Genomic DNA, 137,473 nt, shown 5'->3' with positions numbered 1-137,473 from the left:
CAACAGCGAGTTGCAGTAATCCAGACGGGAGATGACAAGTGCCTGGATTAGGACCTGCGCCGCTTCCTGTGTGAGGCAGGGTCGTACTCTGCGGATGTTGTAGAGCATGAACCTACAGGAACGGGCCACCGCCATGATGTTGGTTGAGAACGACAGGGTGTTGTCCAGGATCACGCCAAGGTTCTTAGCGCTCTGGGAGGAGGACACAATGGAGTTGTCAACCGTGATGGCGAGATCATGGAACGGGCAGTCCTTCCCCGGGAGGAAGAGCAGCTCCGTCTTGCCGAGGTTCAGCTTGAGGTGGTGATCCGTCATCCACACTGATATGTCTGCCAGACATGCAGAGATGCGATTCGCCACCTGGTCATCAGAAGGGGGAAAGGAGAAGATTAATTGTGTGTCGTCTGCATAGCAATGATTGGAGAGACCATGTGAGGTTATGACAGAGCCAAGTGATTTGCTGTATAGCGAGAATAGGAGAGGGCCTAGAACAGAGCCCTGGGGGACACCAGTGGTGAGAGCGCGTGGCGAGGAGACAGATTCTCGCCACGCCACCTGGTAGGAGCGACCTGTCAGGTAGGACGCAATCCAAGCGTGGGCCGCGCCGGAGATGCCCAACTCGGAGAGGGTGGAGAGGAGGATCTGATGGTTCACAGTATCGAAGGCAGCCGATAGGTCTAGAAGGATGAGAGCAGAGGAGAGAGAGTTAGCTTTAGCAGTGCGGAGCGCCTCCGTGATACAGAGAAGAGCAGTCTCAGTTGAATGACTAGTCTTGAAACCTGACTGATTTGGATCAAGAAGGTCATTCTGAGAGAGATAGCGGGAGAGCTGGCCAAGGACGGCACGTTCAAGAGTTTTGGAGAGAAAAGAAAGAAGGGATACTGGTCTGTAGTTGTTGACATCGGAGGGATCGAGTGTAGGTTTTTTCAGAAGGGGTGCAACTCTCGCTCTCTTGAAGACGGAAGGGACGTAGCCAGCGGTCAGGGATGAGTTGATGAGCGAGGTGAGGTAAGGGAGAAGGTCTCCGGAAATGGTCTGGAGAAGAGAGGAGGGGATAGGGTCAAGCGGGCAGGTTGTTGGGCGGCCGGCCGTCACAAGAAGCGAGATTTCATCTGGAGAGAGAGGGGAGAAAGAGGTCAGAGCACAGGGTAGGGCAGTGTGAGCAGAACCAGCGGTGTCGTTTGACTTAGCAAACGAGGATCGGATGTCGTCGACCTTCTTTTCAAAATGGTTGACGAAGTCATCTGCAGAGAGGGAGGAGGGGGGAGGGGGAGGAGGATTCAGGAGGGAGGAGAAGGTGGCAAAGAGCTTCCTAGGGTTAGAGGCAGATGCTTGGAATTTAGAGTGGTAGAAAGTGGCTTTAGCAGCAGAGACAGAGGAGGAAAATGTAGAGAGGAGGGAGTGAAAGGATGCCAGGTCCGCAGGGAGGCGAGTTCTCCTCCATTTCCGCTCGGCTGCCCGGAGCTCTGTTCTGTGAGCTCGCAATGAGTCGTCGAGCCACGGAGCGGGAGGGGAGGACCGAGCCGGCCTGGAGGATAGGGGACATAGAGAGTCAAAGGATGCAGAAAGGGAAGAGAGGAGGGTTGAGGAGGCAGAATCAGGAGATAGGTTGGAGAAGGTATGAGCAGAGGGAAGAGATGATAGGATGGAAGAGGAGAGAGTAGCGGGGGAGAGAGAGCGAAGGTTGGGACGGCGCGATACCATCCGAGTAGGGGCAGTGTGGGAAGTGTTGGATGAGAGCGAGAGGGAAAGGATACAAGGTAGTGGTCGGAGACTTGGAGGGGAGTTGCAATGAGGTTAGTGGAAGAACAGCATCTAGTAAAGATGAGGTCGAGCGTATTGCCTGCCTTGTGAGTAGGGGGAAGGTGAGAGGGTGAGGTCAAAGAGGAGAGGAGTGGAAAGAAGGAGGCAGAGAGGAATGAGTCAAAGGTAGACGTGGGGAGGTTAAAGTCGCCCAGGACTGTGAGAGGTGAGCCGTCCTCAGGAAAGGAGCTTATCAAGGCATCAAGCTCATTGATGAACTCTCCGAGGGAACCTGGAGTGCGATAAATGATAAGGATGTTAAGCTTGAAAGGGCTGGTAACTGTGACAGCATGGAATTCAAAGGAGGCGATAGACAGATGGGTAAGGGGAGAGAGAGAGAATGACCACTTGGGAGAGATGAGGATCCTGGTGCCACCACCCCGCTGACCAGAAGCTCTCGGGGTGTGCGAGAACACGTGGGCGGACGAAGAGAGCAGTAGGAGTAGCAGTGTTATCTGTGGTGATCCATGTTTCCGTCAGTGCCAAGAAGTCGAGGGACTGGAGGGATGCATAGGCTGGGATGAACTCTGCCTTGTTGGCCGCAGATCGGCAGTTCCAGAGGCTACCGGAGACCTGGAACTCCACGTGGGTCGTGCGCGCTGGGACCACCAGATTAGGGTGGCCGCGGCCACGCGGTGTGGAGCGTTTGTATGGTCTGTGCAGAGAGGAGAGAACAGGGATAGATAGACACATAGTTGACAGGCTACAGAAGAGGCTACGCTAATGCAAAGGAGATTGGAATGACAAGTGGACTACACGTCTCGAATGTTCAGAAAGTTAGGCTTACGTAGCAAGAATCTTATTGACTAAAATGATTGAAATGATACAGTACTGCTGGAGTAGGCTAGCTGGTAGTGGCTGCGATGTTGACACTACACTAATCAAGTCGTTCCGTCGAGTGTAATAGTTTCTACAGTGCTGCTATTCGGGGGCTAGCTGGCTAGCTAGCAGGTTGATTGCGTTACGTTACCTTAAAAGAACGACAATAGCTGGCTAGCTAACCTAGAAAATCGCTCTAGGCTACACAATTGTCTTAGATACAAAGACGGCTATGTAGCTAGCTAGCTACGATCAAACAAATCAAACCGTTGTACTGTAATAGTTTCTACAGTGCTGCTATTCGGGGGCTAGCTGGCTAGCTACGTTAAAAGAACGACAATAGCTGGCCAGCTAACCTAGAAAATCGCTCTAGACTACACAATTGTCTTAGATACAAAGACGGCTATGTAGCTGGCTAGCTACGATCAAACAAATCAAACCGTTGTACCGTAATGAAGTGAAATGAAAATGTGATACTACCTGTGGAGCGACGCGGTATGTTGACCGGGTAGTTGAAGTTCAATTCGGTAGAGGTTGGCTAGCTGTTGGCTAGCTAGCTAGCAGCATCTCCTACGTTAAGGACGACAAATAGCTGGCTAGCTAACCTCGGTAAATTAAGATAATCACTCTAAGTCTACACACTCTAAACTACACAATTATCTTGGATACGAAGACAGCGAAGACAACTATGTAGCTAGCTGACACTACGCTAATCGAGTCGTTCAGTTGAGTGTAATAGTTTCTACAGTGCTGGTGGACAGTGGATGTTAGCTAGCTGCTTAGCTAGCTGCTGGGCAGATACGTTAGGACGACGAAATACGATAATTAAGCAATTATCTTTGATACAAATGTAGCTAGCTAAGAAGAAATTGCTAAGATTAGACAAATCAAACCGTTGTACTATAATGAAATGTAATGAAAAGTTATACTACCTGCGGACCGAAGTGTAGATGCGACCGCTCGCTTCAACCCGGAACCGGATAGTACTCTCTTGTAATAAACGCTGTTACCTTTGGCTTTTAAGACTGGTCTCGATCTACTTCATGCATAATTCATGCATAATTAATGAACTTACAACTCATTAATGAATTAGAAATGAGTGCGAATTGGTTTAGGCAATAAAACATACAGGAATTTAGAATTCCTCTATCAGTGGCGCAGTCTGAGGTCCTGAGCTCTCTGGAGCAGGTTTTCATCAAGGATCCATCTGTACTTTTCTCCGTTCATCTTTGCCTCGATCCTGACTAGTCTCCCAGTACCTGCTGCTGATTAACACCCCACAGCATGATGATGCCACCACCATGCTTCCCCATAGGGATGGTTTCAGGGCTTCCTCCCAATGTGTCCTTTGACCTAGGTAATATTATACGACATGTTACAGGTACACTGGACTTAACGTTTATAAAGGTAGGTAAAATGATATGACATAATTAACACCCCCACAGCATGATGCTGCCACCACCATGCTTCATTCATAAATGTCCACTGGACCAAACGTTTATAAAGGTAGACCTAGGTAATAAGATATGACATAATTAACACCCCCAGAGCATGATGCTGCCACTACCATGCTTCATTCATAAATGTACACTGGACCAAACATTTATAAAGGTAGACCAAGGTAATATGATATGACATAATTAACACCCCCACAGCATGATGCTGCCACCACCATACTAGGTAATATGGTATGACATACTGTATGTTGCAAATACATTCATAAATGTACACTGGACTTAACATTTATGCCTCGGCGTCACTCAGCTTTGAATTGAATTGAATTTATTTGGGTGAAAACCTAATACAACAATATGTAATATATTCCCAGTGGATGGCAAAGTGTGTAAATGAAACTGCTTGTGATTTGAAGAAACTACCAGTTCATCACAGACACTAGTTGATAGCGTCGAACCAGAGCTTCTAACTACATTGTTTTAGATTGCCTTCTGGCATGTTTGGAAAGCATATTTGCTTATTTGAAATGGGTCGAATCTACAGCTGAAGTCGGAAGTTTACATACACTTAGGTTGGAGTCATTGAAACTCGTTTTTCAACCACTCCACAAATTTATTGTTTTAGGTACCAGTCCAGAGTCAATGTGGAGGCTATATACAAGAGGTACCAGTACAGAGTCAATGTGGAGGCCATATACAGGAGGTACCAGTACAGAGTCAATGTGGAGGCTTTATACAGGAGGTAAGAGTACAGAGTCAATGTGGAGGCTATATACAGGGGGTACCAGTACAGAGTCAATGTGGAGGCTATATACAGGGGGTAAGAGTAGAGTCAATGTGGAGGCTATTCCATACACTTAGGTTGGAGTCATTAAAACTCGGTTTTCAACCACTCCACAAATGTCAAGTTAACAATCTATAGTTTTGGGAGGTCGGTGAGGACATCTACTTTGTGACACAAGTAGTTTTTACAACAATTGTTTCCCGACAGATTATTTCACTTATAATTCACAGATAACCATCAGATAACATTATATTATGACAGATTATTTCACTTTATCACAATTCCAATGGATCAGAAATTTACATACACAAAGTTGACTGTGCATTTAAACAGCTTGGAAAATTCCAGAAAATGTCATAGCTTCTGATAGGCTAACTGACATAATTTGTGTCAATTGGAGGTGTACCTGTGGATGTATTTCAAGGCCTACCTTCGAACTCAGTGACTCTCAAAAGAAATCAGCCAAGACCTCAGAAAAAAATTGTAGATGTCCACAAGTCTGGTTCATCCTTGGGAGCAATTTCCAAACGCCTGAAGGTACCACGTTCATCTGTACAAACAATAGTACGCAAGTATAAACACCATGGGACCACGCAGCCGTTATACCGCTCAGGAAAGAGATGTGTTCTGTCTCCTCGAGATGAATGTACTTTGGTGCGAAAAGTGGAAATCAATCCCAGAACAACAGCAAAGGACCTTGTGAAGATGCTGGAGGAAACCGGTACAAAAGTATCTATTTCCACAGTAAAACGAGTCCTATATCGAGTCCCAAATTGACATTTTACTCTGTTCTTCGGCTTGCAAGCCGAAGAACACTATCCCAACCATGAAGCACGGGGTTGGCAGTATCACGTTGTGGGGGTGCTTTGCTGCAGGAGGGACTGGTGCACTTCACAAAATAGATGGCTTCATGAGGGAGGAACATTTTGTGGATATATTAAAGGAACACCTCAAGACATCAGTCAGGAAGTTAAAGCTTGATTGCAAATGGGTCTTCCAAATGGACAATGACCCCAAGCATACTTCCAAAGTTGTGGCAAAATGGCTTAAGGACAACAAAGTCAAGGTACTGGAGAGGCCATCACAAAGCCTCGACCTCAATCCCATAGAAAATTTGTTGGCAGAACTGAAAAAGCGTGTGCGAGCAAAGAGGCCTTACAAACCTGACTTACTTACACCAGCTCTGTCAGGAGGAATGGGTCAAAATTCACCCAACTTATTGTGGGAAGCTTGTGAAAAGGCTACCCAAAATGTTTGACCCAAGTTAAACAATTTAAAGGCTATGCAACCGAATTCTAATTAAGTGTCATGTAAACTTCTGACCCACTGGGAATGTGATTAAAGAAATAAAAGCTGAAATAAATAATTTTCTCTACTATTATTCTGACATTTCACATTCTTAAAATAAAGTGGTGATCCTAACTGACCCAAGACAGGGGATTTTTACTAGGATTAAATGTCAGGAATTTTGAAAAACTGAGTATAAATGTAATTGGCTAAGGTGTATGTAAATTTCCGACTTCAACTCTACATCTACATGATGTATTGTTACACCATGTAGGAGCAGTATAGACCTAGTCTGTTCATTATATACGTCTACATGATGTATTGTTACACCATGTAGGAGCAGTATAGACCTAGTCTGTTCATTATATACATCTACATGATGTATTGTTACACCATGTAGGAGCAGTATAGACCTAGTCTGTTCATTATATACATGATGTATTGTTACACCATGTAGGAGCAGTATAGACCTAGTCTGTTCATTATATAGATCTACATGATGTATTGTTACACCATGTAGGAGCAGTATAGACCTAGTCTGTTCATTATATACATCTACATGATGTATTGTTACACCATGTAGGAGCAGTATAGACCTAGTCTGTTCATTATACACACCTACGTGATGTATTGTTAGACCATGATTGAGCAGTTTGGACCTACTCAGTACTGTTACACCGTGTAGGAGCAGTTTGGACTGCTTATATATATATATATAATGAAATAATAATAATAATATAATGAAATAAATGAAAACCTACTTTTTGGCTTAAAATAAAATAAACATTTCCCTTGACTGTTACCCTCCCACCCAGCAGATGGCGATGTGCCTTTTTTCAGGCAATGCTGCCAGTGTGACGTATAATCTAATGGACGGGACTCTTCTTCAAGAACGGCGAGTTATCCACCTCCGTAGCTTTAGCCATCATAAGCGAAAACATTCAAGCTCTATAAACGCTTTCGGTGAATATTAGGCACGGTGTTTTAAACACACTTGTCGTATCTACTGGTTATTTACCCAATTTAATATAATATTTACGTTGTTGTTAGCTAGCTGGCTGAGTAAATTAGTAGTAGTGCTTGTCTAGTCACTAATGCTATCTAGCTAACATCCCAACCATGAGCTCACGAAACGACTCCCCCACTTCTGAAGAGGGGGTCTGCTGGACGGAGAAAGAAACTCTGGGGCTGAACATTGTCGTGAAAGAGGAGAAGGGAGAAGAGGATGTCACAGTAAAACAAGAAACAGAGGGTGAGGCTGTTACAGTGAAAGAAGAAGAGAATGAGGTTAAATTGACAGAAGAGGAAGACTCGTTCAGAGTGAAAGAGGAGGAGGATGTTACAGTAAAAGAAGAGGAGGATGCAGGGGAGGAAGAGGAGATGACTGTCACAGTGAAAGAAGAAGAGGAAGACATTTTTGGAATGAAGGAAGTGGGGGAGATTACTGTCACATTGGAGGAGGAAGAGGAGACAGGAGATCTGATTAACAACAGTGAGTAATATCTTAAAAACGGGGGTACAAACTCTGCAGTTATTGAACTGATGTGTGGTTTTAAAGGGGCATTTACTGAAGTTCTACACTCTAATAGTTCTGTACTGTAGGAATCGTTAAAGCTACAAGGAGACGGGGGCGGCCAACAGAACGTTAATGGATCAAATGCTTCCTGTTAGATTTTTCACAACATTCTTAAACATGTGAATATCTCTTTCTGTAGTGCTTTGCTCAGAAAGAGATGAGCGAAAATCATCTCATGTCTTACTTCAAATGATGAAGAGGACAGAATCAAGACAATGAAGGATAATTTTGATCTGGATGAAATGTATAAAAAAAAATATTACCCGAGAGGTTATTTAAATTCCTTAATAGTACTTTGACGTGCATCAATCTAAGTAACATAATAAAAAAGAATCCCCATCAGAATCTGTCAGTTTAATCTGGAGACACAACATGGGCTGAGTCTCAATCAACCTCATCTAATCCACCTCATCTAATCCACCTCATCTGCCGATGTTGGGCTGAGGTGTCGTAGACCTCACAGTGAAATGCTGAATACAACAGGTGTAGTAGACCTCACAGTGAAATGCTGAATATAACAGGTGTAGTAGATCTCACAGAGAAATGCTGAATACAACAGGTGTAGTAGACCTCACAGTGAAATGCTGAATACAACAGGTGTCGTAGACCTCACAGTGAAATGCTGAATACAACAGGTGTAGTAGACCTGACAGTGAAATGCTGAATACAACAGGTGTAGTAGACCTGGCAGTGAAATGCTGAATACAACAGGTGTAGGTAGACCTTACAGTGAAATGCTGAATACAGCAGGTGTAGTAGACCTTACAGTGAAATGATGAATACAACAGGTGTAGTAGACCTTACAGTGAAATGATGAATACAACAGGTGTAGTAGACCTTACAGTGAAATGCTGAATACAGCAGGTGTAGTAGACCTTACAGTGAAATGCTGAATACAACAGGTGTAGTAGACCTTACAGTGAAATGCTGAATACAACAGGTGTAGTAGACCTCACAGTGAAATGATGAATACAACAGGTGTAGTAGACCTCACAGTGAAATGCTGAATACAACAGGTGTAGTAGACCTTACAGTGAAATGATTACAAGCACTTATAAACCAATATGATGAATACAGCAGGTGTAGTAGACCTTACAGTGAAATGATTACAAGCCCTTATTAACCAACATGATGAATACAGCAGGTGTAGTAGACCTTACAGTGAAATTCTGAATACAACAGGTGTAGTTGACCTTACAGTGAAATGCTGAATACAACAGGTGTAGTAGACCTTACAGTGAAATGATTACAAGCCCTTATTAACAAACATGATGAATACAACAGGTGTAGTAGACCTTACAGTGAAATGTTGAATACAACAGGTGTAGTAGACCTGACAGTGAAATGCTGAATACAACAGGTGTAGTAGACCTTACAGTGAAATGCTGAATACAACAGGTGTAGTAGACCTGACAGTGAAATGCTGAATACAACAGGTGTAGTAGACCTCACAGTGAAATGCTGAATACAACAGGTGTAGTAGACCTTACAGTGAAATGCTGAATACAACAGGTGTAGTAGACCTTACAGTGAAATGCTGAATACAACAGGTGTAGTAGACCTTACAGTGAAATGATTACAAGCCCTTATTAACAAACATGATGAATACAACAGGTGTAGTTGACCTTACAGTGAAATTATTACTTTACAAGCCCTTATTAACCAACATGATGAATACAGCAGGTGTAGTAGACCTTACAGTGAAATGCTGAATACAACAGGTGTAGTAGACCTCACAGTGAAATGCTGAATACAACAGGTGTCGTAGACCTCACAGTGAAATGCTGAATACAACAGGTGTAGTAGATCTTACAGTGAAATGCTGAATACAACAGGTGTAGTAGACATCACAGTGAAATGCTGACTACAACAGGTGTAGTAGATCTTACAGTGAAATGCTGAATACAACAGGTGTAGTAGACCTGGCAGTGAAATGCTGAATACAACAGGTGTAGTAGACCTTACAGTGAAATGGTTACTTTACAAGCCCTTATTAACCTTCAATTCAGTTTGAAGAAAAATATTGACAAAATAAACTAAAGTAAAAAAATAAATAAAAGATCAACAATAAAATAACAATAAGGAGACTATATACAATGAGTACCGGTACCGAGTCAATGTGCTGGGGTACAGGTTAGTAATGAGACTATATACAATGAGTACCGGTACTGAGTCAATGTGCTGGGGTACAGGTTAGTAATGAGACTATATACAATGAGTACCGGTACTGAGTCAATGTGCTGGGGTACAGGTTAGTAATGAGACTATATACAATGAGTACCGGTACCGAGTCAATGTGCTGGGGTACAGGTTAGTAATGAGACTATATACAATGAGTACCGGTACTGAGTCAATGTGCTGGGGTACAGGTTAGTAATGAGACTATATACAATGAGTACCGGTACCGAGTCAATGTGCTGGGGTACAGGTTAGTAATGAGACTATATACAATGAGTACCGGTACCGAGTCAATGTGCTGGGGTACAGGTTAGTAATGAGACTATATACAATGAGTACCGGTACCGAGTCAATGTGCTGGGGTACAGGTTAGTAATGAGGCTATATACAATGAGTACCGGTACCGAGTCAATGTGCTGGGGTACTGGTTAGTAATGAGACGATATACAATGAGTACCGGTACCGAGTCAATGTGCTGGGGTACAGGTTAGTAATGAGACTATATACAATGAGTGCCGGTACCGAGTCAATGTGCTGGGGTACAGGTTAGTAATGAGACTATATACAATGAGTACCGGTACCGAGTCAATGTGCTGGGGTACAGGTTAGTAATGAGACTATATACAATGAGTACCAGTACCGAGTCAATGTGCTGGGGTACAGGTTAGTAATGAGACGATATACAATGAGTGCCGGTACCGAGTCAATGTGCGGGGGTACAGGTTAGTAATGAGACGATATACAATGAGTGCCGGTACCGAGTCAATGTGCTGGGGTACAGGTTAGTAATGAGACTATATACAATGAGTACCAGTACCGAGTCAATGTGCTGGGGTACAGGTTAGTAATGAGACTATATACAATGAGTGCCGGTACCGAGTCAATGTGCTGGGGTACAGGTTAGTAATGAGACGATATACAATGAGTACCGGTACCGAGTCAATGTGCTGGGGTACAGGTTAGTAATGAGACTATATACAATGAGTACCAGTACCGAGTCAATGTGCTGGGGTACAGGTTAGTAATGAGACTATATACAATGAGTACCGGTACCAAGTCAATGTGCTGGGGTACAGGTTAGTAATGAGACGATATACAATGAGTGCCGGTACCGAGTCAATGTGCTGGGGTACAGGTTAGTAATGAGACTATATACAATGAGTACCAGTACCGAGTCAATGTGCTGGGGTACAGGTTAGTAATGAGACGATATACAATGAGTACCGGTACCGAGTCAATGTGCTGGGGTACAGGTTAGTAATGAGACTATATACAATGAGTGCCGGTACCAAGTCAATGTGCTGGGGTACAGGTTAGTAATGAGACTATATACAATGAGTACCAGTACCGAGTCAATGTGCTGGGGTACAGGTTAGTAATGAGACTATATACAATGAGTACCGGTACCGAGTCAATGTGCTGGGGTACAGGTTAGTAATGAGACTATATACAATGAGTGCTGGTACCGAGTCAATGTGCTGGGGTACAGGTTAGTAATGAGACTATATACAATGTACAGGTTAGTAATGAGACTATATACAATGAGTGCCGGTACCGAGTCAATGTGCTGGGGTACAGGTTAGTAATGAGACTATATACAATGAGTGCCGGTACCGAGTCAATGTGCTGGGGTACAGGTTAGTAATGAGACTATATACAATGAGTGCTGGTACCGAGTCAATGTGCTGGGGTACAGGTTAGTAATGAGACTATATACAATGTACAGGTTAGTAATGAGACTATATACAATGAGTACCGGTACCGAGTCAATGTGCTGGGGTACAGGTTAGTAATGAGACTATATACAATGAGTACCGGTACCGAGTCAATGTGCTGGGGTACAGGTTAGTAATGAGACTATATACAATGAGTGCCGGTACCGAGTCAATGTGCTGGGGTACAGGTTAGTAATGAGACTATATACAATGAGTACCGGTACCGAGTCAATGTGCTGGGGTACAGGTTAGTAATGAGACTATATACAATGAGTGCCGGTACCGAGTCAAGTTTTAAGTTCCTCGGCGTACACATCACAGACAAACTGAATTGGTCCACTCACACAGACAGCATCGTGAAGAAGGCGCAGCGGCGCCTCTTCAACCTCAGGAGGCTGAAGAAATCCGGCTTGTCACCAAAAGCACTCACAAACTTCTACAGATGCACAATCGAGAGCATCCTGGCGGGCTGTATCACCGCCTGGTAAGGCCCACAACCGTAAGGCTCTCCAGAGGGTAGTGAGGTCTGCACAACGCATCACCGGGGGCAAACTACCTGCCCTCCAGGACACCTACACCACCCAATGTCACAGGAATTCAGCATTTCACTGTAAAGTATGCTCCTGTTGTAGTCAGCATTTCACTGTAAAGTATGCTCCTGTTGTATGCTCCTGTTGTATTCAGCATTTCACTGTAAAGTATGCTCCTGTTGTATGCTCCTGTTGTATTCAGCATTTCACTGTAAAGTATGCTCCTGTTGTATGCTCCTGTTGTATTCAGCATTTCACTGTAAAGTATGCTCCTGTTGTATGCTCCTGTTGTATTCATCATTTCACTGTAAAGTATGCTCCTGTTGTATTCATCATTTCACTGTAAAGTATGCTCCTGTTGTATTCAGCATTTCACTGTAAAGTATGCTCCTGTTGTATTCAGCATTTCACTGTAAAGTATGCTCCTGTTGTATTCAGCATTTCACTGTAAAGTATGCTCCTGTTGTAGTCATCATTTCACTGTGAGGTCTACTACACCTGTTGTATTCAGCATTTCACTGTGAGGTCTACTACACCTGTTGTATTCAGCATTTCACTGTGAGGTCTACTACACCTGTTGTATTCAGCATTTCACTGTGAGGTCTACTAACACCTGTTGTATTCAGCATTTCACTGTGAGGTCTACTACACCTGTTGTATTCAGCATTTCACTGTGAGGTCTACTACACCTGTTGTATTCAGCATTTCACTGTGAGGTCTACTACACCTGTTGTATTCAGCATTTCACTGAGAGGTCTACTACACCTGTTGTATTCAGCATTTCACTGTCAGGTCCACTACACCTGTTGTATTCATCATTTCACTGTCAGGTCTACTCCACCTGTTGTATTCAGCATTTCACTGTGAGGTCTACTACACCTGTTGTATTCAGCATTTCACTGTGAGGTCTACTACACCTGTTGTATTCAGCATTTCACTGAGAGGTCTACTACACCTGTTGTATTCAGCATTTCACTGTCAGGTCCACTACACCTGTTGTATTCATCATTTCACTGTCAGGTCCACTACACCTGTTGTGTTCATCATTTCACTGTCAGGTTCACTACACCTGTTGTATTCGGCGCGTGTGACAAATAACATTTGATTTGATGTTCATATAATAGGGAAGATATAAAAAAAACCTTGTAGAGAGCATAACCAACTGACAATGTCTTCGAGAAAAAACATGAACTTTTGGAACCAAGACTTACAAATAGCTGATGTTGGCACAAGATGGAGGGAGTGTAACATAACTAACAACACTACAATGTACAGAATGTTTTTATTCAAGAAACAAAACGTACAAATTCTACAGCAGAGTCATAAGTGTAAAACGAACAGTGACTCCATGATTCAGGCCTTCTGGGAGTGCTATAAAGTTAAAAAAATTATGGGCGGAGTGAGAAAGTTGTCTGTCAGAGGTTTTACAATATGTACAACTTTTAATCCGTCTATCTTCGTATTTCAAGACATGGCATATGGGGGTGCGGTGAGATTACCCTGGAGCTGAACCGTACTTTTCTCCTCAATCATTTAAAAAAATGTTTGTTTAAAAACTGGAAGTCAAGTGGCCTTCCATCATTAAGACAGTGGATGAATCAAATGACCCTCAATCGTTAAGACAGTGGATGAATCAAATGACCCTCAATCGTTAAGACAGTGGATGAATCAAATGACTCTCCATTGTTAAGACAGTGGATGAATCAAATGACCCTCAATCGTTAAGACAGTGGATGAATCAAATGACCCTCAATCGTTAAGACATCTTCATATGTACACTACCTGTCAAAGTTTTAGAACACCTACTCATTCAAGGGTTTTTCTTTATTTTGACTATTTTCTACATTGTAGAATAATAATGAAAACATCAAAACTATGAAATAACATATATATGGAATAATGTAGTAACCATGCATTCCAGGTGACCACCTCATGAAGCTGGTTGAGAGAATGCCAAGAGTGTGCAACGCTGTCAAGGCAAAGGGTGGCTATTTTAAAGAATCTCAAATATAAAATATATTTTGATTTGTTTAACATTTGCTTTAGTTATTAACACCAAGCTGGAGAGATCAAAGTCTAACTGAAATGAATAATTGTTTATTAACACCGAGCTGGAGAGATCAAAGTCTAACTGAAATGAATAATTGTTTATTAACACCGAGCTGGAGAGATCAAAGTCTAACTGAAATGAATAATTGTTTGTTAACACCGAGCTGGAGAGATCAAAGTCAAACTGAAATGAATAATTGTTTATTAACACCAAGCTGGAGAGATCAAAGTCAAACTGAAATGAATAATTGTTTATTAACACCGAGCTGGAGAGATCAAAGTCAAACTGAAATGAATAATTGTTTATTAACACCGAGCTGGAGAGATCAAAGTCTAACTGAAATGAATAATTGTTTATTAACACCGAGCTGGAGAGATCAAAGTCTAACTGAAATGAATAATTGTTTATTAACACCGAGCTGGAGAGATCAAAGTCTAACTGAAATGAATAAAGTGCTGGGTCTGCAGGGAGCTCCTCCGGGGCAGTCCTGTTAGATCTCTGCAGGGAGCTCCTCTGGGGCAGTCCTGTTAGATCTCTGCAGGGAGCTCCTCCGGGGCAGTCCTGTTAGATCTCTGCAGGGAGCTCCTCCGGGGCAGTCCTGTTAGATCTCTGCAGGGAGCTCCTCCGGGGCAGTCCTGTTAGATCTCTGCAGGGAGCTCCTCTGGGGCAGTCCTGTTAGATCTCTGCAGGGAGCTCCTCTGGGGCAGTCCTGTTAGATCTCTGCAGGGAGCTCCTCTGGGGCAGTCCTGTTAGATCTCTGCAGGGAGCTCCTCTGGGGCAGTCCTGTTAGATCTCTGCAGGGAGCTCCTCTGGGGCAGTCCTGTTAGATCTCTGCAGGGAGCTCCTCTGGGGCAGTCCTGTTAGATCTCTGCAGGGAGCTCCTCCGGGGCAGTCCTGTTAGATCTCTGCAGGGAGCTCCTCCTGTTAGATCTCTGCAGGGAGCTCCTCCGGGGCAGTCCTGTTAGATCTCTGCAGGGAGCTCCTCTGGGGCAGTCCTGTTAGATCTCTGCAGGGAGCTCCTCTGGGGCAGTCCTGTTAGATCTCTGCAGGGAGCTCCTCTGGGGCAGTCCTGTTAGATCTCTGCAGGGAGCTCCTCCGGGGCAGTCCTGTTAGATCTCTGCAGGGAGCTCCTCTGGGGCAGTCCTGTTAGATCTCTGCAGGGAGCTCCTCTGGGGCAGTCCTGTTAGATCTCTGCAGGGAGCTCCTCTGGGGCAGTCCTGTTAGATCTCTGCAGGGAGCTCCTCTGGGGCAGTCCTGTTAGATCTCTGCAGGGAGCTCCTCTGGGGCAGTCCTGTTAGATCTCTGCAGGGAGCTCCTCTGGGGCAGTCCTGTTAGATCTCTTATATACTGCTAACAAGTTATATTTGCATGATTTATGCTTATTCATCATTCACCGTTTATTCATTATTAACGTTTGGTTCATGCATGTGACAGACCAATACCCCACGAGACTTCTTCTCTCCAAGCTGAGACCTTGAAACTGAGATATCCCTTTCGTTCTCAAAACAAGGGTCTGAGCGTATTGCCAAATTGCAGACGCTGATAGTGAGGATTCGTTCAATCAGTCACTTACATGAACACATTCATTGGTTATTAGAAAAGCACAAATAACATTTTCCGTCACAATAGCATCAGAGAGGAAGAAGTGAAGCGAGAGGTTTCACTCTCGTAAAAATATGCCCAATGCGTTTCTATCGGCTTATTTTTGACCTGAACGTGTCGGCTGCCCTCACGCCATTGGGACAACTCCCATTGTTAGGGCAAAGACTTGAGAATCTTGTCATAATATACAGATCTCTGATAGTATTTTCTGTTGCTCACATCATTTTACAGTTTGAATTTTTTTTAAACCGTTTGTTAACCGCTTAATGAGGGTTGGTTAGTCGGCATCAAAGCTTATCTAAATTTGTATCCCTAGACAAAATATCTTTCTGATACAACAATGGCTCTAACAATCATGTTTACATGAACACATCTGAAGTCAGTTTTACCCGATGGCACTGATAAATGCAGAAATATTCGCCTTTTCAAAATATTTCTTCTGCCACAGCTACTATGTTATTTTTTTGTGAAGCATATTTGATTCTGAGTTCAGACAATATATATTTTTTATTTGACCTTTATTTAACCAGGCAAGTCAGTTAAGAACACATTCTTATTTTCAATGACGGCCTGGGAACAGTGGGTTAACTGTTCAGGGGCAGAACGACAGATTTGTACTTTGTCAGCTCAGGGGTTTGAACTCACAACCTTCCGGTTGCTAGTCCAACGCTCTAACCACTAGGCTACGCTGCCGCCCCGTTATAGTATAACGACTTCTGAGATGCAAACATTTAGTTGTTTCCCCGGGGCTTTCAACGCTTGCTTGGCTGGTGCACAGCCGGGACACAGAATAAGGCTTTTACATGTTCTGATAATTAACTTAACCCCTTATGTACCGTTCTAGCCCCATTTAAACCCCTTATGTACCGTTCTAGCCCCATTTAAACCCCTTATGTACCATTCTAGCCCCATTTAAACCCCTTTATGTACCATTCTAGCCCCATTTAAACCCCTTATGTACCGTTCTAGCCCCATTTTAACCCCTTATGTACCGTTCTAGCCCCATTTAAACCCCTTATGTACCATTCTAGCCCCATTTTAACCCCTTATGTACCATTCTAGCCCCATTTTAACCCCTTATGTACCGTTCTAGCCCCATTTTAACCCCTTATGTTCCCTTCTAGTAACAACCCAACAATTGGTCACTAGCTGTCATTATAGCAGGTAAAGGGAGATTACATTTGAATAAATACATTATTTTCCATACATTTCTATTGAATAATAAATCACCAGAATACGTTCTATACATCTTTTTCCATACATTTCTATTGAATAATAAATCACCAGAATAAGTTCTATACATATTTTCTTTTACATAGGAAATGCAGAGGGCAGAGAGGCGGATAGCAAAGGGTTTGAACAAGTCCCTTCTGTTGCAAACCACATATTTGACTAGAAGCAAATGGGGTAATAATGTCTAGATGCTTTTTTTCCCCAGTGGAGAGAATTTCCTGGCTGGGCGGTGGGACAGTGGAGATTAGTTTATGAATTGCCTGGTTGGGCGGTGGGACAGTGGAGATTAGTTTATGAATTGCCTGATTGGGCGGTGGGACAGTGGAGATTAGTTTATGAATTGCCTGGCTGGGCTGTGGGACAGTGGAGATTAGTTTATGAATTGCCTGGCTGGGCTGTGGGACAGTGGAGATTAGTTTATGAATTGCCTGGCTGGGCTGTGGGACAGTGGAGATTAGTTTATGAATTGCCTGGCTGGGCTGTGGGACAGTGGAGATTAGTTTATGAATTGCCTGGCTGGGCTGTGGGACAGTGGAGATTAGTTTATGAATTGCCTGGCTGGGCTGTGGGACAGTGGAGATTAGTTTATGAATTGCCTGGCTGGGCTGTGGGACAGTGGAGATTAGTTTATGAATTGCCTGGCTGGGCTGTGGGACAGTGGAGATTAGTTTATGAATTGCCTGGCTGGGCTGTGGGACAGTGGAGATTAGTTTATGAATTTCCTGGCTGGGCGGTGGGACAGTGGAGATTAGTTTATGAATTTCCTGGCTGGGCGGTGGGACAGTGGAGATTAGTTTATGAATTTCCTGGCTGGGTTGTGGGACAGTGGAGATTAGTTTATGAATTTCCTGGCTGGGCGGTGGGACAGTGGAGATTAGTTTATGAATTGCCTGGCTGGACAGTGGAGATTAGTTTATGAATTTCCTGGCTGGGCGGTGGGACAGTGGAGATTAGTTTATGAATTTCCTGGCTGGGCTGTGGGACAGTGGAGATTAGTTTATGAATTGCCTAGCTGGGCTGTGGGACAGTGGATGTGTAGGAATGATTCAAATGGAACTGTTAACAGCCATTACCCGGGTAGTATTGGGACTAACGGCTATTAACCAATCGGCATCAAAGATCCAAATGTACGGTTTATAATGAATCTAGATTAAAACCACATAGGAAGACAGTTTTATCATGTGGAGGTCTTATTCAGGTCTCTCTGTTTAACCAAATATACTCTGTCTTTGGCAGGAGAGAGACCAGACTCTCACTCTGACAGCAGTAAGAGTGCTTCAGGGGAACCAGACCCAGAGACTCCCAAACCAGTGAGACGACTCGACTGCTCCCAGTGTAATAAGAGTTTTAAGTTGTCACGGTACCTAAAAATACATCAGAGGACACACACAAGGGAGAGACCTTTTCTCTGCTCCCAGTGTGGAAAGAGTTTTACCCAGTTATGGAGCCTGAACAAACATAATAGAATACACACAGGAGAAAAGCCTTACCGCTGTTCCCATTGTGGAAATAATTTTAGGTCGTCAGATAAGCTGAAGGAGCACGAGAGGACACACACAGGGGAGAGACCATACCACTGCTCCTTGTGTGGAAAGAGTTTTACCCAGTTAGGAAGCCTGAAAGAGCATGAAAGGAAACACTCAGGAGAAAAGTCTTTCCAATGTTCCCAGTGTGGAAAGAGATTTTTACGATCACAGCAACTAAAATCACACGAGAGGATACACACTGGAGAGAAACCATACCACTGCTCCCAGTGTGAAAAGAGTTTTACCCAGTTAGGGAGCCTGAACAAACATAATAGAATACACACAGGAGAAAAGCCTTATCCCTGTGCCTATTGTCCAAAGAGATTTGCAGGATCACAGGATCTAAAATCACACGAGAGGACACACACGGGGGAGAAACCATACCACTGCTCCCAGTGTGAAAAGAGTTTTACGCAGTCAGGGAGCCTGAACAAACATAATAGAATACACACAGGAGAAAAGCCTTACCCCTGTGCCCATTGTGGAAAGAGATTTTCACGATCACAGGACCTAAAATCACATGAGAGGACACACACAGGAGAAAAGCCTTACCCCTGTGCCCATTGTAGAAAGAGATTTTCACAATCACATGACCTAAAATCACATGAGCGAACACACACAGGAGAGATACCTTACCATTGCTCCCTGTGTGGAAATGACTTTTTCCATTTAGGTAGTCTGCGCAAACATAAGAAGAGAAAACACTCTGGCGATGTGTGTACCTATGTTCCCATTGCATAATGAATATCATAATAAATACATTTTCCCAGACAGAAGACCTGAAATCACATCATAGAATAGACAGGCAGTGTTCTGATGAGTCACTGTGTTCTGATGAGTCACAGTATTCTGATGAGTCACTGTGTTCTGACTGATGTTTGACTGTTGTTTTATGCCACATTAAATCATATTGTTTATATTAAATCGTTCTCTAGAATAGAGGCCTGTTTTAGTGTCTGAGACAGGATTATGTCTAAAATCAGATTACAATTTTAAAATGTATTTTATTTTGATTCTACACTTTGATATGTTGGATACATACATGTAAGAAACCTTACATGTTCATGATATGATTTGGATATTATAAAATGTAAATTATAAAATGGATGAACATTGTGTGTATTTCTTGATTCTGACCTTAAAACCTCAGGAGGTTTAGTTGTTTGGTTTACAGCGTGTCAGTCAGAACATCACTAGAGGTCTTCTGAGTGGGTGAATGGATGGAAGGTAGATGTCAGTCAGAACATCACTAGAGGTCTGAGTGGGTGAATGGATGGCTGGAAGGTAGACAACATGTCAGTCAGAACATCACTAGAGGTCTGAGTGGGTGAATGGATGGCTGGAAGTAAGGTAGACAACATGTCAGTCAGAACATCACTAGAGGTCTGAGTGGGTGAATGGATGGCTGGATGGAAGGTAGACAACATGTCAGTCAGAACATCACTAGAGGTCTGAGTGGGTGAATGGATGGCTGGATGGAAGGTAGACAACATGTCAGTCAGAACATCACTAGAGGTCTGAGTGGGTGAATGGATGGCTGGAAGTAAGGTAGACAACATGTCAGTCAGAACATCACTAGAGGTCTGAGTGGGTGAATGGATGGCTGGATGGAAGGTAGACAACATGTCAGTCAGAACATCACTAGAGGTCTGAGTGGGTGAATGGATGGCTGGATGGAAGGTAGACAACATGTCAGTCAGAACATCACTAGAGGTCTGAGTGGGTGAATGGATGGCTGGATGGAAGGTAGACAACATGTCAGTCAGAACATCACTAGAGGTCTGAGTGAGTGAATGGATGGCTGGATGGAAGGTAGACAACATGTCAGTCAGAACATCACTAGAGGTCTGAGTGGGTGAATGGATGGCTGGATGGAAGGTAGACAACATGTCAGTCAGAACATCACTAGAGGTCTGAGTGGGTGAATGGATGGCTGGATGGAAGGTAGACAACATGTCAGTCAGAACATCACTAGAGGTCTGAGTGGGTGAATGGATGGCTGGATGGAAGGTAGACAACATGTCAGTCAGAACATCACTAGAGGTCTGAGTGGGTGAATGGATGGCTGGAAGTAAGGTAGACAACATGTCAGTCAGAACATCACTAGAGGTCTGAGTGGGTGAATGGATGGCTGGATGGAAGGTAGACAACATGTCAGTCAGAACATCACTAGAGGTCTGAGTGGGTGAATGGATGGCTGGATGGAAGGTAGACAACATGTCAGTCAGAACATCACTAGAGGTCTGAGTGGGTGAATGGATGGCTGGAAGTAAGGTAGACAACATGTCAGTCAGAACATCACTAGAGGTCTGAGTGGGTGAATGGATGGCTGGATGGAAGGTAGACAACATGTCAGTCAGAACATCACTAGAGGTCTGAGTGGGTGAATGGATGGCTGGATGGAAGGTAGACAACATGTCAGTCAGAACATCACTAGAGGTCTGAGTGGGTGAATGGATGGCTGGAAGTAAGGTAGACAACATGTCAGTCAGAACATCACTAGAGGTCTGAGTGGGTGAATGGATGGCTGGAAGTAAGGTAGACAACATGTCAGTCAGAACATCACTAGAGGTCTGAGTGGGTGAATGGATGGCTGGAAGTAAGGTAGACAACATGTCAGTCAGAACATCACTAGAGGTCTGAGTGGGTGAATGGATGGCTGGAAGTAAGGTAGACAACATGTCAGTCAGAACATCACTAGAGGTCTGAGTGGGTGAATGGATGGCTGGATGGAAGGTAGACAACATGTCAGTCAGAACATCACTAGAGGTCTTCTGAGTGGTCTCTACTTGAAAATATTTTTACTTAATTTGTTTTATTGGCTGTACCATACTTCACCATTGATTTTTTTTTGACAACTTTTACTCCACTACATTCCTTTAAGAAAAATGTCATTTTTACCACATACATTTTCCCCGAAAGTACTTGTTACCATGACGAATGCTTAGCAGCAGGAACATTTTCCAATTCAAGCACATCAAGAGAACATCCCTGGTCATCTCTACTGCCTCTTATCTGGCAGACTCACAAAACACAAATGCTTCATTTGTAAATGATGTCAGAGTGTTGAATTTAGCCCCTGGCAAGCACATCAAGAGAACATCCCTGGTTATCCCTACTGCCTCTTATCTTAAATGCTTCATTTGTAAATGATGTCAGAGTGTTGAATTTAGCCCCTGGCAAGCACATCAAGAGAACATCCCTGGTTATCCCTACTGCCTCTTATCTTAAATGCTTCATTTGTAAATGATGTCAGAGTGTTGAATTTAGCCCCTGGCAAGCACATCAAGAGAACATCCCTGGTTATCCCTACTGCCTCTTATCTTAAATGCTTCATTTGTAAATTATGTCAGAGTGTTGAATTTAGCCCCTGGCAAGCACATCAAGAGAACATCCCTGGTTATCCCTACTGCCTCTTATCTTAAATGCTTCATTTGTAAATTATGTCAGAGTGTTGAATTTAGCCCCTGGCAAGCACATCAAGAGAACATCCCTGGTTATCCCTACTGCCTCTTATCTTAAATGCTTCATTTGTAAATGATGTCAGTGTTGAATTTAGCCCCTGGCAAGCACATAAAGAGAACATCCCTGGTTATCCCTACTGCCTCTTATCTTAAATGCTTCATTTGTAAATGATGTCAGTGTTGAATTTAGCCCCTGGCAAGCACATCAAGAGAACATCCCTGGTTATCCCTACTGCCTCTTATCTTAAATGCTTCATTTGTAAATGATGTCAGTGTTGAATTTAGCCCTGGCAAGCACATCAAGAGAACATCCCTGGTTATCCCTACTGCCTCTTATCTTAAATGCTTCATTTTGTAAATGATGTCAGTGTTGAATTTAGCCCCTGGCAAGCACATCAAGAGAACATCCCTGGTTATCCCTACTGCCTCTTATCTTAAATGCTTCATTTTGTAAATGATGTCAGTGTTGAATTTAGCCCCTGGCAAGCACATCAAGAGAACATCCCTGGTTATCCCTACTGCCTCTTATCTTAAATGCTTCATTTGTAAATGATGTCAGTGTTGAATTTAGCCCCTGGCAAGCACATCAAGAGAACATCCCTGGTTATCCCTACTGCCTCTTATCTTAAATGCTTCATTTGTAAATGATGTCAGTGTTGAATTTAGCCCCTGGCAAGCACATCAAGAGAACATCCCTGGTTATCCCTACTGCCTCTTATCTTAAATGCTTCATTTTGTAAATGATGTCAGTGTTGAATTTAGCCCCTAGAGAACATCCCTGGTTATCCCTACTGCCTCTTATCCTTCATGGCAAGCACATCAAGAGAACATCCCTGGTTATCCCTACTGCCTCTTATCTTAAATGCTTCATTTGTAAATGATGTCAGTGTTGAATTTAGCCCCTGGCAAGCACATCAAGAGAACATCCCTGGTTATCCCTACTGCCTCTTATCTTAAATGCTTCATTTTGTAAATGATGTCAGTGTTGAATTTAGCCCCTGGCAAGCACATCAAGAGAACATCCCTGGTTATCCCTACTGCCTCTTATCTTAAATGCTTCATTTGTAAATGATGTCAGTGTTGAATTTAGCCCCTGGCAAGCACATCAAGAGAACATCCCTGGTTATCCCTACTGCCTCTTATCTTAAATGCTTCATTTGTAAATGATGTCAGTGTTGAATTTAGCCCCTGGCAAGCACATCAAGAGAACATCCCTGGTTATCCCTACTGCCTCTTATCTTAAATGCTTCATTTGTAAATGATGTCAGTGTTGAATTTAGCCCCTGGCAAGCACATCAAGAGAACATCCCTGGTTATCCCTACTGCCTCTTATCTTAAATGCTTCATTTGTAAATGATGTCAGTGTTGAATTTAGCCCCTGGCAAGCACATCAAGAGAACATCCCTGGTTATCCCTACTGCCTCTTATCTTAAATGCTTCATTTGTAAATGATGTCAGTGTTGAATTTAGCCCCTGGCAAGCACATCAAGAGAACATCCCTGGTTATCCCTACTGCCTCTTATCTTAAATGCTTCATTTGTAAATGATGTCAGTGTTGAATTTAGCCCCTGGCAAGCACATCAAGAGAACATCCCTGGTTATCCCTACTGCCTCTTATCTTAAATGCTTCATTTGTAAATGATGTCAGTGTTGAATTTAGCCCCTGGCAAGCACATCAAGAGAACATCCCTGGTTATCCCTACTGCCTCTTATCTTAAATGCTTCATTTGTAAATGATGTCAGTGTTGAATTTAGCCCCTGGCAAGCACATCAAGAGAACATCCCTGGTTATCCCTACTGCCTCTTATCTTAAATGCTTCATTTGTAAATGATGTCAGTGTTGAATTTAGCCCCTGGCAAGCACATCAAGAGAACATCCCTGGTTATCCCTACTGCCTCTTATCTTAAATGCTTCATTTGTAAATGATGTCAGTGTTGAATTTAGCCCCTGGCAAGCACATCAAGAGAACATCCCTGGTTATCCCTACTGCCTCTTATCTTAAATGCTTCATTTGTAAATGATGTCAGTGTTGAATTTAGCCCCTGGCAAGCACATCAAGAGAACATCCCTGGTTATCCCTACTGCCTCTTATCTTAAATGCTTCATTTGTAAATGATGTCAGTGTTGAATTTAGCCCCTGGCAAGCACATCAAGAGAACATCCCTGGTTATCCCTACTGCCTCTTATCTTAAATGCTTCATTTTGTAAATGATGTCAGTGTTGAATTTAGCCCCTGGCAAGCACATCAAGAGAACATCCCTGGTTATCCCTACTGCCTCTTATCTTAAATGCTTCATTTGTAAATGATGTCAGTGTTGAATTTAGCCCCTGGCAAGCACATCAAGAGAACATCCCTGGTTATCCCTACTGCCTCTTATCTTAAATGCTTCATTTGTAAATGATGTCAGTGTTGAATTTAGCCCCTGGCAAGCACATCAAGAGAACATCCCTGGTTATCCCTACTGCCTCTTATCTTAAATGCTTCATTTGTAAATGATGTCAGTGTTGAATTTAGCCCCTGGCAAGCACATCAAGAGAACATCCCTGGTTATCCCTACTGCCTCTTATCTTAAATGCTTCATTTTGTAAATGATGTCAGTGTTGAATTTAGCCCCTGGCAAGCACATCAAGAGAACATCCCTGGTTATCCCTACTGCCTCTTATCTTAAATGCTTCATTTTGTAAATGATGTCAGTGTTGAATTTAGCCCCTGGCAAGCACATCAAGAGAACATCCCTGGTTATCCCTACTGCCTCTTATCTTAAATGCTTCATTTGTAAATGATGTCAGTGTTGAATTTAGCCCCTGGCAAGCACATCAAGAGAACATCCCTGGTTATCCCTACTGCCTCTTATCTTAAATGCTTCATTTGTAAATGATGTCAGTGTTGAATTTAGCCCCTGGCAAGCACATCAAGAGAACATCCCTGGTTATCCCTACTGCCTCTTATCTTAAATGCTTCATTTGTAAATGATGTCAGTGTTGAATTTAGCCCCTGGCAAGCACATCAAGAGAACATCCCTGGTTATCCCTACTGCCTCTTATCTTAAATGCTTCATTTGTAAATGATGTCAGTGTTGAATTTAGCCCCTGGCAAGCACATCAAGAGAACATCCCTGGTTATCCCTACTGCCTCTTATCTTAAATGCTTCATTTGTAAATGATGTCAGTGTTGAATTTAGCCCCTGGCAAGCACATCAAGAGAACATCCCTGGTTATCCCTACTGCCTCTTATCTTAAATGCTTCATTTGTAAATGATGTCAGTGTTGAATTTAGCCCCTGGCAAGCACATCAAGAGAACATCCCTGGTTATCCCTACTGCCTCTTATCTTAAATGCTTCATTTGTAAATGATGTCAGTGTTGAATTTAGCCCCTGGCAAGCACATCAAGAGAACATCCCTGGTTATCCCTACTGCCTCTTATCTTAAATGCTTCATTTGTAAATGATGTCAGTGTTGAATTTAGCCCCTGGCAAGCACATCAAGAGAACATCCCTGGTTATCCCTACTGCCTCTTATCTTAAATGCTTCATTTGTAAATGATGTCAGTGTTGAATTTAGCCCCTGGCAAGCACATCAAGAGAACATCCCTGGTTATCCCTACTGCCTCTTATCTTAAATGCTTCATTTGTAAATGATGTCAGTGTTGAATTTAGCCCCTGGCAAGCACATCAAGAGAACATCCCTGGTTATCCCTACTGCCTCTTATCTTAAATGCTTCATTTTGTAAATGATGTCAGTGTTGAATTTAGCCCCTGGCAATCTTAAATGCTTCATTTGTAAATGATGTCATCAAGAGAACATCCCTGGTTATCCCTACTGCCTCTTATCTTAAATGCTTCATTTGTAAATGATGTCAGTGTTGAATTTAGCCCCTGGCAAGCACATCAAGAGAACATCCCTGGTTATCCCTACTGCCTCTTATCTTAAATGCTTCATTTGTAAATGATGTCAGTGTTGAATTTAGCCCCTGGCAAGCACATCAAGAGAACATCCCTGGTTATCCCTACTGCCTCTTATCTTAAATGCTTCATTTGTAAATGATGTCAGTGTTGAATTTAGCCCCTGGCAAGCACATCAAGAGAACATCCCTGGTTATCCCTACTGCCTCTTATCTTAAATGCTTCATTTGTAAATGATGTCAGTGTTGAATTTAGCCCCTGGCAAGCACATCAAGAGAACATCCCTGGTTATCCCTACTGCCTCTTATCTTAAATGCTTCATTTGTAAATGATGTCAGTGTTGAATTTAGCCCCTGGCAAGCACATCAAGAGAACATCCCTGGTTATCCCTACTGCCTCTTATCTTAAATGCTTCATTTGTAAATGATGTCAGTGTTGAATTTAGCCCTGGCAAGCACATCAAGAGAACATCCCTGGTTATCCCTACTGCCTCTTATCTTAAATGCTTCATTTGTAAATGATGTCAGTGTTGAATTTAGCCCCTGGCAAGCACATCAAGAGAACATCCCTGGTTATCCCTACTGCCTCTTATCTTAAATGCTTCATTTGTAAATGATGTCAGTGTTGAATTTAGCCCCTGGCAAGCACATCAAGAGAACATCCCTGGTTATCCCTACTGCCTCTTATCTTAAATGCTTCATTTGTAAATGATGTCAGTGTTGAATTTAGCCCCTGGCAAGCACATCAAGAGAACATCCCTGGTTATCCCTACTGCCTCTTATCTTAAATGCTTCATTTGTAAATGATGTCAGTGTTGAATTTAGCCCTGGCAAGCACATCAAGAGAACATCCCTGGTTATCCCTACTGCCTCTTATCTTAAATGCTTCATTTGTAAATGATGTCAGTGTTGAATTTAGCCCCTGGCAAGCACATCAAGAGAACATCCCTGGTTATCCCTACTGCCTCTTATCTTAAATGCTTCATTTGTAAATGATGTCAGTGTTGAATTTAGCCCCTGGCAAGCACATCAAGAGAACATCCCTGGTTATCCCTACTGCCTCTTATCTTAAATGCTTCATTTGTAAATGATGTCAGTGTTGAATTTAGCCCCTGGCAAGCACATCAAGAGAACATCCCTGGTTATCCCTACTGCCTCTTATCTTAAATGCTTCATTTGTAAATGATGTCAGTGTTGAATTTAGCCCCTGGCAAGCACATCAAGAGAACATCCCTGGTTATCCCTACTGCCTCTTATCTTAAATGCTTCATTTGTAAATGATGTCAGTGTTGAATTTAGCCCTGGCAAGCACATCAAGAGAACATCCCTGGTTATCCCTACTGCCTCTTATCTTAAATGCTTCATTTGTAAATGATGTCAGTGTTGAATTTAGCCCCTGGCAAGCACATCAAGAGTGTTGAATTTAGCATCATCCCTGGTTATCCCTACTGCCTCTTATCTTAAATGCTTCATTTGTAAATGATGTCAGTGTTGAATTTAGCCCCTGGCAAGCACATCAAGAGAACATCCCTGGTTATCCCTACTGCCTCTTATCTTAAATGCTTCATTTGTAAATGATGTCAGTGTTGAATTTAGCCCCTGGCAAGCACATCAAGAGAACATCCCTGGTTATCCCTACTGCCTCTTATCTTAAATGCTTCATTTGTAAATGATGTCAGTGTTGAATTTAGCCCCTGGCAAGCACATCAAGAGAACATCCCTGGTTATCCCTACTGCCTCTTATCTTAAATGCTTCATTTGTAAATGATGTCAGTGTTGAATTTATCCCCTGGCAAGCACATCAAGAGAACATCCCTGGTTATCCCTACTGCCTCTTATCTTAAATGCTTCATTTGTAAATGATGTCAGTGTTGAATTTATCCCCTGGCAAGCACATCAAGAGAACATCCCTGGTTATCCCTACTGCCTCTTATCTTAAATGCTTCATTTGTAAATGATGTCAGTGTTGAATTTAGCCCCTGGCAAGCACATCAAGAGAACATCCCTGGTTATCCCTACTGCCTCTTATCTTAAATGCTTCATTTGTAAATGATGTCAGTGTTGAATTTATCCCCTGGCAAGCACATCAAGAGAACATCCCTGGTTATCCCTACTGCCTCTTATCTTAAATGCTTCATTTGTAAATGATGTCAGAGTGTTGAATTTATCCCCTGGCAAGCACATCAAGAGAACATCCCTGGTTATCCCTACTGCCTCTTATCTTAAATGCTTCATTTGTAAATGATGTCAGTGTTGAATTTAGCCCCTGGCAAGCACATCAAGAGAACATCCCTGGTTATCCCTACTGCCTCTTATCTTAAATGCTTCATTTGTAAATGATGTCAGTGTTGAATTTAGCCCCTGGCTATCCGTAAATAAAAACAAATGAACATCCTGTTGTCTGGTTTGCTAAATATTAGTAATGTGAAATTATTTATACTTTTACTTTTGAGAAACAAGTATATTTTTGAAATTACATTTACTTTTGATACGTGAGTATATTTTAAACGATTATTTTACTCAAGTAGTATTTTATTGGGCGACTTATTAATAAGTTATCTTTACTTTTACTTAAGTTTGACAATTGGGTACTTTTCCCACCACTGGCACGTAGTAGAAGCAAAGTAGCAGAACGTCCATCTGTGTTTACACCAGAAGGGATACAGGAAAAAACGTGATGTAGACAGAGGGGCGGGACTTCCGTTGCAAAACGCTCTCAATGCCGTCTCTCAATCTTCACAAGGAACGGTACGATGGGTGTCAATTTCCAGGTAGAAAAAAAACTGCTTTGAATGACGAAGCGTATTACAAGAAGCCGCCCCTTTTGTAAGGAAACACGACATTGCAACACTGCGCGAAGCTCCTTCGGCCCTGTTTGCGTATTGTCTGTAGACCCCTTTAGTTTACGAACGAGGTCCGTCGGTCGCGGCGCGCAAGACCAGAATGATACAACGCTGAACCACCAAAGGCACATCCCATTTCTGTTAGAAAATTCAGAGGTGGAGTTGGACTGTTTTTTTGTGCCCAAAGCCAACCTTTAAAGCTACATGAGTGTGTGTGTGTGGGGGGGGGGGGGGCATTTTTTTTAAAAGTCCTTAGGTTTTTAGCTATAAGGAAAAACAGACTGATCTGGTTGAAATCTCTATGATACCACGTCATATAACCTATTATTACCACCAGCTCATGTCTGATTTCAGGACATTTGGGTGAAATCTATGGACACCAGCCCACAGGTTATCACAGGTTATATAGACACTGGCCCCACAGGTTATTACAGGTTATATAGACACTGGTCCCACAGGTTATCACAGGTTATATAGACACTGGTCCCACAGGTTATTACAGGTTATTACAGGTTATATAGACACTGGCCCCACAGGTTATTACAGGTTATATAGACACTGGCCCCACAGGTTATTACAGGTTATATAGACACTGGCCCCACGGGTTATTACAGGTTATTACAGGTTATATAGACACTGGTCCCACAGGTTATTACAGGTTATATAGACACTGGCCCCACAGGTTATTACAGGTTATATAGACACTGGCCCCACAGGTTATTACAGGTTATATAGACACTGGCCCCACGGGTTATTACAGGTTATATAGACACTGGTCCCACAGGTTATTACAGGTTATATAGACCCCGGCCCCACGGGTTATTACAGGTTATATAGACACTGGTCCCACAGGTTATTACAGGTTTTTACAGGTTATATAGACACTGGTCCCACAGGTTATCACAGGTTATATAGACACTGGCCCCACAGGTTATTACAGGTTATATAGACACTGGCCCCACAGGTTATTACAGGTTATCACAGGTTATATAGACACCGGCCCCACAGGTTATCACAGGTTATATAGACACTGGCCCCACAGGTTATTACAGGTTATATAGACACTGGCCCCACAGGTTATTACAGGTTATATAGACCCCGGCCCCACAGGTTATTACAGGTTATATAGACACTGGCCCCACGGGTTATTCCAGGTTATATAGACCCCGGCCCCATGGGTTATTACAGGTTATATTCTTAACCAAATGTTAAGCTAGTAGCCATGGGTTAATGATGTCCATATGCTGCTATGATTTTCTTCTAGTGGAGATTAGTTTATAAATGGCCTTGCTGGGCTGTGGGACAGTGGAGATTAGTTTATAAATGGCCTGGCTCGGCTGTGGGACAGTGGAGATTAGTTTATAAATGGCCTGGCTCGGCTGTGGGACAGTGGAGATTAGTTTATAAATGGCCTGGCTCGGCTGTGGGACAGTGGAGATTAGTTTATAAATGGCCTGGCTCGGCTGTGGGACAGCGGATGTTTAGGGATAATTAAAATGGAACTGTTAACAGGTATTACCAGTGGATTATCGTGAATAACTAACAGCGACCAATCAATCAGCATCCACGATCCAAACTACCCATTTTATAATGAGGGATCTAGACTGGATTAAAGCTCATAGGGACACAGTTTAAAAATGTGGAGGTTTTATTCAGGTCTCTCTATTTAACAAAATACTCTCGTCTTTGACAGGAGAGAGACCAGACTCTCACTTTGACAGCGAAAAGAGTCCTTCATTGGAACCAGACCCAGAGACGCCCAAACCAGCAAAACAACATCACTGCTCTCAGTGTGGAAAGAGATTTATGCAGTCATCACATCTGAAAGATCATAAGAAAATACACACAGGAGATAAGCCTTTCCAATGCTCTCAGTGTGGAAAGAGTTTTACCCATTTAGGGTATCTGAAATCACATGAGAGGAGGCATCCAGGAGAAAAGCCTTTCCACTGCTCCCAGTGTGGAAAGAGATTCTCCATGTCAAGTAACCTGAAAAAACACGAGAGAACACACACAGTAGAAAATCCTTTCCACTGTTCCCAGTGTGAAAAGAGCTTTACACAGTTAGGGCAACTGGAAAAACATAAAAGAATACACACTGGAGAGAAGCCCTACCTCTGCTCTCACTGTGGTAAGAGTTTTACCCAATCAGGTACCTTGAAATCACATGAGAGAACACACTCTGTAGAGAAGCCTTTCCAATGCTCTCAGTGTGGAAAGGCATTTACCCAATCAGGTACCTTGAAATCACATGAGAGAACACACACGGTAGAAAAGCCTTTCCAATGCGTTCAGTGTGGAAAGGGTTTTACCCAGATGGGGAGCCTGAAAAAGCATGATAGAACACACACAGGGGAGAAGCCTTTCCAATGCTCTCAGTGTGGAAAAGGTTTTACCCAGATAGGGAGCCTGAAAGGTCATGAAAGAACACAACACATACAGGGAAGAAGCCTTATCACTTCCCCCAGTGTGAAAGTTATTGTAATTTATCCGGCTAGGGCACCTGAAAGAACATAATATAACACACACACGGGAGAAGCCTTTCCAATGCTCCCAGTGTGGGAAGGGTTTTACACAGAGAAGCTAGCTGAAAAGCCACGAAAGAACACAAACAGGGGAGTAGTGACGGGGAATCCAAGCCTTTAGATTTTCCAGACAATTGTGTCAAAAATAGGTACAATACTCAATGCTTTGATCAACACAGTGTACACTATTGCCTCCTGCTGGTCTAAATAATTTAGAGCATGCATATTATTGTAGAGGATGTCCCACGCCCCATAGCGTGCCCAGCATTTTTGTCTTCTACCAAACCAATCAGGTGGAAACTATAAGCTTGCTATGTGTTTTTGTTTGTCACATGAAATCAAATGAGTACAAAGCAGGACTCAAATATAAATGTTTTATTTAAAAAAACATGAGCTGAATATGGAGTCCGTTTCCATGTATACACACGGTTATTAAATGGTAATTTTCTACCTCTGTGTTTCCTGTCTGCGTGTGTCATTCCTCAAAGACTACAGAATATTGAGTGCCGTTTCCACGTGATGCATTTGCTCCATTGTTTCCATCACTGGTCCTCTGATGATATGTATCTAACAGAGTGGCTTTACTAGTCTGGTCACATCGAACAGAGTGGCTTTAATAGTCTGGTCACATCTAACAGAGTGGCTTTAATAGTCTGGCCACATCTAACAGAGTGACCTTAAGGGAATAGTCTGGTCACATCTAACAGAGTGGCTTTAATAGTCTGGTCACATCTAACAGAGTGACTTTAATAGTCTGGTCACATCTAACAGAGTGGCTTTAATAGTCTGGTCACATCTAACATAGTGACTTTAATAGTCTGGTCACATCTAACAGAGTGACTTTAATAGTCTGGTCACATCTAACAGAGTGGCTTTAATAGTCTGGTCACATCTAACAGAGTGACTTTAATAGTCTGGTCACATCTAACAGAGTGACTTTAATAGTCTGGTCACATCTAACAGAGTGACTTTAAGGGAATAGTCTGGTCACATCTAACAGAGTGACTTTAATAGTCTGGTCACATCTAACAGAGTGACTTTAATAGTCTGGTCACATCTAACAGAGTGGCTTTAAGGGAATAGTCTGGTCACATCTAACAGAGTGGCTTTAAGGGAATAGTCTGGTCACATCTAACAGGGTGACTTTAATAGTCTGGTCACATCTAACAGAGTGACTTTAATAGTCTGGTCACATCTAACAGAGTGGCTTTAAGGGAATAGTCTGGTCACATCTAACAGAGTGGCTTTAAGGGAATAGTCTGGTCACATCTAACAGAGTGGCTTTAATAGTCTGGTCACATCTAACAGAGTGACTTTAATAGTCTGGTCACATCTAACAGAGTGACTTTAAGGGAATAGTCTGGTCACATCTAACAGAGTGACTTTAATAGTCTAGTCACATCTAACAGAGTGACTTTAAGGGAATAGTCTGGTCACATCTAACAGAGTGACTTTAATAGTCTGGTCACATCTAACAGAGTGGCTTTAAGGGAATAGTCTGGTCACATCTAACAGAGTGACTTTAATAGTCTGGTCACATCTAACAGAGTGGCTTTAAGGGAATAGTCTGGTCACATCTAACAGAGTGACTTTAATAGTCTGGTCACATCTAACAGAGTGACTTTAATAGTCTGGTCACATCTAACAGAGTGGCTTTAAGGGAATAGTCTGGTCACATCTAACAGAGTGACTTTAATAGTCTGGTCACATCTAACATAGTGGTTTTAATAGTCTGGTCACATCTAACAGAGTGACTTTAATAGTCTGGTCACATCTAACAGAGTGGCTTTAATAGTCTGGTCACATCTAACAGAGTGACTTTAATAGTCTGGCCACATCTAACAGAGTGACTTTAATAGTCTGGTCACATCTAACATAGTGGTTTTAATAGTCTGGTCACATCTAACAGAGTGACTTTAAGGGAATAGTCTGGTCACATCTAACAGAGTGACTTTAATAGTCTGGTCACATCTAACAGAGTGGCTTTAAGGGAATAGTCTGGTCACATCTAACAGAGTGACTTTAATAGTCTGGTCACATCTAACAGAGTGGCTTTAAGAGAATAGTCTGGTCACATCTAACAGAGTGACTTTAATAGTCTGGTCACATCTAACAGAGTGGCTTTAAGGGAATAGTTTCGTCACATCTAACAGAGTGACTTTAATAGTCTGGTCACATCTAACAGAGTGACTTTAATAGTCTGGTCACATCTAACAGAGTGGCTTTAAGGGAATAGTCTGGTCACATCTAACAGAGTGGCTTTAATAGTCTGGTCACATCTAACAGAGTGACTTTAATAGTCTGGTCACATCTAACAGAGTGGCTTTAATAGTCTGGTCACATCTAACAGAGTGGCTTTAAGGGAATAGTCTGGTCACATCTAACAGAGTGACTTTAATAGTCTGGTCACATCTAACAGAGTGGCTTTAATAGTCTGGTCATATCTAACAGAGTGACTTTAAGGGAATAGTCTGGTCACATCTAACAGAGTGGCTTTAATAGTCTGGTCACATCTGACAGAGTGGCTTTAATAGTCTGGTCACATCTAACAGAGTGGCTTTAAGGGAATAGTCTGGTCACATCTAACAGAGTGGCTTTAATAGTCTGGTCACATCTAACAGAGTGACTTTAATAGTCTGGTCACATCTAACAAAGTGGCTTTACTAGTCTGGTCACATCTAACAGAGTGACTTTAAGGGAATAGTCTGGTCACATCTAACATAGTGGTTTTAATAGTCTGGTCACATCTAACAGAGTGACTTTAAGGGAATAGTCTGGTCACATCTAACATAGTGGTTTTAATAGTCTGGTCACATCTAACATAGTGGTTTTAATAGTCTGGTCACATCTAACAGAGTGGCTTTAATAGTCTGGTCACATCTAACAGAGTGGCTTTAAGGGAATAGTCTGGTCACATCTAACAGAGTGACTTTAAGGGAATAGTCTGGTCACATCTAACAGAGTGACTTTAAGGGAATAGTCTGGTCACATCTAACAGAGTGACTTTAATAGTCTGGTCACATCTAACAGAGTGGCTTTAATAGTCTGGTCACATCTAACAGAGTGACTTTTCACATGAATTAAGCCACACAAAAAAAGTGCAGAGAACTCAGAATTCTCTGCAATTTCGGTAAACTAATGACAACACCACATATATATATTGCTCCATTACATTGACACTAACATCTCCCAAAGCCTCAAACAGAGAGAGAAAATAAAAGTTGATCAACTCAACAAACTGTCAATAATGTCAACCTGTGCATGAGAGGAAGCCACGGCTGCCAAGTGGCATAACGCCAACGTTTCTGCATAACGAAGGCTCTTTCTCATAGTAAAGTGCAACTGGATGGGCCTCCTGAGTGGCACAGCGGTCTAAGGCGCTGATTAGGGCTAGAGGCATTAGTACAGATCCGGGTTCAATCCCGGGGCTGTGTCGCAGCCGGCCCGAGACCGGGAGACCCATGAGGTGGTGCACAATTTGCCCAGTATCGTCCGGGTTAGGGGAAGATTTGGCTGGCTGGGATGTCCTTGTCCCATTACGCTCTATTGACTCCTTGTGGCCGCCGGGCATATGCATGCTGGCTTCGGTTGCCAGCTGTACTGCCTTTCCTCCGACACAGTGGTGCGGTTGGCTTCTAGGTTAGATGAGCAGTGTGTCAAGAAGGAGTGCGGCTTGGCGGGTCGTGTTTGGGAGGACGCATGGCTTTCGACCTTCGCCTCTCTCTTTACACAGGAGTTGCAGTGATGGGACAAGTCTGTAACTACCAATTCGAAATAAAAGAGGAAAAGGGATCATTTAAAAAAACTGGAACTGAATTATTTCGTAATAACGAATTTGTCACACCTTAGTTATCTGACCTTTATTATTTTGGTTAGGTCAGGGTGTGACTAGGGTGGGTATGTTTGTTTTGTCTTGCCTTGTCTAGGGTTTTGTATTTCTAGAGATTTTGAATGTCTCGGTGGATTGTATGTCTATGGTGGCCTGAATTGGTTCCCAATCAGAGGCAGCTGTTTATCTTTGTCTCTGATTGGTGACCATATTTAGGTAGCCATTTTGCCTAGGGTTTTTGTGTGTTCTTGTTCTATGTTTAGTTACCTGTCTGCACTACGCATATTAGCTTCACGGTTCGTTTTGTTGTTTTTAATATAAGAAGAATGTATGCTTACCACGCTGCGCCTTGGTCTCCTCCTTACGACGGCCGTTACAGAAGAACCCACCATAAAAGGACCAAGCAGCGTGTTCAGGAGGAGCAGTCAGAATGGTCATGGGAGGAAATACTGGATGGAGCAGGACCCTGGACGCAGCCGGGGGAGTATCGCCTTTCCAAGGAGGAGATAGAGGCAGCGAAAGCGGAACGGCGATACTACGAGGAGAAATACCGGAGAATGGAGGCATGGCGACGATATGAGGGTACACGGCTGGCACAGTGTATCCTGTGCCTGCTCCCCGCACTCGCCCTGAGGTGCGTGTCTCCAGCCCGGTACCACCAGTGCCGGCACCACGCACCAGGCCTCCAGTGCGCCTCAACAGTCCAGTAAGTCCTGTGTCTCCTTCCCACACTCGCCCTGAGGTGCATGTCTCCAGCCCGGTACCACCAGCCCGGTACCACGCACCAGGCCTACAGTGCGCCTCAGCAGTCCAGAGTGTCCAGCGACAGTACCCAGTCCAGAGCGTCAGGCGACAGTACCCAGTCCAGAGCGTCAGGCGACAGTACCCAGTCCAGAGCGTCCGGCTACAGTACCCAGTCCAGAGCGTCCGGCGACAGTACCCAGTCCAGAGCGTCCGGCGACAGTACCCAGTCCAGAGCGTCCGGCGACAGTACCCAGTCCAGAGCGTCTGGTGACTGTACCCAGTCCAGAGCGTCTGGTGACTGTACCCAGTCCAGAGCGTCAGTATATTTTCAGCCCCTCGGCCTTTAGCTGATGTGGAAAACAGTAAGCCGGTTTTAAATTCTCAAAAAGTCACAGAAGGTGAGGTCTTATCTGCACTATCTGCTAAAGATTCTATGAAATCATTAGGCGCTGACAATCTGGATCCATATTTACTCAAGTGTGCGGCACCAATTATTTCTGGTGTAGTGACGCATATTTTTAATCAAACATTAGTCGTAGAAAAGATTCCTGAATCTTGGAAAACAGCTTTTGTTTCACCACTCCCAAAGGGGGAGGTGATGGTCGTGAGTTGGATAATTATTGGCCCATCTCTAAGCTCTCCTGTTTGGCTAAAATTCTATAGTCACTGGTGAATAGGCAACTACAATCATTTTTAACTGTTAACAATACTCTTTCTAGTAATCTATCTGGCTTTAGACCTAAACACAGTACTCTTACGGCCACTGTACGTGTTGTAAATGATATTGCTAATGCCCTAGATAATAGAAAGTGCTGTGCCGCCTTGTTCATAGATTTAGCTAAAGCTTTTGACACTGTGGACCATGCGATACTTTTGGGTAAGCTGTCGTCAATAGGACTGGGACTGGATGCCTGTCGTTGGTTTCATGACTATCTAAAGGATAGAAGTCATGCTGTTAGAGTCGACGGCATCCAGTCAGAGCCATTGGAGTTGGTTAAAGGGGGTTCCACAAGGTTCTATTCTTGGTCCATTACTGTTCACTCTCTACATAAACAATATCAGTGATGAGATAAGAAAGTGTCAAATTCATTTATATGCTGATGACACTGTCATGTAGTCTTTCGCTTCAACGGCTGACCTAGCATTATCACTATTGGAGACAGATTTTAAGATATTACAAGGGACTTTTATACAGCTAAAACTTGTTTTAAATGCAAAGAAAACATATTTTATGATTTTTAATAGGTTTAAAAAGTTTGTTGAAAATACACTTGCACTTACGAGCATAGGTGGTTCTCGAATTAATCAAGTCTCTACATATAAATACTTAGTGATATGGTTGGATGATAAACTATCTATTAAAATGCATATTGACCAACTTTGTAAACGGCTAAAAATCAAGCTCGTCTTCCTCTATAGAAACAGGACATGTTTGTCCTCTACAAATAGAAGACTTTTATGCTACTTTTATGTCTGTTATAGATTATGGGGCTATTATTTACATGCATGCTGCGGCATCAACACTTGAAAATCGCTGGATGCTACTTATCATTGCGCACTTAGGTTTATAACGGGTGCTAGCTACAGAACTCACCACTGTGATTTATATCATAATGTGGGTTGGACTTCGCTGTCCGTGAGACGAGAACAACATGCTCTCGTGTTTGTCTATAAAGCACTTCTGAATAAACTACCTCCTTATTTATTATCAGTCATCAATATTAGAATTATAAATCCTAAAACTAGGTCTCAAACATGGATTACACTCGAGGCCCATGCTATTTCCACAGAGTTGGGTATGGCTGCCTTTTCCTGTTACGCTCCTTGCCTGTGGAATAGTCTGCAGACTAAAACTTCAACTTGAGACTCTTGTCCCCCTGTCGCTCATTTTAAATATTTATTGGAGCATTTTTATTGTTGTTTTGCTTGTAACTGTTTTGGGTAATGCTCTTGTGCTGCTAGGGGAATAACCTGTCAGTAGAATAACCTGTTAGGGGAATAACCTGTTAGTAGAATAACCTGTTAGGGGAATAACCTGTTAGTAGAATAACCTGTTAGGGGAATAACCTGTTAGTAGAATAACCTGTTAGGGGAATAACCTGTTAGTAGAATAACCTGTTAGGGGAATAACCTGTTAGTAGAATAACCTGTTAGGGGAATAACCTGTTAGTAGAATAACCTGTTAGGGGAATAACCTGTTAGGGGAATAACCTGTTAGGGGAATAACCTGTTAGTAGAATAACCTGTTAGGGGAATAACCTGTTAGTAGAATAACCTGTTAGGGGACTAACCTGTTAGTAGAATAACCTGTTAGGGGAATAACCTGTTAGTAGAATAACCTGTTAGGGGACTAACCTGTTAGTAGAATAACCTGTTAGGGGAATAACCTGTTAGTGGAATAACCTGTTAGGGGAATAACCTGTTAGGGGACTAACCTGTTAGTAGAATAACCTGTTAGGGGAATAACCTGTTAGTAGAATAACCTGTTAGGGGAATAACCTGTTAGTAGAATAACCTGTTAGGGGAATAACCTGTTAGTAGAATAACCTGTTAGTAGAATAACCTGTTAGGGGAATAACCTGTTAGTAGAATAACCTGTTAGGGGAATAACCTGTTAGTAGAATAACCTGTTAGGGGAATAACCTGTTAGTAGAATAACCTGTTAGGGGAATAACCTGTTAGGGGAATAACCTGTTAGGGGAATAACCTGTTAGTAGAATAACCTGTTAGGGGAATAACCTGTTAGTAGAATAACCTGTTAGGGGACTAACCTGTTAGTAGAATAACCTGTTAGGGGACTAACCTGTTAGTAGAATAACCTGTTAGGGGAATAACCTGTTAGTAGAATAACCTGTTAGGGGACTAACCTGTTAGTAGAATAACCTGTTAGGGGAATAACCTGTTAGTAGAATAACCTGTTAGGGGAATAACCTGTTAGTAGAATAACCTGTTAGGGGAATAACCTGTTAGTAGAATAACCTGTTAGGGGAATAACCTGTTAGGGGAATAACCTGTTAGTAGAATAACCTGTTAGGGGAATAACCTGTTAGTAGAATAACCTGTTAGGGGACTAACCTGTTAGTAGAATAACCTGTTAGGGGAATAACCTGTTAGTAGAATAACCTGTTAGGGGAATAACCTGTTAGTAGAATAACCTGTTAGGGGAATAACCTGTTAGTAGAATAACCTGTTAGGGGACTAACCTGTTAGTAGAATAACCTGTTAGGGGACTAACCTGTTAGTAGAATAACCTGTTAGGGGAATAACCTGTTAGTAGAATAACCTGTTAGGGGACTAACCTGTTAGTAGAATAACCTGTTAGGGGACTAACCTGTTAGTAGAATAACCTGTTAGGGGAATAACCTGTTAGTAGAATAACCTGTTAGGGGACTAACCTGTTAGTAGAATAACCTGTTAGGGGAATAACCTGTTAGTGGAATAACCTGTTAGGGGAATAACCTGTTAGGGGACTAACCTGTTAGTAGAATAACCTGTTAGGGGAATAACCTGTTAGTAGAATAACCTGTTAGGGGAATAACCTGTTAGTAGAATAACCTGTTAGGGGAATAACCTGTTAGTAGAATAACCTGTTAGGGGAATAACCTGTTAGTAGAATAACCTGTTAGGGGAATAACCTGTTAGTAGAATAACCTGTTAGGGGAATAACCTGTTAGTAGAATAACCTGTTAGGGGAATAACCTGTTAGGGGAATAACCTGTTAGGGGAATAACCTGTTAGTAGAATAACCTGTTAGGGGAATAACCTGTTAGTAGAATAACCTGTTAGGGGACTAACCTGTTAGTAGAATAACCTGTTAGGGGAATAACCTGTTAGTAGAATAACCTGTTAGGGGAATAACCTGTTAGTAGAATAACCTGTTAGGGGAATAACCTGTTAGGGGACTAACCTGTTAGTAGAATAACCTGTTAGGGGAATAACCTGTTAGTAGAATAACCTGTTAGGGGACTAACCTGTTAGTAGAATAACCTGTTAGGGGAATAACCTGTTAGTGGAATAACCTGTTAGGGGAATAACCTGTTAGGGGACTAACCTGTTAGTAGAATAACCTGTTAGGGGAATAACCTGTTAGTGGAATAACCTGTTAGGGGAATAACCTGTTAGTGGAATAACCTGTTAGTGGACTAACCTGTTAGTAGAATAACCTGTTAGGGGAATAACCTGTTAGTAGAATAACCTGTTAGTGGAATAACCTGTTAGTAGAATAACCTGTTAGTGGAATAACCTGTTAGGGGAATAACCTGTTAGGGGAATAACCTGTTAGGGGACTAACCTGTTAGTAGAATAACCTGTTAGGGGAATAACCTGTTAGGGGACTAACCTGTTAGGGGAATAACCTGTGAGGGGAATAACCTGTGAGGGGAATAACCTGTGTGTAAATTAAATCTGTTGCTGTATTTTTTGTGTGTTGTCTGTGATCGTTTTGTTTGTCTTGTGTAGTTTCTTAATCGTTGTACCTAAACTGTATGTTTAAACATGTATAAGCAGGGCCCAGCTGTAAAAGAGACCTTGGTCTCAGGCTGTGTTCCTTGTTGAAATAAAGGTATAAAAATACAATTAATTGTTTTTAATATATATTTTTTTATTGGAGTGACGGCATACGCCACCATACTTCTCTTTGTATGTCGCAATATAATATTACTATTTAATAAAAATAAACAAAAAAATAAACACATTTTTTTATTCTCTCAACTGCCTTATCCACTCCAGTCAGCAGATGGCGATGTGTGTATTTCAGGTGAAGCTACCATCGTGACGTATAATCTAGTGGACAGGACGCGTCTTCAACAACAACAGCTAGTCATCCACCTCGGTAGCTTGCTAGCTAACAGCTGAAACACAACATTTCTTGAGCCACTGTGTTTGAAACACAAGTCTGTCGTATAGCTGGTTGCCGCATTTAATTTCATTTTACGCTGCTAGTAGTCAGCTAGCTGACTGGTTAAATCAGAAGTAGCACTTGGCTAATCATTAATGCTAACCAGCTAACATCCTTGACCATGAGTTCACTAAGCTACTCTCCTGCTGAGGAAGAGGCGGTCTGCTGGACGGAGAAAGAAGCTCTCGTGAAAGAGGAAGAGGGAGAGGAGGATGAGACTGTTACAGTTAAACAAGAAGAGAAAGACGTTACAGTGAAAGAAGAGGAAGAAGCTTTCAGAGTGAAGGAGGAGCAGCAGGCTGCAGTGTTTGGAGTGAAAGAGGAGGAGGGGGAGTTGACGGTCACAGTGGAAGAAGTGTTTAGAGTTAAGAAAGAAGGGGAGATTACTGTCACATTGGATGAGGAAGTGGGAGAATTAGAGAAGAATGGAAATCCGATTAACATCAGTAAGTACCATCTTACCAATAGGGCCACAAATTCTGTAGTTGTTGAACTAATCTCTGATTTCATGTGATTCTACACTTGACTATGTTGTTTTGTATTGTAGGAATTGTTAAAGGTACAAAGAGTGGGGTCAACCAACCAAACGTTAATGAATTAAAAGTCTTCCCATTATATTACCTACACATACACAATTCATAGAATCAATATCAACAATCCGTCCCCCATTCCTGTAAAAAAAAGCGTCTAGAGAGGACAACCCCATAGTTCTAGTCAACTATATGGTTTCCAACAGAGGGCATTTGTATAAATATTTCTACAGTGACTAATGAAAGTCTGCAATTTGCTGCCCTATATTGACTAAATGTAACGAATGGGAAATGGCAAGCTCGTTTGCGGTGGTGCGCGCTAATAGCGTTTCAATCGGTGACGTCACTTGCTCTGAGACCTTGAAGGAGTGGTTCCCCTTGTGGTGGGTAACGATGCTTCGTGGGTAACTGTTGTTGCTGTGTGCAGAGGGTCCCTGGTGGGGAGGACCAAAGTTATTCTGTTACATAAACATGATTGACATGTTCCACTATTGTTGTGTCCTGCTAGGCACAAGAGGTGTTGTCATGACAGCCGTGATGGTTACGACGTTGCCCCCAACGCAGTGGTAACATTGCCCTAAGTCAAGCAGCCAAATTATGAAAACAACTAGTGATTTTAACTTTAGAATAGTATAAATTATACACGAATGATCATATACTAACTTTAACTAGCCTTGGGGTCGTGTAGAATCGTAACAATTAAACGATCATATAATAACGTTAACCAGCCTTGGGGTCCTGTAGCAGCCAAACAAGTTGATCGATCATATACTCACTCTAACCAGCCTGGGGGTCATGTAGAAGCCAAACAAGTTGAATGATCATATAATAAGGCTAACCAGCCTTGGGGTCATGTTGAAGCTTAACAAGATAAACGAACATATACTCACTTTAACCAGCCTTGGGGTCCTGTAGAAGCCAGACAAGTTAAACGATCATATACTCACTTTAACCAGCCTTGGGGTCCTGTAGCAGCCAAACAAGTTGAACGATCATATACTCACTTTAACCAGCCTTGGGGTCCTGTAGAAGCCAAACAAGTTGAACGATCATATACTCACTTTAACCAGCCTTGGGGTCCTGTAGAAGCCAGACAAGTTAAACGATCATATACTCACTTTAACCAGCCTTGGGGTCCTGTAGCAGCCAAACAAGTTGAACGATCATATACTCACTTTAACCAGCCTTGGGGTCCTGTAGAAGCCAAACAAGTTGAACGATCATATACTCACTTTAACCAGCCTTGGGGTCCTGTAGAAGCCAGACAAGTTAAATGATCATATACTCACTTTAACCAGCCTTGGGGTCCTGTAGAAGCCAGACGAGTTAAATGATCATATACTCACTTTAACCAGCCTTGGGGTCCTGTAGAAGCCAAACAAGTTGAACGATCATATACTCACTTTAACCAGCCTTGGGGTCCTGTAGAAGCCAGACAAGTTAAATGATCATATACTCACTTTAACCAGCCTTGGGGTCCTGTAGAAGCCAGACGAGTTAAATGATCATATAATAACTTTAACCAGCCTTGGGGTCATGTAGAAGCCAGACAAGTTGAATGATCATATAATAACTTTAACCAGCCTCGGGGTTGTGTAGAATCCAAACAAGTTCTAAACAGATATGGGCACCGTGATGGCCGTCAGACAGATGTTTGTGAGAGGATCTGAATGGCAATGCAAAAACAGGGCTGTTACTGTAAATATTGGCTACGTACATTTCTAGCAAAATCATTACATATGTCTATGATAATTCATAAACATGAATGGTTTTGACGTAAATGTATTTAGTTAAACATGTTTGGTGTTACATTTCACCCCCACAGCGACTGTTACAATTGGCCCTGGCACAGGGGTGTGGGGGCAAATGAAAAGTCCAGACTTCTCGGACTGATATCAATATTGTGATCTGACTGTTTTATGCACAAACCTATAAATGGTAGGAATGTTTATGAGACAGATGTACGTTTGTTATATAAAACAATGACTTTCCCTCGTTCAAGTGTTTCTGAGAAATTGAGTAAAAGACACCAAAAAAAAGTACAATTGCCTGTTATCTCTCCTACTCATTAAAATCGTGTTTTTAATGAAAACATGTAGGTAAACTTTTAAAAATGTTTTATAAATGCAGTAAGGCACTCAAACCTGTGGATTATGGTGAATAACACACTAACAACAGCCCTTGTGTTATTCATGATAATTCACAAATTCACCTGCATTATTGTGTAAATTAAATAACCTGAGGCAAGCTTTATATTATATATCTATATATATTATTATTATTATTATTTATTTTTTTATCCAGATCAAAATGATCCTTCCTCATCTTGATTCTGTCCTCTTCATCATTTGAAAAGAAACTGAAAGGCAACATTCCAACCACATGTCCTGAATCAGACAGTTGGTGGTAATAATAAAGGCTGTTATTTATTTATTTAAAATATATATATATATATTTCACCTTTATTTAACCAGGTATATATAACACACAGAACACATAGAACACACAGAACACATAGAACACACACAACACATAGAACACACACAACACATAGAACACACACAACACATAGAACACACACAACACATAGAACACACACAACACATAGAACACACACAACACACAGAACACACACAACACATAGAACACACATAGAACACACAGAACACACAGAACACATAGAACACATAGAACACATAGAACACACAGAACACATAGAACACACAGAACACACAGAACACATAGAACACACAGAACACACAGAACACATAGAACACACAGAACACATAGAACACACACAACACACACAACACACACAACACACAGAACACACACAACACACAGAACACACACAACACACACAACACACAGAACACACACAACACATAGAACACACACAACACATAGAGCACACACAACACATAGAACACACACAACACATAGAACACACACAACACATAGAACACATTTTTTCCCCCATCTTTTATTTAACCAGGGAGGCCAGTTGAGAACAAATTCTCATTTACAACTGCGACCTCGCCAAGATAAAGCAAAGCAGTGCGACACAAACAACAACACAGAGTTACACATGGAATAAACAAACATACAGTCAATAATACAGTAGAAAAAGTCTATATACAGTGTGTGCAAATGAGTTAGGATAAGAGAGGTAAGGCAATAAATAGGTCATAGTGGCGAAGTAATTACAATATAGCAATTAAACACTGGAATGGTAGATGTGCAGAAGATGAGTGTGCAAGTAGAGATACTGGGGTGCAAAGGAGCAAAATAAATCAAATAAATAACAGTATGGGGATGAGGTAGTTGGATGGGCTATTTACAGATGGGCTACGTACAGGTGCAGTGATCTGTGAGCTTCTCTGACAGCTGGTGCTTAAAGCTAGTGAGGGAGATATGAGTCTCCAGCTTCAGTGATTTTTGCAGTTCGTTCCAGTCATTGGCAGCAGAGAACTGGAAGGAAAGGCGGCAAAAAGAGGAACTGGCTTTGGGGATGACCAGTGAAATCTACCTGCTGGAACGCATGCTATGGATAGGTGTTGCTATGTTGACCAGTGAAATCTACCTGCTGGAGCGCATGCTATGGGTAGGTGTTGCTATGGTGACCAGTGAAATCTACCTGCTGGAACGCATGCTATGGATAGGTGTTGCTATGGTGACCAGTGAAATCTACCTGCTGGAGCGCATGCTATGGGTAGGTGTTGCTATGGTGACCAGTGAAATCTACCTGCTGGAGCGCATGCTATGGGTAGGTGTTGCTATGGTGACCAGTGAAATCTACCTGCTGGAGCGCATGCTATGGGTAGGTGTTGCTATGGTGACCAGTGAAATCTACCTGCTGGAGCGCATGCTATGGGTAGGTGTTGCTATGGTGACCAGTGAAATCTACCTGCTGGAGCGCATGCTATGGGTAGGTGTTGCTATGGTGACCAGTGAAATCTACCTGCTGGAGCGCATGCTATGGGTAGGTGTTGCTATGGTGACCAGTGAAATCTACCTGCAGGAGCGCGTGCTATGGGTAGGTGTTGCTATGGTGACCAGTGAAATCTACCTGCTGGAGCGCACAGGTACAGCCACACATACAATTATCAGTAAAGTCCCTCAGTCGAACACTGAATTTCAAACATAGATTCATCCACAAAGATCCGGGAGGTTTTCCAATTTCATCACAAAGAAGGTAGATGGGTAAAAAAATAATAAAAGCAGACATTGAATATCCCTTTGAGCCTGGTGACGTTATTAATTACACTTTGGATGGTGTATCAATACACCCAGTCACTACAAAAGTACAGGGGTCCTTCCTAACTTGGTTTCCGGAGAGGAAGGAAACCGCTCAGGGATTTCACCACAAGGCCAATTTTATTTTATGTATTTTATTTCACCTTTATTTAACCAGGTAGGCCAGTTGAGAACAAGTTCTCATTTACATGAGGGGTTGCCGCCCCACACATTGTTTTGCATATTATTTTGGCATTAATATGTGTCCCATATCAGTTTGCAAACAATGTAAAAAAATAAATATATATACAGTGCCTTGCGAAAGTATTCGGCCCCCTTGAACTTTGCGACCTTTTTCCACATTTCAGGCTTCAAACATAAAGTTATAAAACTGTATTTTTTTGTGAAGAATCAACAAGTGGGACACAATCATGAAGTGGAACGACATTTATTGGATATTTCAAACTTTTTTAACAAATCAAAAACTGAAAAATTGGGCGTGCAAAATTATTCAGCCCCCTTAAATTAATACTTTGTAGCGCCACCTTTTGCTGTGATTACAGCTGTAAGTCGCTTGGGGTATGTCTCTATCAGTTTTGCACATCGAGAGACTGAGATTCTTTCCCATTCCTCCTTGCAAAACAGCTCGAGCTCAGTGAGGTTGGATGGAGAGCATTTGTGAACAGCAGTTTTCAGTTCTTTCCACAGATTCTCGATTGGATTCAAGTCTGGACTTTGACTTGGCCATTCTAATACCTGGATATGTTTATTTTTGAACCATTACATTGTAGATTTTGCTTTATGTTTTGGATCTTTGTCTTGTTGGAAGACTAATCTCCGTCCCAGTCTCAGGTCTTTTGCAGGCTCCATCAGGTTTTCTTCCAGAATGGTCCTGTATTTGGCTCCATCCATCCCATCAATTATAACCATCTTCCCTGTCCCTGCTGAAGAAAAGCAGGCCCAAACCATGATGCTGCCACCACCATGTTTGACAGTGGGGATGGTGTGTTGTGGTTGATGAGCTGTGTTGCTTTTACGCAATTTTTATAAAATATATCACCAGCCACTTTAAACAATGCTACCTAATATAATGTTTACATACCCTACATTATTCATCTCATATGTATACGTATATACTGTACTCTATATCATCCACTGCATCTTTATGTAATACATGTATCACTAGCCACTTTAACTATGCCACTTTGTTTACATACTCATCTCATATGTATATACTGTACTCGATACCATCTACTGTATCTTGCCTATGCTGCTCTGTACCATCACTCATTCATATATCTTTATGTACATATTCTTTATCCCCTTACACTTGTGTATAAGACAGTAGTTTTGGAATTGTTAGTTAGATTACTTGTTGGTTATTACTGCATTGTCGGAACTAGAAGCACAAGCATTTCGCTACACTCGCACTAACATCTGTTAACCATGTGTATGTGACAAATAAAATTTTATTTGATTTCTCTGTTATCATCTATGCATAGTTACTTTGATAACTCTAACTACATGTACATATTACCTCAATTACCTCGACACCGGTGCCCCCGCACGTTGACTCTGTACCGGTACCCCATGTATATAGCCCCGCTATTATTAATGTATTGCTGCTCTTTAATAACTTGTTACTTCTATTTCTTATTCTTATTTCTTCTTATTATTTTTAACTGAATTGTTGGTTAGGGGCTTGTAAGTAAGCATTTCATTGTAAGGTCTACACCTGTTGCATTCAGTGCATGTGACAAATAACATTTGATTTGTTGTGCACAAATTTGTTTACAGGCCTATGCCCTGTGAAAGCCATAGATTAGGACATATGCCCTGTGAAAGCCATAGATTAGGGCATATGCCCTGTGAAAGCCATAGATCAGGGCCTAATTAATTTATTTCAATTGACTGATTTCCTTATATGAACTGTTTTTGCATGTTGCGTTTAAATACAACATGCAAATATAAAAATACACGTTCTTCTCAACTGCGTTACCCACTCCAGTCAGCTGATGGCGATGTGTCTTTCAGGCGATGCTTTCAGTGTGACGCGTAATCTAGTGGACGGGACGCTTCCTCGATAACAACAGCTAGTTATCCACCTCGTTATCTTGCTAGCCAAAATACCCGAAACAGTCAAGCTCTTTAGACACTTTCGGTGCATCAAGCAGTCTGCGTTGAATACACTTCTGTCGTATCTAGTTGCCCCATTTAATTTCATATTTACGTTGTTAGCTGGCTGGTTAAGTTTGGCTAATCGCTCATGCGAACTAGTTACGTTAGCCAGCTAACATCTCCGACCATGAGCTCCCTAAGCTACTCTCCTCCTGCAAAAGGAGAGGAGGTCCGCTGGACGGAGAAAGGCATGTGGCTGAACATTGTCGTGAAAGAGGAGAAGGAAGAAGAGGATGTCACAGTAAAAGTAGAGGGTGAGGCTGTTACAGTGAAAGAAGAAGAGAAAGACGTTTCACTGAAAGAAGAGGAAGACTCGTTCAGAGTGAAAGAGGAGGATGTTACAGTAAAAGAAGAGGAGGAAGAGAAAGAGGAGGATGCTGTTTTTGGAGGAATGAACGAGGGAGAGATAAATGGCACATCGAAAGAGGAAGAGGAGACGGGAGAGGTGATTAACGCCAGTGAGTAGTACTATCTTAGAAACGGGCAAAACTCTGCAGTTGTTGAACTAATGTGTGGTTTCAAGGGGCATTCGTTCTATTGACGTTTTATACTTGAACATGTTGTTCTTTACTGTAGGAATAGTTAAAGCTACAGTGTAAGGTATGTATACCATTAAAGAGCGGGCCACCAACAAAACGTTAACGATGGATCCAATTCATTAAAAGAGCAGCAGTAAATAATAATAGCAGGACGAAATACTAGGCTATATACAGGGGGTACCAGTACAGAGTCAATATACAGGGGGTACCAGTACAGAGTCAATATACAGGGGGTACCAGTACAGAGTCAATGTGGAGGCTATATACAGGGGGTACCAGTACAGAGTCAATGTGGAGGCTATATACAGGGGTTACCAGTACAGAGTCAATGTGGAGGCTATATACAGGAGGTACCAGTACAGAGTCAATGTGGAGGCTATATACAGGGGTTACCAGTACAGTGTCAATGTGGAGGCTATATACAGGGGATACCAGTACAGAGTCAATGTGGAGGCTATATACAGGGGGTACCGGTACAGAGTCAATGTGGAGGCTGTATACAGGGGGTACCAGAACAGAGTCAATGTGGAGGCTATGTAGAGGGGGTCCAGTACAGAGTCAATGTGGAGGCTATATAGTAGTAGTAGTAGTATTAGCGGTGGTAGCGGTTGTAGTTGTGGTAGTAGTAGTGGCTGCAGTAGTAGTATTAGCGGTGTTAGCGGTTGTAGTTGTGGTAGCAGTAGTAGTAGTGGCTGCAGTAGTAGTATTAGCGGTGGTAGCGGTTGTAGTTGTGGTAGCGGTAGTAGTAGTGGCTGCAGTAGTAGCTGTAGTGGTGGTAGCGGTTGTAGCCACTACTGTAAGTAGCCATTTCACTGTAAGGTCTACACCTATTGTATTTACCGCATGTAACAATTAACATTTTATTTGAGCAGCAGTAGTAGATATAGCGGTGGTGGTGGTAGTAGTAGTAGCAGAAGCAGTAGTAGTAGTAGTAGCAGCAGTAGCTGTAGTGGTGGTAGTAGTAGTGGTAGCGGTAGTAGTTGTGGTAGCGGTAGCAGCAGTAGTGGTGGTAGTGGTAGCAGTAGTAGCTGTAGTGGTAGCTACAGTAGTGGTGGTAGTAATAGTAGCTGCAGTAGTAATCGCAGCTGCAGTTGTAGTGGTGGTAGTAGTAGCTGTGGTAGCTGTAGTAGTGATAGTAGTAGTAGCTGCAGTAGTAGTGGTGGTAGTAGTAGCTGTGGTAACTGTAGTAGTAGCAGTACTGGTAGTGGTAGTAGTAGCTGTGGTAGCTGTAGTAGTGGTAGTAGTAGCTGTAGTGGTAGTAGTAGCTGTGGTAGCGATAGTAGTCGTAGCTGCAGTAGTAGTGGTAGCAGTAGTTGGGGTAGTAGTAGTAGCTGCAGTAGTAGTCGTAGCTGTAGTGGTGGTAGTAGTAGCTGTGGTAGCTGTTGTAGTAGTAGCAGTAGTGGTAGTCATAGTAGCTGCAGTAGTAGTGGTAGTAGTAGTAGCTGCAGTAGTTGTGGTAGTAGTAGTAGCTGCAGTAGTTGTGGTAGTAGTAGTAGCTGCAGTAGTAGTAGCTGTAGTAGTAGCTGTGGTAGTAGTAGTGGTAGTAGTAGCTGCAGTAGTAGTGGTAGTAGTAGCTGTGGTAGCGGTAGTAGTCGTAGCTGCAGTAGTAGTGGTAGCAGTAGTTGGGGTAGCGGTAGTAGTCGTAGCTGTAGTAGTGGTAGTAGTAGCTGTGGTAGCTGTAGTAGTGGTAGTCGTAGTAGCTGCAGTAGTAGTGGTAGTAATAGCTGTGGTAGCGGTAGTAGTCGTAGCTGCAGTAGTAGCAGCAGTAGTAGTGGTAGTGGTAGTCGTAGTAGTCGTAGTAGCTGCAGTAGTAGTGGTAGTAGTAGCTGTGGTAGCTGTAGTAGTGGTAGTCGTAGTAGCTGCAGTTGTAGTGGTAGTAGTAGCGGTAGTAGTCGTAGCTGCAGTTGTAGTGGTAGTAGTAGCTGCAGTAGTAGTGGTAGCAGTAGTTGGTAGTAGTCGTCGTAGCTGTAATGGTAGTAGTAGCTGTGGTAGCGGTAGTAGTGGTAGTAGTAGCAGTAGTGGTAGTCGTAGTAGTAGTAGCTGCAGTAGTGGTAGTAGTAGTAGCTGCAGTAGTAGTGGTAGTAGTAGTAGCTGCAGTAGTAGTGGTAGTAGTAGCTGTAGTAGTGGTAGTCGTAGTAGCTGCAGTAGTACTGGTAGTAGTAGCTGTGGTAGCGGTAGTAGTCGTAGCTGCAGTAGTAGTGGTAGCAGTAGTTGGGGTAGCGGTAGTAGTCGTAGCTGTGGTAGCAGTAGTTGGGGTAGCGTTAGTAGTCGTAGCTGCAGTGGTAGCAGTACTAGTCGTAGCTGCAGTAGTAGGTCTGGTAGCGGAAGCAGTAGTTGTGGTAGCGGTGGTATTGTTAGCAGTAGTTGTGGTAGCTGTAGTAGTGTTAGCAGTAGTTGCGGTAGTAGTGTTAGCAGTAGTTGTGTTAGTGCGAAAGCAGTAGTAGTGGTAGCGGAAGCAGTAGTAGTGGTAGAAGCAGTGGTAGTAGTGGTAATAGCGGTGGTAGAGGTAATAGTGATAGCAGTGGTAGTGGTGGTAGCAGCAGTAGTTGGAGTGGTAGTAGCAGTAGGAGTAGGAGTATCTGGATAAGAGCGTCTGCTAAATGACTTAAATGTAAATGTAAATGAGTAGTAGTAGTAGCTGCAGTAATGTTAGTAGCAGTAGCAATAGAAGTGGCAGTAGTAGTATTAGTACCAGTAGCAATAATGATAGTAGCAGTAGCAATAGAAGTGACAGTAGTAGTATTAGTAGCAGTAATAGTAGTAGCAATAGAAGTGGTATTAGTAGTAGCAGTAATGATAGTAGCAGTAGCAATATTAGTGGCAGTAGTAGTATTAGTAGTAGTAGCAATAATGGTAGTAGCAATAGAAGTGGCAGTAGTAGTATTAGTAGTAGTAGCAATAATGGTAGTAGCAATAGAAGTGGCAGTAGTAGTATTTGTAGTAGTAGCAGTAATGGTAGTAGCAGTAGCAATATAAGTGGCAGTAGTAGTATTAGTAGTAGTAGCAGTAATGGTAGTAGCAATAGCAATAGAAGTGGCAGTAATAGTATTAGTAATAGCAGCAGTAATGGTAGTATCAGTAGCGATAGTAGCAGTAGTAGTATCAGTAGCACTAGTAGTTGCGTAGTAGCAGCAGTAATGGAAGCAGTAGTTGTAGTAGTAGTAAATAGTAGTAGTAGCAGTAATGGTAGTAGCAATAGCAATAGAAGTGGCAGTAATAGTATTAGTAATAGCAGCAGTAATGGTAGTATCAGTAGCGATAGTAGCAGTAGTAGTATCAGTAGCACTAGTAGTTGCGTAGTAGCAGCAGTAATGGAAGCAGTAGCTGTGGTAGCGGTAGTAGTAGTAGTAGCAGCAGTAATGTTAGCGGTAGTAGTAGTAGCTGTAGTAGTAGTAGCTGCAGTAGCTGTGGTAGCGGTAGTAGTCGTAGCTGCAGTAGTAGTAGTGTTAGCGGTAGTAGTGTTAGCGGTAGAAGTGTTAGCATTAGTTGTGGTAGCGGTAGTAGTGTTAGTAGTAGTTGTGGTATCGGTAGTAGTGTTAGCAGTAGTTATGGTAGCAGTAGCTGCAGTAGTAGCGGTAGCAGTGGTACTGGAAGCAGTAGTTGTGGTAGCTGTAGTAGTAGTGGTAGTAGTGGTAGTGCGGAAGCAGTAGTGGTAGTAGCGGAAGCAGTAGCAGTGGTAGTTGTAGTAGCGGTAGTAGTAGTGGTGGTAGTAGTGGTAGAAGCAGTAGTAGTGGTAGCAGTGGTAGCGGAAGCAGTAGTTGTAGTAGCGGAAGCAGTAGTAGTGGTAGAAGCAGTAGTAGTGGTAGTAGTAATAGTGATTAAATCAAATCAAATTTTATTTGTCACATACACATGGTTAGCAGATGTTAATGCGAGTGTAGCGAAATGCTTGTGCTTCTAGTTCCGACAATGCAGTAATAACCAACAGGATATTAGCAGTAGTAACAGTAGTAGCAGTAATGTTAGTAGCGGTAGCAATATAAGTGGCAGTAGTAGTAGCAGTAATGGTAGTAGCAGTAGCAATAGAAGTGGCAGTAGTAGCGATAGTAGTAGTAGTAGCACTAGTGGTTGGGTAGTATTAGTAGTAGTGATAGTAGTAGTAGTAGTAGTTGAGTAGTAGTTGTAGCAGTAGTAGTAGCACTAGTAGTTGGGTAGTAGCAGTAGTAGCACTTGTTGTTTTCGGTCGTAGCAGTAGTAGTTGTAGTAGTAGCACTAGTAGTTGAGTAGTAGTAGTAGTTGTGGTAGTAGTAGTAGCAGTAGTAGTAATAGCACTAGTTGTTGAGTAGTAGTAGTAGTTGTGGTAGTAGCAGTAGTAGTAATAGCACTAGTAGTTGAGTAGTAGTAGTAGTGGTAGCAGTAATAGCAGCAATAATGGTAGTAGCAGTAGCGATGGAAGTGGCAGTAGTATTAGCAGTAATGGTAGTAGCAGTAGTAGTATTAGCAGTGGTAGTAGTAGTAGTAGTAGTAGTAGTAGCGATGGTGGTAGCAGTAGTAAAATGCATCTTTGTAAAACACAAGTGTTTTCTATTAAACCCTAATAACTCCACTTCTCTTCTCTTAATCAATTTGAAACTTGACCCATTGAAGTGTTTTGAATTGTTAGGAGTCCACAAGGGAGGATATTTAATGCTTCCATGCAACGGTCTCTTTCTGCCTGTTTACAAGTATCCTGTTACATTGCTGCTTGCAGCTATATTTATTATGACGGAAATTGGAAATGTTCTGAAAATCTTATCTCAAATGTTCTGACCTTCAGGTTATTGAGGAATCTCGTCTGGATTAAACCTCAAAGACAGTAGGATTATAAATATCTGGTCACTTTCCCCAATTTTCCAAGATGCCCAGAATCATTAGCGAATAAGCAGGAAATCCGGAATCCTCCAAACCAGGATTTCTGAAAAGCCTGGGAATTCTAGGAAATCAAACCTAATAGGAAGACAGTTTTGTCATGTAGAGGTATCATTCAGGTCTCTGTTTAATTACGCGCTCTGTATTTCATTTAGGGATCTAGTCTGGATTTAACCTCATGGGAAGACAGTTTTATTATGTGGAGGTTTCATTCAGGTCTCTGATTAGTATTTAACTAAATGCTCTGTCTTTGACAGGAGAGAGACCAGACTCTCACTCTGACAGCGGGAAGAGTCCTTCAGGGGAACCAGACCCAGAGATGCCCAAACCAGCAAGACAACATCACTGTTCCCATTGTGGAAAGAGTTTTACCTGGTTAGGGTACCTAAAACAGCATGAGAGAACACACACAGGAGAAAAGCCTTTCCAATGTTCCCAGTGTGAAAAGAGTTTTACCGTGTTAGTCAACCTGAAAAGGCATGAGAAACTACACTCTGGAGAAAAGCCATTCCAATGTTCCCAGTGTGGAAAACGTTTTACCCGGTTAGGACACTTAAAAGAGCATGAGAGGACACACACAGGAGAAAAGCCTTACCACTGCTCCCAATGTGAAAAGAGATTTTCACGATCAGGGGATCTAAAAAGTCACGAGAGGACACACACAGGAGAAAAGCCTTACCAATGTTCTCAGTGTGAGAAGAGTTTCACCCAGGTAGGGAACCTGAAAATACATCACAGAATACACTCTGGAGAGAAGCCTTACCATTGCTCCCAATGTGGAAAGAGTTTTACCTGGTTAGGGAGTCTGAATTCGCATGAGTGGACACACAGAGGAGAGATGCCTTACCACTGCTCCCAATGTGAAAAGCGTTTTAGCCAGTTGGAGCTGTGTGTGTGTTCCCCTGGATGCTGCTGTAGTGTAACGGTCTCTCTGGCTGAGCTCCTGGGATTCTCTCAGCTGACTGTTCTGGATCTCTGGAGCATTTCTATATGGAGCATTTCTATATGGAGCATTTCTATATGGAGTATTTCTAAATGGAGTATTTCTGTATGGAATATGGAGTATTTCTATATGGGGTACTTCTATATGGTGTATTTCTATATGGAATATGGAGTATTTCTATATGGAGTATTTCTATGTGGAGTATGGAGAATTTCTATATGGGTATTTCTATATGGTGTATTTCTATATGGAGTATTTCTATATGGGGCATTTCTATATTGATAATTTATATATAGAGTATGGAGTATTTCTATGTGGAGTATTTCTATATGGAGTATTTCTATGGGGAGTATTTCTATGTGGAGTATTTCTATGTGGAGTATTTCTATGTGGAGTATTTCTATATGGATTATTTCTATATGGAGTATTTCTATATGGAGTATTTCTATATGAAGCATTTCTATATGGAGCATTTCTATATGGAAGATTTCTATATGAAGTATTTCTATATGGAATATGGAGTATTTCTATGTGGAGTATTTCTAAATGGAGTATTTCTATATGGAGTATTTCTATGTGGAGTATTTCTATATGGAGTATTTCTATATGGAGTATTTCTATATGAAGTATTTCTATATGGAATATGGAGTATTTCTATGTGGAGTATTTCTAAATGGAGTATTTCTATATGGAGTATTTCTATGTGGAGTATTTCTATGTGGAGTATTTCTATATGGAGTATTTCTACATGGAGTATTTCTACATGGAGTATTTCTAAATGGAGTATTTCTATATGGGGCATTTCTGTATGGAGTATTTCTATATGGAGTATTTCTATATGGAGTATTTCTATATGGAGTATTTCTATATGGAGTATTTCTACATGGGGCATTTCTGTATGGAGTATTTCTATATGAAGTATTTCTAAATGGAATATGGAGTATTTCTATATGGAGTATTTCTATATGGAGTATTTCTATATGGAGTATTTCTATATGGGGCATTTCTGTATGGGGCATTTCTGTATGGGGCATTTCTGTATGGAGTATTTCTGTATGGAGTATTTCTATATGGAGTATTTCTATATGGGGCATTTCTATATGGGGCACTTCTATATGGAGTATTTCTATGTGGAGTATTTCTATGTGGAGTATTTCTACGTGGAGTATTTCTACGTGGAGTATTTCTACGTGGAGTATTTCTATATGGAGTATTTATATATGGAGTATTTCTATATGGAGTATTTCTATATGGGGCACTTCTATATGGAGTATTTCTATGTGGAGTATTTCTATATGGGGCACTTCTATATGGAGTATTTCTATATGGAGTATTTCTATATGGAGTATTTCTATGTGGAGTATTTCTATATGGGGCACTTATATATGGAGTATTTCTATGTGGAGTATTTCTATGTGGAGTATTTCTATATGGGGCATTTCTATGTGGGGCATTTCTACGTGGAGTATTTCTACGTGGAGTATTTCTATATGGAGTATTTCTATATGGGGCATTTCTATATGGAGTATTTCTATATTCCCGAAATACACCTTTAATTCTCATTAATTTATAGATTAGATTCATTTAAAGATTAAATATTAAGATAAAATAAGATCATAAATAAAACGTATTATTATAAATATCTATTTCTAAAGTACCTTTCATTGTAATTAAGTTTGCGTGTGAGAATTGCCAATCTAACTATTTTTTCACTTCCGCTGGTGTGGAATCGCGGAATCGCTTATGTATTAAAGTGATGATGTGTGATGGTTCCATACAACTGCCTCCTCATAAGTGTTTTTGAAAATTATGGCCATTTTCTGAAACCTGACCTCAGGTTATTGAGGGTTGTTGTCTGGATTAAACCTCATGGGAAGACAGTTTTATCATGTGGAGGTTTCATTCAGGTCTCTGTTTAGAATTTAACTAAGTAATCTGTTGTCTTTGACAGGAGAAAGACCACACTCTCACAACAGGAAGAGTCCATCAGGAGAACCAGACCCAGAAATGCCAAATCCAGCCAGACGACACCACTGCTCCCAGTGTGGAAAGCATTTTACCAAGTTACAGAACCTAAAACAGCATGAGAGGACACACAAAGGAGAAAAGCCTTTTCAATGCTTTCAGTGTGAAAAAATATTTTCATGTTCACAGGATTTAAAAAAGCATGAGAGGACACACACAGGAGAAATGCCCTTTCAATGCTCCCAGTGTGGAAAGGGTTTTAACCGGTTAGGGAACCTGAAAGAACATACAATAATACACACAGGAAAGAAGCCTCACCACTGCTCCCAGTGTGGAAAGAATTTTAACCGGTTAGGGAATCTGAAAAAGCATGAGAGAATACACTCTGGAGTGAAGCCTTACCAGTGTTCCTATTGTGGAAAGAATTTTACTCAGTTAGAGAACCTGAAGGAACATGAAAGGACACATACAGGGGAGAAACCCCACCCTTGCTCTCAGTGTGGAAAGGCTTTTACCACGTCACGAAACCTTAAAGAGCATAAGACTAAACACACAGGAGAAAAGCCTCACCACTGCTCCCTGTGTGGAAAGAATTTTACCCATTTAGGGAACCTGAAGAAACATGAGAGAATACACTCTGGAGATAAGCCGTACCCCTGTTCCCACTGTGGAAGGAGTTTTAGGTGGTTAGGAACCTTAAAGCAACATGAGAGAATACACACGGGAGAGAAGCCTTTCCAATGTTCCCAGTGTGGAAAGGGTTTTACCCAGTTAGGTAACCTAAAAGCTCATGAGAGGACACACTCAGTAGAAAAGCCTTTCCAATGTTCCCAGTGTGGAAAGAGTTTTACTGTGTTTGTGAGCCTAAAAGAGCATAAGAGAATACACACAGGAGAGAAGCCCTACCAATGTTCCCACTGTGGCAAGAGTTTTAGGGGGTTAGGGAACAAGAAAAAACATGAGAGGACACACACAGGAGAAAAGCCTTACTCATTTTCTCAATGTGGAAAGAGTTATAACCAGTTAAGCACCTGAAATCACATGAAATAAAACATTTAGGTGTGAAGCCTTTCCACTGCTCCCATTTTAATTCCAGGGCTATGATTTCCGCATATTTACACTTTCGGACATTTGGCCCATAGACTGGCCTGTAACTTGGAGAGGGTGGAGCTTTTGGTTCCGGTTCCGATCCCAGTTCTATCTGGTCTCTTAACACGTATGGATCCAGAACTTCATCATGTGTTACCAACCCAGTAACTAACCCACGGATGTTGTTGCACTCGCTTTGTCTAAGGGGTGCTAAGCCAAGTTACATGGTCTGTAACCTGAATGAATGAATGTATGCATTTATGTGAGAAATCAGTTCATGGACCTAGGTGTTGAATTCCCAGGGAGACGGCAACCTTACCTCGGTCCAGGGCCTTGACCTCTTGGTCGGCCAGTCCAAGACGACTATTATTTGTTTAGACGGTGACAAAACGTAAACACGCCAAAATCATCATCAGCAAAGTCTTCACCAACCTCACAATCATCATCCCCATGACAACCAAGGACAATGATAGCAGTTCCAGATCAGACGAGCCTATGTCCTCCTCTTCCCTGTGTTCAAAGGGCCGTACGGTTAAAGAAGTGTTTGTACCAGTTGGTCTTGACAGTGGGAAGTCCTTCCTGTCTGACTGTGCCCACCCTTTTACACCAGGGGTTCTGAAACCTTTTTCAGTCTGGGGCCCGACTGTGTTTTCCTGGGACCCAAGCTTATTAAAATATGCAACTATGTGTTGATTTCATTGCCCTTATGGCTAAAACAAATGTAATATAAACAAAAACATATAACAATGATATGAAATACCCATAAAAAGCCAAATCATGTTTATTCTTTAAAAAAAACTCTTACATATCTGTCTAGGTTGCTTCTGTCTATAACATGAGCTGCTCAGTATCTTTCTAACGTTTCTTATTTTTCTCTCATGTTAGTCCACTGTGGCCGATACGTAAAGCTTAGTAAAGAGCAGTGTGGGAGTTTATTATTATTTTCTCCATTGAAACAAAAGATCAGCTCATATGTGCAAGTGCCTTTTGAAGTTGAGATAGTGGCAAAATATGTATTTTGGATGTAGCGGTTGTTAGCTTGAATGCTAACGCTCATTGACATAGGCTGGTAGCAAAGCTAGCCAAAGAGCAAGTGTTTAAATAAAAATATATTTCACCTTTATTTAACCAGGTAGGCTAGTTGAGAACAAGTTCTCATTTGCAACTGCGACCTGGCCAAGATAAAGCATAGCAGTGTGAACATACAACACAGAGTTACACATGGAGTAAACAATTAACAAGTCAGTAACACAGTAGAAAAACAGAGAGTCTATATACATTGTGTGCAAAAGGCATGAGGAGGTAGGCGAATAATTACAATTTTGCAGATTAACACTGGAGTGATAAATGATCAGATGGTCATGTACATGTAGAGATATTGGTGTGCAAAAGAGCAGAAAAGTAAATAAATATAAACAGTATCGGGATGAGGTAGGTCAAATTGGGTGGGCTATTTACCGATGGACTATGTACAGCTGCAGCGATCGGTTAGCTGCTCAGATAGCAGATGTTTGAAGTTGGTGAGGGAGATAAAAGTCTCCAACTTCAGCGATTTTTGCAATTCGTTCCAGTCACAGGCAGCAGAGAACTGGAATGAAAGGCGGCCAAATGAGGTGTTGGCTTTAGGGACGATCAGTGAGATACACCTGCTGGAGCGCGTGCTACGGGTGGGTGTTGCCATCATGACCAGTGAACTGAGATAAGGCGGAGCTTTACCAAGCATGGACTTGTAGATGGCCTGGAACCAGTGGGTCTGGCGATGAATATATAGCGAGGGCCAGCCGACTAGAGCATACAGGTCGCAGTGGTGGGTGGTATAAGGTGCTTTAGTAACAAAACGGATGGCACTGTGATAAACTGCATCCAGTTTGCTGGGTAGAGTATTGGAAGCTATTTTGTAAATGACATCGCCAAAGTCGAGGATTGGTAGGATAGTCAGTTTTACTAGTGTAAGTTTGGCGCCGTGAGTGAAGGAGGCTTTGTTGCGGAATAGAAAGCCGACTCTAGATTTGATTTTAGATTGGAGATATTTGATATGAGTCTGGAAGGAGAGTTTACAGTCTAGCCAGACACCTAGGTACTTATAGATGTCCACATATTCTAGGTCGGAACCATCCAGGGTGGTGATGCTAGTCGGGCGTGTGGGTGCAGGCAGCGAACAGTTGCAGTTGGATGCCACGGAAGGAGTGTTGTATGGCATTGAAGCTCGTTTGGAGGTTAGATAGCACAGTGTCCAAGGAAGGGCCGGAAGTATACAGAATGGTGTTGTCTGCGTAGAGGTGGATCAGGGAATCGCCTGCAAGAGCAACATCATTGATATATACAGAGAAAAGAGTCGGCCCGAGAATTGAACCCTGTGGCACCCCCATAGAGACTGCCAGAGGACCGGACAGCATGCCCTCCGATTTGACACACTGAACTCTGTCTGCAAAGTAGTTGGTGAACCAGGCAAGGCAGTCATTAGAAAAACTGAGGCTACTGAGTCTGCCGATAAGAATATGGTGATTGACAGAGTCGAAAGCCTTGGCAATGTCGATGAAGACGGCTGCACAGTACTGTCTTTTATCGATTACGGTTATGATATCGTTTAGTACCTTGAGCGTGGCTGAGGTGCACCCGTGACCTGCTCGGAAACCAGATTGCACAGCGGAGAAGGTACGGTGGGATTCGAGATGGTCAGTGACCTGTTTGTTGACTTGGCTTTCGAAGACCTTAGATAGGCAGGACAGGATGGATATAGGTCTGTAACAGTTTGGGTCCAGGGTTTCTCCCCCTTTGAAGAGGGGGATGACTGCGGCAGCTTTCCAATCCTTGGGGATCTCAGACGATATGAAAGAGAGGTACCTTACATTGTGGCAATAAATCACTGATAATGAGTGACAAAGGTAAAGACACAACATCCTGTTGATAGAAGGCTCGTATAAATCTACTGTTGTTGAATGGACTGAAATAAAGACAAATATTTCCTACCGATGAGTCAACAGGGTTAATCGTAGGTAATATTCTAAAAACAAATCATTCCTACCGATGAGTCAACAGGGTTAATCGTAGGTAATATTCTAAAAACAAAGAAGTATCTTTATACAATATGTCCCGATTCCATATGTAATATCTGTTTGGAGAAAAATTATGCTTTTAAATTAAGGTCCATAAGAAGAAAAGCTGCCGATATAAAGCAGAGAGTTTCACTGGAACTTTCTCAATATTATAATTGCAAACCAACATAAAGCATACAAACTTGGTAGTACAGAGTAAATCAATATGACGTTGCGAAATATTGCATTTTACCCACACTATTGTTACATTGGTGGGTAAAAACGAATGCTTCCGAACCGTTAACTTGTTGTCTGAAAATAAAATATACGTTTATCTCAACTGCGTTACCCACTCCAGTCAACAGATGGCAGTCTGAGACTATAAGGCAATGCTGCTGGTGTGACGTATAATCTAGTGGACGGAACGCTTCTTTCAACAGCATCAACAGTCAGTCAGACACCTCGGTAGCTCGCTTGACAAAATAGACGAACCAATAAAACTCTTTAGACGCGTTCGTGTATATTAGCCACTGTGTTTTAAACCCACTTCTGTCGTCTACATAGTTATCCCATTTAATTTAACATTTTTACGTTGTTATTAGTCAACTAGCTGTCTGGTTAAGTTAGCATTAGCCTAGCTAACATCACCGACCATGAGTTCACTAAACTACTCTCGTCTTGCTAAAGACTGGACGGAGGAAGAAGCTTCTCCTCCAGCTACAGAAGAGGCCTGCAGCATGGAGGAAGAAGCTCTCGTCAAAGAGGAGAAGGAAGAGGAGGCTGCTACAATACAAAAACAAGTAGAGGGTGAGGCTGTTACAGTGAAAGAAGAAGAGAGAGACGTTACCGTGAAAGAAGAGGAAGACTCGTTCAGAGTGAAAGAGGAAGAGAAAGAGGAGGATGTTACAGTGAAAGAAGAAGAGGAAGAGAAAGAGGAGGATGTTACAGTGAAAGAAGAAGAGAAAGACGTTTCAGTGAAAGAAGAGGATGTTACTGTAAAAGAAGAGGAGGAAGACGCGTTCAGAGTGAAAGAGGAAGACGATGTTACAGTAAAAGAAGAGGAAATTGCCGTTGTTGGAGTGAAATTGGAGGAGGAGGAGATGACTGTCACATCGAAAAAGGAGGAAGAGGAGGAAACTGGATATCAGGGCCCGGTTCCCCAAAGCCATCTTAAGGCATCCAGTATTGATGATGAAGTTAGCCGTGAGATGCTTTTGAGAAACCGGGCCCTGATTAACACTAGTAAGTACTGTCTTAAAAACAGAGGCGCAAACTCTGCAGTTGTTGAACTGATGCTTGGTGTTAAAGGGGAAATCTGCAGTTGTTGAACTGATGCTTGTGGTGTTAAAGGGGTAATCTGCAGTTGTTGAACTGATGCTTGGTGTTAAAGGGGTAATCTGCAGTTGTTGAACTGATGTTTGGTGTTAAAGGGGAAATCTGCAGTTGCTTCATCCATATTTGGACTTTTAAATTATTTATTTATTTATAGCCACATTGATTCTTGAAGAATATGACACATTCCTCATGAGCTTAATTCAACTGTTAGATCCATTAGATCCCCAAATAAGCTTTTTTTACTCCAATGTTTAGAAACAATGTAAATCAACACTGTATCGCCTCAACATGGTTAAAACTATAATGTTGATATCATGGATGGTCAGTCCTTGCATCCATAGGTCTGTCTATGAATTTGAGAGTAGTTACATTTCTCCGGTCCCATCCATCATCTTATTACCAAAACAGTGGTGGAATTACAGCTTTGTTATTGTTTCAACTGCAGATTCGATGCAGAAAACCCAGCTTGATGATCTAGTGTTTCTTTTCCCTCTAGTCCCCCCCCCCCCCGATTTTATGTTCTGTCCTGTCGATGCTGAAAACCCAGCTAGATGATCTAGTGTTTCTTTTCCCTCTAGTCCCCCCCCCCCCCTGATCTTATGTTCTGTCCTGTCGATGCAGAAAACCCAGCTTGATGATCTAGTGTTTCTTTTCCCTCTAGTCCCCCCCGATCTTATGTTCTGTCCTGTCAATGCAGAAAACCCAGCTAGAGGGATCATATTAGTGTTGTAGTCACCAGAGACTCCCCGTCCTTTTAGTGTTGTAGTCACCAGAGACTCCTCGTCCTTTTAGTGTTGTAGTCACCAGAGACTCCTCCTCCTTTTAGTGTTGTAGTCACCAGAGACTCCCCCTCCTTTTAGTGTTGTAGTCACCAGAGACTCCTCCTCCTTTTAGTGTTGTAGTCACCAGAGACTCCCCCTCCTTTTAGTGTTGTAGTCACCAGAGACTCCCCGTCCTTTTAGTGTTGTAGTCACCAGAGACTCCTCCTCCTTTTAGTGTTGTAGTCACCAGAGACTCCTCCTCCTTTTAGTGTTGTAGTCACCAGAGACTCCCCCTCCTTTTAGTGTTGTAGTCACCAGAGACTCCCCCTCCTTTTAGTGTTGTAGTCACCAGAGACTCCTCCTCCTTTTAGTGTTGTAGTCACCAGAGACTCCTCCTCCTTTTAGTGTTGTAGTCACCAGAGACTCCCCCTCCTTTTAGTGTTGTAGTCACCAGAGACTCCCCCTCCTTTTAGTGTTGTAGTCACCAGAGACTCCTCCTCCTTTTAGTGTTGTAGTCACCAGAGACTCCCCCTCCTTTTAGTGTTGTAGTCACCAGAGACTCCTCCTCCTTTTAGTGTTGTAGTCACCAGAGACTCCTCCTCCTTTTAGTGTTGTAGTCACCAGAGACTCCTCCTCCTTTTAGTGTTGTAGTCACCAGAGACTCCTCCTCCTTTTAGTGTTGTAGTCACCAGAGACTCCCCTCCTTTTAGTGTTGTAGTCACCAGAGACTCCTCCTCCTTTTAGTGTTGTAGTCACCAGAGACTCCCCCTCCTTTTAGTGTTGTAGTCACCAGAGACTCCTCCTCCTTTTAGTGTTGTAGTCACCAGAGACTCCTCCTCCTTTTAGTGTTGTAGTCACCAGAGACTCCTCCTCCTTTTAGTGTTGTAGTCACCAGAGACTCCTCCTCCTTTTAGTGTTGTAGTCACCAGAGACTCCCCCTCCTTTTAGTGTTGTAGTCACCAGAGACTCCTCCTCCTTTTAGTGTTGTAGTCACCAGAGACTCCTCCTCCTTTTAGTGTTGTAGTCACCAGAGACTCCTCCTCCTTTTAGTGTTGTAGTCACCAGAGACTCCCCCTCCTTTTAGTGTTGTAGTCACCAGAGACTCCCCCTCCTTTTAGTGTTGTAGTCACCAGAGACTCCCCCTCCTTTTAGTGTTGTAGTCACCAGAGACTCCTCCTCCTTTCCACAGAGGGATCATATTAGTGTTGGAGCCCAAACTGTTTGGACGATACAAACATTGTTTTTTTTTCCCTGAGAAGACTGATTTTTACAACACGGCTGTAGCTCTGACACCTTTCACCGCTGATGAGGAGGGCTGATATCTGTAGCTCTGACACCTTTCACCCCTGATGAGGAGGGCTGATATCTGTAGCTCTGACACCTTTCACCGCTGATGAGGAAGGCTGATATCTGTAGCTCTGACACCTTTCACCGCTGATGAGGAAGGCTGATATCTGTAGCTCTGACACCTTTCACCGCTGATGAGGAAGGCTGATATCCGTAGCTCTGACACCTTTCACTGCTGATGAGGAAGGCTGATATCTGTAGATCTGACACCTTTCACCGCTGATGAGGAAGGCTGATATCTGTAGCTCCGACACCTTTCACCCCTGATGAGGAAGGCTGATATCTGTAGATCTGACACCTTTCACCGCTGATGAGGAAGGCTGATATCTGTAGCTCTGACACCTTTCACCGCTGATGAGGAAGGCTGATATCTGTAGCTCCGACACCTTTCATCCCTGATGAGGAAGGCTGATATCTGTAGCTCTGACACCTTTCACCGCTGATGAGGAAGGCTGATATCTGTAGCTCTGACACCTTTCACCGCTGATGAGGAAGGCTGATATCTATTGCTCTGACACCTTTCACCGCTGATGAGGAAGGCTGATATCTGTAGCTCCGACACCTTTCACCGCTGATGAGGAAGGCTGATATCTGTATAGCTCTGACACCTTTCACCGCTGATGAGGAAGGCTGATATCTGTAGCTCTGACACCTTTCACCGCTGATGAGGAAGGCTGATATCTGTATAGCTCTGACACCTTTCACCGCTGATGAGGAAGGCTGATATTTGTAGCTCTGACACCTTTTACCGCTGATGAGGAAGGGTGATATCTGTAGATCTGACACCTTTCACCGCTGATGAGGAAGGCTGATATCTGTAGCTCTGACACCTTTCACCCCTGATGAGGAGGGCTGATATCTGTAGCTCTGACACCTTTCACCGCTGATGAGGAAGGCTGATATCTGTAGCTCTGACACCTTTCACCGCTGATGAGGAAGGCTGATATCTATTGCTCTGACACCTTTCACCGCTGATGAGGAAGGCTGATATCCGTAGCTCTGACACCTTTCACCGCTGATGAGGAAGGCTGATATCTGTAGCTCTGACACCTTTCACCGCTGATGAGGAAGGCTGATATCTGTAGCTCTGACACCTTTCACCGCTGATGAGGAAGGCTGATATCTATTGCTCTGACACCTTTCACCGCTGATGAGGAAGGCTGATATCTGTAGCTCTGACACCTTTCACCGCTGATGAGGAAGGCTGATATCTGTAGCTCCGACACCTTTCACCCCTGATGAGGAAGGCTGACATCTGTAGCTCTGACACCTTTTACCGCTGATGAGGAGGGCTGATATCTGTAGCTCTGACACCTTTCACCGCTGATGAGGAAGGCTGATATCTGTAGCTCTGACACCTTTTACCGCTGATGAGGAAGGCTGATATCTGTAGCTCTGACACCTTTTACCGCTGATGAGGAAGGCTGATATCTGTAGCTCTGACACCTTTCACCGCTGATGAGGAAGGCTGATATCTGTAGCTCTGACACCTTTCACCGCTGATGAGGAAGGCTGATATCCGTAGCTCCGACACCTTTCACCGCTCATGAGGAAGGCTGATATCTGTTTGTCTGACACCTTTCACCGCTGATGAGGAAGGCTGATATCTGTTTGTCTGACACCTTTCACCGCTGATGAGGAAGGCTGATATCTGTAGCTCCGACACCTTTCACCCCTGATGAGGAAGGCTGATATCTATTGCTCTGACACCTTTCACCGCTGATGAGGAAGGGTGATATCTGTAGATCTGACACCTTTCACCCCTGATGAGGAAGGCTGATATCCGGCGGGTGCAGTGGGAATGGAACACAGCCTATATACAGATATCTGTAGCCTAGACAGACAGATTCTTATGGGGAATGTTGTGTTATACTAATTACATTTTAAGTGGGTGTGTAGACGACAACTCTAAGGGGTTTTAACCTGTCTCCTCCCCCCTCATCTACACTGATTTTGGACTGGATGAGTGACATCAATAAGGATCATGTCTTTAACCTGGATTCACCTGGTCAGTCTGTCATGGAAAGGTGTTCTTAATGTTTTGTACATTCAGTGTACAAAGTCTTCAGTTCCTGTAAGTTCACATGTGGAACTGCATGAAATGTGTTTTTGTTTCCAGTCATTTAGAAATGTGATCCCAATGTCCCACATTGTCCTCTTTATTAATAGAAACTCATATACTGTATAGTATTAGATTAAAACTAAAATGGACCAATCCTGGATCGCCCCCTGTATTATCAACCACTGAAATAGGAGAGACTTTGTCCCCTTTCTGTTTGTCTACTCAACCCAGAGTGAAACCAAAACACCCCATGTAGCCCATGGCAACCTGATGACTCAGAGTCACGTCATAAACAAGTAGAATGACCACCGTGGGGGAAACAACTGATATTCACCATCTGGGACCATTCAACAGTCTAGATTTACCAGGTTATTACTTCTAAATAAACTGTTCACCATCTGGGACCATTCACCAGTCTAGATTTACCAGGTTATTACTAAATAAACTGTTCACCATCTGGGACCATTCAACAGTCTAGATTTACCAGGTTATTACTTCTAAATAAACTGTCACCTTCTGGGACCATTCAACAGTCTAGATTTACCAGGTCATTACTTTTTGGAGTTGATGATTTCTTGAGCCGCTAAGATATTTGGTTTTGATAGTTGCAAAATACCTATTTTGAATGCAGCAGTTGTTAGCTTAAATGCTAATGCTCATTGACATGTTGGTAGCAAAGCTAACCAAAGAGCATTTTACCGATTTGAAGTTGTATTGTTTTTTAAGTAGAAAGCAGCTGATTTGCGACGATGGCACAGACATTATATTAAGCAGGAGATTCAAACGAGCCTTACAATTATAATCCAAAGTAGTGTGAAATGCACTCATAAGCAACCTGGAAATGGAGAATATTTTTGCTGTCAGCCTATGAGGACTCCCCCGAGTTTCCCCTCCATGAGGGTGAATTAGTGAATAGCGACAGAGTTTAATGTGAGTTTCAACGAGTAGCACTCCCAATATTGCTCAGAAAATGTGTGGTAATATACAGAATACATTGTGGAAAAACTAAAATCTTCGCTCACCATTTTTGCTCCATGCAGATACACTACATCCATAACTAGTGGTTTCCTCATTACCAGATATACTACATCCATAACTAGTGGTTTCCTCATTACCAGATATACTACATCCATAACTAGTGATTTCCTCATTAGCAGATATACTACATCCATAACTAGTGGTTTCCTCATTACCAGATATACTACATCCATAACTAGTGGTTTCCTCATTAGCAGATATACTACATCCATAACTAGTGGTTTCCTCATTAGCAGATATACTACATCCATAACTAGTGGTTTCCTCATTACCAGATATACTACATCCATAACTAGTGGTTTCCTCATTACCAGATATACTACATCCATAACTAGTGGTTTCTGTATTAGCAGGGATGAGTTTCTGCAATCAAGTTGAGTTTGCATCGCCCTCATGCGGCAATTTTAGCACAGAAAGGGGACTATATAGCCTAGAGTTTTTTTTTTACGATTTACGACTCTAAGTGAAAAAAATAACACAAAATATGACTGTTGTTGATCACTGACTGTCATATTAAGATAATTGTCAATTCAGTTTATCAAAGCATTTAAATATTCATTACAGATGTAAATTGTTGTACAACATCCTGGGCATCACCTTTTAGCTGAATGATACAGTGGATTTCTGCTGTTGTGGGCCTTTAACCATCTGTCTGACTTTGTCGTTAACACAGGAGAGAGACTTGACTATCGTGGATCCTCTGGGGAGCCTCAGCAACATCATGAAGCTGACGAGGCAGAGAAGAGTCTCTCCACATCAGAACACCTCAAGAAACACCAACGAAAACCCACAGGAAAAAAATCTCACCACTGCTCTGACTGTGGGAAGAGTTATTCAAGATTAGATTCACTAAAAGTACACCAGAGAATTCACACAGGCGATACAGCTCACTGCTCTGACTGTGGGAAGAGATTCACCTCTTCAGCAGACCTAAAAAGACATGAGAGAATCCATACAGGAGAGAAACCTTATAGCTGTGATCAATGTGGGAAGAGATTTACGCACTCAAGCTGCCTGAAGGTACATCAGAGAACACACACAGGAGAGAAACCTTATAGCTGTGATCAATGTGAGAAGAGATTTGTCACATCTAGCCGTCTGACTATACACCAGAGAACACACACAGGAGAAAAACCTTATAGCTGTGAGCAATGTGGGAAAAGTTTTAATGTTCGAAGCGGCCTGAAAACACACCAGACAACACACACAGGGGAGAAATCTTTTAGTTGCTCTGACTGCGGGAAGACCTTTTCAAAATTATATACATTACAATTACACCGGACAATTCACACTGGGGAGAAACTTTATAGCTGTAATCAATGTAGGAAGAGTTTTAATCACTCAAGCTTGCTGAAGGTACATCAGAGAACACACACAGGAGAGAAATCTTTTATAGCTGTGATCAATGTGGGAAGAGATGTGTTACATCTAGCAGTCTGACTATTCACCAGCGGTCACACGAGAGAACCCTTGTAGCTGTAATCAATGTGGGAAGAGTTTTACTCAGCCAAACATCCTGATATCACACCAGAGAACACAGGAGAAACACCTCGTAGCTGTGATCGATGTGGAAAGAGAGACGCTGGTAAAGTATCTCTGATTAAACATCAGAGAAAATACATACATGAAGGAGTTGTTTCATGACATCAATACGATAATGTCACAATGTAGAATGTTTTAATATTGTAGTAGGAGTATTTTAATGATGTTACAATGTCGAACCCTAAACGTTTGTCTCCTGTTCCATTGATTTCAACATGATATGGATATTAGCCTCAGGGGGAAAATCCAGGCTCTGAATTGAAAGAGTACTATTTATGTGATTAACAAAAAGTGTTGCGTTACACTTATCTCGTCGGTGATCCACTTGAATCAAAATGCAACACTTCAAAATGTAGCTAGCTATTTTCTACAAATTGTAACCAGTGATGTACACATTATTCCCATATTCCGTGTGGTGTTTGAGCTGATCGTTTTAACGGGACGTGAAACCTCATCTCCCCCCTCTCGCGCAATTGATTTCAACTTGATATAGAAATGAGTGATGACAAAAATGTGTTGCGTTTTTCTTCGTTTTGGTGACCCCTAAATTTAAATGCACCACTCAAAAATGTAGCTGACTGTCTTCTGCAGGTTGTCCTCTAACCAGTGAGGTAAAATATATCTCCCATTTCCATGTTTTTTTTTTTATAGTTGTGTTAGTTTTAACGTACAACCTGATTTCCCCCCAAATCGATATCAGTGATTTATTGTTGTTATTTTTGATGTAATCGTGTAACATTTAGTAATCATAATTATTTATGTAACCAACTGACATTTTTTGTTTGTTTACTAACAATGTAGTAAAACTAGCTTATAATTTTGGTTGGATATTACATCCTATTCAATGTAGTAAAACTAGCTTATAATTTTGGTTGGATATTACATCCTATTCAATGTAGTAAAACTAGCTTATAATTTTGGTTGGATATTACATCCTATTCAATGTAGTAAAACTAGCTTATAATTTTGGTTGGATATTACATCCTATTCAATGTAGTAAAACTAGCTTATAATTTTGGTTGGATATTACATCCTATTCAATGTAGTAAAACTAGCTTATAATTTTGGTTGGATATTACATCCTATTCAATGTAGTAAAACTAGCTTATAATTTTGGTTGGATATTACATCCTATTCAATGTAGTAAAACTAGCTTATAATTTTGGTTGGATATTACATCCTATTCAATGTAGTAAAACTAGCTTATAATTTTGGTTGGATATTACATCCTATTCAATGTAGTAAAACTAGCTTATAATTTTGGTTGGATATTACATCCTATTCAATGTAGTAAAACTAGCTTATAATTTTGGTTGGATATTACATCCTATTCAATGTAGTAAAACTAGCTTATAATTTTGGTTGGATATTACATCCTGTTCTTGCCATTTTAGTCCTCAGCATGATCATTGGTCTTTCAGTTTTCATTGTTATTCCTAATGTTTGTTGTGGTGTAAATATTTAGCGTCGTTTTTATTTTCGCGTCGTTTTTATTTGTTTGTTTTTCCCTGTGAAGCGCATTGCGTTGCATCCATGTCTGAAATGTGCTGTATAAATAAAGTTTGATTTGAACATATTGTAAAACAAATTAACCCAACCACCGACCAATCAACAGACTCAATCAAAACCAATGATGAAATATGTGCAACAGCAACACAAATCTCGGTCCATCTCAGTATGAAAAACAGTATCAATTCAGTATATCTTCCACTATGTCTAAATAATACACGGTATGCCAGTTTAGTATCTCTTTTCAACCAACCCAGTACATTCTTGTTGAACAATTTGAAATTGTAGAGTAATATAGAAATACTCATCTACTGGATGAGTCACCATTTAGTTTGGAATCCAACCATTATGTGACGTAAACTCACTCACTTTTGTACATCGCCTTGGTCCGTAAATTGACCTTATTTTAGCGCCAAAAAAACCCGTAATACTTCCAGGTCAACTGTAATATGAATACCACTGTAAAAGCACAATTTCTTCCCTTTCCAACCAAATCTAAAGAGGAGACCTCAACGCCGCCTGTTTTTGCATGATTTACGTAAGTGATGGAGCTTCGCCGGGCCTTTTTAAAAATGGCAGGTGGGGAGCGAAGGCTACGAAGTGATCGTGAAAGGGGGGAACCCTGGCGACCCAGGCGGCTCCAACAGCAGTGAACACCGCTATTCCAGCAGCATCAACCCCGTCCCATGTGTGCTGTGCCACCTGATTGCAGGTCTCCCCAACCCCGTCCCCTGTGTGTTCTGTCCCACCTGCTAGCAGGTCTCCCCAACCCCGTCCCCTGTGTGTTCTGTCCCACCTGCTAGCAGGTCTCCCCAACCCCGTCCCCTGTGTGTGCTGTCCCACCTGCTAGCAGGTCTCCCCAACCCCGTCCAATGTGTGCTGTCCCAGCTGCAAGCAGGTCTCCCCAACCCCGTCCCCTGTGTGTGCTGTCCCACCTGCTAGCAGGTCTCCCCAACCACGTCCCCTGTGTGCTGTCCCACCTGCAAGCAGGTCTCCCCAACCAACCCCCTGTTGACTGCAGCCATCGTCTCAGCGAGGCTGGCAAACGTCCTGATGCCTCCCATCTTGGCAAACAGGTTCAGTAGCAGCAGCAGCCGACCGTGAGGCGCAGACTTCCCCTGCCAGCTCATATATCTTTATGTACATATTCTTTATCCCTTTACACTTGTGTATAAGGTTGTAATTGTGGAATTGTTATGTTAGTTTACTCGTTGGTTATTACCGCATTGTCGGAACTAGAAGCACAAGCATTTCGCTACACTCGCATTAACATCTGCTAACCATGTGTATGTGACCATTAACATCTGCTAACCGTGTGTATGTGACCATTAACATCTGCTAACCATGTGTATGTGACCAATAACATCTGCTAACCATGTGTATGTGACCAATAACATCTGCTAACCATGTGTATGTGACCATTAACATCTGCTAACCATGTGTATGTGACCATTAACATCTGCTAACCATGTGTATGTGACCATTAACATCTGCTAACCATGTGTATGTGACAAATAACATTTGATTTGGTTTGATTTGAAGAAGTCTCTCGGCTCGGGTCGTCACCGCTGACGGCTTCAATGAAATGCTCATCCAGCAGGACCAGGAGAAGAAGGACCAGGAGAAGGAGGACAAGGAGAGGAGACAAAGCAGAGGAGGCAGGAGGAACTGCGCAGGAAGAGGGAGGATCTGCAGAGGAAGAAGCAGGAGTTGCAAAGGAAGAGAGAGGAGAACAACAAACGCAAGGCTGAGGTGCAGGTAGCAGACCTCGCCGTGGGGGGGGGGGGCACTGTGCCATCCGCCGCAACATCAAGGTAGCAGACCTCGCCGGGGGGCCGGGGGGGGGGGTCTCTGTGCCATCTGCCGCAACATCGAGCCACAAATTGATGAGGACGACATTAACGAGTGGGTGCAGTGTGAGTTCTGCCTGCTCTGGTTCCATCTCCAGTGGATTTGGAGTTGGTGCCAGAGGGGTGACTGGTACTGTCCCCAGTTCAGCCTCAGCAAGGATCAGTAGAAAGAAGAGCACCCCCCACACACACACACTACACACACGCACATACACATACACACACACACATACACATACACACACACAACATTTAGTAAATCTTTTCGTAAATCATTTTTTTTGTACAACCAGTATGTTTTTTTATTCAACTTGATTTTTTTATTCCTATTATATTTATTTGAGTTTGAAACTCAAACATTAATTTCCCAACAGTCTTTTCTATAATCCTGCATGCTCTTTATCAGTTTTCATACCTTATATTCCACTGCATCCTACATGATGCATCATGTCCACCATGGTGTTGGTCAGCTGCTGTTTGAGAACTCGTCTGGTTTAGACAACAAACTCTGGGTATCTTATTGACCATCACATTGTAAAACTGTTTTTAGAGAAGATTGTAATGCAAGGTATGCTATATGTGTAGGCTATGCTATATGTGTAGGATGTACTATATGTGTAGGATATGCTATATGTGTAGGATATGCTATATGTGTAGGATATGCTATATGTGTAGGCTATGCTATATGTGTAGGCTATGCTATATGTGTAGGATGTACTATATGTGTAGGATGTACTATATGTGTAGGATATGCTATATGTGTAGGATGTACTATATGTGTAGGATGTACTATATGTGTAGGATATGCTATATGTGTAGGATATGCTATATGTGTAGGATATATGCTATATGTGTAGGATATGCTATATGTGTAGGCTATGCTATATGTGTAGGATGTACTATATTTGTAGGATATGCTATATGTGTAGGATATGCTATATGTGTAGGTTATGCTATATGTGTAGGATGTACTATATGTGTAGGATATGCTATATGTGTAGGATATGCTATATGTGTAGGATGTACTATATGTGTAGGCTATGCTATATGTGTAGGCTATGCTATATGTGTAGGATGTACTATATGTGTAGGCTATGCTATATGTGTAGGATGTACTATATGTGTAGGATATGCTATATGTGTAGGATATGCTATATGTGTAGGCTATGCTATATGTGTAGGATGTACTATATGTGTAGGATATGCTATATGTGTAGGATATGCTATATGTGTAGGATGTACTATATGTGTAGGCTATGCTATATGTGTAGGCTATGCTATATGTGTAGGATGTACTATATGTGTAGGATATGCTATATGTGTAGGCTATGCTATATGTGTAGGATGTACTATATGTGTAGGATATGCTATATGTGTAGGATATGCTATATGTGTAGGCTATGCTATATGTGTAGGATATGCTGTATGTGTAGGATATGCTGTATATGTGTAGGATATGCTATATGTGTAGGATATGCTATATGTGTAGGCTATGCTATATGTGTAGGATATGCTACATGTGTAGGCTATGCTACATGTGTAGGCTATGCTACATGTGTAGGATATGCTGTATGTGTAGGATATGCTGTATGTGTAGGATATGCTGTATGTGTAGGATATGCTGTATGTGTAGGATATGCTACATGTGTAGGATATGCTATATGTGTAGGATATGCTATATGTGTAGGCTATGCTATATGTGTAGGATATGCTACATGTGTAGGGTATGCTATATGTGTAGGATATGCTGTATGTGTAGGCTATGCTGTATGTGTAGGCTATGCTGTATGTGTAGGCTATGCTGTATGTGTATGATATGCTGTATGTGTAGGATATGCTGTATGTGTAGGCTATGCTGTATGTGTAGGATATGCTGTATTTATTGGCTAATATGCAGCTGTCATCTTTAAACCTCCATTCTAGAAACAAACACTTCTTTCTATACACACTACTGTTCAAAGGTTTGGGGTCACAATTTCCTTGTTTTTGAAAGAAAGGCTATTTTTTTGTCCATTAAAATAACATCAAATTGATCAGAAATACAGTGTAGACATTGTTAATGTTGTAAATGACTATTGTAGCTGGAAACGGCTGCTTTTTGAATGGAATATCTACATAGGTGTACAGAGGCCCATTATCAGCAACCATCACTCCTGTGTTACAATGGCACATTGTATTAGCTAATTCAAATGTTTCTTTTTAGAAGGCGAGTTGGATCATTAGAAAACCCTTTTGCAAATATGTTAGCACAGCTGAAAACTGTTGTTCTGATTAAAGAAGCAATAAAACTGGCCTTCTTTAGACTAGTTGAGTATCTGGAGCATCATCATTTGTGGGTTTGATTACAGGCTCAAAATGGCCAGAAACAAATATGGCCTGAAACTTGTCAGTCTATTCTTGTTCTGAGAAATGAAGGATATTCCATGCGAGAAATTGCCAAGAAACTAAAGATCTCATACAACACTGTGTACTACTCCCTTCACAGAGCAATGCAAACTGTTTCTAGCCAGAATAGAAAGAGGAGTGGGAGGCCCCGGTGCACAACTGAGAAAGAGGACAAGTACATTAGAGTGTTTAGTTTGAGATACAGACGCTTCACAAGTCCTCAACTGGCAGCTTCATTAAATAGTACCCTCAAAACACTAGTTTCAACGTCAACAGTGAAGAGGCGACTCCGAAATGCTGGCCTTCTAGGCAGAATTGCAAAGAAAAAGGCATATCTCAGACTGGCCAATAAAAGGAAAAGATTAAGATGGGCAGCCACGAGTCGGTGAAACAGGATATTACAGTTCTAATGTCCCGTTGGAAGGATATACGTGCTTTCCGTTTGTCCCATTTTTCCCCCCAGCGATTGAACGTTGACTAGCAGTACGGAGGGCAAAGGCAGAATCGCCACTCGTTGCCTGATCCTCACAAGGCACACCGATCTCTTTTTCCGCAAAATCTCAGTTTTCTTCTCAAGCGAATGAAGAGGATGAGGGCCTGTTTGGGTGTTTGGAGTATATCCTTCCCGTCCGACTCATTAAAGAAAAACTCTTCGTCCAATTTGAGGCGAGTCATCGCTGTTCTGATGTCCAGAAGCTCTTTTCGGTCATAAGAGACGGTAGCAGCAACATTATGTACAGAACAACGCAATAAAACAAACCAAAATAGAACGGTCGGTTAAGAGACGGTAAAACAGCAGCCATCTCCTCTCGCGCCATCTTCCAATTTACAGCCAAGGTTATCAACTGTACTGCAGGGATGGACACGCAAGACACAGAACATTGAGGTTGTGGTGGCAGCTGCAGAGAGGTATTTGGGTGAGACTTGATGTCAGAAGAGTGTGTTAAGTGGTGGTGTCCCATCCTCTCAGGGTGTTGGCCTGAGGTAGGGGCTAAATAGATTTAAATAGTGGAGTAGGGTGGTGTCCCATCCTCTCAGGGTGTTGGCCTGAGGTAGGGGCTAAATAGATTTAAATAGTGGAGTAGGGTGGTGTCCCATCCTCTCAGGGTGTTGGCCTGAGGTAGGGGCTAAATAGATTTAAATAGTGGAGTAGGGTGGTGTCCCATCCTTTCAGACTGTTGGCCTGAGGTAGGGCTAAATAGATTTAAATAGTGGAGTAGGGTGGTGTCCCATCCTTTCAGGCTGTTGGCTTGAGGTAGGGCTAAATAGATTTAAATAGTGGAGTAGGGTGGTGTCCCATTCAGACTGTTGGCCTGAGGTAGGGCTAAATAGATTTAAATAGTGGAGTAGGGTGGTGTCCCATCCTTTCAGGGTGTTGGCCTGAGGTAGGGGCTAAATAGATTTAAATAGTGGAGTAGGGTGGTGTCCCATCCTTTCAGGGTGTTGGCCTGAGGTAGGGGCTAAATAGATTTAAATAGTGGAGTAGGGTGGTGTCCCATCCATTCAGACTGTTGGCCTGAGGTAGGGGCTAAATAGATTTAAATAGTGGAGTAGGGTGGTGTCCCATCCTCTCAGGGTGTTGGCCTGAGGTAGGGGCTAAATAGATTTAAATAGTGGAGTAGGGTGGTGTCCCATCCTTTCAGGGTGTTGGCCTGAGGTAGGGCTAAATAGATTTAAATAGTGGAGTAGGGTGGTGTCCCATCCTTACAGGCTGTTGGCCTGAGGTAGGGGCTAAATAGATTTAAATAGTGGAGTAGGGTGGTGTCCCATCCTCTCAGGCTGTTGGCCTGAGGTAGGGGCTAAATAGATTTAAATAGTGGAGTAGGGTGGTGTCCCATCCTCTCAGGGTGTTGGCCTGAGGTAGGGGCTAAATAGATTTAAATAGTGGAGTAGGGTGGTGTCCCATCCTCTCAGACTGTTGGCCTGAGGTAGGGGCTAAATAGATTTAAATAGTGGAGTAGGGTGGTGTCCCATCCTCTCAGGCTGTTGGCCTGAGGTAGGGCTAAATAGATTTAAATAGTGGAGTAGGGTGGTGTCCCATCCTTTCAGGGTGTTGGCCTGAGGTAGGGCTAAATAGATTTAAATAGTGGAGTAGGGTGGTGTCCCATCCTTTCAGGGTGTTGGCCTGAGGTAGGGCTAAATAGATTTAAATAGTGGAGTAGGGTGGTGTCCCATCCATTCAGACTGTTGGCCTGAGGTAGGGGCTAAATAGATTTAAATAGTGGAGTAGGGTGGTGTCCCATCCTTACAGGCTGTTGGCCTGAGGTAGGACTAAATAGATTTAAATAGTGGAGTAGGGTGGTGTCCCATCCTCTCAGGGTGTTGGCCTGAGGTAGGGCTAAATAGATTTAAATAGTGGAGTAGGGTGGGGTCCCATCCTCTCAGGCTGTTGGCCTGAGGTAGGACTAAATAGATTTAAATAGTGGAGTAGGGTGGTGTCCCATTCAGACTGTTGGCCTGAGGTAGGGCTAAATAGATTTAAATAGTGGAGTAGGGTGGTGTCCCATCCTCTCAGGGTGTTGGCCTGAGGTAGGGGCTAAATAGATTTAAATAGTGGAGTAGGGTGGTGTCCCATCCTTTCAGGGTGTTGGCCTGAGGTAGGACTAAATAGATTTAAATAGTGGAGTAGGGTGGTGTCCCATCCTTTCAGGTTGTTGGCCTGAGGTAGGGCTAAATAGATTTAAATAGTGGAGTAGGGTGGTGTCCCATTCAGACTGTTGGCCTGAGGTAGGACTAAATAGATTTAAATAGTGGAGTAGGGTGGTGTCCCATCCTCTCAGGGTGTTGGCCTGAGGTAGGGGCTAAATAGATTTAAATAGTGGAGTAGGGTGGTGGGTTGTTTGTGATTGTAGGGTATTTGATTCCTTTATTTAAAAAAAACCCGAATAAATCAAAGTATAAGGGAGTTATACTCCAGTCTAGTAGGTGGCGGTAATGCAATATTTATTGGATGCCAACTGCCGTTAAACCACATCGAAGAAGAAGAAGAATCTATTGGATCACGTGACACGGGACAACAACACGGCCACTGATTCATTCAGTCGCCACTCCGTAGTTAGCCAACGTAAAATCGAAACATTGAAGCTCTTTAGAACATTTTTGTGTGTCTTGATCTCGGTGTCGTTTGCTTGTTAAAATTGACACATTTGTTAATAAGGTTGACTATACTGAGCCTAAGCACTAGGCTAATGCTAATTTTAGGTAGCCCAACCATGAACTCACAAAGATACTCCCTTCCTGCTAAAGAAGTGGGGGTCTCCTGGACGAAGAAAGAAGCTTTGGGTCTGAACATTGTCGTAAAAGAAGAGGAAGAGGAGAATATTACAGTGAAAGAAGAGGAAGAAGCTTTCAGAATAAAACAGGAGGAAGAGGAGGCTATCACGTTGAAAGAAGAGGATGTTATAGTGAAAGAAGAGAAAGAACCTTTTGGAGTGAAAGAGGAAGATGAGGCTATCTCAATAAAAGAGGAGGAGGAAGATGTTTTGGGAGTGAAAAAGGACGAGGAGGAAGGAGAGGAAGTGGAGACTGGAGATCTGATTGACACTAGTGAGTATTGTCTTAAACACGGACACAACACTCAGTTGTTGAATTAACTTATGGTTTTAAAGCCAAGGGGTCCTTCCACCATAGTTTTACAATGAAATATGTTGTTCAGTACTGTAGGACGTGTTAAATGGGAAATCTGCCATTGGTTCTTACATGTTTGGACTTTTAAATTAATAATATATTTTTTATTTATTTTACCTTTATTTAACTAGGCAAGTCAGTTAAGAACAAATTCTTATTTTCAATGACGGCCTAGGAACAGTGGGTTAACTGCCTGTTCAGGGGCAAAATGACAGATGTACCTTGTCAGCTCGGGGGTATTTGCAACCTTCCGGTTACTAGTCCAACACTCTAAACCACTAGGCTACCCTGCCACCCCATATAGAGGCCTAGCCATTGATTCTTAGAGAATATAATTTAGAAATACCCAAATGAGCTTATTTCAACTGTTCTACCTCACCAGAACCCAAACTTGGTGTACTCCATTGTGTGTAAACAATCTAATTGTAAACTAACACTGTATAGCCTCAAAACGTGGTTGAAATGGTCATTTTGATCTCAGGCGTGGTCAGTCCTTGCATCCATGGCTCTGTCTATGAATTTGAGAGTGGTTACCTTTCTGCAAACTCATCCGTCAGTGACATTGGTGGGGGAAAAGTACCCATTGTCATACTTGAGTAAAAGAAAAGATACCTTAATAGAAAATTACTCAAGTAAAAGTGAAAGTAACCCAATAAATTACTACTTGAATAAAAGTCTTAAGTGTATATATAAAAACCAAATAATTTAAGTATCAAAAGTAAATGTCATTGATAAAATATACGTAAGTATAAAAAGTAAAAATGTAAATAATTTAACACACCTAATATTGAGCAAACCACACGGCCCAATTGTCAATTTAATTAATAGCTTTTTTGATAACCAGGGGCACACTCCAACAAACGAAGCATTTGTGTTTTAGTGAGTCCACCAGATCAGAAGCAGTATGATAAGTTGAACCAGTTTCCTGTCCTGCTAAGCATTCGAAATGTAACATGTTCATTTAAGCATCAGGAGTAAAAAAGTACATTATTTTCTTTAGGAATGTAGTGGAGTAAAAGTAGTAATGTACAGATAGCTCAAAAAACGACTTAAGTAGTACTATAAAGTATTTTTACTTAAGTAGTACTTTAAAGTATTTTTACTTAAGTAGTAATTTAAAGTGTTTTTACTTAAGTAGTACTTTAAAGTATTTTTTACTTAAGTAGTTCTTTAAAGTATTTTTTACTTACATACATTCCACTACTGCTCAGTGACGCTAAAACGTTTAATTTAGCCTCTATACTCCACCATTTTGGATTTGAGCTGAAATGTTTCATGAGGCGGCAGTACAGAATACCCTCCAACCTTTTGTTGCAGGGTATTTATTCTTGTAAACAAGAATACAATGTGTTTCTACATGAATGTGGATCCCTACCAGGATTACGGATTATCATAAATGAATTGTGAATAATGACGACTAAGAAAGTTAGAGGCATAAACCTCAGACTCCCTCAGACATGCTAACCTCTCACCATTACAGAGGCATAAACCTCTCACCATTACAGAGGCATAAACCTCTCACCATTACAGAGGCATAAACCTCTCACCATTACAGAGGAATAAACCTCTCACCATGACAGAGGAATAAACCTCTCACCATGACAGAGGAATAAACCTCTCACCCTTACAGAGGCATAAACCTCTCACCATGACAGAGGCATAAACCAAAGACCCCCTAAGACATGCTAACCTCTCACCCTTACAGAGGCATAAACCTCTCACCATTACAGAGGCATAAACCAAAGACCCCTTAAGACATGCTAACCTCTCACCCTTACAGAGGCATAAACCTCAGACCCCTTAAGACATGCTAACCTCTCACCATTACAGAGGAATAAACCTCTCACCATTACAGAGGAATAAACCTCTCACCATTACAGAGGCATAAACCAAAGAACCCCTAAGACATGCTAACCTCTCACCCTTACAGAGGCATAAACCTCTCACCATTACAGAGGCATAAACCTCTCACCATGACAGAGGCATAAACCAAAGACCCCCTAAGACATGCTAACCTCTCACCCTTACAGAGGAATAAACCTAAGACCCCCTAAGACATGCTGACCTCTCACCCTTACAGAGGAATAAACCTCTCACCGTGACAGAGGAATAAACCTCTCACCATTACAGAGGAATAAACCTCTCACCATTACAGAGGCATAAACCTCTCACCATTACAGAGGCATAAACCTTTCACCATGACATAGGAATTAACCTCTCACCATGACAGAGGAATAAACCTCTCACCACTACAGAGGCATAAACCTCTCACCATGACAGAGGAATAAACCTCTCACCATGACAGAGGAATAAACCTCTCACCACTACAGAGGCATAAACCTCTCACCATTACAGAGGCATAAACCTCTCACCATTACAGAGGCATAAACCTTTCACCATGACATAGGAATAAACCTCTCACCATGACAGAGGCATAAACCTCTCACCATTACAGAGGCATAAACCAAAGACCCCCTAAGACATGCTAACCTCTCACCCTTACAGAGGCATAAACCTCAGACCCCTTAAGACATGCTAACCTCTCACCATTACAGAGGAATAAACCTCTCACCATTACAGAGGAATAAACCTCTCACCATTACAGAGGCATAAACCAAAGACCCCCTAAGACATGCTAACCTCTCACCCTTACAGAGGCATAAACCTCTCACCATTACAGAGGAATAAACCTCTCACCATGACAGAGGAATAAACCTCTCACCATGACAGAGGAATAAACCTCTCACCCTTACAGAGGCATAAACCTCTCACCATGACAGAGGCATAAACCAAAGACCCCTAAGACATGCTGACCTCTCACCCTTACAGAGGCATAAACCTCAGACCCCTTAAGACATGCTAACCTCTCACCATGACAGAGGAATAAACCTCTCACCATGACAGAGGCATAAACCTCTCACCATTACAGAGGCATAAACCTCTCACCATGACAGAGGAATAAACCTCTCACCATGACAGAGGAATAAACCTCTCACCATGACAGAGGAATAAACCTCTCACCATGACAGAGGAATAAACCTCTCACCATGACAGAGGAATAAACCTCTCACCCTTACAGAGGAATAAACCTAAGACCCCCTAAGACATGCTAACCTCTCACCCTTACAGAGGCATAAACCTCAGACCCCTTAAGACATGCTAACCTCTCACCATGACAGAGGAATAAACCTCTCACCATGACAGAGGCATAAACCTCTCACCATTACAGAGGCATAAACCTCTCACCATGACAGAGGAATAAACCTCTCACCATGACAGAGGAATAAACCTCTCACCATGACAGAGGAATAAACCTCTCACCATGACAGAGGCATAAACCTCTCACCATTACAGAGGCATAAACCTCTCACCATGACAGAGGAATAAACCTCTCACCATTACAGAGGAATAAACCTCTCACCATGACAGAGGAATAAACCTCTCACCACTACAGAGGCATAAACCTCTCACCATGACAGAGGAATAAACCTCTCACCATGACAGAGGAATAAACCTCTCACCATTACAGAGGAATAAACCTCTCACCACTACAGAGGCATAAACCTCTCACCATTACAGAGGCATAAACCTTTCACCATGACATAGGAATAAACCTCTCACCATTACAGAGGAATAAACCTCTCACCATTACAGAGGCATAAACCTCTCACCATGACAGAGGCATAAACCTCTTACCATTACAGAGGAATAAACCTCTCACCATTACAGAGGCATAAACCTCTCACCATGACAGAGGAATAAACCTCTCACCATGACAGAGGCATAAACCTCTCACCATGACAGAGGCATAAACCTCTCACCATGACAGAGGCATAAACCTCTCACCATGACAGAGGCATAAACCTCTCACCATGACAGAGGCATAAACCTCTCACCATGACAGAGGAATAAACCTCTCACCATGACAGAGGAATAAACCTCTCACCATTACAGAGGCATAAACCTCTCACCATGACAGAGGCATAAACCTCTCACCATGACAGAGGCATAAACCTCTCACCATGACAGAGGAATAAACCTCTCACCATGACAGAGGAATTAACCTAAGACCCCCTAAGACATGCTGACCTCTCACCCTTACCAATAACATCTCACTCATCATTATTCATGATTAATTCGTGATGATCCTTAACCAAAGTAGCATCCACATGAATATAGAAGAGTTCATAAACATATACTATTCTTGTTTACAATTAAAGTGACTCCAAAATGACCCAATACATTATTTAACATTCGTTTATATTAGGCACAACATAATCTAAAACACAAGCAAAACTAATTTGCATCCGACAAGTTTTTTGAGTCACAAACTTGACGAGGATGTTTGCGTGCTGTGAATATGGGACCAAACACTACATGTTTGACTACTTTAATACACATACAGGCCTAAGGGAATTTGTCCAAGTACTCATGACACCTTTTAAATGGCGGAGACTAGATGCACATCGTGATTTAATTTCTAAATGGTAAAACCGATATGGTAATTTCCATGTGAGAGGACCTGTGAGAGGACCTGTGAGAGGACCTGTGAGCAACAACGAGAAGTTCATGTCAAATTGGGTATCAAATGAAAGCTAAAATATTGTATTCTGTTATTAAGGCCTATATACATTTCAACCATTTTCCATCCCTATAAATTAGGAATAAGTAAAGGCAGTGATTTATTGTCAAACGGATGAAAATGGGAACCTTAAAGAACATCTGAGACCCCATAGAAGGTATCAGAAATACATCAAAACACAGCAGGGGTAGCCTAGTGGTTAGAGCGTTGGACTAGTAACCGGAAGGTTGTGAGTTCAAACCCCCGAGCTGACAAGGTACAAATCTGTCGTTCTGCCCCTGAACAGGCAGTTAACCCACTGTTCCTAGGCCGTCATTGAAAATAAGAATGTGTTCTTAACTGACTTGCCTAGTAAAATAAAGGTAAAAAAAAAATATATATATATATATTGAAGTAAAGGCCAACTGATATCAACACTTATATTTTGTTATACTTATATATTTGTTTCTGCCACTTTGAAATGGAACTGTTTGTGTTTTTTAAACTATTTTGCAGATATGAAGCAAGCAGTCAATCATCATATCAGTTTAATGTTTCTTCGTTAGATTTTTAGCTCATCCTTGGTCTGGCTAGAATTAGTTGTTGATCTTGTTGTTGTGCATATAGGGAAATATAAGCCTACATTTTCATGGTTGTTTTTAATCAACAGGACTGTAAAGTTCCCAAATGTAAAGAGGACTCCCGTGGTGTTTCCATAGTTACAGAAATCCATTCAGGTGCATTTTGTGGCTTTTTGCTAAATGTGTTCTAATGATCTACAGCTGTAAACACACAGTCCAGTTCAAAGTGAATGAGGTCAGGGCCTGTGTAGCAAATGGCTCGTTTGTATAAAGATCGACTGTAGCTCTGATTGGCTATAGCGCACCGTGTAGACTCTGGGTCCTACCTGTAAACACACAGTCCATCCAGTTCAAAGTGAATGATGTCAGGGCCCATGTAGCAAGATCGACTGTAGCTCTGATTGGCTATAGCGCACCGTGTGGACTCTGGGTCCTGGACGAGACAGATGTTTTTATTAGGTTTTTATTTACTGCAGAGTCTATTAACACACGGCCCCTTTCCCACTCTGTTTTGCTATAGAATATTCACATGCCTTAATATAGGTAATTTTACCAATTTGTAAGTCGCTCTGGATAAGAGCGTCTGCTAAATGACTTAAATGTTAAAATGTTAAATGTAATTCCCAAACATTCTAAGAATTTATATAAAAAATGGAAAATGACCGTATCTAAGTGTTCGCTTGTCAGAAATTGTAAAACAAAAAGTGTCATATTGTTCCTGGGGGTGTATATGTAGATATGTATATGAACAACTTTCAATGCAACGAAACAAAACACATTTTGCAAGACTTAGTATGCAAAAGAGGGATTTTGTTGTAGGCAAAACGCTGTTGTAATGACAGTCCAACAAGTCACTTTCTGAGCACTACTTCCATTGGCAAACATGTATGGAAATTTACTTAAAAAAAAAAAATATGTCATTAACAGAATAAAAAGAGTACATATTTTAGGGTCAGTTTAAGTCTGCTCCTAATGGATAGTGAGGGCAAAATGTATCCCAACACATCTTACCGTTTGAGTTATTTATATATATATCTATCGAAAGGGACGCTTTCAAAAAATTATTTGGATTTACCCTACAACCACTTTGTCACGACAAGCTCTCTTTTATTTAGGGATCTAGTCTGGATTAAACCTCCATAGGAAGACAGTTTTATCATGTGAAGGTTTCATTCAGGTCTCTGTTTAACAACATACTCTGTCTGTTTTTGGCAGGAGAGAGACCAGGCTCTCACTCTGACAGCGGGAAGAGTCCTTCAGGGGAACCAGTCCCAGAGACGCCCAAACCAGCTGGAAAACACCACTGTTCCCTCTGTGGAAAGAGTTTTACCTGGTTAGGGTACCTAAAACGGCATGAGAGGACACACACAGGAGAAAAGCCTTTCCAATGTTCCCAGTGTGGAAACAGTTTTACCGTGGTAGCTAACCTGAAAAGGCATGAGAGAATACACACTGGAGAAAAGCCTTATCACTGTTCCCACTGTGGAAAGAGTTTTACTCAGTTAGGGAACCTAAAACAGCATGAGTGGACACACACGGAAGAAAAGCCTTACCACTGCTCCCAATGTGAAAATAGATTTTCACGATCCGTGGACCTAAAAGCTCATGTGAGAACACACACAGGAGAAAAGCCTTTCCAATGTTCCCAGTGTGGAAAGAGTTTTACCGTGGTAGCTAACCTGAAAAGGCATGAGAGAATACACACTGGAGAAAAGCCATTCCAATGTTCCCATTGTGGAAAGAGTTTTACTCAGTTAGGGCACTTAAAAAAGCACGAGTGGACACATACAGGAGAAAAGCCTTATCACTGTTCCCACTGTGGAAAGAGATTTTCACGATCAGGGGACCTAAAAACTCCCGAGACAACGCACATAGGAGAAAAACCTTTCCAATGTTCCCAATGTGGAAAGAGTTATGTTACCTAAAAGTCACGGTACCTAAAAGAGCATAAGAGAATACACAGAGGGGAAAAGCTTACCCAATGTTCTTAGTGTGGTGACGGGATCTCTCAAATAGATGGTATGAAGATAGTTGAGAACAAAGCCTTATGTCCCTACAGTGGAGAGTGTTTTACCATGTTAGTTAACCTGAAAATACATAAAAGAATACGCTCTGGAGAAAAGCCTTTCCACTGCTCCTAATATGAAAATACTTTTGCCAGGTTAGGGAGTCTGGAGTCACATGAGTGGACACACAGAGACCAGGAGCACTACCACTGGTCCCACTGTGGAACATGTTTTAACCAGTAAGAGAAGAGGAGCACTACCACTGGTCCCACTGTGGAACATGTTTTAACCAGTAAGAGAAGAGGAGCACTACCACTGGTCCCGCTTCTTTAACCAGTAAGAGAAGAGGAGCACTACCACTGGTCCCACTGTGGAACATGTTTTAACCAGTTAGAGAAGAGGAGCACTACCACTGGTCCCACTGTGGAACATGTTTTAACCAGTTAGAGAAGAGGAGCACTACCACTGGTCCCACTGTGGAACATGTTTTAACCAGTAAGAGAAGAGGAGCACTACCACTGGTCCCACTGTGGAACATGTTTTAACCAGTAAGAGAAGAGGAGCACTACCACTGGTCCCACTGTGGAACATGTTTTAACCAGTAAGAGAAGAGGAGCACTACCACTGGTCCCGCTTCTTTAACCAGTAAGAGAAGAGGAGCACTACCACTGGTCCCACTGTGGAACATGTTTTAACCAGTTAGAGAAGAGGAGCACTACCACTGGTCCCACTGTGGAACATGTTTTAACCAGTTAGAGAAGAGGAGCACTACCACTGGTCCCACTGTGGAACATGTTTTAACCAGTAAGAGAAGAGGAGCACTACCACTGGTCCCACTGTGGAACATGTTTTAACCAGTAAGAGAAGAGGAGCACTACCACTGGTCCCACTGTGGAACATGTTTTAACCAGTAAGAGAAGAGGAGCACTACCACTGGTCCCACTGTGGAACATGTTTTAACCAGTTAGAGAAGAGGAGCACTACCACTGGTCCCACTGTGGAACATGTTTTAACCAGTAAGAGAAGAGGAGCACTACCACTGGTCCCGCTTCTTTAACCAGTAAGAGAAGAGGAGCACTACCACTGGTCCCACTGTGGAACATGTTTTAACCAGTTAGAGAAGAGGAGCACTACCACTGGTCCCACTGTGGAACATGTTTTAACCAGTAAGAGAAGAGGAGCACTACCACTGGTCCCGCTTCTTTAACCAGTAAGAGAAGAGGAGCACTACCACTGGTCCCACTGTGGAACATGTTTTAACCAGTTAGAGAAGAGGAGCACTACCACTGGTCCCACTGTGGAACATGTTTTAACCAGTTAGAGAAGAGGAGCACTACCACTGGTCCCGCTGTGGAACATGTTTTAACCAGTTAGAGAAGAGGAGCACTACCACTGGTCCCACTGTGGAACATGTTTTAACCAGTTAGAGAAGATGAAATCACACAAAAGAATAGAGGCTGTGTTCTGTTTTTTGACTGAGAATGTTTTTGTTTGTTTATGCCACCTGCAATCAAATAGTTTATATGAAATCTTCCTTAAAGAAGAAAATAGGCCTACTTTAGTTTTTTTCATCTTGAGACATTAAAAAATAGCTCAAAGTCTGGCAAGGTCGGGTGGGAGGTAACCCATTTGGCATGTCTGGGTAGAATGGTGGGAGGTAACCCAATGGGCATGTCTGGGTAGAAAGGTGTGAGGTAACACAATGGGTACGTCTGGGTAGGTTGGGTGAGAGGTAACCCAATAGGTATGTCTGGGTAGAATGGTGGGAGGTAACCCAATGGGCATGTCTGGGTAGAATGGTGGGAGGTAACCCAATGGGCATGTCTGGGTAGAATGGTGGGAGGTAACCCAATGGGTATGTCTGGGTAGGTTGGTGGGAGGTAACACAATGGGTTTGTCTGGGTAAACAATATGACCTGGTGTATAGAACAGGATTACACAGTTCCCATTAGTTACTGGTGTCATGACGTTGGCCTGGGGGTAGGTTTATGTGAGTCATAAATACCTCTTCCCCCATTTTTCCTCTATACCCTACTGATGTGAAATTTGAAAACCCCTTGGTTATCATAGAGATTCTGGGAATATCAAGAAGATGACATAAACTCTACAGTGGAAAGTCTACATATTGTAGTTATCGGATTCACATGGAATTGTCGTTAAATTTAAATGTTTGAATATAAAAATGATTGGTGAAGAGATTAAATGTAATTTTAGCTTCCAAATGAGAGATTGGGTTTTCATAAGGTTAGGGCTCTGCTCAACCAGTGGCCCACCCCTGTGAAGTGACATTGGTTATAAACTATGAAACACGCCCTCCTCTCCCTTCCTATATAAAGCCTTCATAAGGTTCATAAGGTTAGGGCTCTGCTCAACCAGCGGCCCGGCGCCCCTGTGAAGGAAAATGTGTATAAAACATTTCAAACACGCCCTCCTCTCCCTTCCTGTGTAAAGCCTTGATGACTAAATGTCCGAGGATGTGAGGACGACAGTCCGATGTCAGAATGGTTCAGAAGCCACAGAACGAAGCCAACATCAGCGTGAGCTTTGTTTGCGAATGGTATGAACTTTGAACTCTTATTCACTACAGAAGTGATGCCTCCTAGCCGTTGAGTTAGCAACAGCAGCTGCAAACGAGGGTTAGGAAGGAACAGACAGAGTATTCCATCTATCACACAATGACGTTACTACAACGTAACCAATTGACCACCAGAGACATTCTTCAAAGGACTCGGTTTAGCAACACAGCCTTCCATGTACTTTTGTGTAACCAGCTGTCATATCTGTTCCGCCCACTAGGAACGTAATTTGTAATCAAGGTATGATTAATTATGTGTACGTGTTATTCTGTGTGATTAGTTAGGTATTTAGTAAATAAATAATTAAACCCAATTTTGTATTGCTGATTCAACTTGTTCGTGAAGATTTTACCAAGAATTTACAACTTTCAGATGAGACTGAATTAAGATGACAATTGATACTGACTGCTATTGATGTAAAATATTACATAAAATATAAGATTTTTAAAAAGAGAATCAAAAAAAGATGACGGAAGCAAGAGCAACATGAGATACATAAATATTTTAAAGAAGAAAATGAAAAAGAAGACTAAAATACAAGGAAGTGCAGACGCCCTAGGTAACTGACGAGAAAGTGTGAATTTTTTTCCAGAGCTGGGTAGTGTGGCCGAGCGGTCTAAGGTGCTGGATTAAGGCCCCAGTCTCTAAGGAGGCGTGGGTTCAATTCCCACCACTGCCATCTTTATTGAGTTTGGTTGCGCAAGCTGTCACATGTTCTGCTTTATTTCAGCGTTTTTACTTTCATGTAGGGCCATGCAAGGGAGAAAAGAACAAATGTTGTGTGTCTCGGTTGTGGTTCAAACTCAATAGTGTAGTCCATCGCCTTAACCAACCAGCTACCAAGTCCTGTGCTCTTGTGCTGGCAGTTGCACCTCCTTCCAGTGGTTGTTCATTTCAAAGCCTTGATGGTAAACAAGGAAAGTTGGGCTGAGCAAGGCGACGACCCAGCAGTCCATTTTAACAGTGGGTAATGTGGCCGAGCTGTCCAGAGTACTGGATTTAAGGATCCATTCTTTCAGAGATGTGGGTTTAAAGTCCACCGCTGCAACGTTTTCTCAACAGAAAACTGTAATGTAATTCCAAACAAGGCCACCAAGGACACCGGAAAAATAAAAGGAATCCAGGCCTTACCCTAGTTCCCACTTCTGTTTTTGAAATTATCTGCTGTGTTTTTCAAATTCAATCTGCTTCAGACATAAAAGCAGAAACAAATTTTCAGTGTACACAATGCAAGAAAGAGCAACATGAGATAAATTAAGATTTTTAAAAAGAGAATCAAAAAAAGATGACGGAAGCAAGAGCAACATGAGATACATAAATATTTTAAAGAAGAAAATGAAAAAGAAGACTAAAATACAAGGAAGTGCAGATGCCCTAGGTAACTGACGAGAAAGTGTGAATATTTTTCCAGAGCTGGGTAGTGTGGCCGAGCGGTCTAAGGTGCTGGATTAAGCCTCCAGTCTCTAAGGAGGCGTGGGTTCAATTCCCACCACTGCCATCTTTATTGAGTTTGGTTGCGCAAGCTGTCACATGTTCTGCTTTATTTCAGCGTTTTTACTTTCATGTAGGGCCATGCAAGGGAGAAAAGAACAAATGTTGTGTGTCTCGGTTGGGGTTCAAACTCAATAGTGTAGTCCATCGCCTTAACCAACCAGCTACCAAGTCCTGTGCTCTTGTGCTGGCAGTTGCACCTCATTCCAGTGGTTGTTCATTTCAAAGCCTTGATGGTAAACAAGGAAAGTTGGGCTAAGCAAGGCGACGACCCAGCAGTCCATTTTAACAGTGGGTAATGTGGCCGAGCTGTCCAGAGTACTGGATTTAAGGATCCATTCTTTCAGAGATGTGGGTTTAAAGTCCACCGCTGCAACGTTTTCTCAACAGAAAACTGTAATGTAATTCCAAACAAGGCCACCAAGGACACCGGACAAATAAAGGGAATCCAGGCCTTACCCTAGTCCCCACTTCTGTTTTTGAAATTATCTGCTGTGTTTTTCAAATTCAATCTGCTTCAGACATAAAAGCAGAAACAAATTTTCAGTGTACACAATGCAAGAAAGAGCAACATGAGATAAATTAAGATTTTTAAAAAGAGAATCAAAAAAAGATGACGGAAGAAAGAGCAACATGAGATACATAAATATTTTAAAGAAGAAAATGAAAAAGAAGACTAAAATACAAGGAAGTGCAGACGCCTAGGTAACTGACGAGAAAGTGTGAATATCTTTCCAGAGCTGGGTAGTGTGGCCGAGCGGTCTAAGGCGCTGGATTAAGGCTCCAGTCTCTAAGGAGGCGTGGGTTCAAATCCCACCACTGCCATCTTTATTGAGTTTGTTTGCGCAAGCTGTCACATGTTCTGCTTTATTTCAGCGTTTTTACTTTCATGTAGGGCCATGCAAGGGAGAAAAGAACAAATGTTGTGTGTCACGGATGGGGTTCCAACTCAATAGTGTAGTCCATCGCCTTAACCAACCAGCTACCAAGTCCTGTGCTCTTGAGTTGGCAGTTGCACCTCCTTCTGGTGGTTGTTCATTTCAAAGCCTTGATGGTAAACAAGGAAAGTTGGGCTGAGCAAGGCGATGACCCAGCAGTCCATTTTAACAGTGGGTAATGTGGCCGAGCTGTCCAGAGTACTGAATTTAAGGATCCATTCTTTCAGAGATGTGGGTTTAAAGTCCACCGCTGCAACGTTTTCTCAACAGAAAACTGTAATGTAATTCCTAACAAGGCCACCAAGGACACCGGACAAATAAAGCGAATCCAGGCCTTACCCTAGTCCCCACTTCTGCTTTTGAAATTATCTGCTGTGTTTTTCAAATTCAATCTGCTTCAGACATAAAAGCAGAAACACATTTTCAGTGTACACAATGCAAGAAAGAGCAACATGAGATAAATTAAGATTTTTAAAAAGAGAATCAAAAAAAGATGACGGAAGAAAGAGCAACATGAGATACATAAATATTTTAAAGAAGAAAATGAAAAAGAAGACTAAAATACAAGGAAGTGCAGACGCCCTAGGTAACTGACGAGAAAGTGTGAATATCTTTCCAGAGCTGGGTAGTGTGGCCGAGCGGTCTAAGGCGCTGGATTAAGGCTCCAGTCTCTAAGGAGGCGTGGGTTCAAATCCCACCACTGCCATCTTTATTGAGTTTGTTTGCGCAAGCTGTCACATGTTATGCTTTATTTCAGCGTTTTTACTTTCATGTAGCACCATGCAAGGGAGAAAAGAACAAATGTTGTGTGTCTCGGTTGGGGTTCAAACTCAATAGTGTAGTCCATCGCCTTAACCAACCAGCTACCAAGTCCTGTGCTCTTGTGCTGGCAGTTGCACCTCCTTCCAGTGGTTGTTCATTTCAAAGCCTTGATGGTAAACAAGGAAAGTTGGGCTGAGCAAGGCGACGACCCAGCAGTCCATTTTAACAGTGGGTAATGTGGCCGAGCTGTCCAGAGTACTGGATTTAAGGATCCATTCTTTCAGAGATGTGGGTTTAAAGTCCACCGCTGCAACGTTTTCTCAACAGAAAACTGTAATGTAATTCCAAACAAGGCCACCAAGGACACCAGACAAATAAAGGGAATCCAGGCCTTACCCTAGTTCCCACTTCTGTTTTTGAAATTATCTGCTGTGTTTTTCAAATTCAATCTGCTTCAGACATAAAAGCAGAAACAAATTTTCAGTGTACACAATGCAAGAAAGAGCAACATGAGATAAATTAAGATTTTTAAAAAGAGAATCAAAAAAAGATGACGGAAGCAAGAGCAACATGAGATACATAAATATTTTAAAGAAGAAAATGAAAAAGAAGACTAAAATACAAGGAAGTGCAGACGCCCTAGGTAACTGATGAGAAAGTGTGAATATTTTTCCAGAGCTGGGTAGTTTTGCCGAGCGGTCTAAGTCGCTGGATTAAGGCTCCAGTCTCTAAGGAGGCGTGGGTTCAAATCCCACCACTGCCATCTTTATTGAGTTTGTTTGCGCAAGCTGTCACATGTTCTGCTTTATTTCAGCGTTTTTACTTTCATGTAGGGCCATGCAAGGGAGAAAAGAGCAAATGTTGTGTGTCTCGGATGGGGTTCCAACTCAATAGTGTATTCCATCGCCTTAACCAACCAGCTACCAAGTCCTGTGCTCTTGTGCTGGCAGTTGCACCTCCTTCCAGTGGTTGTTCATTTCAAAGCCTTGATGGTAAAACAAGGAAAGTTGGGCTGAGCAAGGCGACGACCCAGCAGTCCATTTTAACAGTGGGTAATGTGGCCGAGCTGTCCAGAGTACTGGATTTAAGGATCCATTCTTTCAGAGATGTGGGTTTAAAGTCCACCGCTGCAACGTTTTCTCAACAGAAAACTGTAATGTAATTCCAAACAAGGCCACCAAGGACACCGGACAAATAAAGTCCAGGCCTTACCCTAGTTCCCACTTCTGTTTTTGAAATTATCTGCTGTGTTTTTCAAATTCAATCTGCTTCAGACATAAAAGCAGAAACAAATTTTCAGTGTACACAATGCATGAATAAATTAAGATTTTTAAAAAGAGAATCAAAAAAAGATGACGGAAGAAAGAGCAACATGAGATACATAAATATTTTAAAGAAGAAAATGAAAAAGAAGACTAAAATACAAGGAAGTGCAGACGCCCTAGGTAACTGACGAGAAAGTGTGAATATCTTTCCAGAGCTGGGTAGTGTGGCCGAGCGGTCTAAGGCGCTGGATTAAGGCTCCAGTCTCTAAGGAGGCGTGGGTTCAAATCCCACCACTGCCATCTTTATTGAGTTTGTTTGCGCAAGCTGTCACATGTTCTGCTTTATTTCAGCATTTTTACTTTCATGTAGGGCCATGCAAGGGAGAAAAGAACAAATGTTGTGTGTCACGGATGGGGTTCCAACTCAATAGTGTAGTCCATCGCCTTAACCAACCAGCTACCAAGTCCTGTGCTCTTGTGCTGGCAGTTGCACCTCCTTCTGGTGGTTGTTCATTTCAAAGCCTTGATGGTAAACAAGGAAAGTTGGGCTGAGCAAGGCGATGACCCAGCAGTCCATTTTAACAGTGGGTAATGTGGCCGAGCTGTCCAGAGTACTGGATTTAAGGATCCATTCTTTCAGAGATGTGGGTTTAAAGTCCACCGCTGCAACGTTTTCAGAAAACTGTAATGTAATTCAACAAGAAAACACCGGACAAATAAAGTAATGTAAAATTATCTGCTGTGTTTTTCAAACAAGTGTAAAAGCAGAAACAAATGTGTAAGAAAAAGAGCAACATGAGATAAATTAAGATTTTTAAAAAGAGAATCAAAAAAAGATGACGGAAGCAAGAGCAACATGAGATACATAAATATTTTAAAGAAGAAAATGAAAAAGAAGACTAAAATACAAGGAAGTGCAGATGCCCTAGGTAACTGACGAGAAAGTGTGAATATTTTTCCAGAGCTGGGTAGTGTGGCCGAGCGGTCTAAGGTGCTGGATTAAGCCTCCAGTCTCTAAGGAGGCGTGGGTTCAATTCCCACCACTGCCATCTTTATTGAGTTTGTTTGCGCAAGCTGTCACATGTTCTGCTTTATTTCAGCGTTTTTACTTTCATGTAGGGCCATGCAAGGGAGAAAAGAACAAATGTTGTGTGTCTCGGTTGGGGTTCAAACTCAATAGTGTAGTCCATCGCCTTAACCAACCAGCTACCAAGTCCTGTGCTCTTGTGCTGGCAGTTGCACCTCCTTCTGGTGGTTGTTCATTTCAAAGCCTTGATGGTAAACAAGGAAAGTTGGGCTGAAGCAAGGCGACGACCCAGCAGTCCATTTTAACAGTGGGTAATGTGGCCGAGCTGTCCAGAGTACTGGATTTAAGGATCCATTCTTTCAGAGATGTGGGTTTAAAGTCCACCGCTGCAACGTTTTCTCAACAGAAAACTGTAATGTAATTCCAAACAAGGCCACCAAGGACACCGGACAAATAAAGGGAATCCAGGCCTTACCCTAGTTCCCACTTCTGTTTTTGAAATTATCTGCTGTGTTTTTCAAATTCAATCTGCTTCAGACATAAAAGCAGAAACAAATTTTCAGTGTACACAATGCAAGAAAGAGCAACATGAGATAAATTAAGATTTTTAAAAAGAGAATCAAAAAAAGATGACGGAAGAAAGAGCAACATGAGATACATAAATATTTTAAAGAAGAAAATGAAAAAGAAGACTAAAATACAAGGAAGTGCAGACGCCCTAGGTAACTGACGAGAAAGTGTGAATATTTTTCCAGAGCTGGGTAGTGTGGCCGAGCGGTCTAAGGCGCTGGATTAAGGCTCCAGTCTCTAAGGAGGCGTGGGTTCAAATCCCACCACTGCCATCTTTATTGAGTTTGTTTGCGCAAGCTGTCACATGTTCTGCTTTATTTCAGCGTTTTTACTTTCATGTAGGGCCATGCAAGGGAGAAAAGAACAAATGTTGTGTGTCACGGATGGGGTTCCAACTCAATAGTGTAGTCCATCGCCTTAACCAACCAGCTACCAAGTCCTGTGCTCTTGTGCTGGCAGTTGCACCTCCTTCCAGTGGTTGTTCATTTCAAAGCCTTGATGGTAAACAAGGAAAGTTGGGCTGAGCAAGGCGATGACCCAGCAGTCCATTTTAACAGTGGGTAATGTGGCCGAGCTGTCCAGAGTACTGGATTTAAGGATCCATTCTTTCAGAGATGTGGGTTTAAAGTCCACCGCTGCAACGTTTTCTCAACAGAAAACTGTAATGTAATTCCAAACAAGGCCACCAAGGACACCGGACAAATAAAGGAATCCAGGCCTTACCCTAGTTCCCACTTCTGTTTTTGAAATTATCTGCTGTGTTTTTCAAATTCAATCTGCTTCAGACATAAAAGCAGAAACAAATTTTCAGTGTACACAATGCAAGAAAGAGCAACATGAGATAAATTAAGATTTTTAAAAAGAGAATCAAAAAAAGATGACGGAAGAAAGAGCAACATGAGATACATAAATATTTTAAAGAAGAAAATGAAAAAGAAGACTAAAATACAAGGAAGTGCAGACGCCCTAGGTAACTGACGAGAAAGTGTGAATATCTTTCCAGAGCTGGGTAGTGTGGCCGAGCGGTCTAAGGCGCTGGATTAAGGCTCCAGTCTCTAAGGAGGCGTGGGTTCAAATCCCACCACTGCCATCTTTATTGAGTTTGTTTGCGCAAGCTGTCACATGTTCTGCTTTATTTCAGCGTTTTTACTTTCATGTAGGGCCATGCAAGGGAGAAAAGAACAAATGTTGTGTGTCACGGATGGGGTTCCAACTCAATAGTGTAGTCCATCGCCTTAACCAACCAGCTACCAAGTCCTGTGCTCTTGTGCTGGCAGTTGCACCTCCTTCCAGTGGTTGTTCATTTCAAAGCCTTGATGGTAAACAAGGAAAGTTGGGCTGAGCAAGGCGATGACCCAGCAGTCCATTTTAACAGTGGGTAATGTGGCCGAGCTGTCCAGAGTACTGGATTTAAGGATCCATTCTTTCAGAGATGTGGGTTTAAAGTCCACCGCTGCAACGTTTTCTCAACAGAAAACTGTAATGTAATTCCAAACAAGGCCACCAAGGACACCGGACAAATAAAGGGAATCCAGGCCTTACCCTAGTTCCCACTTCTGTTTTTGAAATTATCTGCTGTGTTTTTCAAATTCAATCTGCTTCAGACATAAAAGCAGAAACAAATTTTCAGTGTACACAATGCAAGAAAGAGCAACATGAGATAAATTAAGATTTTTAAAAAGAGAATCAAAAAAAGATGACGGAAGAAAGAGCAACATGAGATACATAAATATTTTAAAGAAGAAAATGAAAAAGAAGACTAAAATACAAGGAAGTGCAGACGCCCTAGGTAACTGACGAGAAAGTGTGAATATCTTTCCAGAGCTGGGTAGTGTGGCCGAGCGGTCTAAGGCGCTGGATTAAGGCTCCAGTCTCTAAGGAGGCGTGGGTTCAAATCCCACCACTGCCATCTTTATTGAGTTTGTTTGCGCAAGCTGTCACATGTTCTGCTTTATTTCAGCGTTTTTACTTTCATGTAGGGCCATGCAAGGGAGAAAAGAACAAATGTTGTGTGTCACGGATGGGGTTCCAACTCAATAGTGTAGTCCATCGCCTTAACCAACCAGCTACCAAGTCCTGTGCTCTTGTGCTGGCAGTTGCACCTCCTTCTGGTGGTTGTTCATTTCAAAGCCTTGATGGTAAACAAGGAAAGTTGGGCTGAGCAAGGCGATGACCCAGCAGTCCATTTTAACAGTGGGTAATGTGGCCGAGCTGTCCAGAGTACTGGATTTAAGGATCCATTCTTTCAGAGATGTGGGTTTAAAGTCCACCGCTGCAACGTTTTCAACAGAAAACTGTAATGTAATTCAAACAAGGCCACCAAGGACACCAGACAAATAAAGGAATCCAGGCCTTACCCTGTTCCCAAAATTATCTGCTGTGTTTTTCAAATTCAATCTGCTTGTGTACACAATGCAAGAAAGAGCAACATGAGATAAATTAAGATTTTTAAAAAGAGAATCAAAAAAAGATGACGGAAGCAAGAGCAACATGAGATACATAAATATTTTAAAGAAGAAAATGAAAAAGAAGACTAAAATACAAGGAAGTGCAGACGCCCTAGGTAACTGACGAGAAAGTGTGAATATTTTTCCAGAGCTGGGTAGTGTGGCCGAGCGGTCTAAGGTGCTGGATTAAGGCTCCAGTCTCTAAGGAGGCGTGGGTTCAAATCCCACCACTGCCATCTTTATTGAGTTTGTTTGCGCAAGCTGTCACATGTTCTGCTTTATTTCAGCGTTTTTACTTTCATGTAGGGCCATGCAAGGGAGAAAAGAACAAATGTTGTGTGTCTCGGATGGGGTTCAAACTCAATAGTGTAGTCCATCGCCTTAACCAACCAGCTACCAAGTCCTGTGCTCTTGTGCTGGCAGTTGCACCTCCTTCCAGTGGTTGTTCATTTCAAAGCCTTGATGGTAAACAAGGAAAGTTGGGCTGAGCAAGGCGACGACCCAGCAGTCCATTTTAACAGTGGGTAATGTGGCCGAGCTGTCCAGAGTACTGGATTTAAGGATCCATTCTTTCAGAGATGTGGGTTTAAAGTCCACCGCTGCAACGTTTTCTCAACAGAAAACTGTAATGTAATTCCAAACAAGGCCACCAAGGACACCGGACAAATAAAGGGAATCCAGGCCTTACCCTAGTTCCCACTTCTGTTTTTGAAATTATCTGCTGTGTTTTTCAAATTCAATCTGCTTCAGACATAAAAGCAGAAACAAATTTTCAGTGTACACAATGCAAGAAAGAGCAACATGAGATAAATTAAGATTTTTAAAAAGAGAATCAAAAAAAGATGACGGAAGAAAGAGCAACATGAGATACATAAATATTTTAAAGAAGAAAATGAAAAAGAAGACTAAAATACAAGGAAGTGCAGACGCCCTAGGTAACTGACGAGAAAGTGTGAATATCTTTCCAGAGCTGGGTAGTGTGGCCGAGCGGTCTAAGGCGCTGGATTAAGGCTCCAGTCTCTAAGGAGGCGTGGGTTCAAATCCCACCACTGCCATCTTTATTGAGTTTGTTTGCGCAAGCTGTCACATGTTCTGCTTTATTTCAGCGTTTTTACTTTCATGTAGGGCCATGCAAGGGAGAAAAGAACAAATGTTGTGTGTCACGGATGGGGTTCCAACTCAATAGTGTAGTCCATCGCCTTAACCAACCAGCTACCAAGTCCTGTGCTCTTGTGCTGGCAGTTGCACCTCCTTCCAGTGGTTGTTCATTTCAAAGCCTTGATGGTAAACAAGGAAAGTTGGGCTGAGCAAGGCGATGACCCAGCAGTCCATTTTAACAGTGGGTAATGTGGCCGAGCTGTCCAGAGTACTGGATTTAAGGATCCATTCTTTCAGAGATGTGGGTTTAAAGTCCACCGCTGCAACGTTTTCTCAACAGAAAACTGTAATGTAATTCCAAACAAGGCCACCAAGGACACCGGACAAATAAAGGGAATCCAGGCCTTACCCTAGTTCCCACTTCTGTTTTTGAAATTATCTGCTGTGTTTTTCAAATTCAATCTGCTTCAGACATAAAAGCAGAAACAAATTTTCAGTGTACACAATGCAAGAAAGAGCAACATGAGATAAATTAAGATTTTTAAAAAGAGAATCAAAAAAGATGACGGAAGAAAGAGCAACATGAGATACATAAACATTTTAAAGAAGAAAATGAAAAAGAAGACTAAAATACAAGGAAGTGCAGACGCCCTAGGTAACTGACGAGAAAGTGTGAATATTTTCCAGAGCTGGGTAGTGTGGCCGAGCGGTCTAAGGCGCTGGATTAAGGCTCCAGTCTCTAAGGAGGCGTGGGTTCAAATCCCACCACTGCCATCTTTATTGAGTTTGTTTGCGCAAGCTGTCACATGTTCTGCTTTATTTCAGCATTTTTACTTTCATGTAGGGCCATGCAAGGGAGAAAAGAACAAATGTTGTGTGTCACGGATGGGGTTCCAACTCAATAGTGTAGTCCATCGCCTTAACCAACCAGCTACCAAGTCCTGTGCTCTTGTGCTGGCAGTTGCACCTCCTTCCAGTGGTTGTTCATTTCAAAGCCTTGATGGTAAACAAGGAAAGTTGGGCTGAGCAAGGCGATGACCCAGCAGTCCATTTTAACAGTGGGTAATGTGGCCGAGCTGTCCAGAGTACTGGATTTAAGGATCCATTCTTTCAGAGATGTGGGTTTAAAGTCCACCGCTGCAACGTTTTCTCAACAGAAAACTGTAATGTAATTCAAACAAGACCAAACACCGGACAAATAAAGGAATCCAGGCCTAATTCCCACTTCTGTTTTTGAAATTATCTGCAAATTCAATCTGTGTAAAAGCACAAATTTTCATGTACAAAAAGAAAGAGCAACATGAGATAAATTAAGATTTTTAAAAAGAGAATCAAAAAAAGATGACGGAAGCAAGAGCAACATGAGATACATAAATATTTTAAAGAAGAAAATGAAAAAGAAGACTAAAATACAAGGAAGTGCAGACGCCCTAGGTAACTGACTAGAAAGTGTGAATAGTTTTCCAGAGCTGGGTAGTGTGGCCGAGCGGTCTAAGGTGCTGGATTAAGGCTCCAGTCTCTAAGGAGGCGTGTGTTCAATTCCCACCACTGCCATCTTTATTGAGTTTGGTTGCGCAAGCTGTCACATGTTCTGCTTTATTTCAGCGTTTTTACTTTCATGTAGCACCATGCAAGGGAGAAAAGAACAAATGTTGTGTGTCTCGGATGGGGTTCAAACTCAATAGTGTAGTCCATCGCCTTAACCAACCAGCTACCAAGTCCTGTGCTCTTGTGCTGGCAGTTGCACCTCCTTCCAGTGGTTGTTCATTTCAAAGCCTTGATGGTAAACAAGGAAAGTTGGGCTGAGCAAGGCGACGACCCAGCAGTCCATTTTAACAGTGGGTAATGTGGCCGAGCTGTCCAGAGTACTGGATTTAAGGATCCATTCTTTCAGAGATGTGGGTTTAAAGTCCACCGCTGCAACGTTTTCTCAACAGAAAACTGTAATGTAATTCCAAACAAGGCCACCAAGGACACCAGACAAATAAAGGGAATCCAGGCCTTACCCTAGTTCCCACTTCTGTTTTTGAAATTATCTGCTGTGTTTTTCAAATTCAATCTGCTTCAGACATAAAAGCAGAAACAAATTTTCAGTGTACACAATGCAAGAAAGAGCAACATGAGATAAATTAAGATTTTTAAAAAGAGAATCAAAAAAAGATGACGGAAGCAAGAGCAACATGAGATACATAAATATTTTAAAGAAGAAAATGAAAAAGAAGACTAAAATACAAGGAAGTGCAGACGCCCTAGGTAACTGATGAGAAAGTGTGAATATTTTTCCAGAGCTGGGTAGTTTTGCCGAGCGGTCTAAGTCGCTGGATTAAGGCTCCAGTCTCTAAGGAGGCGTGGGTTCAAATCCCACCACTGCCATCTTTATTGAGTTTGTTTGCGCAAGCTGTCACATGTTCTGCTTTATTTCAGCGTTTTTACTTTCATGTAGGGCCATGCAAGGGAGAAAAGAGCAAATGTTGTGTGTCTCGGATGGGGTTCCAACTCAATCAATAGTGTATTCCATCGCCTTAACCAACCAGCTACCAAGTCCTGTGCTCTTGTGCTGGCAGTTGCACCTCCTTCCAGTGGTTGTTCATTTCAAAGCCTTGATGGTAAACAAGGAAAGTTGGGCTGAGCAAGGCGACGACCCAGCAGTCCATTTTAACAGTGGGTAATGTGGCCGAGCTGTCCAGAGTACTGGATTTAAGGATCCATTCTTTCAGAGATGTGGGTTTAAAGTCCACCGCTGCAACGTTTTCTCAACAGAAAACTGTAATGTAATTCCAAACAAGGCCACCAAGGACACCGGACAAATAAAAGGAATCCAGGCCTTACCCTAGTTCCCACTTCTGTTTTTGAAATTATCTGCTGTGTTTTTCAAATTCAATCTGCTTCAGACATAAAAGCAGAAACAAATTTTCAGTGTACACAATGCAAGAAAGAGCAACATGAGATAAATTAAGATTTTTAAAAAGAGAATCAAAAAAGATGACGGAAGAAAGAGCAACATGAGATACATAAACATTTTAAAGAAGAAAATGAAAAAGAAGACTAAAATACAAGGAAGTGCAGACGCCTAGGTAACTGACGAGAAAGTGTGAATATTTTCCAGAGCTGGGTAGTGTGGCCGAGCGGTCTAAGGCGCTGGATTAAGGCTCCAGTCTCTAAGGAGGCGTGGGTTCAAATCCCACCACTGCCATCTTTATTGAGTTTGTTTGCGCAAGCTGTCACATGTTCTGCTTTATTTCAGCGTTTTTACTTTCATGTAGGGCCATGCAAGGGAGAAAAGAACAAATGTTGTGTGTCACGGATGGGGTTCCAACTCAATAGTGTAGTCCATCGCCTTAACCAACCAGCTACCAAGTCCTGTGCTCTTGTGCTGGCAGTTGCACCTCCTTCCAGGTGGTTGTTCATTTCAAAGCCTTGATGGTAAACAAGGAAAGTTGGGCTGAGCAAGGCGATGACCCAGCAGTCCATTTTAACAGTGGGTAATGTGGCCGAGCTGTCCAGAGTACTGGATTTAAGGATCCATTCTTTCAGAGATGTGGGTTTAAAGTCCACCGCTGCAACGTTTTCTCAACAGAAAACTGTAATGTAATTCCAAACAAGGCCACCAAGGACACCGACAAATAAAGGAATCCAGGCCTTACCCTAGTTCCCACTTCTGTTTTTGAAATTATCTGCTGTGTTTTTCAAATTCAATCTGCTTCAGACATAAAAGCAGAAACAAATTTTCAGTGTACACAATGCAAGAAAGAGCAACATGAGATAAATTAAGATTTTTAAAAAGAGAATCAAAAAAAGATGACGGAAGCAAGAGCAACATGAGATACATAAATATTTTAAAGAAGAAAATGAAAAAGAAGACTAAAATACAAGGAAGTGCAGACGCCCTAGGTAACTGACGAGAAAGTGTGAATATTTTTCCAGAGCTGGGTAGTGTGGCCGAGCGGTCTAAGGTGCTGGATTAAGGCTCCAGTCTCTAAGGAGGCGTGGGTTCAAATCCCACCACTGCCATCTTTATTGAGTTTGTTTGCGCAAGCTGTCACATGTTCTGCTTTATTTCAGCGTTTTTACTTTCATGTAGGGCCATGCAAGGGAGAAAAGAACAAATGTTGTGTGTCACGGATGGGGTTCCAACTCAATAGTGTAGTCCATCGCCTTAACCAACCAGCTACCAAGTCCTGTGCTCTTGTGCTGGCAGTTGCACCTCCTTCCAGTGGTTGTTCATTTCAAAGCCTTGATGGTAAACAAGGAAAGTTGGGCTGAGCAAGGCGACGACCCAGCAGTCCATTTTAACAGTGGGTAATGTGGCCGAGCTGTCCAGAGTACTGGATTTAAGGATCCATTCTTTCAGAGATGTGGGTTTAAAGTCCACCGCTGCAACGTTTTCTCAACAGAAAACTGTAATGTAATTCCAAACAAGGCCACCAAGGACACCAGACAAATAAAGGGAATCCAGGCCTTACCCTAGTTCCCACTTCTGTTTTTGAAATTATCTGCTGTGTTTTTCAAATTCAATCTGCTTCAGACATAAAAGCAGAAACAAATTTTCAGTGTACACAATGCAAGAAAGAGCAACATGAGATAAATTAAGATTTTTAAAAAGAGAATCAAAAAAAGATGACGGAAGCAAGAGCAACATGAGATACATAAATATTTTAAAGAAGAAAATGAAAAAGAAGACTAAAATACAAGGAAGTGCAGACGCCTAGGTAACTGACGAGAAAGTGTGAATATTTTTCCAGAGCTGGGTAGTTTGGCCGAGCGGTCTAAGGCGCTGGATTAAGGCTCCAGTCTCTAAGGAGGCGTGGGTTCAAATCCCACCACTGCCATCTTTATTGAGTTTGTTTGCGCAAGCTGTCACATGTTCTGCTTTATTTCAGCGTTTTTACTTTCATGTAGGGCCATGCAAGGGAGAAAAGAACAAATGTTGTGTGTCACGGATGGGGTTCCAACTCAATAGTGTAGTCCATCGCCTTAACCAACCAGCTACCAAGTCCTGTGCTCTTGTGCTGGCAGTTGCACCTCCTTCCAGTGGTTGTTCATTTCAAAGCCTTGATGGTAAACAAGGAAAGTTGGGCTGAGCAAGGCGACGACCCAGCAGTCCATTTTAACAGTGGGTAATGTGGCCGAGCTGTCCAGAGTACTGGATTTAAGGATCCATTCTTTCAGAGATGTGGGTTTAAAGTCCACCGCTGCAACGTTTTCTCAACAGAAAACTGTAATGTAATTCCAAACAAGGCCACCAAGGACACCAGACAAATAAAGGGAATCCAAACCCAAAATTATCTGCTGTGTTTTTCAAATTCAATCTGCTTCAGACATAAAAGCAGAAACAAATTTTCAGTGTACACAATGCAAGAAAGATCCTTACCCTTTTTCAAATTCAACATGAGATAAATTAAGATTTTTAAAAAGAGAATCAAAAAAAGATGACGGAAGCAAGAGCAACATGAGATACATAAATATTTTAAAGAAGAAAATGAAAAAGAAGACTAAAATACAAGGAAGTGCAGACGCCCTAGGTAACTGACGAGAAAGTGTGAATATTTTTCCAGAGCTGGGTAGTGTGGCCGAGCGGTCTAAGGTGCTGGATTAAGGCTCCAGTCTCTAAGGAGGCGTGGGTTCAAATCCCACCACTGCCATCTTTATTGAGTTTGTTTGCGCAAGCTGTCACATGTTCTGCTTTATTTCAGCGTTTTTACTTTCATGTAGGGCCATGCAAGGGAGAAAAGAACAAATGTTGTGTGTCTCGGATGGGGTTCAAACTCAATAGTGTAGTCCATCGCCTTAACCAACCAGCTACCAAGTCCTGTGCTCTTGTGCTGGCAGTTGCACCTCCTTCCAGTGGTTGTTCATTTCAAAGCCTTGATGGTAAACAAGGAAAGTTGGGCTGAGCAAGGCGACGACCCAGCAGTCCATTTTAACAGTGGGTAATGTGGCCGAGCTGTCCAGAGTACTGGATTTAAGGATCCATTCTTTCAGAGATGTGGGTTTAAAGTCCACCGCTGCAACGTTTTCTCAACAGAAAACTGTAATGTAATTCCAAACAAGGCCACCAAGGACACCAGACAAATAAAGGGAATCCAGGCCTTACCCTAGTTCCCACTTCTGTTTTTGAAATTATCTGCTGTGTTTTTCAAATTCAATCTGCTTCAGACATAAAAGCAGAAACAAATTTTCAGTGTACACAATGCAAGAAAGAGCAACATGAGATAAATTAAGATTTTTAAAAAGAGAATCAAAAAAAGATGACGGAAGCAAGAGCAACATGAGATACATAAATATTTTAAAGAAGAAAATGAAAAAGAAGACTAAAATACAAGGAAGTGCAGACGCCCTAGGTAACTGACGAGAAAGTGTGAATATTTTTCCAGAGCTGGGTAGTGTGGCCGAGCGGTCTAAGGTGCTGGATTAAGGCTCCAGTCTCTAAGGAGGCGTGGGTTCAAATCCCACCACTGCCATCTTTATTGAGTTTGTTTGCGCAAGCTGTCACATGTTCTGCTTTATTTCAGCGTTTTTACTTTCATGTAGGGCCATGCAAGGGAGAAAAGAACAAATGTTGTGTGTCACGGATGGGGTTCAAACTCAATAGTGTAGTCCATCGCCTTAACCAACCAGCTACCAAGTCCTGTGCTCTTGTGCTGGCAGTTGCACCTCCTTCTGGTGGTTGTTCATTTCAAAGCCTTGATGGTAAACAAGGAAAGTTGGGCTAAGCAAGGCGACGACCCAGCAGTCCATTTTAACAGTGGGTAATGTGGCCGGGCTGTCCAGAGTACTGGATTTAAGGATCCATTCTTTCAGAGATGTGGGTTTAAAGTCCACCGCTGCAACGTTTTCTCAACAGAAAAATGTAATTCTAAAGTAATGTTCCCACTTCTGTTTTTGAAATTATCTGCTGTGTTTTTCAAACAAGTTCAGACATAAAAGCACAAATTTTCAGTGTACACAATGCAAGAAAGAGCAACATGAGATAAATTAAGATTTTTAAAAAGAGAATCAAAAAAAGATGACGGAAGCAAGAGCAACATGAGATACATAAATATTTTAAAGAAGAAAATGAAAAAGAAGACTAAAATACAAGGAAGTGCAGACGCCCTAGGTAACTGACGAGAAAGTGTGAATATTTTTCCTGAGCTGGGTAGTGTGGCCGAGCGGTCTAAGGTGCTGGATTAAGGCTCCAGTCTCTAAGGAGGCGTGGGTTCAAATCCCACCACTGCCATCTTTATTGAGTTTGTTTGCGCAAGCTGTCACATGTTCTGCTTTATTTCAGCGTTTTTACTTTCATGTAGGGCCATGCAAGGGAGAAAAGAGCAAATGTTGTGTGTCTCGGATGGGGTTCCAACTCAATAGTGTATTCCATCGCCTTAACCAACCACCTACCAAGTCCTGTGCTATTGTGCTGGCAGTTGCACCTCCTTCCAGTGGTTGTTCATTTCAAAGCCTTGATGGTAAACAAGGAAAGTTGGGCTGAGCAAGGCGACGACCCAGCAGTCCATTTTAACAGTGGGTAATGTGGCCGAGCTGTCCAGAGTACTGGATTTAAGGATCCATTCTTTCAGAGATGTGGGTTTAAAGTCCACCGCTGCAACGTTTTCTCAACAGAAAACTGTAATGTAATTCCAAACAAGGCCACCAAGGACACCAGACAAATAAAGGGAATCCAGGCCTTACCCTAGTTCCCACTTCTGTTTTTGAAATTATCTGCTGTGTTTTTCAAATTCAATCTGCTTCAGACATAAAAGCAGAAACAAATTTTCAGTGTACACAATGCAAGAAAGAGCAACATGAGATAAATTAAGATTTTTAAAAAGAGAATCAAAAAAAGATGACGGAAGCAAGAGCAACATGAGATACATAAATATTTTAAAGAAGAAAATGAAAAAGAAGACTAAAATACAAGGAAGTGCAGACGCCCTAGGTAACTGACGAGAAAGTGTGAATATTTTTCCAGAGCTGGGTAGTTTTGCCGAGCGGTCTAAGTCGCTGGATTAAGGCTCCAGTCTCTAAGGAGGCGTGGGTTCAAATCCCACCACTGCCATCTTTATTGAGTTTGTTTGCGCAAGCTGTCACATGTTCTGCTTTATTTCAGCGTTTTTACTTTCATGTAGGGCCATGCAAGGGAGAAAAGAACAAATGTTGTGTGTCACGGATGGGGTTCCAACTCAATAGTGTAGTCCATCGCCTTAACCAACCAGCTACCAAGTCCTGTGCTCTTGTGCTGGCAGTTGCACCTCCTTCCAGTGGTTGTTCATTTCAAAGCCTTGATGGTAAACAAGGAAAGTTGGGCTGAGCAAGGCGACGACCCAGCAGTCCATTTTAACAGTGGGTAATGTGGCCGAGCTGTCCAGAGTACTGGATTTAAGGATCCATTCTTTCAGAGATGTGGGTTTAAAGTCCACCGCTGCAACGTTTTCTCAACAGAAAACTGTAATGTAATTCCAAACAAGGCCACCAAGGACACCAGACAAATAAAGGGAATCCAGGCCTTACCCTAGTTCCCACTTCTGTTTTTGAAATTATCTGCTGTGTTTTTCAAATTCAATCTGCTTCAGACATAAAAGCAGAAACAAATTTTCAGTGTACACAATGCAAGAAAGAGCAACATGAGATAAATTAAGATTTTTAAAAAGAGAATCAAAAAAAGATGACGGAAGCAAGAGCAACATGAGATACATAAATATTTTAAAGAAGAAAATGAAAAAGAAGACTAAAATACAAGGAAGTGCAGACGCCCTAGGTAACTGACGAGAAAGTGTGAATATTTTTCCAGAGCTGGGTAGTGTGGCCGAGCGGTCTAAGGCGCTGGATTAAGGCTCCAGTCTCTAAGGAGGCGTGGGTTCAAATCCCACCACTGCCATCTTTATTGAGTTTGTTTGCGCAAGCTGTCACATGTTCTGCTTTATTTCAGCGTTTTTACTTTCATGTAGGGCCATGCAAGGGAGAAAAGAGCAAATGTTGTGTGTCTCGGATGGGGTTCCAACTCAATAGTGTAGTCCATCGCCTTAACCAACCAGCTACCAAGTCCTGTGCTCTTGTGCTGGCAGTTGCACCTCCTTCCAGTGGTTGTTCATTTCAAAGCCTTGATGGTAAACAAGGAAAGTTGGGCTGAGCAAGGCGACGACCCAGCAGTCCATTTTAACAGTGGGTAATGTGGCCGAGCTGTCCAGAGTACTGGATTTAAGGATCCATTCTTTCAGAGATGTGGGTTTAAAGTCCACCGCTGCAACGTTTTCTCAACAGAAAACTGTAATGTAATTCCAAACAAGGCCACCAAGGACACCGGACAAATAAAGGAATCCAGGCCTTACCCTAGTTCCCACTTCTGTTTTTGAAATTATCTGCTGTGTTTTTCAAATTCAATCTGCTTCAGACATAAAAGCAGAAACAAATTTTCAGTGTACACAATGCAAGAAAGAGCAACATGAGATAAATTAAGATTTTTAAAAAGAGAATCAAAAAAAGATGACGGAAGAAAGAGCAACATGAGATACATAAATATTTTAAAGAAGAAAATGAAAAAGAAGACTAAAATACAAGGAAGTGCAGACGCCCTAGGTAACTGACGAGAAAGTGTGAATATCTTTCCAGAGCTGGGTAGTGTGGCCGAGCGGTCTAAGGCGCTGGATTAAGGCTCCAGTCTCTAAGGAGGCGTGGGTTCAAATCCCACCACTGCCATCTTTATTGAGTTTGTTTGCGCAAGCTGTCACATGTTCTGCTTTATTTCAGCGTTTTTACTTTCATGTAGGGCCATGCAAGGGAGAAAAGAACAAATGTTGTGTGTCACGGATGGGGTTCCAACTCAATAGTGTAGTCCATCGCCTTAACCAACCAGCTACCAAGTCCTGTGCTCTTGTGCTGGCAGTTGCACCTCCTTCTGGTGGTTGTTCATTTCAAAGCCTTGATGGTAAACAAGGAAAGTTGGGCTGAGCAAGGAGATGACCCAGCAGTCCATTTTAACAGTGGGTAATGTGGCCGAGCTGTCCAGAGTACTGGATTTAAGGATCCATTCTTTCAGAGATGTGGGTTTAAAGTCCACCGCTGCAACGTTTTCTCAACAGAAAACTGTAATGTAATTCCAAACAAGGCCACCAAGGACACCAGACAAATAAAGGGAATCCAGGCCTTACCCTAGTTCCCACTTCTGTTTTTGAAATTATCTGCTGTGTTTTTCAAATTCAATCTGCTTCAGACATAAAAGCAGAAACAAATTTTCAGTGTACACAATGCAAGAAAGAGCAACATGAGATAAATTAAGATTTTTAAAAAGAGAATTTAAAAAAGATGACGGAAGCAAGAGCAACATGAGATACATAAATATTTTAAAGAAGAAAATGAAAAAGAAGACTAAAATACAAGGAAGTGCAGACGCCCTAGGTAACTGACGAGAAAGTGTGAATATTTTTCCAGAGCTGGGTAGTGTGGCCGAGCGGTCTAAGGTGCTGGATTAAGGCTCCAGTCTCTAAGGAGGCGTGGGTTCAATTCCCACCACTGCCATCTTTATTGAGTTTGGTTGCGCAAGCTGTCACATGTTCTGCTTTATTTCAGAGTTTTTACTTTCATGTAGGACCATGCAAGGGAGAAAAGAACAAATGTTGTGTGTCTCGGTTGGGGTTCAAACTCAATAGTGTAGTCCATCGCCTTAACCAACCAGCTACCAAGTCCTGTGCTCTTGTGCTGGCAGTTGCACCTCCTTCTATTGGTTGTTCATTTCAAAGCCTTGATGGTAAACAAGGAAAGTTGGGCTAAGCAAGGCGACGACCCAGCAGTCCATTTTAACAGTGGGTAATGTGGCCGAGCTGTCCAGAGTACTGGATTTAAGGATCCATTCTTTCAGAGATGTGGGTTTAAAGTCCACCGCTGCAACGTTTTCTCAACAGAAAACTGTAATGTAATTCCAAACAAGGCCACCAAGGACACCAGACAAATAAAGGGAATCCAGGCCTTACCCTAGTTCCCACTTCTGTTTTTGAAATTATCTGCTGTGTTTTTCAAATTCAATCTGCTTCAGACATAAAAGCAGAAACAAATTTTCAGTGTACACAATGCAAGAAAGAGCAACATGAGATAAATTAAGATTTTTAAAAGAGAATCAAAAAAAGATGACGGAAGCAAGAGCAACATGAGATACATAAATATTTTAAAGAAGAAAATGAAAAAGAGACTAAAATACAAGGAAGTGCAGACGCCCTAGGTAACTGACGAGAAAGTGTGAATATTTTTCCAGAGCTGGGTAGTTTGGCCGAGCGGTCTAAGGCGCTGGATTAAGGCTCCAGTCTCTAAGGAGGCGTGGGTTCAAATCCCACCACTGCCATCTTTATTGAGTTTGTTTGCGCAAGCTGTCACATGTTCTGCTTTATTTCAGCGTTTTTACTTTCATGTAGGGCCATGCAAGGGAGAAAAGAACAAATGTTGTGTGTCACGGATGGGGTTCCAACTCAATAGTGTAGTCCATCGCCTTAACCAACCAGCTACCAAGTCCTGTGCTCTTGTGCTGGCAGTTGCACCTCCTTCCGGTGGTTGTTCATTTCAAAGCCTTGATGGTAAACAAGGAAAGTTGGGCTGAGCAAGGCGATGACCCAGCAGTCCATTTTAACAGTGGGTAATGTGGCCGAGCTGTCCAGAGTACTGGATTTAAGGATCCATTCTTTCAGAGATGTGGGTTTAAAGTCCACCGCTGCAACGTTTTCTCAACAGAAAACTGTAATGTAATTCAAACAAGGCCACCAAGGACACCAGACAAATAAAGGGAATCCAGGCCTTACCCTAGTTCCCACTTCTGTTTTTGAAATTATCTGCTGTGTTTTTCAAATTCAATCTGCTTCAGACATAAAAGCAGAAACAAATTTTCAGTGTACACAATGCAAGAAGAGCAACATGAGAAAAATTAAAGATTTTTAAAAAGAGAATCAAAAAAGATGACGGAAGCAAGAGCAATATGAGATACATAAATATTTTAAAGAAGAAAATGAAAAAGAAGACGAAAATACAAGGAAGTGCAGACGCCCTAGGTAACTGACGAGAAAGTGTGAATATTTTTCCAGACCTGTGTAGTGTGGCCAAGCGGTCTAAGGTGCTGGATTAAGGCTCCAGTCTCTAAGGAGGCGTGGGTTCAAATCCCACCACTGCCATCTTTATTGAGTTTGTTTGCGCAAGCTGTCACATGTTCTGCTTTATTTCAGCGTTTTTACTTTCATGTAGGGCCATGCAAGGGAGAAAAGAGCAAATGTTGTGTGTCTCGGATGGGGTTCCAACTCAATAGTGTATTCCATCGCCTTAACCAACCAGCTACCAAGTCCTGTGCTCTTGTGCTGGCAGTTGCACCTCCTTCCAGTGGTTGTTCATTTCAAAGCCTTGATGGTAAACAAGGAAAGTTGGGCTGAGCAAGGCGACGACCCAGCAGTCCATTTTAACAGTGGGTAATGTGGCCGAGCTGTCCAGAGTACTGGATTTAAGGATCCATTCTTTCAGAGATGTGGGTTTAAAGTCCACCGCTGCAACGTTTTCTCAACAGAAAACTGTAATGTAATTCCAAACAAGGCCACCAAGGACACCGGACAAATAAAGGGAATCCAGGCCTTACCCTAGTTCCCACTTCTGTTTTTGAAATTATCTGCTGTGTTTTTCAAATTCAATCTGCTTCAGACATAAAAGCAGAAACAAATTTTCAGTGTACACAATGCAAGAAAGAGCAACATGAGATAAATTAAGATTTTTAAAAAGAGAATCAAAAAAAGATGACGGAAGCAAAGAGCAACATGAGATACATAAATATTTTAAAGAAGAAAATGAAAAAGAAGACTAAAATACAAGGAAGTGCAGACGCCCTAGGTAACTGACGAGAAAGTGTGAATATTTTTCCAGAGCTGGGTAGTGTGGCCGAGCGGTCTAAGGCGCTGGATTAAGGCTCCAGTCTCTAAGGAGGCGTGGGTTCAAATCCCACCACTGCCATCTTTATTGAGTTTGTTTGCGCAAGCTGTCACATGTTCTGCTTTATTTCAGCGTTTTTACTTTCATGTAGGGCCATGCAAGGGAGAAAAGAACAAATGTTGTGTGTCACGGATGGGGTTCCAACTCAATAGTGTATTCCATCGCCTTAACCAACCAGCTACCAAGTCCTGTGCTCTTGTGCTGGCAGTTGCACCTCCTTCCAGTGGTTGTTCATTTCAAAGCCTTGATGGTAAACAAGGAAAGTTGGGCTGAGCAAGGCGACGACGACCAGCAGTCCATTTTAACAGTGGGTAATGTGGCCGAGCTGTCCAGAGTACTGGATTTAAGGATCCATTCTTTCAGAGATGTGGGTTTAAAGTCCACCGCTGCAACGTTTTCTCAACAGAAAACTGTAATGTAATTCCAAACAAGGCCACCAAGGACACCGGACAAATAAAGGAATCCAGGCCTTACCCTAGTTCCCACTTCTGTTTTTGAAATTATCTGCTGTGTTTTTCAAATTCAATCTGCTTCAGACATAAAAGCAGAAACAAATTTTCAGTGTACACAATGCAAGAAAGAGCAACATGAGATAAATTAAGATTTTTAAAAAGAGAATCAAAAAAAGATGACGGAAGAAAGAGCAACATGAGATACATAAATATTTTAAAGAAGAAAATGAAAAAGAAGACTAAAATACAAGGAAGTGCAGACGCCCTAGGTAACTGACGAGAAAGTGTGAATATTTTCCAGAGCTGGGTAGTGTGGCCGAGCGGTCTAAGGCGCTGGATTAAGGCTCCAGTCTCTAAGGAGGCGTGGGTTCAAATCCCACCACTGCCATCTTTATTGAGTTTGTTTGCGCAAGCTGTCACATGTTCTGCTTTATTTCAGCGTTTTTACTTTCATGTAGGGCCATGCAAGGGAGAAAAGAACAAATGTTGTGTGTCACGGATGGGGTTCCAACTCAATAGTGTAGTCCATCGCCTTAACCAACCAGCTACCAAGTCCTGTGCTCTTGTGCTGGCAGTTGCACCTCCTTCCAGTGGTTGTTCATTTCAAAGCCTTGATGGTAAACAAGGAAAGTTGGGCTGAGCAAGGCGACGACCCAGCAGTCCATTTTAACAGTGGGTAATGTGGCCGAGCTGTCCAGAGTACTGGATTTAAGGATCCATTCTTTCAGAGATGTGGGTTTAAAGTCCACCGCTGCAACGTTTTCTCAACAGAAAACTGTAATGTAATTCCAAACAAGGCCACCAAGGACACCAGGACAAATAAAGGGAATCCAGGCCTTACCCTAGTTCCCACTTCTGTTTTTGAAATTATCTGCTGTGTTTTTCAAATTCAATCTGCTTCAGACATAAAAGCAGAAACAAATTTTCAGTGTACACAATGCAAGAAAGAGCAACATGAGATAAAGATTTTTAAAAAGAGAATCAAAAAAGATGACGGAAGCAAGAGCAACATGAGATACATAAATATTTTAAAGAAGAAAATGAAAAAGAAGACTAAAATACAAGGAAGTGCAGACGCCCTAGGTAACTGACGAGAAAGTGTGAATATTTTTCCAGAGCTGGGTAGTGTGGCCGAGCGGTCTAAGGCGCTGGATTAAGGCTCCAGTCTCTAAGGAGGCGTGGGTTCAAATCCCACCACTGCCATCTTTATTGAGTTTGTTTGCGCAAGCTGTCACATGTTCTGCTTTATTTCAGCGTTTTTACTTTCATGTAGGGCCATGCAAGGGAGAAAAGAACAAATGTTGTGTGTCACGGATGGGGTTCCAACTCAATAGTGTAGTCCATCGCCTTAACCAACCAGCTACCAAGTCCTGTGCTCTTGTGCTGGCAGTTGCACCTCCTTCCAGTGGTTGTTCATTTCAAAGCCTTGATGGTAAACAAGGAAAGTTGGGCTGAGCAAGGCGACGACCCAGCAGTCCATTTTAACAGTGGGTAATGTGGCCGAGCTGTCCAGAGTACTGGATTTAAGGATCCATTCTTTCAGAGATGTGGGTTTAAAGTCCACCGCTGCAACGTTTTCTCAACAGAAAACTGTAATGTAATTCCAAACAAGGCCACCAAGGACACCGGACAAATAAAAGGAATCCAGGCCTTACCCTAGTTCCCACTTCTGTTTTTGAAATTATCTGCTGTGTTTTTCAAATTCAATCTGCTTCAGACATAAAAGCAGAAACAAATTTTCAGTGTACACAATGCAAGAAAGAGCAACATGAGATAAATTAAGATTTTTAAAAAGAGAATCAAAAAAAGATGACGGAAGCAAGAGCAACATGAGATACATAAATATTTTAAAGAAGAAAATGAAAAAGAAGACTAAAATACAAGGAAGTGCAGACGCCCTAGGTAACTGACAAGAAAGTGTGAATATTTTTCCAGAGCTGGGTAGTGTGGCCGAGCGGTCTAAGGCTTTGGATTAAGGCTCCAGTCTCTAAGGAGGCGTTGGTTCAATTCCCACCACTGCCATCTTTATTGAGTTTGGTTGCGCAAGCTGTCACATGTTCTGCTTTATTTCAGCGTTTTTACTTTCATGTAGGGCCATGCAAGGGAGAAAAGAACAAATGTTGTGTGTCTCGGATGGGGTTCCAACTCAATAGTGTATTCCATCGCCTTAACCAACCAGCTACCAAGTCCTGTGCTCTTGTGCTGGCAGTTGCACCTCCTTCCAGTGGTTGTTCATTTCAAAGCCTTGATGGTAAACAAGGAAAGTTGGGCTGAGCAAGGCGACGACCCAGCAGTCCATTTTAACAGTGGGTAATGTGGCCGAGCTGTCCAGAGTACTGGATTTAAGGATCCATTCTTTCAGAGATGTGGGTTTAAAGTCCACCGCTGCAACGTTTTCTCAACAGAAAACTGTAATGTAATTCCAAACAAGGCCACCAAGGACACCAGACAAATAAAGGGAATCCAGGCCTTACCCTAGTTCCCACTTCTGTTTTTGAAATTATCTGCTGTGTTTTTCAAATTCAATCTGCTTCAGACATAAAAGCAGAAACAAATTTTCAGTGTACACAATGCAAGAAAGAGCAACATGAGATAAATTAAGATTTTTAAAAAGAGAATCAAAAAAGATGACGGAAGCAAGAGCAACATGAGATACATAAATATTTTAAAGAAGAAAATGAAAAAGAAGACTAAAATACAAGGAAGTGCAGACGCCCTAGGTAACTGACGAGAAAGTGTGAATATTTTTCCAGAGCTGGGTAGTGTGGCCGAGCGGTCTAAGGCGCTGGATTAAGGCTCCAGTCTCTAAGGAGGCGTGGGTTCAAATCCCACCACTGCCATCTTTATTGAGTTTGTTTGCGCAAGCTGTCACATGTTCTGCTTTATTTCAGCGTTTTTACTTTCATGTAGGGCCATGCAAGGGAGAAAAGAACAAATGTTGTGTGTCACGGATGGGGTTCCAACTCAATAGTGTAGTCCATCGCCTTAACCAACCAGCTACCAAGTCCTGTGCTCTTGTGCTGGCAGTTGCACCTCCTTCCGGTGGTTGTTCATTTCAAAGCCTTGATGGTAAACAAGGAAAGTTGGGCTGAGCAAGGCGACGACCCAGCAGTCCATTTTAACAGTGGGTAATGTGGCCGAGCTGTCCAGAGTACTGGATTTAAGGATCCATTCTTTCAGAGATGTGGGTTTAAAGTCCACCGCTGCAACGTTTTCTCAACAGAAAACTGTAATGTAATTCCAAACAAGGCCACCAAGGACACCAGACAAATAAAGGGAATCCAGGCCTTACCCTAGTTCCCACTTCTGTTTTTGAAATTATCTGCTGTGTTTTTCAAATTCAATCTGCTTCAGACATAAAAGCAGAAACAAATTTTCAGTGTACACAATGCAAGAAAGAGCAACATGAGATAAATTAAGATTTTTAAAAAGAGAATCAAAAAAAGATGACGGAAGCAAGAGCAACATGAGATACATAAATATTTTAAAGAAGAAAATGAAAAAGAAGACTAAAATACAAGGAAGTGCAGACGCCCTAGGTAACTGACGAGAAAGTGTGAATATTTTTCCAGAGCTGGGTAGTGTGGCCGAGCGGTCTAAGGCGCTGGATTAAGGCTCCAGTCTCTAAGGAGGCGTGGGTTCAAATCCCACCACTGCCATCTTTATTGAGTTTGTTTGCGCAAGCTGTCACATGTTCTGCTTTATTTCAGCGTTTTTACTTTCATGTAGGGCCATGCAAGGGAGAAAAGAACAAATGTTGTGTGTCACGGATGGGGTTCCAACTCAATAGTGTAGTCCATCGCCTTAACCAACCAGCTACCAAGTCCTGTGCTCTTGTGCTGGCAGTTGCACCTCCTTCCAGGTGGTTGTTCATTTCAAAGCCTTGATGGTAAACAAGGAAAGTTGGGCTGAGCAAGGCGATGACCCAGCAGTCCATTTTAACAGTGGGTAATGTGGCCGAGCTGTCCAGAGTACTGGATTTAAGGATCCATTCTTTCAGAGATGTGGGTTTAAAGTCCACCGCTGCAACGTTTTCTCAACAGAAAACTGTAATGTAATTCCAAACAAGGCCACCAAGGACACCAGACAAATAAAGGGAATCCAGGCCTTACCCTAGTTCCCACTTCTGTTTTTGAAATTATCTGCTGTGTTTTTCAAATTCAATCTGCTTCAGACATAAAAGCAGAAACAAATTTTCAGTGTACACAATGCAAGAAAGAGCAACATGAGATAAATTAAGATTTTTAAAAAGAGAATCAAAAAAGATGACGGAAGCAAGAGCAACATGAGATACATAAATATTTTAAAGAAGAAAATGAAAAAGAAGACTAAAATACAAGGAAGTGCAGACGCCCTAGGTAACTGACGAGAAAGTGTGAATATTTTTCCAGAGCTGGGTAGTGTGGCCGAGCGGTCTAAGGCGCTGGATTAAGGCTCCAGTCTCTAAGGAGGCGTGGGTTCAAATCCCACCACTGCCATCTTTATTGAGTTTGTTTGCGCAAGCTGTCACATGTTCTGCTTTATTTCAGCGTTTTTACTTTCATGTAGGGCCATGCAAGGGAGAAAAGAACAAATGTTGTGTGTCACGGATGGGGTTCCAACTCAATAGTGTAGTCCATCGCCTTAACCAACCAGCTACCAAGTCCTGTGCTCTTGTGCTGGCAGTTGCACCTCCTTCCAGTGGTTGTTCATTTCAAAGCCTTGATGGTAAACAAGGAAAGTTGGGCTGAGCAAGGCGACGACCCAGCAGTCCATTTTAACAGTGGGTAATGTGGCCGAGCTGTCCAGAGTACTGGATTTAAGGATCCATTCTTTCAGAGATGTGGGTTTAAAGTCCACCGCTGCAACGTTTTCTCAACAGAAAACTGTAATGTAATTCCAAACAAGGCCACCAAGGACACCGGACAAATAAAGGAATCCAGGCCTTACCCTAGTTCCCACTTCTGTTTTTGAAATTATCTGCTGTGTTTTTCAAATTCAATCTGCTTCAGACATAAAAGCAGAAACAAATTTTCAGTGTACACAATGCAAGAAAGAGCAACATGAGATAAATTAAGATTTTTAAAAAGAGAATCAAAAAAAGATGACGGAAGCAAGAGCAACATGAGATACATAAATATTTTAAAGAAGAAAATGAAAAAGAAGACTAAAATACAAGGAAGTGCAGACGCCCTAGGTAACTGACGAGAAAGTGTGAATATTTTTCCAGAGCTGGGTAGTGTGGCCGAGCGGTCTAAGGCGCTGGATTAAGGCTCCAGTCTCTAAGGAGGCGTGGGTTCAAATCCCACCACTGCCATCTTTATTGAGTTTGTTTGCGCAAGCTGTCACATGTTCTGCTTTATTTCAGCGTTTTTACTTTCATGTAGGGCCATGCAAGGGAGAAAAGAACAAATGTTGTGTGTCACGGATGGGGTTCCAACTCAATAGTGTAGTCCATCGCCTTAACCAACCAGCTACCAAGTCCTGTGCTCTTGTGCTGGCAGTTGCACCTCCTTCCAGTGGTTGTTCATTTCAAAGCCTTGATGGTAAACAAGGAAAGTTGGGCTGAGCAAGGCGACGACCCAGCAGTCCATTTTAACAGTGGGTAATGTGGCCGAGCTGTCCAGAGTACTGGATTTAAGGATCCATTCTTTCAGAGATGTGGGTTTAAAGTCCACCGCTGCAACGTTTTCTCAACAGAAAACTGTAATGTAATTCCAAACAAGGCCACCAAGGACACCAGACAAATAAAGGGAATCCAGGCCTTACCCTAGTTCCCACTTCTGTTTTTGAAATTATCTGCTGTGTTTTTCAAATTCAATCTGCTTCAGACATAAAAGCAGAAACAAATTTTCAGTGTACACAATGCAAGAAAGAGCAACATGAGATAAATTAAGATTTTTAAAAAGAGAATCAAAAAAAGATGACGGAAGCAAGAGCAACATGAGATACATAAATATTTTAAAGAAGAAAATGAAAAAGAAGACTAAAATACAAGGAAGTGCAGACGCCCTAGGTAACTGACGAGAAAGTGTGAATATTTTTCCAGAGCTGGGTAGTGTGGCCGAGCGGTCTAAGGCGCTGGATTAAGGCTCCAGTCTCTAAGGAGGCGTGGGTTCAAATCCCACCACTGCCATCTTTATTGAGTTTGTTTGCGCAAGCTGTCACATGTTCTGCTTTATTTCAGCGTTTTTACTTTCATGTAGGGCCATGCAAGGGAGAAAAGAACAAATGTTGTGTGTCACGGATGGGGTTCCAACTCAATAGTGTAGTCCATCGCCTTAACCAACCAGCTACCAAGTCCTGTGCTCTTGTGCTGGCAGTTGCACCTCCTTCCAGTGGTTGTTCATTTCAAAGCCTTGATGGTAAACAAGGAAAGTTGGGCTGAGCAAGGCGACGACCCAGCAGTCCATTTTAACAGTGGGTAATGTGGCCGAGCTGTCCAGAGTACTGGATTTAAGGATCCATTCTTTCAGAGATGTGGGTTTAAAGTCCACCGCTGCAACGTTTTCTCAACAGAAAACTGTAATGTAATTCCAAACAAGGCCACCAAGGACACCAGACAAATAAAGGGAATCCAGGCCTTACCCTAGTTCCCACTTCTGTTTTTGAAATTATCTGCTGTGTTTTTCAAATTCAATCTGCTTCAGACATAAAAGCAGAAACAAATTTTCAGTGTACACAATGCAAGAAAGAGCAACATGAGATAAATTAAGATTTTTAAAAAGAGAATCAAAAAAGATGACGGAAGCAAGAGCAACATGAGATACATAAATATTTTAAAGAAGAAAATGAAAAAGAAGACTAAAATACAAGGAAGTGCAGACGCCCTAGGTAACTGACGAGAAAGTGTGAATATTTTTCCAGAGCTGGGTAGTGTGGCCGAGCGGTCTAAGGCGCTGGATTAAGGCTCCAGTCTCTAAGGAGGCGTGGGTTCAAATCCCACCACTGCCATCTTTATTGAGTTTGTTTGCGCAAGCTGTCACATGTTCTGCTTTATTTCAGCGTTTTTACTTTCATGTAGGGCCATGCAAGGGAGAAAAGAACAAATGTTGTGTGTCACGGATGGGGTTCCAACTCAATAGTGTAGTCCATCGCCTTAACCAACCAGCTACCAAGTCCTGTGCTCTTGTGCTGGCAGTTGCACCTCCTTCCAGTGGTTGTTCATTTCAAAGCCTTGATGGTAAACAAGGAAAGTTGGGCTGAGCAAGGCGACGACCCAGCAGTCCATTTTAACAGTGGGTAATGTGGCCGAGCTGTCCAGAGTACTGGATTTAAGGATCCATTCTTTCAGAGATGTGGGTTTAAAGTCCACCGCTGCAACGTTTTCTCAACAGAAAACTGTAATGTAATTCCAAACAAGGCCACCAAGGACACCGGACAAATAAAGGAATCCAGGCCTTACCCTAGTTCCCACTTCTGTTTTTGAAATTATCTGCTGTGTTTTTCAAATTCAATCTGCTTCAGACATAAAAGCAGAAACAAATTTTCAGTGTACACAATGCAAGAAAGAGCAACATGAGATAAATTAAGATTTTTAAAAAGAGAATCAAAAAAGATGACGGAAGCAAGAGCAACATGAGATACATAAATATTTTAAAGAAGAAAATGAAAAAGAAGACTAAAATACAAGGAAGTGCAGACGCCCTAGGTAACTGACGAGAAAGTGTGAATATTTTTCCAGAGCTGGGTAGTGTGGCCGAGCGGTCTAAGGCGCTGGATTAAGGCTCCAGTCTCTAAGGAGCGTGGGTTCAAATCCCACCACTGCCATCTTTATTGAGTTTGTTTGCGCAAGCTGTCACATGTTCTGCTTTATTTCAGCGTTTTTACTTTCATGTAGGGCCATGCAAGGGAGAAAAGAACAAATGTTGTGTGTCACGGATGAGGTTCCAACTCAATAGTGTAGTCCATCGCCTTAACCAACCAGCTACCAAGTCCTGTGCTCTTGTGCTGGCAGTTGCACCTCCTTCCAGTGGTTGTTCATTTCAAAGCCTTGATGGTAAACAAGGAAAGTTGGGCTGAGCAAGGCGACGACCCAGCAGTCCATTTTAACAGTGGGTAATGTGGCCGAGCTGTCCAGAGTACTGGATTTAAGGATCCATTCTTTCAGAGATGTGGGTTTAAAGTCCACCGCTGCAACGTTTTCTCAACAGAAAACTGTAATGTAATTCCAAACAAGGCCACCAAGGACACCAGACAAATAAAGGAATCCAGGCCTTACCCTAGTTCCCACTTCTGTTTTTGAAATTATCTGCTGTGTTTTTCAAATTCAATCTGCTTCAGACATAAAAGCAGAAACAAATTTTCAGTGTACACAATGCAAGAAAGAGCAACATGAGATAAATTAAGATTTTTAAAAAGAGAATCAAAAAAAGATGACGGAAGCAAGAGCAACATGAGATACATAAATATTTTAAAGAAGAAAATGAAAAAGAAGACTAAAATACAAGGAAGTGCAGACGCCCTAGGTAACTGACGAGAAAGTGTGAATATTTTTCCAGAGCTGGGTAGTGTGGCCGAGCGGTCTAAGGCGCTGGATTAAGGCTCCAGTCTCTAAGGAGGCGTGGGTTCAAATCCCACCACTGCCATCTTTATTGAGTTTGTTTGCGCAAGCTGTCACATGTTCTGCTTTATTTCAGCGTTTTTACTTTCATGTAGGGCCATGCAAGGGAGAAAAGAACAAATGTTGTGTGTCACGGATGGGGTTCCAACTCAATAGTGTAGTCCATCGCCTTAACCAACCAGCTACCAAGTCCTGTGCTCTTGTGCTGGCAGTTGCACCTCCTTCCAGTGGTTGTTCATTTCAAAGCCTTGATGGTAAACAAGGAAAGTTGGGCTGAGCAAGGCGACGACCCAGCAGTCCATTTTAACAGTGGGTAATGTGGCCGAGCTGTCCAGAGTACTGGATTTAAGGATCCATTCTTTCAGAGATGTGGGTTTAAAGTCCACCGCTGCAACGTTTTCTCAACAGAAAACTGTAATGTAATTCCAAACAAGGCCACCAAGGACACCGGACAAATAAAGGGAATCCAGGCCTTACCCTAGTTCCCACTTCTGTTTTTGAAATTATCTGCTGTGTTTTTCAAATTCAATCTGCTTCAGACATAAAAGCAGAAACAAATTTTCAGTGTACACAATGCAAGAAAGAGCAACATGAGATAAATTAAGATTTTTAAAAAGAGAATCAAAAAAAGATGACGGAAGCAAGAGCAACATGAGATACATAAATATTTTAAAGAAAAATGAAAAAGAAGACTAAAATACAAGGAAGTGCAGACGCCCTAGGTAACTGACGAGAAAGTGTGAATATTTTTCCAGAGCTGGGTAGTGTGGCCGAGCGGTCTAAGGCGCTGGATTAAGGCTCCAGTCTCTAAGGAGGCGTGGGTTCAAATCCCACCACTGCCATCTTTATTGAGTTTGTTTGCGCAAGCTGTCACATGTTCTGCTTTATTTCAGCGTTTTTACTTTCATGTAGGGCCATGCAAGGGAGAAAAGAACAAATGTTGTGTGTCACGGATGGGGTTCCAACTCAATAGTGTAGTCCATCGCCTTAACCAACCAGCTACCAAGTCCTGTGCTCTTGTGCTGGCAGTTGCACCTCCTTCCAGTGGTTGTTCATTTCAAAGCCTTGATGGTAAACAAGGAAAGTTGGGCTGAGCAAGGCGACGACCCAGCAGTCCATTTTAACAGTGGGTAATGTGGCCGAGCTGTCCAGAGTACTGGATTTAAGGATCCATTCTTTCAGAGATGTGGGTTTAAAGTCCACCGCTGCAACGTTTTCTCAACAGAAAACTGTAATGTAATTCCAAACAAGGCCACCAAGGACACCGGACAAATAAAGGGAATCCAGGCCTTACCCTAGTTCCCACTTCTGTTTTTGAAATTATCTGCTGTGTTTTTCAAATTCAATCTGCTTCAGACATAAAAGCAGAAACAAATTTTCAGTGTACACAATGCAAGAAAGAGCAACATGAGATAAATTAAGATTTTTAAAAAGAGAATCAAAAAAGATGACGGAAGCAAGAGCAACATGAGATACATAAATATTTTAAAGAAGAAAATGAAAAAGAAGACTAAAATACAAGGAAGTGCAGACGCCCTAGGTAACTGACGAGAAAGTGTGAATATTTTTCCAGAGCTGGGTAGTGTGGCCGAGCGGTCTAAGGCGCTGGATTAAGGCTCCAGTCTCTAAGGAGGCGTGGGTTCAAATCCCACCACTGCCATCTTTATTGAGTTTGTTTTGCGCAAGCTGTCACATGTTCTGCTTTATTTCAGCGTTTTTACTTTCATGTAGGGCCATGCAAGGGAGAAAAGAACAAATGTTGTGTGTCACGGATGGGGTTCCAACTCAATAGTGTAGTCCATCGCCTTAACCAACCAGCTACCAAGTCCTGTGCTCTTGTGCTGGCAGTTGCACCTCCTTCCAGTGGTTGTTCATTTCAAAGCCTTGATGGTAAACAAGGAAAGTTGGGCTGAGCAAGGCGACGACCCAGCAGTCCATTTTAACAGTGGGTAATGTGGCCGAGCTGTCCAGAGTACTGGATTTAAGGATCCATTCTTTCAGAGATGTGGGTTTAAAGTCCACCGCTGCAACGTTTTCTCAACAGAAAACTGTAATGTAATTCCAAACAAGGCCACCAAGGACACCAGACAAATAAAGGGAATCCAGGCCTTACCCTAGTTCCCACTTCTGTTTTTGAAATTATCTGCTGTGTTTTTCAAATTCAATCTGCTTCAGACATAAAAGCAGAAACAAATTTTCAGTGTACACAATGCAAGAAAGAGCAACATGAGATAAATTAAGATTTTTAAAAAGAGAATCAAAAAAAGATGACGGAAGCAAGAGCAACATGAGATACATAAATATTTTAAAGAAGAAAATGAAAAAGAAGACTAAAATACAAGGAAGTGCAGACGCCCTAGGTAACTGACGAGAAAGTGTGAATATTTTTCCAGAGCTGGGTAGTGTGGCCGAGCGGTCTAAGGCGCTGGATTAAGGCTCCAGTCTCTAAGGAGGCGTGGGTTCAAATCCCACCACTGCCATCTTTATTGAGTTTGTTTGCGCAAGCTGTCACATGTTCTGCTTTATTTCAGCGTTTTTACTTTCATGTAGGGCCATGCAAGGGAGAAAAGAACAAATGTTGTGTGTCACGGATGGGGTTCCAACTCAATAGTGTAGTCCATCGCCTTAACCAACCAGCTACCAAGTCCTGTGCTCTTGTGCTGGCAGTTGCACCTCCTTCCAGTGGTTGTTCATTTCAAAGCCTTGATGGTAAACAAGGAAAGTTGGGCTGAGCAAGGCGACGACCCAGCAGTCCATTTTAACAGTGGGTAATGTGGCCGAGCTGTCCAGAGTACTGGATTTAAGGATCCATTCTTTCAGAGATGTGGGTTTAAAGTCCACCGCTGCAACGTTTTCTCAACAGAAAACTGTAATGTAATTCCAAACAAGGCCACCAAGGACACCGGACAAATAAAGGGAATCCAGGCCTTACCCTAGTTCCCACTTCTGTTTTTGAAATTATCTGCTGTGTTTTTCAAATTCAATCTGCTTCAGACATAAAAGCAGAAACAAATTTTCAGTGTACACAATGCAAGAAAGAGCAACATGAGATAAATTAAGATTTTTAAAAAGAGAATCAAAAAAGATGACGGAAGCAAGAGCAACATGAGATACATAAATATTTTAAAGAAGAAAATGAAAAAGAAGACTAAAATACAAGGAAGTGCAGACGCCCTAGGAACTGACGAGAAAGTGTGAATATTTTTCCAGAGCTGGGTAGTGTGGCCGAGCGGTCTAAGGCGCTGGATTAAGGCTCCAGTCTCTAAGGAGGCGTGGGTTCAAATCCCACCACTGCCATCTTTATTGAGTTTGTTTGCGCAAGCTGTCACATGTTCTGCTTTATTTCAGCGTTTTTACTTTCATGTAGGGCCATGCAAGGGAGAAAAGAACAAATGTTGTGTGTCACGGATGGGGTTCCAACTCAATAGTGTAGTCCATCGCCTTAACCAACCAGCTACCAAGTCCTGTGCTCTTGTGCTGGCAGTTGCACCTCCTTCCAGTGGTTGTTCATTTCAAAGCCTTGATGGTAAACAAGGAAAGTTGGGCTGAGCAAGGCGACGACCCAGCAGTCCATTTTAACAGTGGGTAATGTGGCCGAGCTGTCCAGAGTACTGGATTTAAGGATCCATTCTTTCAGAGATGTGGGTTTAAAGTCCACCGCTGCAACGTTTTCTCAACAGAAAACTGTAATGTAATTCCAAACAAGGCCACCAAGGACACCGGACAAATAAAGGGAATCCAGGCCTTACCCTAGTTCCCACTTCTGTTTTTGAAATTATCTGCTGTGTTTTTCAAATTCAATCTGCTTCAGACATAAAAGCAGAAACAAATTTTCAGTGTACACAATGCAAGAAAGAGCAACATGAGATAAATTAAGATTTTTAAAAAGAGAATCAAAAAAAGATGACGGAAGAAAGAGCAACATGAGATACATAAATATTTTAAAGAAGAAAATGAAAAAGAAGACTAAAATACAAGGAAGTGCAGACGCCCTAGGTAACTGACGAGAAAGTGTGAATATTTTTCCAGAGCTGGGTAGTGTGGCCGAGCGGTCTAAGGCGCTGGATTAAGGCTCCAGTCTCTAAGGAGGCGTGGGTTCAAATCCCACCACTGCCATCTTTATTGAGTTTGTTTGCGCAAGCTGTCACATGTTCTGCTTTATTTCAGCGTTTTTACTTTCATGTAGGGCCATGCAAGGGAGAAAAGAACAAATGTTGTGTGTCACGGATGGGGTTCCAACTCAATAGTGTAGTCCATCGCCTTAACCAACCAGCTACCAAGTCCTGTGCTCTTGTGCTGGCAGTTGCACCTCCTTCCAGTGGTTGTTCATTTCAAAGCCTTGATGGTAAACAAGGAAAGTTGGGCTGAGCAAGGCGACGACCCAGCAGTCCATTTTAACAGTGGGTAATGTGGCCGAGCTGTCCAGAGTACTGGATTTAAGGATCCATTCTTTCAGAGATGTGGGTTTAAAGTCCACCGCTGCAACGTTTTCTCAACAGAAAACTGTAATGTAATTCCAAACAAGGCCACCAAGGACACCGGACAAATAAAGGGAATCCAGGCCTTACCCTAGTTCCCACTTCTGTTTTTGAAATTATCTGCTGTGTTTTTCAAATTCAATCTGCTTCAGACATAAAAGCAGAAACAAATTTTCAGTGTACACAATGCAAGAAAGAGCAACATGAGATAAATTAAGATTTTTAAAAAGAGAATCAAAAAAAGATGACGGAAGCAAGAGCAACATGAGATACATAAATATTTTAAAGAAGAAAATGAAAAAGAGACTAAAATACAAGGAAGTGCAGACGCCCTAGGTAACTGACGAGAAAGTGTGAATATTTTCCAGAGCTGGGTAGTGTGGCCGAGCGGTCTAAGGCGCTGGATTAAGGCTCCAGTCTCTAAGGAGGCGTGGGTTCAAATCCCACCACTGCCATCTTTATTGAGTTTGTTTGCGCAAGCTGTCACATGTTCTGCTTTATTTCAGCGTTTTTACTTTCATGTAGGGCCATGCAAGGGAGAAAAGAACAAATGTTGTGTGTCACGGATGGGGTTCCAACTCAATAGTGTAGTCCATCGCCTTAACCAACCAGCTACCAAGTCCTGTGCTCTTGTGCTGGCAGTTGCACCTCCTTCTGGTGGTTGTTCATTTCAAAGCCTTGATGGTAAACAAGGAAAGTTGGGCTGAGCAAGGCGATGACCCAGCAGTCCATTTTAACAGTGGGTAATGTGGCCGAGCTGTCCAGAGTACTGGATTTAAGGATCCATTCTTTCAGAGATGTGGGTTTAAAGTCCACCGCTGCAACGTTTTCTCAACAGAAAACTGTAATGTAATTCCAAACAAGGCCACCAAGGACACCGGACAAATAAAGGGAATCCAGGCCTTACCCTAGTTCCCACTTCTGTTTTTGAAATTATCTGCTGTGTTTTTCAAATTCAATCTGCTTCAGACATAAAAGCAGAAACAAATTTTCAGTGTACACAATGCAAGAAAGAGCAACATGAGATAAATTAAGATTTTTAAAAAGAGAATCAAAAAAAGATGACGGAAGCAAGAGCAACATGAGATACATAAATATTTTAAAGAAGAAAATGAAAAAGAAGACTAAAATACAAGGAAGTGCAGACGCCTAGGTAACTGACGAGAAAGTGTGAATATTTTTCCAGAGCTGGGTAGTGTGGCCGAGCGGTCTAAGGCGCTGGATTAAGGCTCCAGTCTCTAAGGAGGCGTGGGTTCAAATCCCACCACTGCCATCTTTATTGAGTTTGTTTGCGCAAGCTGTCACATGTTCTGCTTTATTTCAGCGTTTTTACTTTCATGTAGGGCCATGCAAGGGAGAAAAGAACAAATGTTGTGTGTCACGGATGGGGTTCCAACTCAATAGTGTAGTCCATCGCCTTAACCAACCAGCTACCAAGTCCTGTGCTCTTGTGCTGGCAGTTGCACCTCCTTCCAGTGGTTGTTCATTTCAAAGCCTTGATGGTAAACAAGGAAAGTTGGGCTGAGCAAGGCGACGACCCAGCAGTCCATTTTAACAGTGGGTAATGTGGCCGAGCTGTCCAGAGTACTGGATTTAAGGATCCATTCTTTCAGAGATGTGGGTTTAAAGTCCACCGCTGCAACGTTTTCTCAACAGAAAACTGTAATGTAATTCCAAACAAGGCCACCAAGGACACCGGACAAATAAAGGGAATCCAGGCCTTACCCTAGTTCCCACTTCTGTTTTTGAAATTATCTGCTGTGTTTTTCAAATTCAATCTGCTTCAGACATAAAAGCAGAAACAAATTTTCAGTGTACACAATGCAAGAAAGAGCAACATGAGATAAATTAAGATTTTTAAAAAGAGAATCAAAAAAGATGACGGAAGCAAGAGCAACATGAGATACATAAATATTTTAAAGAAGAAAATGAAAAAGAAGACTAAAATACAAGGAAGTGCAGACGCCCTAGGTAACTGACGAGAAAGTGTGAATATTTTTCCAGAGCTGGGTAGTGTGGCCGAGCGGTCTAAGGCGCTGGATTAAGGCTCCAGTCTCTAAGGAGGCGTGGGTTCAAATCCCACCACTGCCATCTTTATTGAGTTTGTTTGCGCAAGCTGTCACATGTTCTGCTTTATTTCAGCGTTTTTACTTTCATGTAGGGCCATGCAAGGGAGAAAAGAACAAATGTTGTGTGTCACGGATGGGGTTCCAACTCAATAGTGTAGTCCATCGCCTTAACCAACCAGCTACCAAGTCCTGTGCTCTTGTGCTGGCAGTTGCACCTCCTTCTGGTGGTTGTTCATTTCAAAGCCTTGATGGTAAACAAGGAAAGTTGGGCTGAGCAAGGCGATGACCCAGCAGTCCATTTTAACAGTGGGTAATGTGGCCGAGCTGTCCAGAGTACTGGATTTAAGGATCCATTCTTTCAGAGATGTGGGTTTAAAGTCCACCGCTGCAACGTTTTCTCAACAGAAAACTGTAATGTAATTCCAAACAAGGCCACCAAGGACACCGGACAAATAAAGGGAATCCAGGCCTTACCCTAGTTCCCACTTCTGTTTTTGAAATTATCTGCTGTGTTTTTCAAATTCAATCTGCTTCAGACATAAAAGCAGAAACAAATTTTCAGTGTACACAATGCAAGAAAGAGCAACATGAGATAAATTAAGATTTTTAAAAAGAGAATCAAAAAAGATGACGGAAGCAAGAGCAACATGAGATACATAAATATTTTAAAGAAGAAAATGAAAAAGAAGACTAAAATACAAGGAAGTGCAGACGCCCTAGGTAACTGACGAGAAAGTGTGAATATTTTTCCAGAGCTGGGTAGTGTGGCCGAGCGGTCTAAGGCGCTGGATTAAGGCTCCAGTCTCTAAGGAGGCGTGGGTTCAAATCCCACCACTGCCATCTTTATTGAGTTTGTTTGCGCAAGCTGTCACATGTTCTGCTTTATTTCAGCGTTTTTACTTTCATGTAGGGCCATGCAAGGGAGAAAAGAACAAATGTTGTGTGTCACGGATGGGGTTCCAACTCAATAGTGTAGTCCATCGCCTTAACCAACCAGCTACCAAGTCCTGTGCTCTTGTGCTGGCAGTTGCACCTCCTTCCGGTGGTTGTTCATTTCAAAGCCTTGATGGTAAACAAGGAAAGTTGGGCTGAGCAAGGCGACGACCCAGCAGTCCATTTTAACAGTGGGTAATGTGGCCGAGCTGTCCAGAGTACTGGATTTAAGGATCCATTCTTTCAGAGATGTGGGTTTAAAGTCCACCGCTGCAACGTTTTCTCAACAGAAAACTGTAATGTAATTCCAAACAAGGCCACCAAGGACACCAGACAAATAAAGGGAATCCAGGCCTTACCCTAGTTCCCACTTCTGTTTTTGAAATTATCTGCTGTGTTTTTCAAATTCAATCTGCTTCAGACATAAAAGCAGAAACAAATTTTCAGTGTACACAATGCAAGAAAGAGCAACATGAGATAAATTAAGATTTTTAAAAAGAGAATCAAAAAAAGATGACGGAAGCAAGAGCAACATGAGATACATAAATATTTTAAAGAAGAAAATGAAAAAGAAGACTAAAATACAAGGAAGTGCAGACGCCCTAGGTAACTGACGAGAAAGTGTGAATATTTTTCCAGAGCTGGGTAGTGTGGCCGAGCGGTCTAAGGCGCTGGATTAAGGCTCCAGTCTCTAAGGAGGCGTGGGTTCAAATCCCACCACTGCCATCTTTATTGAGTTTGTTTGCGCAAGCTGTCACATGTTCTGCTTTATTTCAGCGTTTTTACTTTCATGTAGGGCCATGCAAGGGAGAAAAGAACAAATGTTGTGTGTCACGGATGGGGTTCCAACTCAATAGTGTAGTCCATCGCCTTAACCAACCAGCTACCAAGTCCTGTGCTCTTGTGCTGGCAGTTGCACCTCCTTCCGGTGGTTGTTCATTTCAAAGCCTTGATGGTAAACAAGGAAAGTTGGGCTGAGCAAGGCGACGACCCAGCAGTCCATTTTAACAGTGGGTAATGTGGCCGAGCTGTCCAGAGTACTGGATTTAAGGATCCATTCTTTCAGAGATGTGGGTTTAAAGTCCACCGCTGCAACGTTTTCTCAACAGAAAACTGTAATGTAATTCCAAACAAGGCCACCAAGGACACCAGACAAATAAAGGGAATCCAGGCCTTACCCTAGTTCCCACTTCTGTTTTTGAAATTATCTGCTGTGTTTTTCAAATTCAATCTGCTTCAGACATAAAAGCAGAAACAAATTTTCAGTGTACACAATGCAAGAAAGAGCAACATGAGATAAATTAAGATTTTTAAAAAGAGAATCAAAAAAGATGACGGAAGCAAGAGCAACATGAGATACATAAATATTTTAAAGAAGAAAATGAAAAAGAAGACTAAAATACAAGGAAGTGCAGACGCCCTAGGTAACTGACGAGAAAGTGTGAATATTTTTCCAGAGCTGGGTAGTGTGGCCGAGCGGTCTAAGGCGCTGGATTAAGGCTCCAGTCTCTAAGGAGGCGTGGGTTCAAATCCCACCACTGCCATCTTTATTGAGTTTGTTTGCGCAAGCTGTCACATGTTCTGCTTTATTTCAGCGTTTTTACTTTCATGTAGGGCCATGCAAGGGAGAAAAGAACAAATGTTGTGTGTCACGGATGGGGTTCCAACTCAATAGTGTAGTCCATCGCCTTAACCAACCAGCTACCAAGTCCTGTGCTCTTGTGCTGGCAGTTGCACCTCCTTCCGGTGGTTGTTCATTTCAAAGCCTTGATGGTAAACAAGGAAAGTTGGGCTGAGCAAGGCGACGACCCAGCAGTCCATTTTAACAGTGGGTAATGTGGCCGAGCTGTCCAGAGTACTGGATTTAAGGATCCATTCTTTCAGAGATGTGGGTTTAAAGTCCACCGCTGCAACGTTTTCTCAACAGAAAACTGTAATGTAATTCCAAACAAGGCCACCAAGGACACCAGACAAATAAAGGGAATCCAGGCCTTACCCTAGTTCCCACTTCTGTTTTTGAAATTATCTGCTGTGTTTTTCAAATTCAATCTGCTTCAGACATAAAAGCAGAAACAAATTTTCAGTGTACACAATGCAAGAAAGAGCAACATGAGATAAATTAAGATTTTTAAAAAGAGAATCAAAAAAGATGACGGAAGCAAGAGCAACATGAGATACATAAATATTTTAAAGAAGAAAATGAAAAAGAAGACTAAAATACAAGGAAGTGCAGACGCCTAGGTAACTGACGAGAAAGTGTGAATATTTTTCCAGAGCTGGGTAGTGTGGCCGAGCGGTCTAAGGCGCTGGATTAAGGCTCCAGTCTCTAAGGAGGCGTGGGTTCAAATCCCACCACTGCCATCTTTATTGAGTTTGTTTGCGCAAGCTGTCACATGTTCTGCTTTATTTCAGCGTTTTTACTTTCATGTAGGGCCATGCAAGGGAGAAAAGAACAAATGTTGTGTGTCACGGATGGGGTTCCAACTCAATAGTGTAGTCCATCGCCTTAACCAACCAGCTACCAAGTCCTGTGCTCTTGTGCTGGCAGTTGCACCTCCTTCCGGTGGTTGTTCATTTCAAAGCCTTGATGGTAAACAAGGAAAGTTGGGCTGAGCAAGGCGACGACCCAGCAGTCCATTTTAACAGTGGGTAATGTGGCCGAGCTGTCCAGAGTACTGGATTTAAGGATCCATTCTTTCAGAGATGTGGGTTTAAAGTCCACCGCTGCAACGTTTTCTCAACAGAAAACTGTAATGTAATTCCAAACAAGGCCACCAAGGACACCGGACAAATAAAGGGAATCCAGGCCTTACCCTAGTTCCCACTTCTGTTTTTGAAATTATCTGCTGTGTTTTTCAAATTCAATCTGCTTCAGACATAAAAGCAGAAACAAATTTTCAGTGTACACAATGCAAGAAAGAGCAACATGAGATAAATTAAGATTTTTAAAAAGAGAATCAAAAAAAGATGACGGAAGCAAGAGCAACATGAGATACATAAATATTTTAAAGAAGAAAATGAAAAAGAAGACTAAAATACAAGGAAGTGCAGACGCCTAGGTAACTGACGAGAAAGTGTGAATATTTTTCCAGAGCTGGGTAGTGTGGCCGAGCGGTCTAAGGCGCTGGATTAAGGCTCCAGTCTCTAAGGAGGCGTGGGTTCAAATCCCACCACTGCCATCTTTATTGAGTTTGTTTGCGCAAGCTGTCACATGTTCTGCTTTATTTCAGCGTTTTTACTTTCATGTAGGGCCATGCAAGGGAGAAAAGAACAAATGTTGTGTGTCACGGATGGGGTTCCAACTCAATAGTGTAGTCCATCGCCTTAACCAACCAGCTACCAAGTCCTGTGCTCTTGTGCTGGCAGTTGCACCTCCTTCCGGTGGTTGTTCATTTCAAAGCCTTGATGGTAAACAAGGAAAGTTGGGCTGAGCAAGGCGACGACCCAGCAGTCCATTTTAACAGTGGGTAATGTGGCCGAGCTGTCCAGAGTACTGGATTTAAGGATCCATTCTTTCAGAGATGTGGGTTTAAAGTCCACCGCTGCAACGTTTTCTCAACAGAAAACTGTAATGTAATTCCAAACAAGGCCACCAAGGACACCAGACAAATAAAGGGAATCCAGGCCTTACCCTAGTTCCCACTTCTGTTTTTGAAATTATCTGCTGTGTTTTTCAAATTCAATCTGCTTCAGACATAAAAGCAGAAACAAATTTTCAGTGTACACAATGCAAGAAAGAGCAACATGAGATAAATTAAGATTTTTAAAAAGAGAATCAAAAAAGATGACGGAAGCAAGAGCAACATGAGATACATAAATATTTTAAAGAAGAAAATGAAAAAGAAGACTAAAATACAAGGAAGTGCAGACGCCTAGGTAACTGACGAAAAGTGTGAATATTTTTCCAGAGCTGGGTAGTGTGGCCGAGCGGTCTAAGGCGCTGGATTAAGGCTCCAGTCTCTAAGGAGGCGTGGGTTCAAATCCCACCACTGCCATCTTTATTGAGTTTGTTTGCGCAAGCTGTCACATGTTCTGCTTTATTTCAGCGTTTTTACTTTCATGTAGGGCCATGCAAGGGAGAAAAGAACAAATGTTGTGTGTCACGGATGGGGTTCCAACTCAATAGTGTAGTCCATCGCCTTAACCAACCAGCTACCAAGTCCTGTGCTCTTGTGCTGGCAGTTGCACCTCCTTCTGGTGGTTGTTCATTTCAAAGCCTTGATGGTAAACAAGGAAAGTTGGGCTGAGCAAGGCGATGACCCAGCAGTCCATTTTAACAGTGGGTAATGTGGCCGAGCTGTCCAGAGTACTGGATTTAAGGATCCATTCTTTCAGAGATGTGGGTTTAAAGTCCACCGCTGCAACGTTTTCTCAACAGAAAACTGTAATGTAATTCAAACAAGGCCACCAAGGACACCAGACAAATAAAGGGAATCCAGGCCTTACCCTAGTTCCCACTTCTGTTTTTGAAATTATCTGCTGTGTTTTTCAAATTCAATCTGCTTCAGACATAAAAGCAGAAACAAATTTTCAGTGTACACAATGCAAGAAAGAGCAACATGAGATAAATTAAGATTTTTAAAAAGAGAATCAAAAAAGATGACGGAAGCAAGAGCAACATGAGATACATAAATATTTTAAAGAAGAAAATGAAAAAGAAGACTAAAATACAAGGAAGTGCAGACGCCTAGGTAACTGACGAAAAGTGTGAATATTTTTCCAGAGCTGGGTAGTGTGGCCGAGCGGTCTAAGGCGCTGGATTAAGGCTCCAGTCTCTAAGGAGGCGTGGGTTCAAATCCCACCACTGCCATCTTTATTGAGTTTGTTTGCGCAAGCTGTCACATGTTCTGCTTTATTTCAGCGTTTTTACTTTCATGTAGGGCCATGCAAGGGAGAAAAGAACAAATGTTGTGTGTCACGGATGGGGTTCCAACTCAATAGTGTAGTCCATCGCCTTAACCAACCAGCTACCAAGTCCTGTGCTCTTGTGCTGGCAGTTGCACCTCCTTCCGGTGGTTGTTCATTTCAAAGCCTTGATGGTAAACAAGGAAAGTTGGGCTGAGCAAGGCGACGACCCAGCAGTCCATTTTAACAGTGGGTAATGTGGCCGAGCTGTCCAGAGTACTGGATTTAAGGATCCATTCTTTCAGAGATGTGGGTTTAAAGTCCACCGCTGCAACGTTTTCTCAACAGAAAACTGTAATGTAATTCCAAACAAGGCCACCAAGGACACCAGACAAATAAAGGAATCCAGGCCTTACCCTAGTTCCCACTTCTGTTTTTGAAATTATCTGCTGTGTTTTTCAAATTCAATCTGCTTCAGACATAAAAGCAGAAACAAATTTTCAGTGTACACAATGCAAGAAAGAGCAACATGAGATAAATTAAGATTTTTAAAAAGAGAATCAAAAAAAGATGACGGAAGCAAGAGCAACATGAGATACATAAATATTTTAAAGAAGAAAATGAAAAAGAAGACTAAAATACAAGGAAGTGCAGACGCCTAGGTAACTGACGAGAAAGTGTGAATATTTTTCCAGAGCTGGGTAGTGTGGCCGAGCGGTCTAAGGCGCTGGATTAAGGCTCCAGTCTCTAAGGAGGCGTGGGTTCAAATCCCACCACTGCCATCTTTATTGAGTTTGTTTGCGCAAGCTGTCACATGTTCTGCTTTATTTCAGCGTTTTTACTTTCATGTAGGGCCATGCAAGGGAGAAAAGAACAAATGTTGTGTGTCACGGATGGGGTTCCAACTCAATAGTGTAGTCCATCGCCTTAACCAACCAGCTACCAAGTCCTGTGCTCTTGTGCTGGCAGTTGCACCTCCTTCCGGTGGTTGTTCATTTCAAAGCCTTGATGGTAAACAAGGAAAGTTGGGCTGAGCAAGGCGACGACCCAGCAGTCCATTTTAACAGTGGGTAATGTGGCCGAGCTGTCCAGAGTACTGGATTTAAGGATCCATTCTTTCAGAGATGTGGGTTTAAAGTCCACCGCTGCAACGTTTTCTCAACAGAAAACTGTAATGTAATTCCAAACAAGGCCACCAAGGACACCAGACAAATAAAGGGAATCCAGGCCTTACCCTAGTTCCCACTTCTGTTTTTGAAATTATCTGCTGTGTTTTTCAAATTCAATCTGCTTCAGACATAAAAGCAGAAACAAATTTTCAGTGTACACAATGCAAGAAAGAGCAACATGAGATAAATTAAGATTTTTAAAAAGAGAATCAAAAAAGATGACGGAAGCAAGAGCAACATGAGATACATAAATATTTTAAAGAAGAAAATGAAAAAGAAGACTAAAATACAAGGAAGTGCAGACGCCCTAGGTAACTGACGAGAAAGTGTGAATATTTTTCCAGAGCTGGGTAGTGTGGCCGAGCGGTCTAAGGCGCTGGATTAAGGCTCCAGTCTCTAAGGAGGCGTGGGTTCAAATCCCACCACTGCCATCTTTATTGAGTTTGTTTGCGCAAGCTGTCACATGTTCTGCTTTATTTCAGCGTTTTTACTTTCATGTAGGGCCATGCAAGGGAGAAAAGAACAAATGTTGTGTGTCACGGATGGGGTTCCAACTCAATAGTGTAGTCCATCGCCTTAACCAACCAGCTACCAAGTCCTGTGCTCTTGTGCTGGCAGTTGCACCTCCTTCCGGTGGTTGTTCATTTCAAAGCCTTGATGGTAAACAAGGAAAGTTGGGCTGAGCAAGGCGACGACCCAGCAGTCCATTTTAACAGTGGGTAATGTGGCCGAGCTGTCCAGAGTACTGGATTTAAGGATCCATTCTTTCAGAGATGTGGGTTTAAAGTCCACCGCTGCAACGTTTTCTCAACAGAAAACTGTAATGTAATTCCAAACAAGGCCACCAAGGACACCAGACAAATAAAGGGAATCCAGGCCTTACCCTAGTTCCCACTTCTGTTTTTGAAATTATCTGCTGTGTTTTTCAAATTCAATCTGCTTCAGACATAAAAGCAGAAACAAATTTTCAGTGTACACAATGCAAGAAAGAGCAACATGAGATAAATTAAGATTTTTAAAAAGAGAATCAAAAAAGATGACGGAAGCAAGAGCAACATGAGATACATAAATATTTTAAAGAAGAAAATGAAAAAGAAGACTAAAATACAAGGAAGTGCAGACGCCCTAGGTAACTGACGAGAAAGTGTGAATATTTTTCCAGAGCTGGGTAGTGTGGCCGAGCGGTCTAAGGCGCTGGATTAAGGCTCCAGTCTCTAAGGAGGCGTGGGTTCAAATCCCACCACTGCCATCTTTATTGAGTTTGTTTGCGCAAGCTGTCACATGTTCTGCTTTATTTCAGCGTTTTTACTTTCATGTAGGGCCATGCAAGGGAGAAAAGAACAAATGTTGTGTGTCACGGATGGGGTTCCAACTCAATAGTGTAGTCCATCGCCTTAACCAACCAGCTACCAAGTCCTGTGCTCTTGTGCTGGCAGTTGCACCTCCTTCCGGTGGTTGTTCATGTCAAAGCCTTGATGGTAAACAAGGAAAGTTGGGCTGAGCAAGGCGACGACCCAGCAGTCCATTTTAACAGTGGGTAATGTGGCCGAGCTGTCCAGAGTACTGGATTTAAGGATCCATTCTTTCAGAGATGTGGGCTTAAAGTCCACCGCTGCAATGTTTTCTCAACAGAAAACTGTAACGTAATTCCAAACAAGGTCACCAAGGACACCGGACAAATAAAGGGAATCCAGGCCTTACCCTAGTTCCCACTTCTGTTTTTGAAATTATCTGCTGTGTTTTTCAAATTCAATCTGCTTGTGTACACAATGCAAGAAAGAGCAACATGAGATAAATTAAGATTTTTAAAAAGAGAATAAAAAAAAGATGACGGAAGCAAGAGCAACATGAGATACATAAAAATTTTAAAGAAGAAAATGAAAAAGAGGACGAAAATACAAGGAAGTGCAGACGCCTAGGTAACTGACGAGAAAGTGTGAAAATTTTTCCAGAGCTGGGTAGTGTGGCCGAGCGGTCTAAGGCGCTGGATTAAGGCTCCAGTCTCTAAGGAGGCGTGGGTTCAAATCCCACCACTGCCATCTTTATTGAGTTTGTTTGCGCAAGCTGTCACATGTTCTGCTTTATTTCAGCGTTTTTACTTTCATGTAGGGCCATGCAAGGGAGAAAAGAACAAATGTTGTGTGTCACGGATGGGGTTCCAACTCAATAGTGTAGTCCATCGCCTTAACCAACCAGCTACCAAGTCCTGTGCTCTTGTGCTGGCAGTTGCACCTCCTTCCAGTGGTTGTTCATGTCAAAGCCTTGATGGTAAACAAGGAAAGTTGGGCTGAGCAAGGCGACGACCCAGCAGTCCATTTTAACAGTGGGTAATGTGGCCGAGCTGTCCAGAGTACTGGATTTAAGGATCCATTCTTTCAGAGATGTGGGTTTAAAGTCCACCGCTGCAACGTTTTCTCAACAGAAAACTGTAATGTAATTCCAAACAAGGCCACCAAGGACACCGGACAAATAAAAGGAATCCAGCCTTTACCCTAATTCCCACGTCTGTTTTTGAAATTATCTGCCGTGTTTTCCAAATTCAATCTGCTTCAGACATAAAAGCAGAAACACATTTTCAGTGTACACAATGCAAGAAAGAGCAACATGAGATAAATTAAGATTTTTAAAAAGAGAATCAAAAAAAGATGACGGAAGCAAGAGCAACATGAGATACATAAATATTTTAAAGAAGAAAATGAAAAAGAAGACTAAAATACAAGGAAGTGCAGACGCCCTAGGTAACTGACGAGAAAGTGTGAATATTTTTCCAGAGCTGGGTAGTGTGGCCGAGCGGTCTAAGGCGCTGGATTAAGGCTCCAGTCTCTAAGGAGGCGTGGGTTCAAATCCCACCACTGCCATCTTTATTGAGTTTGTTTGCGCAAGCTGTCACATGTTCTGCTTTATTTCAGCGTTTTTACTTTCATGTAGGGCCATGCAAGGGAGAAAAGAACAAATGTTGTGTGTCACGGATGGGGTTCCAACTCAATAGTGTAGTCCATCGCCTTAACCAACCAGCTACCAAGTCCTGTGCTCTTGTGCTGGCAGTTGCACCTCCTTCCGGTGGTTGTTCATGTCAAAGCCTTGATGGTAAACAAGGAAAGTTGGGCTGAGCAAGGCGACGACCCAGCAGTCCATTTTAACAGTGGGTAATGTGGCCGAGCTGTCCAGAGTACTGGATTTAAGGATCCATTCTTTCAGAGATGTGGGTTTAAAGTCCACCGCTGCAACGTTTTCTCAACAGAAAACTGTAATGTAATTCCAAACAAGGCCACCAAGGACACCGGACAAATAAAGGAATCCAGGCCTTACCCTAGTTCCCACTTCTGTTTTTGAAATTATCTGCTGTGTTTTTCAAATTCAATCTGCTTCAGACATAAAAGCAGAAACAAATTTTCAGTGTACACAATGCAAGAAAGAGCAACATGAGATAAATTAAGATTTTTAAAAAGAGAATCAAAAAAAGATGACGGAAGCAAGAGCAACATGAGATACATAAATATTTTAAAGAAGAAAATGAAAAAGAAGACTAAAATACAAGGAAGTGCAGACGCCCTAGGTAACTGACGAGAAAGTGTGAATATTTTTCCAGAGCTGGGTAGTGTGGCCGAGCGGTCTAAGGCGCTGGATTAAGGCTCCAGTCTCTAAGGAGGCGTGGGTTCAAATCCCACCACTGCCATCTTTATTGAGTTTGTTTGCGCAAGCTGTCACATGTTCTGCTTTATTTCAGCGTTTTTACTTTCATGTAGGGCCATGCAAGGGAGAAAAGAACAAATGTTGTGTGTCACGGATGGGGTTCCAACTCAATAGTGTAGTCCATCGCCTTAACCAACCAGCTACCAAGTCCTGTGCTCTTGTGCTGGCAGTTGCACCTCCTTCCAGTGGTTGTTCATTTCAAAGCCTTGATGGTAAACAAGGAAAGTTGGGCTGAGCAAGGCGACGACCCAGCAGTCCATTTTAACAGTGGGTAATGTGGCCGAGCTGTCCAGAGTACTGGATTTAAGGATCCATTCTTTCAGAGATGTGGGTTTAAAGTCCACCGCTGCAACGTTTTCTCAACAGAAAACTGTAATGTAATTCCAAACAAGGCCACCAAGGACACCAGACAAATAAAGGGAATCCAGGCCTTACCCTAGTTCCCACTTCTGTTTTTGAAATTATCTGCTGTGTTTTTCAAATTCAATCTGCTTCAGACATAAAAGCAGAAACAAATTTTCAGTGTACACAATGCAGAAAGAGCAACATGAGATAAATTAAGATTTTTAAAAAGAGAATCAAAAAAGATGACGGAAGAAACAGCAACATGAGATACATAAATATTTTAAAGAAGAAAATGAAAAAGAAGACTAAAATACAAGGAAGTGCAGACGCCCTAGGTAACTGACGAGAAAGTGTGAATATTTTTCCAGAGCTGGGTAGTGTGGCCGAGCGGTCTAAGGCGCTGGATTTAGGCTCCAGTCTCTAAGGAGGCGTGGGTTCAAATCCCACCACTGCCATCTTTATTGAGTTTGTTTGCGCAAGCTGTCACATGTTCTGCTTTATTTCAGCGTTTTTACTTTCATGTAGGGCCATGCAAGGGAGAAAAGAACAAATGTTGTGTGTCACGGATGGGGTTCCAACTCAATAGTGTAGTCCATCGCCTTAACCAACCAGCTACCAAGTCCTGTGCTCTTGTGCTGGCAGTTGCACCTCCTTCCAGTGGTTGTTCATTTCAAAGCCTTGATGGTAAACAAGGAAAGTTGGGCTGAGCAAGGGCGACGACCCAGCAGTCCATTTTAACAGTGGGTAATGTGGCCGAGCTGTCCAGAGTACTGGATTTAAGGATCCATTCTTTCAGAGATGTGGGTTTAAAGTCCACCGCTGCAACGTTTTCTCAACAGAAAACTGTAATGTAATTCCAAACAAGGCCACCAAGGACACCGGACAAATAAAGGGAATCCAGGCCTTACCCTAGTTCCCACTTCTGTTTTTGAAATTATCTGCTGTGTTTTTCAAATTCAATCTGCTTCAGACATAAAAGCAGAAACAAATTTTCAGTGTACACAATGCAAGAAAGAGCAACATGAGATAAATTAAGATTTTTAAAAAGAGAATCAAAAAAGATGACGGAAGCAAGAGCAACATGAGATACATAAATATTTTAAAGAAGAAAATGAAA

The 137,473-nt window shown here is 42.2% G+C and overlaps 4 protein-coding genes, 1 long non-coding RNA gene and 55 other non-coding genes across 60 annotated transcripts; all 60 read left to right on the top strand.

Annotated features, from left to right (window-relative positions):
• The first annotated feature begins 7,058 nt into the window (after positions 1–7,058).
• Positions 7,059–19,653, top strand: LOC135529422 (zinc finger protein 501-like). Its single transcript, XM_064958174.1, has 2 exons — positions 7,059–7,639; positions 18,268–19,653. Exons 1-2 carry the CDS (start codon positions 7,267–7,269, stop codon positions 19,296–19,298), a joined length of 1,404 nt encoding a protein of 467 aa, XP_064814246.1. The 5' UTR covers positions 7,059–7,266; the 3' UTR covers positions 19,299–19,653.
• A 21,485-nt stretch (positions 19,654–41,138) lies between these two features.
• Positions 41,139–47,014, top strand: LOC135529428 (uncharacterized). Its single transcript, XR_010453699.1, has 2 exons — positions 41,139–41,208; positions 46,375–47,014. It is a non-coding gene; the product is annotated as an uncharacterized LOC135529428 (long non-coding RNA).
• Positions 47,015–47,597: 583 nt separating this feature from the next.
• Positions 47,598–56,123, top strand: LOC135529424 (zinc finger protein 771-like). The gene is made up of 3 exons (XM_064958177.1): positions 47,598–48,164; positions 53,351–53,981; positions 55,988–56,123. The coding sequence occupies exons 1-3, from the start codon at positions 47,795–47,797 to the stop codon at positions 56,121–56,123; spliced, it is 1,137 nt and encodes a 378-aa protein (XP_064814249.1). The 5' UTR covers positions 47,598–47,794.
• A 4,454-nt stretch (positions 56,124–60,577) lies between these two features.
• LOC135529426 (zinc finger protein 892-like) lies at positions 60,578–69,288 on the top strand. Its single transcript, XM_064958178.1, has 2 exons — positions 60,578–61,367; positions 67,342–69,288. Exons 1-2 carry the CDS (start codon positions 60,779–60,781, stop codon positions 68,106–68,108), a joined length of 1,356 nt encoding a protein of 451 aa, XP_064814250.1. The 5' UTR covers positions 60,578–60,778; the 3' UTR covers positions 68,109–69,288.
• A 7,700-nt stretch (positions 69,289–76,988) lies between these two features.
• LOC135529427 (zinc finger and SCAN domain-containing protein 2-like) lies at positions 76,989–85,144 on the top strand. The gene is made up of 2 exons (XM_064958179.1): positions 76,989–77,500; positions 83,939–85,144. The coding sequence occupies exons 1-2, from the start codon at positions 77,143–77,145 to the stop codon at positions 84,646–84,648; spliced, it is 1,068 nt and encodes a 355-aa protein (XP_064814251.1). The 5' UTR covers positions 76,989–77,142; the 3' UTR covers positions 84,649–85,144.
• A 2,758-nt stretch (positions 85,145–87,902) lies between these two features.
• Positions 87,903–87,984, top strand: trnal-aag (transfer RNA leucine (anticodon AAG)). Its single transcript has one exon. It is a non-coding gene; the product is annotated as a tRNA-Leu (tRNA).
• A 737-nt stretch (positions 87,985–88,721) lies between these two features.
• trnal-aag (transfer RNA leucine (anticodon AAG)) lies at positions 88,722–88,803 on the top strand. The gene has a single exon. It is a non-coding gene; the product is annotated as a tRNA-Leu (tRNA).
• A 736-nt stretch (positions 88,804–89,539) lies between these two features.
• Positions 89,540–89,621, top strand: trnal-aag (transfer RNA leucine (anticodon AAG)). The gene has a single exon. It is a non-coding gene; the product is annotated as a tRNA-Leu (tRNA).
• A 737-nt stretch (positions 89,622–90,358) lies between these two features.
• On the top strand, positions 90,359–90,440 carry trnal-aag (transfer RNA leucine (anticodon AAG)). Its single transcript has one exon. It is a non-coding gene; the product is annotated as a tRNA-Leu (tRNA).
• Positions 90,441–91,979: 1,539 nt separating this feature from the next.
• On the top strand, positions 91,980–92,061 carry trnal-aag (transfer RNA leucine (anticodon AAG)). Its single transcript has one exon. It is a non-coding gene; the product is annotated as a tRNA-Leu (tRNA).
• Positions 92,062–92,728: 667 nt separating this feature from the next.
• trnal-aag (transfer RNA leucine (anticodon AAG)) lies at positions 92,729–92,810 on the top strand. Its single transcript has one exon. It is a non-coding gene; the product is annotated as a tRNA-Leu (tRNA).
• Positions 92,811–93,548: 738 nt separating this feature from the next.
• trnal-aag (transfer RNA leucine (anticodon AAG)) lies at positions 93,549–93,630 on the top strand. The gene has a single exon. It is a non-coding gene; the product is annotated as a tRNA-Leu (tRNA).
• Positions 93,631–94,366: 736 nt separating this feature from the next.
• On the top strand, positions 94,367–94,448 carry trnal-aag (transfer RNA leucine (anticodon AAG)). The gene has a single exon. It is a non-coding gene; the product is annotated as a tRNA-Leu (tRNA).
• Positions 94,449–95,185: 737 nt separating this feature from the next.
• On the top strand, positions 95,186–95,267 carry trnal-aag (transfer RNA leucine (anticodon AAG)). Its single transcript has one exon. It is a non-coding gene; the product is annotated as a tRNA-Leu (tRNA).
• Positions 95,268–95,959: 692 nt separating this feature from the next.
• Positions 95,960–96,041, top strand: trnal-aag (transfer RNA leucine (anticodon AAG)). The gene has a single exon. It is a non-coding gene; the product is annotated as a tRNA-Leu (tRNA).
• Positions 96,042–96,778: 737 nt separating this feature from the next.
• Positions 96,779–96,860, top strand: trnal-aag (transfer RNA leucine (anticodon AAG)). The gene has a single exon. It is a non-coding gene; the product is annotated as a tRNA-Leu (tRNA).
• Positions 96,861–97,595: 735 nt separating this feature from the next.
• Positions 97,596–97,677, top strand: trnal-aag (transfer RNA leucine (anticodon AAG)). Its single transcript has one exon. It is a non-coding gene; the product is annotated as a tRNA-Leu (tRNA).
• Positions 97,678–100,014: 2,337 nt separating this feature from the next.
• Positions 100,015–100,096, top strand: trnal-aag (transfer RNA leucine (anticodon AAG)). The gene has a single exon. It is a non-coding gene; the product is annotated as a tRNA-Leu (tRNA).
• A 736-nt stretch (positions 100,097–100,832) lies between these two features.
• On the top strand, positions 100,833–100,914 carry trnal-aag (transfer RNA leucine (anticodon AAG)). The gene has a single exon. It is a non-coding gene; the product is annotated as a tRNA-Leu (tRNA).
• Positions 100,915–101,650: 736 nt separating this feature from the next.
• Positions 101,651–101,732, top strand: trnal-aag (transfer RNA leucine (anticodon AAG)). The gene has a single exon. It is a non-coding gene; the product is annotated as a tRNA-Leu (tRNA).
• Positions 101,733–102,463: 731 nt separating this feature from the next.
• trnal-aag (transfer RNA leucine (anticodon AAG)) lies at positions 102,464–102,545 on the top strand. Its single transcript has one exon. It is a non-coding gene; the product is annotated as a tRNA-Leu (tRNA).
• A 737-nt stretch (positions 102,546–103,282) lies between these two features.
• On the top strand, positions 103,283–103,364 carry trnal-aag (transfer RNA leucine (anticodon AAG)). The gene has a single exon. It is a non-coding gene; the product is annotated as a tRNA-Leu (tRNA).
• A 676-nt stretch (positions 103,365–104,040) lies between these two features.
• On the top strand, positions 104,041–104,122 carry trnal-aag (transfer RNA leucine (anticodon AAG)). Its single transcript has one exon. It is a non-coding gene; the product is annotated as a tRNA-Leu (tRNA).
• A 1,556-nt stretch (positions 104,123–105,678) lies between these two features.
• trnal-aag (transfer RNA leucine (anticodon AAG)) lies at positions 105,679–105,760 on the top strand. The gene has a single exon. It is a non-coding gene; the product is annotated as a tRNA-Leu (tRNA).
• A 736-nt stretch (positions 105,761–106,496) lies between these two features.
• Positions 106,497–106,578, top strand: trnal-aag (transfer RNA leucine (anticodon AAG)). Its single transcript has one exon. It is a non-coding gene; the product is annotated as a tRNA-Leu (tRNA).
• Positions 106,579–107,315: 737 nt separating this feature from the next.
• Positions 107,316–107,397, top strand: trnal-aag (transfer RNA leucine (anticodon AAG)). The gene has a single exon. It is a non-coding gene; the product is annotated as a tRNA-Leu (tRNA).
• Positions 107,398–108,132: 735 nt separating this feature from the next.
• Positions 108,133–108,214, top strand: trnal-aag (transfer RNA leucine (anticodon AAG)). Its single transcript has one exon. It is a non-coding gene; the product is annotated as a tRNA-Leu (tRNA).
• Positions 108,215–109,769: 1,555 nt separating this feature from the next.
• Positions 109,770–109,851, top strand: trnal-aag (transfer RNA leucine (anticodon AAG)). The gene has a single exon. It is a non-coding gene; the product is annotated as a tRNA-Leu (tRNA).
• A 737-nt stretch (positions 109,852–110,588) lies between these two features.
• Positions 110,589–110,670, top strand: trnal-aag (transfer RNA leucine (anticodon AAG)). Its single transcript has one exon. It is a non-coding gene; the product is annotated as a tRNA-Leu (tRNA).
• Positions 110,671–111,403: 733 nt separating this feature from the next.
• trnal-aag (transfer RNA leucine (anticodon AAG)) lies at positions 111,404–111,485 on the top strand. Its single transcript has one exon. It is a non-coding gene; the product is annotated as a tRNA-Leu (tRNA).
• A 1,555-nt stretch (positions 111,486–113,040) lies between these two features.
• trnal-aag (transfer RNA leucine (anticodon AAG)) lies at positions 113,041–113,122 on the top strand. Its single transcript has one exon. It is a non-coding gene; the product is annotated as a tRNA-Leu (tRNA).
• A 737-nt stretch (positions 113,123–113,859) lies between these two features.
• On the top strand, positions 113,860–113,941 carry trnal-aag (transfer RNA leucine (anticodon AAG)). Its single transcript has one exon. It is a non-coding gene; the product is annotated as a tRNA-Leu (tRNA).
• Positions 113,942–114,678: 737 nt separating this feature from the next.
• Positions 114,679–114,760, top strand: trnal-aag (transfer RNA leucine (anticodon AAG)). The gene has a single exon. It is a non-coding gene; the product is annotated as a tRNA-Leu (tRNA).
• A 736-nt stretch (positions 114,761–115,496) lies between these two features.
• trnal-aag (transfer RNA leucine (anticodon AAG)) lies at positions 115,497–115,578 on the top strand. Its single transcript has one exon. It is a non-coding gene; the product is annotated as a tRNA-Leu (tRNA).
• Positions 115,579–116,315: 737 nt separating this feature from the next.
• Positions 116,316–116,397, top strand: trnal-aag (transfer RNA leucine (anticodon AAG)). The gene has a single exon. It is a non-coding gene; the product is annotated as a tRNA-Leu (tRNA).
• A 736-nt stretch (positions 116,398–117,133) lies between these two features.
• Positions 117,134–117,215, top strand: trnal-aag (transfer RNA leucine (anticodon AAG)). The gene has a single exon. It is a non-coding gene; the product is annotated as a tRNA-Leu (tRNA).
• Positions 117,216–117,950: 735 nt separating this feature from the next.
• Positions 117,951–118,031, top strand: trnal-aag (transfer RNA leucine (anticodon AAG)). Its single transcript has one exon. It is a non-coding gene; the product is annotated as a tRNA-Leu (tRNA).
• A 736-nt stretch (positions 118,032–118,767) lies between these two features.
• On the top strand, positions 118,768–118,849 carry trnal-aag (transfer RNA leucine (anticodon AAG)). The gene has a single exon. It is a non-coding gene; the product is annotated as a tRNA-Leu (tRNA).
• A 735-nt stretch (positions 118,850–119,584) lies between these two features.
• On the top strand, positions 119,585–119,666 carry trnal-aag (transfer RNA leucine (anticodon AAG)). The gene has a single exon. It is a non-coding gene; the product is annotated as a tRNA-Leu (tRNA).
• A 736-nt stretch (positions 119,667–120,402) lies between these two features.
• trnal-aag (transfer RNA leucine (anticodon AAG)) lies at positions 120,403–120,484 on the top strand. The gene has a single exon. It is a non-coding gene; the product is annotated as a tRNA-Leu (tRNA).
• Positions 120,485–121,222: 738 nt separating this feature from the next.
• Positions 121,223–121,304, top strand: trnal-aag (transfer RNA leucine (anticodon AAG)). The gene has a single exon. It is a non-coding gene; the product is annotated as a tRNA-Leu (tRNA).
• A 735-nt stretch (positions 121,305–122,039) lies between these two features.
• On the top strand, positions 122,040–122,121 carry trnal-aag (transfer RNA leucine (anticodon AAG)). The gene has a single exon. It is a non-coding gene; the product is annotated as a tRNA-Leu (tRNA).
• Positions 122,122–122,858: 737 nt separating this feature from the next.
• Positions 122,859–122,940, top strand: trnal-aag (transfer RNA leucine (anticodon AAG)). The gene has a single exon. It is a non-coding gene; the product is annotated as a tRNA-Leu (tRNA).
• Positions 122,941–123,675: 735 nt separating this feature from the next.
• On the top strand, positions 123,676–123,757 carry trnal-aag (transfer RNA leucine (anticodon AAG)). Its single transcript has one exon. It is a non-coding gene; the product is annotated as a tRNA-Leu (tRNA).
• A 736-nt stretch (positions 123,758–124,493) lies between these two features.
• Positions 124,494–124,575, top strand: trnal-aag (transfer RNA leucine (anticodon AAG)). Its single transcript has one exon. It is a non-coding gene; the product is annotated as a tRNA-Leu (tRNA).
• A 736-nt stretch (positions 124,576–125,311) lies between these two features.
• trnal-aag (transfer RNA leucine (anticodon AAG)) lies at positions 125,312–125,393 on the top strand. Its single transcript has one exon. It is a non-coding gene; the product is annotated as a tRNA-Leu (tRNA).
• A 736-nt stretch (positions 125,394–126,129) lies between these two features.
• On the top strand, positions 126,130–126,211 carry trnal-aag (transfer RNA leucine (anticodon AAG)). The gene has a single exon. It is a non-coding gene; the product is annotated as a tRNA-Leu (tRNA).
• Positions 126,212–126,948: 737 nt separating this feature from the next.
• trnal-aag (transfer RNA leucine (anticodon AAG)) lies at positions 126,949–127,030 on the top strand. Its single transcript has one exon. It is a non-coding gene; the product is annotated as a tRNA-Leu (tRNA).
• Positions 127,031–127,766: 736 nt separating this feature from the next.
• trnal-aag (transfer RNA leucine (anticodon AAG)) lies at positions 127,767–127,848 on the top strand. Its single transcript has one exon. It is a non-coding gene; the product is annotated as a tRNA-Leu (tRNA).
• A 735-nt stretch (positions 127,849–128,583) lies between these two features.
• trnal-aag (transfer RNA leucine (anticodon AAG)) lies at positions 128,584–128,665 on the top strand. Its single transcript has one exon. It is a non-coding gene; the product is annotated as a tRNA-Leu (tRNA).
• Positions 128,666–129,401: 736 nt separating this feature from the next.
• trnal-aag (transfer RNA leucine (anticodon AAG)) lies at positions 129,402–129,483 on the top strand. Its single transcript has one exon. It is a non-coding gene; the product is annotated as a tRNA-Leu (tRNA).
• A 734-nt stretch (positions 129,484–130,217) lies between these two features.
• On the top strand, positions 130,218–130,299 carry trnal-aag (transfer RNA leucine (anticodon AAG)). Its single transcript has one exon. It is a non-coding gene; the product is annotated as a tRNA-Leu (tRNA).
• Positions 130,300–131,032: 733 nt separating this feature from the next.
• Positions 131,033–131,114, top strand: trnal-aag (transfer RNA leucine (anticodon AAG)). The gene has a single exon. It is a non-coding gene; the product is annotated as a tRNA-Leu (tRNA).
• Positions 131,115–131,849: 735 nt separating this feature from the next.
• trnal-aag (transfer RNA leucine (anticodon AAG)) lies at positions 131,850–131,931 on the top strand. The gene has a single exon. It is a non-coding gene; the product is annotated as a tRNA-Leu (tRNA).
• A 736-nt stretch (positions 131,932–132,667) lies between these two features.
• Positions 132,668–132,749, top strand: trnal-aag (transfer RNA leucine (anticodon AAG)). The gene has a single exon. It is a non-coding gene; the product is annotated as a tRNA-Leu (tRNA).
• A 736-nt stretch (positions 132,750–133,485) lies between these two features.
• On the top strand, positions 133,486–133,567 carry trnal-aag (transfer RNA leucine (anticodon AAG)). Its single transcript has one exon. It is a non-coding gene; the product is annotated as a tRNA-Leu (tRNA).
• A 708-nt stretch (positions 133,568–134,275) lies between these two features.
• Positions 134,276–134,357, top strand: trnal-aag (transfer RNA leucine (anticodon AAG)). The gene has a single exon. It is a non-coding gene; the product is annotated as a tRNA-Leu (tRNA).
• Positions 134,358–135,094: 737 nt separating this feature from the next.
• Positions 135,095–135,176, top strand: trnal-aag (transfer RNA leucine (anticodon AAG)). The gene has a single exon. It is a non-coding gene; the product is annotated as a tRNA-Leu (tRNA).
• Positions 135,177–135,912: 736 nt separating this feature from the next.
• Positions 135,913–135,994, top strand: trnal-aag (transfer RNA leucine (anticodon AAG)). The gene has a single exon. It is a non-coding gene; the product is annotated as a tRNA-Leu (tRNA).
• Positions 135,995–136,729: 735 nt separating this feature from the next.
• On the top strand, positions 136,730–136,811 carry trnal-uag (transfer RNA leucine (anticodon UAG)). Its single transcript has one exon. It is a non-coding gene; the product is annotated as a tRNA-Leu (tRNA).
• The last annotated feature ends 662 nt before the right edge of the window (positions 136,812–137,473 follow it).

The sequence above is a fragment of the Oncorhynchus masou genome, unplaced genomic scaffold (assembly GCF_036934945.1).
Source record: "Oncorhynchus masou masou isolate Uvic2021 unplaced genomic scaffold, UVic_Omas_1.1 unplaced_scaffold_1164, whole genome shotgun sequence".
Classification (NCBI taxonomy): domain Eukaryota; kingdom Metazoa; phylum Chordata; class Actinopteri; order Salmoniformes; family Salmonidae; genus Oncorhynchus; species Oncorhynchus masou.
This window is presented reverse-complemented; position numbering and strand designations above follow the sequence as displayed.

Excerpts from the sequence above, each read along its gene's own strand:
- LOC135529422 (XM_064958174.1), top strand. The coding sequence starts at position 7,267 with ATGAGCTCACGAAACGACTCCCCCACTTCTGAAGAGGGGGTCTGCTGG. Across the intron at positions 7,640-18,267 it reads AGGAGATCTGATTAACAACA|GAGAGAGACCAGACTCTCAC; the intron begins GTGAGTAATATC and ends TGTCTTTGGCAG.
- LOC135529424 (XM_064958177.1), top strand. The coding sequence starts at position 47,795 with ATGCGAACTAGTTACGTTAGCCAGCTAACATCTCCGACCATGAGCTCC. Across the intron at positions 48,165-53,350 it reads GGGAGAGGTGATTAACGCCA|GAGAGAGACCAGACTCTCAC; the intron begins GTGAGTAGTACT and ends TGTCTTTGACAG. Across the intron at positions 53,982-55,987 it reads CGTTTTAGCCAGTTGGAGCT|GAGAAAGACCACACTCTCAC; the intron begins GTGTGTGTGTTC and ends TGTCTTTGACAG.
- LOC135529426 (XM_064958178.1), top strand. The coding sequence starts at position 60,779 with ATGAGTTCACTAAACTACTCTCGTCTTGCTAAAGACTGGACGGAGGAA. Across the intron at positions 61,368-67,341 it reads CCGGGCCCTGATTAACACTA|GAGAGAGACTTGACTATCGT; the intron begins GTAAGTACTGTC and ends TCGTTAACACAG.
- LOC135529427 (XM_064958179.1), top strand. The coding sequence starts at position 77,143 with ATGCTAATTTTAGGTAGCCCAACCATGAACTCACAAAGATACTCCCTT. Across the intron at positions 77,501-83,938 it reads TGGAGATCTGATTGACACTA|GAGAGAGACCAGGCTCTCAC; the intron begins GTGAGTATTGTC and ends TGTTTTTGGCAG.